At 33.0% G+C, this 120,672-nt stretch overlaps 3 protein-coding genes across 3 annotated transcripts; 2 read left to right on the top strand and 1 right to left on the bottom strand.

The window, feature by feature from the left end:
- The first annotated feature begins 7,782 nt into the window (after positions 1–7,782).
- Positions 7,783–18,452, top strand: LOC134263395 (CD109 antigen-like). The gene is made up of 11 exons (XM_062745729.1): positions 7,783–7,854; positions 9,093–9,166; positions 10,010–10,161; positions 11,382–11,407; positions 14,253–14,400; positions 14,489–14,559; positions 17,333–17,458; positions 17,581–17,620; positions 17,743–17,827; positions 18,034–18,130; positions 18,207–18,452. The coding sequence occupies exons 1-11, from the start codon at positions 7,852–7,854 to the stop codon at positions 18,450–18,452; spliced, it is 1,068 nt and encodes a 355-aa protein (XP_062601713.1). The 5' UTR covers positions 7,783–7,851.
- A 1,126-nt stretch (positions 18,453–19,578) lies between these two features.
- LOC134263394 (CD109 antigen-like) lies at positions 19,579–116,972 on the top strand. The gene is made up of 26 exons (XM_062745728.1): positions 19,579–19,727; positions 20,495–20,584; positions 20,909–20,974; positions 21,136–21,336; positions 23,825–23,986; positions 27,081–27,122; positions 35,993–36,068; positions 55,177–55,585; positions 55,723–55,846; positions 56,254–56,367; positions 57,459–57,509; positions 57,744–57,890; positions 107,396–107,537; positions 109,023–109,199; positions 110,391–110,472; positions 111,373–111,529; positions 111,783–111,866; positions 112,143–112,323; positions 112,481–112,695; positions 114,426–114,575; positions 115,062–115,124; positions 115,209–115,321; positions 115,675–115,819; positions 115,907–116,009; positions 116,612–116,703; positions 116,944–116,972. The coding sequence occupies exons 1-26, from the start codon at positions 19,638–19,640 to the stop codon at positions 116,953–116,955; spliced, it is 3,288 nt and encodes a 1,095-aa protein (XP_062601712.1). The 5' UTR covers positions 19,579–19,637; the 3' UTR covers positions 116,956–116,972.
- On the bottom strand, positions 79,798–81,959 carry LOC134263393 (uncharacterized). The gene is made up of 12 exons (XM_062745726.1): positions 81,921–81,959; positions 81,719–81,824; positions 81,545–81,608; positions 81,340–81,460; positions 81,138–81,243; positions 80,964–81,027; positions 80,759–80,879; positions 80,557–80,662; positions 80,383–80,446; positions 80,178–80,298; positions 79,976–80,081; positions 79,798–79,865 (listed from the first exon to the last, which is right to left on the bottom strand). The coding sequence occupies exons 1-12, from the start codon at positions 81,957–81,959 to the stop codon at positions 79,798–79,800; spliced, it is 1,086 nt and encodes a 361-aa protein (XP_062601710.1).
- Positions 116,973–120,672: the final 3,700 nt, after the last annotated feature.

The following is a 120,672-nucleotide window of genomic DNA, read 5'->3' as shown; positions in this document are numbered from 1 at the left end:
AACCCTGTCCAGAAATTTCCCTATAAAACATGAAGGTATCTGAAATACAGAGGGCGGACCTTTTCTGATAACTGCGTTTTAAGGTCCGCCCTGTCTCTTTCTCTAGTTTTTAAGCTACGAAAATAAACCCTGTCCAGAAATTACCCTATAAAACATGAAGATATCTGAAATAGAGAGGGTGGACCTTTACTTATAACTGCGTTTTAAGGTCCGTCCTGTCCCTTTCTCTAGTTTTTAAGCTCACGAAAATAAACCCTGTCCAGAAATTTCCCTATAAAACATGAAGGTATCTGAAATACAGAGGGCGGACCTTTTCTGATAACTGCATTTTAAGGTCCGCCCTGTCTCTTTCTCTAGTTTCTAAGCTATACGAAAATAAACCGTGTCCAGAAATTACCCTATAAAAAATGAAGGTATCTGAAATACTGATCCCGGACCTTTTCTGATAACTGCGTTTTAAGGTCCCAGCCCTGTCCCTTTCTCTGGTTTTTAAGCTACGAAAATAAACCCTGTCCAGAAATTTCCCTATAAAACATGAAGGTATCTGAAATTCAGAGGGCAGACCTTTTCTGATAACTGCGTTTTAAGGTCCGCCCTGTCTCTTTCTCTAGTTTTTTTTTTAAACTACGAAAATAAACCCTGTCCAAAAAATTCCCTTTATGACATCAAGATATCTGAAATACAGAGGGCGGACCTTTTCTGATAACAGCGTTTTAAGGTTCAGCCTCCCTTTCTTTAGTTTTTAAGCTACGAAAATAAACCCTGTCCAGAAATTTTCCTATAAAACATGAAGGTATCTGAAATACAGAGGGCGGACCTTTTCTGATAACTGCGTTTTAAGGTCCGCATTGTCTCTTTTCTCTAGTTTTTGAGCTACGAAAATAAACCATCTCCAAAAATTATATTTTATAACATGAGGATATCTGAAATACAGAGGGCGGACCTTTTCTGATAACAGCGTTTTAAGGTCCGCCCTGTCTCTTTCTTTAATTTTTAAGCTATACGAAAATAAATGCTGTCCAAAAATTTCCCTATAAAAAATGAAGATATCTGAAATACAAAGGGCTGCGTTTTAAGGCCCGCATTGTATCTTTCTCTGGTTTTTGAGCAACGAAAATAAATCCTGTCCTAAAAGTTTCCTTAATAACATGAGGATATCTGAAATACAGAGGACGGACCTTTTTTGATAACTGCGTTTTAAGGTCCGCCCTTTCCCTTTCTCTAGTTTTTAAGCTACGAAAGTAAACCCTGTCCAGAAATTACCCTATAAAACATAAATATATCTGAAATACAGAGGGCGGACCTTTTCTGATAACTGCGTTTTAAGGTCCGCCCTGTCCCTTTCTCTAGTTTTTAAGCTAAGTTTTTCAAATAGAAAATTTTTCCTTTATGACATACAGATACATATATGTATCTGAAATACCTTATATATTATGCTGCGTTTTAAGGTATGTCATTTTCCTTTCTCTGATTCTCAATTGCGATACGAAAATAAACCATGAATAAAATTTCCTTTGCAATGACCAAAGACCACCTTTTAACCAAAATTATCTAAATAGAATGAAGAGCAGTCATATCTTAAATAAAATTATTCAAAAATGTTTTTTTTTTCTGGTTAAGGGTGGTCTTTGACAACAATATGTCATCGTTAGGTGGATACCTGAACATTTATTATATACTGGGGGGTATTCCGTCAAACTCCCCCTCCTCCCCTAATTGACACATCGGCCCGTGTGTGTGTGATCACCGTCAACATACCTGTACTGATTTCTCACCTGGGGTCAATAAGTAACCCCGAATACTACCTGGTTCTAATGAAACGCATCTACTTATTTTCGGGATTTTGTTCTAACTTGTTTGAACAATTTATCAAAGATTAAATTCAAAATACATTAAATAACTGAACAATTTATGGATTAAAAAATTATCTTGAATGTTAAAAAAAATCAAATAAATCAATTAAATGAAATGAAGTCCCTAAACTCACCCCGTTGATTCTTTTTCATTTCGTGTTTCCATTATGTTTATGTAAATAAGTCTTTTAATAAACAAAAAAAAATATACTGCACTTATGATACATGTGTACGTGCACTTTCGGGTCATCGGGTTTTCTACGTAAAACGAACAAAATTAATTCTAGGAAACAATTTCATTGATCGTAGAAACGGATGAAATAGTTGTAACATTCTAAACTATGAAAATTAGCTCGCAATATTTTTTAACGGTCTGATCCGCCGTGATCATGCAAGACTAATAAATACATCGAATCAATTTTTAGTATTAATCGGTTTTATTCCATATGTATGTAACTTTATTTAAGAATTCAATATTATATTTGGCTATTTGGTTTGATCTTGTTTATCTAATTTTAAATTGGTTGCGGATTTTCAAAATAACGCCCTTCGAATATGCCTAATATGAGATTACCGGGTCAGTGTATAATGAATTTTAAGGTTTTATAATTCATTTGCCGAATTAAACCTATTTTTCGTTATTATTAGTAACAGGCTACACAGAGTTTAATAGCAATGATTTATAATCATTTAGTTGGAAAAGTCCCATTTCACTATTTTAATATTTGTTAATTAATTTTCTGTTTTGTATTGTAAAGAAGAAAGTATATTTAACCATTCAATGTTTGTTAATAAATACGATGTTTTAAGTATCTGTAATTTAAAATGTTTACATGAACATAAGTCAGAGCTTAGCGTAGACGTACATGTGCAGTTGAAGCAGATTCATATTCACATGACACAGTTTACATGTATTAATGCAGATCGCCATTATTTTAATAATTATTTAGATTTCTATTCAGAAAATTTAATTTTCTTCAACTGTTTCGTTCTTGATAGATCTATCATGTTAAATTTATTAATTTTGCTAAAGCCGTTTTCTTTAATCCTTTCTTTCGGCCAGTCTTCTTCTTGTATTTTTTTCTAAGGTATTAATATTTACATGTAATTGCGATTTTTGGATACATTGCAGATTAAGCTTTTGACATTAAATACAAATATTTAATTTATTGCGTAAATTTCTTCCGTGAAATAACTTGGTACTTGTAGATAAATTTATTAGATAGAAAATTAAAATGTATATTTTTCATAAATAATAAATCTGTTTATAGGGTTTCAAAATTCACTCACTTGAGAAGAAGTTTAAAAAAAAAATACAGTCTCCATTTTATAAAAATCCATTTAATCACTGTCAATTTTTTATATTTATAAATAAACAACTTTTGTAAAATTAATACATAGATCTCAGGTTCTTTTTATAATAAGTAAATGTACTTTATAGTTTAGATTTGAAGCTCTGCGAGTATTTAAATTAAAATATAATTTAATTTAAATAGTCTTTAATCTTTAAATTTAATTCAAAATAATCTTTTCGTCTTGTCAAAAAACGTTCCGCATTTTGAAACAATCCTATCAGGTTTTGCGTTTATCCTATCGTGTAGATCGTTTATCAGGTATATCGTGTTTTGCGTTTATCGTGTTTTGCGTGTATCGTGTTTTGCGTTTATCGTGTTTTGCGTTTATCCTATCGTGCGTGTATCCTGTCCTATCGTGCGTGTATCCTATTGTATCGTGCGTGTATCCTATCGTATCGTGCGTGTATCCTATCGTATCGTGTATCCTGTAAAGAATAACGATGCGGGTACTGTAAGAGAGTCACCGAAGCACTGGTTGCGAAAGCTGACACATTTATTCAATGGCCCGACGCAACAACAAAATCTTGCACCAAAACAGGGTTTTACCGGCTAGCAGGTTTCCCCAATGTTGTGGGATGCATCGATGGCACGCATGATGAATCCAGGCCCCATCACAAGACGAAAATTCCTTCGTTAATGGAAAGGATACCACAGCATCAAAGTCCAAGCTGTATGTGACCACGAAGGTAAATATAACCGACTTTGTAAGGCCCCTTGTATCATTTTTGTTCGATGGGGTTTTTAAACATGTACTAAAACTTCGTTTTTCCTGTGTATTGAATTAATAGGTTTTTCACATATCCTTTAACAATCCCTCTTCCATAATTATCGTACTATAGTTGTGTATTCATTGTTAATAACGATTTTTTAAAATGATCTATGCATGTCATGTAGATTAACCTCCCCTTTGAAAAAATAATGTGGCGGATCCATCTACTGAGTATCCATTTTACAGCAACTACCTGTTATAAAACATCAGTGCATTGCCACACAAGAGTAGTGCATGTACAAGAAAAATAAATTAATGTGGTAAATAAAAATTGAAAAAGAGATTGATCTGAAGATATAGGTGTGAATATGAAAAATAATTTTAAAAAAAATTGTCCAATATTTTTTATTTTTTTTTATGAATCTGATCTTGAATGATATACTCGTACATTATGAATTTTCCATATATATTTGCAATTGGTTATTGAATATACAACATTGAATCTATGACATTGCAAGTAATGTCCTCCACAGTTATATTGAAATTAAATAATGCACCACTTGCCCCCCCACCCCACCCCCTCATAGAAAGTGCATGAATTTTAAATCAGTTCAATAATGGTACAAATTAAGTAATAATCAATTACTAGTTCTTGGTTAACTATAACTGCTACTTAACTACATCTATTACAGGAAAAGTAACAAATATCAATGCATCATGGCCTGGGTCTGTTACATGATTCCCACATCTTCAGAACATCACAGGTAATTAAGCTAAAATATGATAATATTTAAATAATTTTTAAAGAGTGTTGATCGCATGCAACACATATTCAATCCCTCTCTGTCATCTTCTAACTTTCATTCTCTCATGTTAGGGCATTTTATACCCATTTCATGAAATTAAAATACATTTCATCTCAATTTATTTCTTTAAATCTATTATTCACAGCAAATGTATTGAGAGTCTATTATGAATAAGGATTTGTAAGTTGACTTGGAATTGCATTGTCAGATTAGAACATATTTGGAGGAGGAAGAAAATGGCCTATTTGAAAATGGAGTTTTGCTAGGAGATAGTGGATATGCTTGCAGATAAATAAATCACTTAACTTATTATATAAAAAATATGTTTACGGAGTTTTAAATTAATAGTGTTTGTGGCTCGGTATATTGTTGCATGACGTCAAACAACTGCTTAGCATGAATCATATGGAGAGAACATACAATATCCGAGCTCAAAGTTCATTTAACAATGCAAAGGCCTCCAAAACATCAGCAGTTTGGATCACATGCCATGGAGGTGTAAGCATCCCATACCGACCATTGAGCACTGCTGTGTGCTCCTTGTCATGATAAAAGAAAATTGAAAATTCGTTGACAGTATTTAATATCTTATATGTCTTATATCTTATCTGTGTCGATCATTAGTCATAAACTTATAAGAGAAAAATTAATGTAATTGCTACATTATTTGTTTTAAAGATTTGTTACTTATTGTATATTATTTACCGTGCGTACTAGGGGAATTGTGTTTAAGAAAGTAAAAAATTATGACACAATGACATTAACAACTCGTTCAAAGTTCGAGTATCGAAAATTTTATTGTCTAAACAATAACTTCATCCAAATCTTTCATGAGGTTGAAAGTGAGGTGACTTTTCTTCAGATTTATGTCTCAGACTTATAACAATGAACAGCTGATAAGTATAGCAGCTGTCAGGGATGGGGCCCTAACTAAGCTCCCTAAAAATTCATTGACTTAACAATAAGCCCTACAAAATCACGCAAGGTGCTTTACTATTTAGATAAAATGTTACACATAATCATTTTATTTCTAATACATATAGTAAATCAAATAATATATGTATATATAAATATGGAATCAGTTTTTGTGATAATGTGACAATGAAATGTACATATATAACTATGAAAAAAATCACTGTATTATTATCTTAATCTGTACTGGGGAAAACAGGTAACAGTTAATCGAATTCTGTGAGCACATCTAATGTTAATTTTAAATTTCTGTTGAAGTTACTCTTATCATTTCCTAAGAGTTGAAAGAGCGTTTTTATATGTGAGGTGACATGTTACAAATAATGTCCAGTTCTCACGGAGATTTTAATTTGCAGTAAATTAATGCAAACAAAACTAATGCAAATAAAAATTTAAAATAAATAAATTGCTTTCACGCGACAGCTTAACCGAAGTAAAATAATGCGAATTAAAATTTTATTACTACAAAAAGACTATTTCGTAAGACTATTATGACGTCATTTGTAACTCATGTCATGTACAACTCACATGTACATGTACAACAATGTACATGCAGAGCTATCCATTTGATATGATAATCATAATCATTGCTACCGGTATACATTTAGTGATTATCATCCTTTCTCTTGGCTTTTGAACCAAATATAGAACAGGTACCTGTATCTAAGCACTAATATGTGTACTGTGACTAAATTCTGAACTATTCCAAATTTAATTTGAATTTGCTTCCCTCAGCTTTCTCACGGAGCTAATGCAAAGTATTAATGTGCAGTAAATTAATTCATATAAAACTAATTCAAATTAAGTTCTCCATGTGAACGCTAAGCAAAGCTAATTCTCAGTAACTTTACGTTCAATTCGAATTAAACTCTCCGTGTGAACAGGGCATTAGAAAATCAGTTACACCTTGATATATGTGAATCTGTGGGGGGGGGGGGGGGCTTGTCAGCTTGTATATCTGTCCTTCCTCTGTGTCCCATAAAAAAACAAAACAGATAGATTAATATCAAAATGAAAGAAGTTAAGAAAAATGAGGACAATTTTAAGTAGTAAATGGGACAAAAAACGGAAAAGATAGGGTACCATTATTTATCCCCCGATTTTGAGTGTCTTTCATTATGATGCTACAGTTTATCCATAAGAACCTGTTCTCAGCCCTGCCACAAAATGAGTATTGGTTCTATGATTAAGAATATACAAGGGCCACAGTGGTGTAAGGAAATAGGTCAATTTTCGAAATTTCTCATTTTTATGCAAACTTTCATCAATTTTACGGCACATTTTGTTTCGGAAAATATAGAGCACACGCTTGCCTATCTACCAAATTTATATATTTTATACACTAATATCAGATGCAATTTATGTGTGAAAATGTCAGATAGGCCAAGTTTGTGCTTTATGTTTTCCGAAGAGAAATTATCGCAAAATATGATGAAATTCCACCAGAATTGAGGAAATTCTGGAAAATGTCCTACTTTTGCACCCTCTAGTCATGCTAGTGGCTACCATGTAAACTTTGAATAAAAATTAGTGCTTCTTTTAACGCACCGGTAAGCATCATTTTAACTTCTTAACTACATGTACAAACTATCTCAATTTTACCTGATGTTCTATTGAGAACTCGAGAGTGAAAATTAAATACAATCAAAGATTTAGTAATTAAAGGAAACAATAAAATCTTGTATATTACATAACAAATCTTGTATATTACATAAAAACATAAAATGCACCTTTATTCTTTTATTTTTAAAAGTAAATGTCTTTACAAGGATTTGCATGGTTCTTTTTTTTTTCTTCCATACGATTTAAAATGTAAGTAGAGTGTTATACTGACTGTGGTACTGATACGTTTCGGACATATTAAAGCTAAAACCCAATCAGGGTATTACATGTATGTTCAATAAAAAGCTAAAAAAAATCGGCATGTTTAGGAGATACTTTAGCCAGCTGGCACCACGTGTTCGAGTCCAGCTGTGACTTAAAGGACTCTATCGTTGGTGTTGAGACAATGTGAATAGTATCAGGCAACCTTCTAAATGATGTTTTGCGTGCATGCACAGCATTGTGGTAACTTGCACATGTTTCATGCAATCTCTTCGCTTGGTTCATTTCTGTTTAGTTCTGAAAATAGAGAGCTGTGGATTATTTGAGAAATAATGGTTTGTTTTCATTTTACCCTTTTGAATATACAATCCATATTTGTTATTATTTTTAAAAAGGTCTATGTATATTAAAAACGGAAAGAAAAAGACTTTTAGAAAATATACTACAAAAGTATGTTTGAATAAAACTTACCGCTTTTTCTTCCCTGTTCTCTTCAAACGTTTTTTTTTACTTTCAAAGTGGCAATGCTATCAAATAAATTTTTCAGATTTATCAGAGAGATCTTGAATTTTTTAAAGCATAACATTAAGGGTAGCAAACTGTAACATTGGGGTAATTGTGGGGATGCGAAAGACACGATGGTAGTTTTGTCAAATGAATTATATGTCGTTCTTTATATTTTTCTCGGTTGATTAATCATCCATCCCGAATCTATCTTTTCTTAACAAACTACCTACCTGTTTACTGCTTTAAAAGTCAAGGGGTGCAATGCTTACTTGTGTCACTACTCTTGATCTGTTTCCTTCTTCTCCCCCTCTCATTCTTAAATGAATAGCCGCCCTCTTGGCGCAGTGGTTAGAGCGTCTGCTCATAAATCGCAACGAAAGGGTTCGATCATTACGTCGCAGGTTCGAATACAATTGTGGGACCGGTCTTTCAGATGAGACCCTATAAACCGAAGTTCCGTGTCGCAGTAGGTGTTGGTACAAAAAAGATCCCTCATTGTTCAAAAGTTCCGAGTGCTGAGTAAAGAACACAATTTGTAGCTCTCTACCGGCAACTGGTGGCGTCGAGAGAGACGTTAAACAATATACAATCAATCAATCAATCAATCTTAAATGATGTATATGTCTTGAATGAGACTTTATTGGTATACTCCTAGAACTATTTTAAGCCTGTTCATTATCCTTAGTATGATTTCTTAAATTTCTATTAATTTTTCTGACGATGAAAGTTAGATTTTTCCTAGATATAGTCTTATTAATATTTACCAAGATATAGTCTTTTCATCATAATATGATTATAAAAATTCTCATTTCATTGACGTCCTTCATAGACTACAACTTCATTATCTGTTAAAATTCAGCCTTGTAGTATAATGTTCTTTTTCAAAGACTTTTTAAAGAATATGCCCTATCCTTTTCAGATGAAGTTGATTTTAGTGGGCCAAAAAATGTAATTATGTAAATATTGTATTTACTTACACCCGATTGATTAGAAATTTACAGCATGACAAAAATAACAAAATGTAACAGTATTTCACAAGTACAAATATACATTGTTTTTATTTTAGAAATTCCAGATTTTATTCTGGATATCGTTGAGCTTCCTATTGGTCTGGATAGGAATATATGCAGCATCAGCCAGGTAAAATTCTTATTAAAGGTACTTGAACACTGGTTTGAAGTCAATATTTTCTCTATAATATTACGACTTATATATCTTAATAGCATTTCACAAAAAATGATTAAAATCTTGTTTCATTTAAAAGTTCAAATTTTTTGGCGGGTTCGATTGACACATCCTTGCACTTTCAAAAAATTTAACCTTATTCTTAATCCTTAGGAAAAGTGGCAAGTTTGTTGTGTATTAATGAGAAATTTTAAAACTTTTATCCAGAAAAATAATTTTATTCAGAGTAGAAATGTTAGAAAGCAAAACACCTTCACAAGTATCGGCATTCCGAACTCAGAGTTTCGTACAGTTTAGCAAACCGACCATACTCCTGTTATGTACACAGTTTTTGTAAACATGGCAAGTTCTGTTATTGTTTATGTTTATTATTCACCGGGTGCGTTCAGTCGTCACAATCTGCTTACCACAACTGCACGGACTGAAAATATTTTGTGTGTTTGTTTTGCTTTCAAATATGTCTACTCCGAATTTTCTAGATTATGGTATAAATATTTTTCATGTATACAAAACGAGATTGCCACTTTTCCTAAGGATTAAGAATAAAATTAATTTGTAAAAGTGCAAGGATGTGTCAATCAAACCCACGAAAAACTTTGAAATTTTAATATCTTTTGTATGAAATAAGATTTTTAATTAATTTTTATGTGAAATGCTATTACAATATATAAGTCGTAATATTATAGAGAAAATAATCTGTGTCCAAGTACCTTTAAATAAAAATGAAAATATTTAAAATATGTATAATAAAGTAAAATAATAGATTAAACTTTTTCATAATGATTATTTTCTTTTTAGTAAATTACTAGCCGCATTTCCCAAAATAGTGCGACCAGGATCCCCTTTAATTGTGAACTGTCACCTGTTAAAACGTGGAAGCCAAAATTTGATATTAGAACTTGTAAAGGACGGAAGTACAATACGTCAAAATACGTCCACTGTCACTTTTGGTAATTTTTTGTGATTTGATAACTTTTATAAAATTAAATTATCTTTCTTGCAATTATTTTTTTTTAAAGAAATAAACAGCCAAATATTTCATGACTTCAAATACGTACTACATGTATATGATCGTTATCAAAAGTTCGAATTTACTTATCGCAAAAAAGAACATTTTATACACACAAAGACATACAATTTTTATTTGCATTTATAGGCCTAAATCTTTACTAATATTCATATAAACTAACTTAAGATTTATTTATATTTGAATTTTTGTAAAATATGATATCGCAAAATGGGTTCAAAATGCTGTGATAAAATATGAGCTTTTTAACCTTATATACATATACCTGTATTACTCGAAATAATTGAATGAAAAGAATGGCATATACACATGTATGATTTTGGGAATTATTTCAAATAAAGATATTTTGTGATATTTTTTTAAGGAGGTGGGGAGATTCATAATTATATGGTAAATGTTTTTGAAAGTCTCTTGCACTCGAATATTTTTTTATTTACATACTTTTTAACATAAATTTAAGGATTTGGTGTCTTACGTATTTAAATATTATAATAACACCATACTTCTTTATGTTAAATTTTTGACAAGCACTAGTACATGTATTTACTCAGAAATAGGTTGTATAAGAAATTATCCTGCAAAGACATGTCTTTTTTTAGGTGTTTATAAATTACTTTATGAGTTTTTTCAGGTTTTTATAAAAGTTTTAAAAATAAGTTAAACAGATATTACAAAGCACGGGCCTACGTGCATATACCTTAAAAGATACAAATTATTAATAAAATTGTACCTATATATGCATAAACAAAATATAATGAATAATGTATTTGTTAATTATTGAAAGAACAACAAGATTTTAAGGAAACAATTTAAACTTGATATACATTTATTGAAGAGGAACAGAATACAAAAATTGTTTTGTCGATAAAAAAACCTTTATCAGCTACAGTTTACACTGTATAATCAGTTGGGTTTCCCAATGTTCAAACAATCTCAAAACAGTTTGTCAGAATGATTTACAAATCCCGACGCATCTTCATAAGTACACGTATCACAGCTACACCATAGGTACACTGTAAAAACCCAATGTAAATCCTTAAGAATTTTTGCAGACCTTTCTGCTATGAATCCTTAACCTTTAACCCAACAAACATTCCTCTCTCAGTGAAGAGTCTTTCTGAATTTTTAAGATTTTTTTTGTAGGAAAGCAGCATAATATCATGCTAAACGTAAGTAAATTATTGCATGTCGCACCAATATGCATATTTTATACATGTATACTATGTTAAATTGCCGTATGTGTACAGTCGTTTGGCCAGTTCCGAATAAGAAACCGATTCGTCTGAGCTATAAATATACTAGACATTAATTCAAAATTTAAGTGTTTTGTCAAGGTAGTTCGATGACTTGTGGAATTAAATATTGTTTCATTAAAGTTCATCTTGCCTTCAATAAAAATTATTTCGCAAGTTACCATAGTTGTCATTTTTACCAGTTACGAATAAGCCAACGAGTTCCGGATAGCCCAGAGATTCTTATTGAATTCAAAATAAAAAAAAATTACGTCCCAGATGTTATCCATTGGCATGCTTAAGAAAAGTGAAATCAATTGCTTACCAATAAATTATTTGTATTTCCAAAGGTTGAAGAGAAACTAGAGGTACTGTGGGCACTGAGCTCATTTTAATGATACCCCACACCTTCTTTATGATTATTTAAGACAAATATCATGTTTTGCCCTTGGAGACCAAAATTAGTGTCAGATCAAAAAGTAAAATAAAAGGTCATAATATCACAATGTAATCAAGAATCTGTGAAAGTATCATTAAATATAGGAGGAATTGCGGATTAGAGATGAATTTATATCACTAAAATATTGACAGTAGTGAAGGACAAACTTCAAGAGCACTGTACAACTATATATTCAAGAAGTGATGTAAATCAGATGTGGATACTAAAAAATTCTACAGAACTTTTGGACAATTTGAAATCACAAGACTATACAAAAATCAACAGCATAAAAACTTACGACTTTTCATTTATACACAACAATTCCCCACGACAAATTAAAATCCAGGCTTTTTGATATCATTGACAGCTGCTTCTTCAACAAAAATGGAACTCGTAAGTTTACTTACCTCGTCATTGGTCATTTGAAAAATTATTTTGTTAAAACAGATTCTGATTGCACACATAAGTACTCTGAAGTTGACATCAAAAAGATGCTTGAGTTTCTGATTGACAATATCTACGTGCTTTTTGGAGACCAGGTATTCCAACAATCTATTGGAATACCCATGGGTACAAATTGCGCTCCGTTATTAGCAGACTTATTTTTATATTCATATGAAGCACAATTTATGCAAAATCTTTTACGTGATAAGAAGAAAACACTTGCTGTTGCCTTCAACTCGACATTTAGATATATCGACGACGTATTGTCAATTAATAATGATAATTTCCATTCCTACGTCGACACGATATATCCTGGTGAGCTTGAGATAAAAGATACCACAGAGTCCGACACTTCTGCTTCATACTTGGATATTTTACTTGAAAAAGACACTAATGGTAATCTAACAACCAAGCTATATGATAAACGGGATGACTTTAACTTTTCTATCGTCAACTTCCCTTACTTATGCAGCAATATACCTTCATCACCTGCATACGGAGTATTTATATCTCAGTTGATTCGATACGCAAGAGCATGCTCTGCGTATGTACAATTTCTTAAACGATGTTAGATTTTGACAAACAAGTTGATGAAACAAGAATATCTACAGTGTCAATTAAAGTCATCATTTCGTAAGTTTTATGGTCTATAAAATGATCTTGCCAGCAAATACAATTTATCATTGAATGAAATGCTGACTGACGTTTTTCATACCAATTGTTAGTCCATTATTTATACACTGAATTGACCACGGATTTTTTCCGTTATTTCCTGATTATGACAACGAGCACACGGCGGGTGTGACCGGTCGACAGGGGATGCTCACTCCTCCATGGCACCTGATCCCACCTCTGATGTTTCAGAGGTCCGTGTTTGCTCTGCTCTTATTTTGTATATTTGTTTAATGGACGTTGAGATTGAATACTGTTCGTTATTTCCATATCCATCTTTCAATATTACAAAGAATAGCAGTATCTAAGTTTTTCTCAGGGAGCCCAAGTTATGTGCCTGATCCAAAAATAAAATAGTTTTACTTTGGCACTGTTAAACACAAATTCTTTGAAAGACTCATTAAATTCTGTGAAGCATCATTAAACTTCATTCAGTGGTAGAAGAGGGGTTGCGGATAAGAAATGGATACCCTAGAGCATATCAGACGGACGGACGCACAGCTTGACGCACGGACGGACATAAAGACGAATGGATGGACAAACATCCCATTATTATATACAATGTACCCCTTCTTACTGTTTTTCAAGCAGGGGTATAATTAATCAGGTTTACATTGAAGAAAACAAAGAAGAGTGAATTTATGATTATAGTGTTTAAAATGGGTTTTCGGAACTGGTAAAATAAGAAAACGAAAATATTTAGATATCTTCCAGTGTCCTAAATATTTATTATTGACAAGTTTTTAGTATATGTTAGAGTACATTTCAAACTTACTTTTGATACCTGGAATGCGGTTTTATGTTAAAAATTTATAAATCTACAGAGGTTTTTCAGCAGACTTACGCGTAGTTGTGATTCACGTTTGTTGCGTTGTAAAAGTATGTCGACTGTTTCGAGTACGATAACGAAACCAAACCGAGGGCAAAAAATCAAAACTTTGCATAATTCAAACACTAATAAATAAGCCTTCTTACCATAGAAACAAATTATTTTTACACCGTTGAATTTATTAATTATCAATTCTTACATTACTTATTATTCGGAACTGGCCAAAATCCGGAACTGGTCAAACGACTGTACATCACGAATACGTTTATCTCTGTACATCACAAATACGTTTATCTTCTAAGCATTATAATTCATTATACATGAAGATTACATAAATCTTGTGAACATAATAATATACTATACATGTACATATAACTGCAGTCTATTTACATATTTAGGTACCGCCTGATTTGACATCTTCGAAGAACTTAAGGGTCAAACTATCATACAGTGGAGATTCAATTGTGTCACCTATTCAATATGATGACCTGAAGAGTGTCGTTTTGATACAAACCGACCGTGGAATGTATGCCAAAAATGAAGAAGGTATATATATGTTTGTTCATGAAATTTCACTTTCAAAGACTTTACGCATTTCATTGAATTTAACTATGTATATCTTTTTGTTCATAAGTGAAAATGAGAATTGTAACGCTGACTCAAAGTTTGAAACCATTAAAAACACAGATTAGTGTAGCCATCTATGTAAGTATAAGTTTTGTTTTTCAAATCTTAAGGTATTTACATTAATCAAAATGGCAGAAATCCTGATACTTAAAGATATGTATGCCGTGTTAAACAGTATTTTTGCACAGCTGAAACCGAACAAAAATTTCTGGAGTATGATAAGCTACCAAAAATGAAGCATTCTTGCGAATTCGACAAAATTTTATTCGGTATTAACAAAGTACTGGTCAGGAAAAGAACATGATATTCTCATGCATATTTATAAAGGATTGACGTTTATCCTGGATCTGCGCATGTGCGCGGGAAAAGCATCGCGAGAATCATCAGGTCGAGGAAAATATTTTTTGTGACGTCTGTTCAGTGAGGGACACAAATAGACCAATCAGCTCAATGAGTTGCATTTAATGCATTTATGGGTTACTACATAAAATACTACATGTGTTTTTCAAAAAGGCTAGTTTTTTAAATCGCTCTCAGAAAGACTTGATGCATTATGTACATAATTATCTACTAATCCCATGCTCATATTTGCATACAAATGATTAACAATGATGAAAAATAAAGTTTTCCCGATTCCATTGTACAGGTCCGTTTGTTTAGAGTTTCCCCGTGCTGTACTGCTAGTGGACATTTTCGGTTGGGTGAACATTTACGGATCTTCAGTATGGAGCGCATTATGCACAAAAAATATTTTATGTCAAGTACAATGTAAATGTATGGAAAGTAATTTAAACTGCTATGTTTACACCCTGAATGGGATATCGTCAATAATCCCTTTTGTTTTTTTTTAATATGAACTACATAACATATGTAGATGAAACTTACATACCATACATCTTGCCTTCTTAGAAATATAGTTGGGCTAATAAAATAAAATTGATCAAGGAATTCCAGGCCTCTAAAAACTATTCCAGATTGAGGGCACAACCAAGCATTTCGATTAACACCTTTAAGAAAAAATAATTCAGGTAGGTAGCATCGGGTTTTTTAAGTGGGTGGGGGAATATATTGATTGATTGATTGTTTAATGTCCTTCTCGAGAATTTTTTACTCATATGGAGACGGCACCATTTGCCTGTGGAGAGCTGCAAATTTTGTCCTATACTCGGCACTCAGGGCCATTGATCAGGGATGGATCTTTTTCGTGCCAGCACCTACTGCGGCACGGGGCCTCGGTTTATACGGTCTCATCCGAGGGGTGGGGGGGGATAGAACAGTTAGAAAGAATAAAAATCAACTAGCTCGAAGAAATCTGACAAGTAAAAAAGGTTCCAATATATTTCACTACTAAACATGACTAATTTTTATTCATTCAATACAATTTACTGCCAAACTTCAAATTTCACTTTCGAATTAGCCCGAGCCAATGCTGATAACCTACTTGCAAGATTTTTTTATATTTTTTCAAGGGGTCAGAAATACTGTGGTTCATATGTAAAGAATATACTTATATTATTTAGTAGTATTCTGGTTTTGGCATTCGGTATATTGTGCAGATTTATACATGATATTCTGTGGAATACTTTTTGTTGTTTTGAACCATTAAGAAATGCAGAATCGAATGTATCTAATAACCATTTTGATTGATCAAATTATATCATTTGTTTGTATTAGTTATTTCATTTTGGCACAACATGGTTTCCACACTTCTTTATCCATAGTCGCTGACATCTGTAGAAGTTATGTCCATTGAAAAGACAATTGCACGTGATTATTCCTCGGTACAAAAAGTAACCAACTCTGAGGTGCTCTCAATATTGACAATCCCTAACTCACGTGTTTGTAGTAAAATCGTAGTAGACCATCATGCTTTTCGGTTCATTCACGAGATTGGACCATTGTTTGCTGTAAACATGCGAGACAACGTGATCATGAATATTTCAATAAGAGGCGGTTTTTTATCCGACACGGAGAGAAAATAATTTTTACCAAATAATATTTCATAACTTTTAAAAGTGATGGAGGGGAATTGTCTTATTTGCAGAAAGTATATAACTTATATAACTTGATGAGACACCACATATATTTATTACTTTTAAAATAAAACACTAATACGGCATATATAGCTTTAAGATCATAAACATTATATCAATACACTTTATATTACCTGAAACTATTTTGAAGACATTTTTATAACATCTTTGTGTTACAGTTTTGATGAGCATATTCAAATCATGTCACACTTTTCCAGAACACATTTAGAGACTTTAAGCATTCGTTTGATCAAAAAATTAAAAAATGCTGAAAATGTCTTTGCTGAATTGATAGTTTCTTTAAAACAAAACATTTTTACTTGATTCAGCTAGAGGTATTGTGACCAATGAGCTCACTAAATGATACCCCGCCTCCCATGTGAATATGTTGTATTTTAGATTTTTAAATAATTTTTTCTCATTTCCAAATTTGCAAAAGACAATACGCATTTATGGTTTTGGAAAGGATATTGGGATGAATTGATATGACGTTTATACTATACTTTTTTCTTCCTTTCCAAGAGTCTGATTATCACTTTTCACTGCATTTTATCCTCTTCCTATCCTTGCTAAAACTATGAAATCCGGTAGGTGTAAAAAAAAAATACCTAATCTGGCGAACGCCATAAAATTATCTTGCGTCCGCCATTTTTTTTTACTTGGCAGCAACCCGCTTCCGTACAAAGCAGTGTAGGTAATGATCGAAGATAGTTTTAAGTTAATTTGTACATATTTTATAAACAAAATAGAAAATCCAATTATCCATTTTTACGAGAACCCCATTTTCGTCAGTGGAATTATTATCTTTAACTATGTAGGATGGTAAAAATAAACTGGTGCAGCAATGGTTAAATGTGCGAGGAGTACTAGGTGTATTTTCCAGAAAATTTTCCATTCCGGGTGATCCCAACAATGGGCAGTGGCGTATTGTTGTCGACGATACGGTATGACTCCTTGATCGATAATATATGCACATACTTATAACTCCTTCAAATTTCATTCGTCGTATCTTAAATTTATATATTTCCTTTTAAATCTTTCTAATGAATTGTCTTCGTGCATTTAGAAAAGGAAAACAGAAAAAACATTCATAGTTCGAAAATATGGTAGGTAGTTTTGTAGTATTTTTTCTGTAACTTTTATAAAACGAATCAAATTTTAGTATACATGTATACCTAGGTTAATTCACAAGCATCAAATTAAGCAAATGTATTCTTGTTTGAAACAGTTGTTCCAAAGTACAAAGTTGATATATCATGCCCTACGTTTTTCACAAGATCTACAAGGAGACTGCGATGCCTTGTTAAAGCTAGGTAAGAGTTTTAAGGATACTATCGATATGGTCCAATAAATAATCTTTTAAACCATAAAAAACAAAAATAAATTAGGAAAAATACCAGCTCAAGTTTATTTCTAAAATGACATTTCTTGCAGAAAATTTTTTTATTTAAAAAGTTCGATATTTGGCGGAAATTTATTGTTCAAAATGTTACTGTACATGAATTTGAAAATTCTGTAGGTATATGTTTGGTAGAAAAGTAAATGGTGTAGTTCATGCCCAGCTTGTAACAAAGACGAGAGACGGTGATAAGTTTTTATACAATCATCATGATAATGTAAGTAAAGCAAAATAAAATGTTGATCATTAAATGAAGTTTCCCTTACAGTTTACTATGTAAGTTTCTTTTTCAGATAAGAGGAGAGTTTTGGATAACGACGACGAAAAATACAAGCTTTATTTTCGAAAACGATATCGAAGTAATAGCTCGAGTAAGCGACCCCTCTACTGGCACGACTGTCGTTAATTCAGCAGTCATAAACTTAAGACGAGATGCAAAAATGATATGGTCTTTGGAACCGATTAGAAAACATTTCCAACCAGGACTGAAATTTGTTACATTCGTGAGTTTCAAGCAATATACTTTTATAATTGGATAATATGTTTTATTACATGATTGAATAATTTCCATTTCTCTGATTGGCTGATATCCAACTATGTAAGAAAAATTCTAAGTTGTATTGACCTGCACGTGACGTTCCAGGTCAATACAAGGAATTATTTCCTCTACATTTATCTAGAAATAGATCGGGAAATTCCAAAATGATGCAAATCGTTTTTAAAAGCTATTTAAACGACTTTCACTTTTTTCATGTGAACAAAGCATAATCGAATTTATATTTCTGGGTGAGTGTGGTAAGAAGGGATGCAGAGTCCCCCTCCAACACTTTTACTGAACAACAATCTTTACTTTTTGGCAGTCAGTTTTCGCTGATAGCACTCCTTCCTTTCAAACGCTATCCAATAAAAAGACTGACGTTAAATATTTTTTTTCATGGCAACTAAAATTGATAAAAAAAAAACTTAACGAGGCTCGGGGATGGCAGCCATTTTTAGACTATTTCAATCTCCTTTAAAAGGAGAGCTCCATATAAAGATATAGAAATTGATCAAATTTTAAATGATAGTTAACAGCTAAAGATACTGTATCTTAAAAAATAAGTTAAATCTGGTGGTTAATTTGGGATTAATTTGTTGACCCTCCAGCCTCCTTAAAATTTATACGACTGGTAAGGTTTATTTACAAACTAATTCTGCTTCTCTCTTGTATTTGGCTAGGACTTATTTAAATCCAAACAAGTAATGACCTGTATCATTTTATCAGTGAAACATATAATAAAACAATTATTGCGTTTCTGGCTCAGTGAATATTGTACTCCTCAGATGGCTAAATCATTCTATTGACCTCAAAAACAGCAAAAATTGTATAATATATACTATCTAACTTATAGTTTTGTTCTTTAAACGAAACTAAAATGCTATCTTGTTGACATTATCTTTCGGCCAATCAATTATAAAAATATATTTAAGTTATTTTATTAAAATTACATAATATTTTATTTCTTTTTAATATTTTGTGAAATCTTTTAAGGAATGTTATTTTTAAAATCTTTTATAGAATAGAATATATGTACATAAAAATATATTCACTGTTAATCTTTTTTACGTTTCAGTTGAAATTTCAAAATTTGAAGAGTTACCGAATGCTTGTCTCAATCAAATTGACTAAGAAAGCGTTAAAGACGTGTTTTGGCGTGTATAAATATGTTGATATTTCTTCTGAAATGAAAACGAAATATGTCTATGTTGATAGCCATGGTTTCGGAAAACTCACTTTAAATATTGATAATGATGTAACGGAGTTAAAATTCATGGTAAGTACATTTAAATTTCGTACAACATTATTTGAATAATATATTATGAGATACACAAATGTATATCAATTAAAAAATATTCAACAGTTAAAAAGAGAAGATCATCCCTTTTAATTGTCGAAAGTTTTAATTTATGTCTTAGTTTTCATTCGAAAAATTCCCGATGAAAATGTAAAGAAGACTCAAATGAAAGGTTTTTTGCAATGCAAAAAAGAAGTCGCGTCACAGTTTACAAGCTTCTCCGCATTGGTCTACTCCTCTTACTTAACCACGCCAGAATGGAAGAGGACCATTGATCTTACGATGATAACAGTTTTTTAGATACTTGTGTTTAGAAGTCAAATTGAACATTCCTTGACTTAATTTTTGTATGACTTTTACATTATATTTAATATCGGCGGTTTTTTTTATAAGAAATACTATAGATTTTACACGTAAAAGTATTGGAACTTTTTCTACCGTGACAACTCTGAATCTTTGTTTTATTTTTATAGTGAAAACTTTGGAACTAACATTTAATATAGTCAGTACTTTGGAATTTTATTTTTCTATAGTGAAAACTCATTTACAATAGTAAATACTTCAAACTTTGCTTAACTATAGGAAAAATATATGGAACTATGATTTACCATAGTGAAAAACTTGAAAGTTTGATTAACTATAGTAAAAACATCGTAACTTTGGTATTTGACTATAGTTTACTTTTGTATTTTTTGTTAAGTGTAGTGCTTATTGAAATAAAGATTTGGCTTTTTTTCCTTTGATAGACACATCACCAATCGGACAAACATGAGGAGACCCTTTCCCAAGCCACAAGACCTGGGCTTGGAATTCTACCTGAACATTATCTTGGCACGGTTAGATCAATTTTACAAAATCAATTATGCATATTTTAAGATAAAATGGCATTTTAATGAAAACCTATATATATCATATAGATTTTTACTTTGGTAACCATTGCCAGTTAGAGTTTATATGAACTTTTGTGAAAGTGTAATTGTAAAACCTGTTTCAATTAAAACTGCAATTTTTATTAAATACATGTACCTTCGTTTATGATTATTTCTGACTTTCTTTGTAAAAAGGGGGAGGGTGGTAAAGATACTTCACAGAAATTAGAGATTAATTTGAATTACTTTTAAAAACGGCGCACTATATCTGATATATATTACATATTCTAGGTTGGATCTTCTTTAAAATTTCAAATTATTACCAAATCATCAGTAAAAGGACCTATTTGGTACTCCGTAAGTATATGTGCATAACCTATAAATATTTGTCTTTAAGTGTCACTTTCAGTTTTTAAAATATCCCACAATTATGAGGCAATCTATATACTTGTAAATGAGAAATATTGAAAAAAAATTAATAGAATCGCAATTTTACATAGATAACTGATGTGTTTTAGATAACTTCCAGAGGAAGTGAAATAAGTGGTGGTAAATGCAGTGATGGCTCAAGATTTAGATCCAGATTTACCTGCTCTTTGATGGTTGAACCTAACTTTTATCCTACTTTTGAACTTTTATTTTATTATGTTAAATCTGACGGGGTGGTCATGAGCGATTCTGTGCATATAAAAGTACGAGGAAACCCAACAAAGAAATTTGTAAGTATTTTTAGTTTGTTTAACGTTGAGTTTCTTGTTTAACCTTATTTTCTTAAAGCCGCTTGGTCCGATTGTAATTGCTAAAAAAATATATTTGTTTTTCTTCTTGAAAAATAATTGTCCATAAATTATTTCAACTTTGGTCAAATTATATCCCCAAAGTCTTTTTCTTTTTAAAGATATCAAAATTCAAAAGTTAAAAAAATAATTTTTGTTAGGTCACACAATAAATAATCCTTTGTTGACATTTGTTGACATTGCGTGAAGTCATCTTCGAAAAATTAAATTTATCGCTTACATGTATAACTCGTGAAGAACAAACCCGAGCATTTTTTCCTTAACAAAGTGTATACAGGCAATATTCTAGCCCTCGTAACTAAACCCACTTTTTCCTTTATTCTGTAAATATGCACATTAATATAAAAATTACTATGGATTTTATTCAATTAATTCCTTATTTTTTAAAAGATAGTTCATGACTTAGGATTCTACTAATTGAAAAAAATACTCGGGTTTGAAATCTCTTCATAATTAAATATATCCGATAAAGGTATTTTTTTCAAAGATGACTTCAAAAAAGATCTTAACTTCCCGTCAGGAACTGCTGTTTATCAACAAGGTTATTGGTATATGTTTTCTATGCAAGGATTGTTGTAATAAACTATTAAATCAATCTTATAATTAATTTTTATATATTATCTATGTAATGACATACTTTTATTGATAAAGATATTATGTGCCTGTTTCGGATGAAGCGGCTTTAAGGTAGAACCTATGTCGGAGAAGTCTTTGTCACAAGATTTTCTAACTTTTCATAATGATAAATTAGCACTTGCTTATCAATCAGTTAAAAGTATATGACATGTTTCCTTGTTATTAAATGTAGTGCAGTCAGTTAAACATGGAATGATAAATACATATTGCGACTTCACAATTTCAGTAATTTTAGGGGTACTTGTCATGCAAAGAAGACAACAAAATCCCAGAATTGCTTCTTTAAACATCGTTGTTTTTATTGTTTATTAATTGAACAGTATTAAACAATATTTCCCTAGAAAAAAATCTTTTTTATTCAATTGACATAAAAGATAAGTCCAAATTTTCAAAACTATAGGCAAATGAACTCTATTTATTTTCAGTCAATCTTCCACCCTACATTTGTAAATATATATCAGAAGTCTTTGTCACAATGTTTTCTATCTTTAATATGATAAAGAACATACCAAAATGATTACAAAAAGTGATTAAAATATATACTTTTCCCCTCTAACTAATGAGAAATAGGTTATTTACCGATACTAATATTCTTGACCTTTTTGCACTTACACGGATTTTATCATTAAATGACTGTTCGGGGCTACTTTCAGCTTAAAAATGTTTATAAAAATTATATTTTTAATTTAAAAGATCATATTCAATAGAGAAATTGTAATAAAACTCCAAGAATATGAATAAGTAACAAATAATTATGAAAAGGAATGCACATCATTTCATTAGATATCACAAAATGTACACACAATCTACAACACATACATCTTTGACTTAGACACATTTCATCAAGATATTACACTATTTAGTTGGCAACTGACGATTTTTAAAAAAGATTGTGCATTCCTTCAAAATAGTTACATACCATTTACATTATTACAGTTTGTTGTATACATGGCAATTTCATCACACAATATAGTCTTGGATTTGTCAACTTAATTAAGGTCAAGATCTATTAATTAAAAGCTTCCTACAGGTTTCTTTAATTCAAGAAATATACTGTAATTAAGCATTATATTAATATATATATATATATATATATTGAATATTATGAAGATTATTTCGGCATGATTTTAAATTGAATTCTGTGAATTTCAAAATGCAGTATTTTCTTCTATTTCTATACTGAAGCTGTAAAGTACGGGAAATGACATTGAATCAATTATGACGTCATAATGGATCTAGCACAGGCTAAACACATTCACTAGTTATGATGTCATACGACGTAGGTTCTACGTTAAAATAAATTTCTTATACATACCTTCCATGTTGTTTTGCCCTTTTTTCAACTTAATATCTTAACAGACAATTTTCACAATATGGTGCTTTTTTAAGAAATTTTATGTAAAGGAAAATAAGACAATTTTAATGCCATGACCATGGATTAAAAAAAATAATAAATAACATATGAATGCAAAAGCAAAAAACAATGAAATAATTGAATTGAAAAACGGAAATTGGAATAAATAAGTAAATATAAATGTCTGTCACATTTCAGAACCTCTTTGTTTATTTTATTTCTTATTTACTTTTTTCTTGAATTTAAAAAAGTGAAATGGTATGGTATATAAATGTACCTAATACATGCAGTATTTTTTTTGCAATGAAAACTACGATGATACATATATAACTGAAGATTAATAATTCTGTTTTCCCTATATTATTTGTTTTTTCTCATTTTACTTAAGTAAAATATCTTTTACCCATTTTATTGCAATAGTTTAGTATTTCTAAAGACAAAGGAGGAACATATATACCAGGAGAAAAAATACGGTTTACTCTGCGATCACATAGACCATCTCGCAACTCCGTTGTTCACATTATGGCCATTGACGAAGCAATACAGAAATCGCAATCTGGATTTGATATAACGATGCATGACGTAAGCAAATGTGTTTAATACAATATAATTGTAAAGTTTTCTATACTATGCTATATTATTCTATATTTACTGTTATTACTCTATATAGATTTAATTCCATAAAACTGCCTAATTCTCCAAGAAGAGACTATTTCCCTCATCTGAGGACTACTCCCTGAAAAATAAGCTTCTCCCTGGAACTACTCCCTTATGAATATTTATAAGTAATTTTGACCAGTCAAAGCCTTCAGTGGGCGGTGTGTTCGAGGAATATCGATATCGATTCTGTGACGTAATGTAAATATGACGTCAAAAAAATTTTGGCATGCAATATCAATATCATATCTTGAGTTCTAGCAAAATAAAGACGACGATAATTTTTCGAAATGTCTGTGGAAATACTTTTTAGCTCACCTGAGCCGAAGGCTCAAGTGAGCTTTTCTGATCACATTTTGTCCGTCGTCCGTCCGTCTGTCCGTCCGTCTGTCCGTCCGTCTGTAAACTTTTCACATTTTCGACTTCTTCTCAAGAACCACTGGGCCAATTTTGACCAAACTTGGTACAAAGCATCCTTGGGTAAAGGGGAATTTAAATTGTTAAAATGAAGGGACATATCCCCTCGCAAGGGGAGATAATCATGAAAAGACAAAAATAGGCTGGGGTCATTAAAAAATCTTCTTCTTAAGAACCACTGGGCCAGAAAAGCTGAAACTTATGTGAAAGCATCCTAGGGTAGTGTAGATATTAAATTGTTAAAATAATGACCCCCGGGGTAAGGGCGGGGCCACAATGGGGAATCAAATTTTTACATAGAAATATATAGGAAAAATCTTTGAAAATCTTTTTCTCAAGAACCACTGGGCCAGAAAAGCTGAAACTTATATGGAAGCATCCTGGTATAGTGTAGAATCTAAATTGTTCAAATCATGACCCCCGGGGGAAGGGCCGGGCCACAATGGGGAATCAAAGTTTTATATAGAAATATATATGAAATATCTTTGAAAATCTTCTTCTCAAGAACCACTGGGCCAGAAAAGCTGAAACTTATATGGAAACATCCTGGTATAGTGTAGAATCAAAATTGTTCAAATCATGACCCCCGGGGGAAGGGCCGGGCCACAATGGGGAATCAAAGTTTTATATAGAAATATATAGGAAAAATCTTTGAAAATCTTCTTCTCAAGAACCACTGGGCCAGAAAAACTGAAACTTATATAGAAGCATCTTGGTATAGTGTAGAATCTAAATTGTTCAAATCATGACCCCCGGGGGAAGGGCGGGGCCACAATGGGGAATCAAAGTTTTACATAGAAATATATAGGAAATATCTTTGAAAATCTTCTTCTCAAGAACCACTGGGCCAGAAAAGCTGAAACTTATGTGGAAGCATCCTGGTATAATGTAGATTCTAAATTGTACAAATAATGACCCCCGCGGGATGGGTGGGGCCACAATGGGGAATCAAAGTTTTATATAGAAATATATAGGAAAAATCTTTGAAAATCTTCTTCTCAAGAACCACTGGGCCAGAAAAGCTGAAACTTATGTGGAAGCATCCTGGTATAATGTAGATTCTAAATTGTTCAAATAATGACACCCGGGGGAAGGGCGGGGCCACAATTGGGAATCAAAGTTTTATAGAAATATATAGGAAAAATCTTTGAAAATTTTCTTCTCAAGAACCACTTGGCCAGAAAAAGTGAAGCTGACGTGGAAGCATTCTGGGGTAGTGTTAATTCTAAATTGTAGAAATCATGACCCTTGGGGGAAGGGCGAGGCCATTATAGGGAATCAAAGTTTTACATAGAAATATGTAGGAAAAATCTTTGAAAATCTTCTTTCAGGAACCACTGGGCCAAAAAAGCTGAAATATATGTGCCCATGGAAGGATCATGGGGTAGTGTAGATTTCAAAATGTCTAAATTATGATCAGTGGGGTAGGGTGGGGATGCATTATGTATAACAAGGGTGAAATCTGGTAAAGAACAGAATGGTCAAAGCTTCTCAGGTGAGCGATGTTGCCCATGGGCCTCTTGTTAAAAATGATTTTTATGTTCAGGAACGCGATCCATTAATTATCATACAATGAAGGGTATGGAAATAACGAACAGTATTCAATCTCAACGTCCATTAAACAAATATACAAAATAAGAGCAGAGCAAACACGGACCTCCGAAACATCAGAGGTGGGATCAGGTGCCATGGAGGAGTGAGCATCCCCTGCCGACCGGCCACACCCGCCGTGTGCTCGTTGTCATAATCAGGAAATAACGGAAAAAATTCGTGGTCAATTCAGTGTATAAATAATGGACTAACAATTGGTATGAAAAACGTCAGTCAGCATTTCATTCAATGATAAATTGAATTTGCTGACAAGGTCATTGTATCGACCATAGAATTTACGAAATGATGACTATTAACGAGACTGTTGATATTCTTGTTTTATCAATTTGCTTGTCAATAATTTACCTCGTTTAAGAAATTGTTCATACGTAGAGCATGCTCTTGCTCTTTTAAACCACATGCAATTTTTATTATGCCTCTATAATGTTTTTTTTAAATGTCGGAATATCTGGTAAAAAGATTTCGCCTATGATTGTTTCGGTATAAAAAAAAGTTACATGTACATGTATGGAATGAGAACTAGGGAAAAAGCAAATTAGTGGTGTCCCTCGGTAGGAAACTTTTTGGCTTCGCTGCCTTGGGAAATAGTTTCCTCTCTCGGGAAACCATGAACTTGCTATGTCCATCGTACCCATCCCATAACTGTGTGATATAATATCATATTCTCCAATACAATACTATTCTGACATGTTAATTTATATTTCTAAGCGTTGATATCAAAAAAGCAGACTACTGACATAATGATTGAAAATACTTAGTACTCTATTGAAATTCATGTCTCTTTGCCTTAGTCAAGACCCCAAGGTGTTTCTCGGTTGATAAAAATAAATAACAAACTCTTTTCTCGGGGACTTTTTGCAGCATACCGTTTTCATTATAATATTTATAAGCAATTAGCTCTAAATGAAATTAAAATATAAATAAAGTAATTTTAAAAAAAAATTACGTTAATTGATTCTATTAAAGACAGTCTTACCTACTTTTGTTTCAGATTCAATCATTTCTAAATGGAATGTTTTCTGGGACTCAAAAGGTAAGAACAAATAAGTTGTTGTAATAGTAAGAACAAGGTACACTTAGCTTCTCATAAGGCCTTTTTTCAGAGGTTGGAATTTTTTTGCACCAAGACTCTCTAGGACATGGGTTTTCTATGATATATAGTAATATTAATTATACCCACACTTTCTAAAGAAAGTTCGGGTATATCGTTGTTACTCATGTCCGTCCGTCCGTCTGTCCGTCCGTGTTTACGAGAGTACATTAATTGGGTATTTTTCATGCCAAGATTGTACTTATTGGGTACTTTTTGCTTATTGGGTATACCCAATAGGAAGTGTCGCTGAATATGCTTAAAACACCCTAATTGGGTATTTGCAGGTTAGTACCCAACAAAACTTGGTCACGATGATTTGTCCAAAAAAGTTGCTTTCACGGACGCACCGTGTTTTGTGTTTCAGTTTTACATTCGGAACTCTAAATTCTCGAGAGTTCCGAAAATCAACTTTTGTTTTCATGGAAAAAAAATATGGCGACTACGAAACATTTAATGTCAACAAGATTGTGTGATTGACAAGAGAAAAGGTAAGTTTATTCGATTAATATTTATCTATTGCTGGGTTCTTGTTTAAGGAAAATTGACTCTAATGTAATTTTGAGAACAATTGTGCACAAAATTGAAATATATATATATCGGAACAATTAATCCTAAGTTGCACTTGTATGTATTTTGAATTTTCTCTGTCTTTTTAACTCTCTTGAGGGCGAGAAGTATTTAGTAAATGGTCGTATATTGTTAGATAATCTTTAATAAATCGAAAGTGTTAATTACTTAATTTTATATCATATCCAACTAAGTATGTTTTGACAATGTATATTGGAAAGGGAAATGAAAATTTTAACAATCGTGTGTTCAACAATTAGCTGTAAATTATCGGTTCATGTAGACAGTATTACAATCGCAAAGTGAGCTGAGATGATGATAAATGGGATAATTGACAACAACTAAATAATTGTATGTACATGTAAGTTTATCTCATCTGATATGTAAGAGATTCATTGTATTAATGAAAAACGTTCAGTCAAAACAGTGCTTCTTTCTGTCTTTGATTTTGAGTGTCTGCTTTATTTTGATTTTTTTAATTATTGTTTTTGAGATTTGTTTTAATTAATTTAAAACAATACTGAAATTGATATAGGGCTACTATAACTATTTCACATGATGGAAGTGCAATAAGCATCGCGCTACACCCGGGGCTTCCATTTTTGAGCTATTAGGAATTTTAAATTCAAATGTAATACATGAAAAGCACCACCAGTATTTTCACTCCTTTTTGCTATTGAATTCCCTATATGGAAATATTCCAGACAGCATGCTCCTATTATCTATAAATCTCCACAACTGCATCCATTTTTCAGTACTACCAGACTGAATTACTTAAAAACGATCTTTTTTTCCTAATTTGAATTTCCCCTTTCCTTTGTTTAATATAGCAATATTTGCATGTACATGTATTCCTCACAGATATCTCATTATTAAATTATATACATTCACTCGATCAGCTGAATGATAAGTGTCATGCAATTATGTTGCGTTTTTTTTTTATTTAAAGCCATATATGGCGTAACTGATCAGAATAATATTTCAAAAAAAATACAATATTCAGTAAAGAAATATAGTAAATACATTTAAATTTAAAGCTTTTCATACCATTCGGAGCACGGAGAACACCTCGTTTCATCTAATAATGCAATTTTATCTTCTCCGTAATGTGTTATTTAAATCTATTGTATTTTCTTCCGAGTCGGAGGAAATTCCGAGAACCCAATTTAAATTGTGGTATCTTTATAGCGCAATTGACTTAGATTTTGTAATTTACGGAAAAGTTCTATCTTTATTATGTTTATGTAAATTAATGATACAAATAATAACTTTTTATAATTTCAGTCTCATAATTTTCATTGTACATACGCCATATATGACTTTAAATGATTCAAGATGAAAACAAAATGATTTTTGCTTCATTTTAATTAGACGAACTAGTGATTGACCAGAAAACGAATATTTATAATCTTTTTTCTTTTTTTTTAAATCATTAATTTATATATAATTAAATTTTTCAAGCGAAAATTAAATTAAACTTTACTTTTAAAAAGAATCATCTGTAGTTAATACCCTGATTTTTTCACGATGAACTTTTTTTTAATGTTACTTTTTAATTTTTGCCTCTTTATTTGGGCTTGTCACTTTTTACTCGGGGATAGTTACTTTATTGCCCCAAGCTGTGGATTAGTACTTGATTTCCTTAATTGCACAGCGATGACTATGATTTAATAGCACAAAAAGCTAGTGGGTTTACGTATGTGAATTTATATGATTAATGCTTACTTGTGATTTTTAGGTTAACTGGAGATAATGATTCCTTTTTTCCATTGATATTTCATTAATATTTTCCTAAATATTATGCTACAATAAATTGGTTTAGATTTTTTTTTTCTAAAAGTAATCAATAATTGCAATGGAAATTAAAACCATAATCATGTTCATTGAGGATTTTCAATATGTAACAAGTCAAACAGGCACTTTAAATGTGAACATTGCAAAGAACACAATCTGCAGAAGAAGACCCTCAGAAATAGGACAATTGTAAATAATCAGTAAAATAATCAGGAATACTTCATGCAAACCATAAGATTTTTAGAGACATTTTCGCTTCTTAAATTAGAAGAAATGGAGGGAAAAACTTGTACATACTACATAACTACTAGGCAACCAACCTTAAACTGCAGGAAAGCTTTTGATTTGTGCAATACAGCTACATAAAACCTCTTTTGTATTCATGTTGAGTTTGAGAAAGTACCTTATTTTTTTTTCTAGTGTTTGCCAACATTTTCATGCAAACTGTTTGCTTGTTTGTACTATCATTTCATTTTATATTCTTCAGATGCCCTTTACCTTTGCCAGTTTTGAATCATTTGTTTTAAGGGCATCTGAGGGTTGGTGCCAGAACTAAATTAATTGTAAAGTAAATACCGTTGTACTATTCGGTCATAGGTTATGTTAATACGTGTCTAACATTTTGTTCTGATAGAGGTTGCATACAGGAAAAGAAACAGTACTAGATATCACTTCAAAGGAATAAAATAGCTTAATCTTGTAGATGTATTTTATGTAAGGATCATACTTCATGTCTGATGTGGTGAAAGTTATTCAAATTCTGTTTGACTGTAATTTGTTATATTTTCAATTTCTATCCAGCTAAGTAAATTTTTATTAAATGTTCTGCAAAGCTCCCAAAGGAAGGGGGTGTCAAGTGTGTCTCTGTCCCTGTCAAGATAATTTCAAAGCAGTTAGTAAAGTTTGGGTCAATTTTAAATCCTCTTAAGCAGAACCATTGGGCTAAAAACAAAACTAATGTGAAATCTTTATCATTAAGTGTAGAGATGTTTTTGAAGATTATGTACCCCTAATGTACTGATAGTGTTACATTAGAAGTCTAAAATTTGCAAGATATAGGTGTAAAATTAAATCTTTTTAAGATCTCCTTCTTAACAATTAGAAACTAACAAACTGTCTAATTAATATGCACCGTCGTTTTGTGTGTTAAATGATGATTCCATTTTGATAAAATTATGGCAGATGGGGGTAGGATGAAGACGCAGTTAGACATAGAAGAAACAAAAAAGAGTTGATAGAATTTAGTTTTTCTTCCATTTTATTTATCAATACATATTTCTGAATAAGAAAAATACTTCTACTTCTTGGTTGGGTTTGATCAACATAAAGATTGATCTTACTGTAGTCAAGAAAAACATGATTTATACGGCAAACAGATGCCTTTATCTAATTGCAGAATGAATAAAAAGGACAGAGGCAGATGTGAAGGAGATGCATGAAATGAGGAATATTTCAAAGATTGCCTGAGCATAACCACTGCTACTGGATAAACGTATGGCAATATAAAAGAGCAGGGTCAATGGAGGTATCATACAGTATAGGCCATGAGAGACCCTGAAGAAGAAAGTGTGGAAGAAAAACAAAAATAATACCATTTTGACATTTATTCAAATATAAAATTTGGGCATGTAATGACTTTTCTCTTGCCTTTAGACTGATAACAGTGATGATTTGATTTAATATCTTTATCCCGATTTGTCGAAAAGATATGGACATAGTGCATCAAGTATTTTAAAGTTTTGATACAACGAATTCATTCATTGTACTTGTAACTGAGTTTTCTGGTGCGACACTGTTTTATCGGCTACAAAACTAAGTTTGTGATTTCCAAACCAGATTACTGAGATACATGTAATATCTTTTAACATCGGTGACTTTTAAATCCATTCTTTTACATCTCAGAAGTAATTTTATTATAACAGGGAAAATATGCATTGTACATATATCTGTAATAAACAGGATCATAGAAATTTCCCATATAGTACAACGCAATCTTAGCAACTGAAGGCAAATATTTTATCTAGGGTGTGATCTATTTATCAATATGGTTTTCAGCATCTTGCTCTACCTGTAATGACTTGCTCCAAGTTCCAATATTTGATTTTAAATTTTGCAAACATGGTTATAAAATTCTTTAAAAGCCAAATAGTTTAGGCTCAAAATGCTTATATATTTCCTATCATTTGTAAAGTGTATACTGAATGAGATGTGGAATGATAGAATTAAAGTATTAGATATGTTTTGGACTTATGAATGCTTTTGCAGATAAATTTGAATTTAACTGGGGAAGGTAAGTGTCATACTTATTGGTAATCTAATGCAAGAGTATAAATATCCAATACAAATTTGAGAATTTTAATGCAGGGTATAAGTATCCCAAGAAGAATTGAACAAGTGAACGTTACATGTTGGGTTTAATTCTAATGTTGGGATGTAATATCCAAGAGGAGTTAAACCAATGTCCAATACCTATTGGGTTTTCTTTCTTATCAAAAAAAAATTGAGTAACCCAAGAAGAATGTCAAATACCTTTTAATTTATATACTATTGAAGGGATGAAGATAGCAAAGAAGAATTGGACAGTGTCCATTACCTGTTGGGTGGTATTCTTATGAAACAATTCAAGAAACCCAAGAAGAATTGGAAATGTGTCCATTACCCGTTGGGTGGGATGTACATATCCAAAGGGAGTTGGACAAATGTCCATTATCTCTTGGGTGGTATTCTTATGAAACAATTCAAGAAACCCAAGAAGAATTGGACAAATGTCCATTACCTGTTGGGTGAGATATAGATATCCAAGAGGAGTTGAACAGGTGTCCATTACCTGTTGGGTTGTATTTTGATGATGCAAATCAAGAAACCAAAGAATTAGACAAGTGTCCATTGCATGTTGGGTGGGATGTAGATATCCAAGAGGAGTTGGACAGGTGTCTATGACCTGTTGGGTAATAGTCTGATGAAACAATTCAAGAAACCCTAGAAGAAATGGACAAGTGTCCATTACCTGTTGGGTGGTATGTAGATATCCAAGAGGAGTTAGACAGGTGTCCATTATCTGTTGGGTTGTATTTTGATGATGCAATTAAAGAAACCCAAGAATTAGACAAGTGTCCTTTTGCTTTTTGGGTGAGATCTAGATATCTAAAAGGAGATGGACAGGTGTCCATTACCTGTTGGGTGGTATTCTGATGAAACAATTCAAGAAACCCAAAAAGAATTGGACAAGTGTCCATTACCTGTTGGGTTGTATTTTGATGATGCAATTCAAGAAACCAAAGAATTAAACAAGTGTCCATTGCTTGTTGGGTGGGATGTAGATACCCAAGAGGAGTTGGACAGATGTCCATTACCTGTTGGGTGGTAGTCTGATGAAACAATTCAAGAAACCCTAGAAGAAATGGACAAGTGTCCATTACCTGTTGGGTGGTATGTAGATATCCAAGAGGAGTTAGACAGGTATTCATTAATTGTCGGGTTGTATTTTAATAATGCAATTCAAGAAACCAAGAAGAATTAGACAAGTGTCCATTGCCTGTTGGGTGGGATGTAGATATCCAAAAGGAGTTGGGCAGATGTCCATTACCTGTTAGGTGGTATTCGTATGAAACAATTCAAGAAACCCAAGAAGAATTAGACAAGTGTCCATTACCTGTTGGGTGGGATTTAAATATCCAAGAGGACTTGGACAGGTGTCCATTACCTGTTGGATGGTATTTTAATAAGGATTTTCAAGAAACCTAAAAAGAATTGGACAAGTATCCATTTCCTGTTGGGTGGGATGTAGATATCCAAAAGGATTTGGACAGATGTCCATTACCTGTTGGGTGGTATTCTGAAGAAGCAATTCAAGAAACCCAAGAAGAATTGGACAAGTGTCCATTACCTGTTGGGTGGGATGTAGATATCCAAGAAGAGTTAGACAGGTGTCTATTACCTGTTGGGTTGTAATTTGATCAGGAGATTCAAGAAATCCAAATAGAATTGAACAGTGTACACATATTTTATTGTTCTTGGGTAGTTTAATCCCTTCGACAAAATACAACCCAACAGGTATTGGAACCTGTCCAATGCCTGTAGGATACCTTCATTCTGCCCAACATGTAATGGGCATTTGCTTATCATTAATTGGCCATGACTCAAAAAGGTTTCTCCTTAAATACTTATTTTTGTTATTCAAGAAAGGTTGAACAGAGTCTGAGATGTGTTGAGTTGTGTTTGTACTTAGATATTCATATATTTTAATATTAGATATTTTGAAATATACAGGTGTATATCCTTATTGCTAAGAACAAATTAGTTAGGTGTTACAATAAAAGAGCTATATCACAGAAATTGACAAAAATATGGGTTCAAAGATTTTCAGTCTTGTCTGAATTTACCAGCAAATATCAAATATTTATTACATTTTCTCGTTACACAATTAGCACTAGTTTGTTGTATTCTACTGCGCATTCAGGTGACCGTTAAGATCCTTGGGCTTCTTGTTAAAGTATGCATCAGAAAAAATTCCAATAAAATCAAACACGTCATTTTTTAGATTTTAGATATTCCATTAATCAGGAAAAAATACAATAATATGTTTTTATTGATTTTTTGTATGGGGACGAGTAGCGCTCCATTCCTTTAAAGTAATGTAGCCGAGGCCCCGAAGGTACATGTGTAATAACCCGCGTAAAATCTGCCTCTTTAATTGCTTGTATTTATTGGTTGTTAATACATGATAAATATAATTATTTATATGATGTACTCTAAATTATATACAATACATGTAGATATTTGTATAATATAAAATATATAGAGATATAAAGTAGGGCACACAAAGTGTACTGAAGTTGTTCTAATCCTATAATCGTTCAACAGCTTCGATAGCTTTTATTAGTGCAATGACCACAAATGCAACTTTCTCAAACTGGTGAGGGTCCCGGTTTCAGCTCTTAACGTAGAACCTACGTCGTCTGACATCATAACTAGTGAATGTGTTTAGCCTGTGCTAGATCCATTATGACGTCATAATTAATTCAATGTCATTTCCCATACTTTACAGCCTCAGTATAAAAATGGTAGAAAATACTGCATTTTGAAATTCACAGAATTCAATTTAAAATCATGCCGAAATAATCTTAATTCGATTTATATTTTTTTTTAAAATATAATACTTAATGAATATATTTTTCTTGAATTAGAGAAACCTGCAGGCACCTTTCATTTAATAGATCTTGACCTTAATTAAGTTGACAAATCCAAGACTATCTTGTGTGATGAAATTGCCATGTATACAACTTACTGTAATAATGTAAATGGTATGTAACTATTTTGAAGGAATGCGAAAATCCTTTAAAAAACCGTCAGTTGCCAACTAAATAGTGTAATATATTGAAGAAATGTGTCGAGGTCAAAGATGTACATGTTGTAGATTGTGTGTACATTTTGTGATATCTATCATGAAATGATATGCATTCCTTTTCATAATTATTTGTTACTTATTCATATTCAAGGAGTTTTATTTCAATTTCTCTATTTAATATGATCTTTTAAATTAAAAGCACATTTTTTATAAACATCTTTGATCTGAAAGTAGCCCCAAATAGTCATTTAATAATAAAATCCATGTAAGTGCAAAAAGGTCAAGAATATTAGCATCGGTAAATAACCTATCTCTCATTAGTTAGAGGGGAAAGGTATATATTTTAATCACTTTTTGTAATCATTTGGGAATGTTCTTTATCATATCAAAGATTGAAAACATTGTGACAAAGACTTCTGAAAAATATTTAACAATGTAGGGTGGAAATTTGACTGAAAATAAATAGAGTTCATTTGCCTATAGTTTTGAAAATGTGGACTTATATTTTATGTCAATTGAATAAAAAAGAATTTATTCTCGGGAAATATTGTTTAATACTGTTCAATTAATAAACAATAAAAACAACGATGTTTAAATAAGTAATTTTGGGATTTTTTTGTCTTCTTTGCAAGACAAGTACCCCTAAAATGACTGAAATTGTGAAGTCGCAATATGTATTTATCATTCCATGTTTAACTGGTTGCACTACATTTAATAACAAGGAAACCTGTCATGTGCTTTTAACTGATTGATAAGCAAGTGCTAATTTATCATTATGAAAAGTTTGAAAATCTTGTGACAAAGACTTCTCCGACATAGGTTCTACCTTAACAGCGGCATGCTTATTTTCTTTAAGTGCAAATAAACTTGATTAAATTTTTCGAAGTTTTTTTTTTATTGGGGCACGAGAAGGAGAATAAAAACATAAAAATTCCGTTTTCAATGTACTTTGCAACTCCCCATTCCTAAAAAAAATAATGGGGCGCTTAAATAAAAGAGTGACATCACAGGTATTTTTTTTTTACTTTGGTTTCTATTTAAATGAAAATGATACAGAAACACAGTCATGTAAAATTGTTTTCTTTTTATTTTCATCTTTCAGTATGAGACTGTTAATCTCGAGGGAGGAAAGAAGACTAAAAAGTCAGATTTTTCCAAATATCCGAAGACATGCAAAGGTGAATTTTTAAAATTTTAGAATGAAAAAACAGACACAATTTTTAATGCTATCATGCATTACTTTGTTTAGTTCCTTTAAAAATGAAATATTAGAATTCTTAAATCTAATCAAATTTTTAAATAGGAGGTTAAACAATGTGTGAAACACGTAGTCTAAAACATCTTTTAGTAATGTGCCTATTAACTTTTTGAGAGTTTGTGTGTTTTATCCCCGAGCCTTCTGCATGAAATTTCATAGTTATGCTGTAAGATGTAAGCCAATGACGACTCTTTTGTCGATTTCAAAACTTCAAAATAAATCGAGTCAATTTTCAAATTCAAAATTAAACAAAAAATGTGACAACAAATCTGATGTGAACTTCATTACCATTTTCTTTTGCCTGTCCATTACAAGATATAACTTTATTTCACTTTTGTTAAAAAATAACATTAATAAGAAGTACAACAACTACAATCACTACATATGTACAACATGATTTAATGCATTCCTTTCTAAAGAAAGTTCGGGTATATTGTTGTAATTCATGTCCGTCCGTCCGTCTGTCACACTTTTCTACCCTGAATTCCTCCTACATTTTTCACTGTAGCTTAATCATCTTTTGGGAGATGGTTGGTGGTGTCATTTAGATGTGCAGTAATGTTTCGGAATTTTGATTTTGCCCCAAGGGATTGCATGGGGTCGAAAAATGACGTTTTATATGCTAAAAGCCCCTTCTTCCCTGAACTCCTTCTAAATTTTACTCAGCAGCCGAATCATCTTTTGAGAGATGGTTGGTGGTGTCATGTAGATGTGCAGTAAGGTTTCGGAATTTTGATTTTGCCCCGGGGGGTCAAATGGGGATCGGAAAATGACGATTTTTATGCTAAAAGCCCCTTCTACCCTGAACTCCTTCTTCATTTTACTCAGCAGCCTAATCATCTTTTGGGAGATGGTTGGTTGTGTCATGTAGATGTGCAGTAAGGTTTTGGCATTTTGATTTTGCCCCGGGGGGGTCAAATGGGGGTCTAAAAATATGAGGTTTTTTATGCTTAAAGCCCCTTCTTCCCTGAACTCCTTCTACATTTTACTCAACAGCTTAATCATCTTTTGGGAGATGGTTGGTTGTGTCATGTAGATGTGCAGTAAGGTTTCAGTATTTTGATTTTGTCCTGGGGGGTCAAATGGGGGTCGAAAAATGAGGCTTTTTTATGCTAAATACCTTCTTCCCTGAACTCTTTCTATATTTTACTCAGCAGTCTAATCATCTTTTGGGAGATGGTTGGTGGTGTTATGTAAATGTGCAGTAAGGTTTCGGAATCGCAGCACAGTTAAGGTTACAAATGGAAATATCGGCGATTTTTAAAGATAAAAAATACATACTTTATTAGGATGGGCGATTCTTTTTAGGACTTCACTGATATAGAAAAAAATGTAATGTGGTTTAAATCTACATGTTGGGGACATTCAGATTTTTTATTTAGACTTGTCATGTCATGTCGACGTCACATGACTTTAGCAATTATACTTGCAGTTTAGAGGTCATCTATAAATTTCAAATATTGCAAGGGCATAACCAAGTTAAAAATCTTAGTTTAATTTATTATCCTTTTCAACACCATATGTAGTTTGTGAAAAGTGCTGCGAACCTATATAGATTCCCATTTTTAATTGCTAAAATTTAATTTGTGTAACGGCAGGTTGAATATTTTGCTCGTCAACTACATTAAATATAGCTATAATTAATTTATTTACAAGATTTCAAGAGGTTCGCAGCACTTTTCAAATATCTTAATGCTTCTTGAGTTTATGTTTAAAATCTTGACAAGATACATTGAGGGTATGCCCTTGCAATAAATCGATTTATTAGGGCCCTACCAGTACTATTTCAATGAATCTGCATACAAACACACGTTAGTATCGCTTGTCTGGAACATGTACGTACAGTTTATAAATTAAATACTAAAATAGACGTCGCATCCAAGTTAACGGCTTTTTATTTAATTGCAAATAATATTTTATTTGAGAACAAATGACATTTTTCATTGTACAAAATGTAACTTGATCAGTCTTTCACTGTGTACAAGCTGCGTCATTTTTCCGAGATGACGTCACATTGACAAGTGCATTGCGATCGATGCATCGTTTATATACTGTTGTGTGGGATGTTACAAGCGACAAAACTGCATGTAATAGTAAGTTTTTATGTAGTATACAGCTATCCAGGTGTTTAAAATAGCAAATATTTCATTTTATGGTATTTGAAGACCTTATATTATGCGTGACGTCATAGTAAACATTTCCCGTACAAATTAGGCCCCGCCTCCTTACTGTAACCTTAACTGTGCTGCGATTTTGATTTCACCCCGCGGGGTCAAATGGGGGTCGAAAATGAGGTTTTTTTATGCTAAAAGCCCCTTCTTCCCTGATCTCCTTCTACATTTTACTCAGCAGCCTAATCATCTTTTGGCAGAGTGCTGTTGGTGTCATGTAGATGTGCAGTAAGGTTTTGGCATTTTGATTTTGCCCCATGGGGTCAAATCAGTAGCCTCATCATCTTTAAGGAGAGTTAAATATTTTGAAAATTAGGTAAAACATCAACAACATAGGGTAAAAAAATCATAGCATCCAAGGAAACATCTTCAATTCTTATGAGTAGCGTACAAGTCAAATGTGAAAGTCATATCTCTTCTCAATCAAAAATTATAAGCATATGCAACATTTTTGAAAAGTAGGTTAAGCTTCATCTAGAAAGGTCTTATCATAGGTAATTAGATGCTGTCATGAGACAGTAATACCCGCACTAAGGTGTTTGCCTGTAAATACACGCTCCTACATATTGGGCGGCTTTCCACGGAAAAAGTCAAAATAATTCTATAATTTACATGTATTCGTCAAATTGAATATGAAATTCTCAAACCCTGTGACCTATAACTCAGAACCTCTTATATTTATTTTATACATGCTTAATTCATTATATACCAGTATACCAGTCTGAATTCTATTAATGATGTAAATTCATGCGCGGATCTGTCGGGGCGGGGGGGGGGTCAGGGGGGTCAATTTACAAAGTTAAAAAATGTATATACTAAAAAAAGGAAAAAGTTACAATGGACCCCCCTTGGAAAACGCAGACCCCCCTGGTAAACACAAATATGTGTAAAATGGGTATGAAAAGTTAAACATTTGAGGCAATAGAAGTCGCCACTACCCCCCCCCCCCACCACGATATTTACACATTTTTTACTTTAGGGTTTTTTTTTTTGGTTGTCAAGAAATTTCTGGGATTAGATTTTTTTTGGACTGAGGTGGACCCCCCCCCCCCTGGAAAAAATTTCTGGATCCGCGCCTGAAATTAGATTCTGATATATGTTTTGCTCATAATAGGACCATTTTAAATTTACTAATCCCTCCCCCACTCGACACCACAATCACACAGCACATACTTTTTGGAATATGCTAGATGGAAAAGGTTTGTTAAGATTTAATATCGTTTGTTATGAATTAATTTAAAATTTGTTCTTGTACTATACATGTTAACATGTAAATTTCTACATCACATCACGTTGGGTCACCCATTATCATATTTATAGATTAAACACCATTTTGCACACCTCGGCCGATTCCCAATTCATCTGATAAGGTGACGGAATCGACGAAGGTTCGCCGAATGGAATTAGCACATGGCTGCAGTCTGGTGTGCATTGGATTAATTCATTTTGTGTTATAATTGGATTTATATTTCATGAAGTTGATGAGACACAGGCAGTCGGTAAGTAGAAGTTTAAGTATAGTGGGTGGGGGGGGGGGGGGTAAAATACACCCAAACGATTAGGTTAAAGTTCAAAAAGGGTCAAAGATCATCGCATGCCACACTAGACGAATTTCATATTGTGAAGTTATCTCCCGTTGTCAATGTGACATTCTGTTACTGAACTTACTGCCAATACTGGTGCGGATCCAGAATTTTTTTCGGAAGTAGGGAGGGGGGTTCACATCTCAGTCAAAAAATTCCAGCCCAGAATTTCCTGACAAGCAGGAGGAAAAAACTGAAAACAAATAAACAAATAAAAAACAATGATAGTGAGGTCAATGTTATCTAAGTCCGGGGGAGGATGTCCAGAGTCATTTTTATTTGCTTCAGTATATAGTCTTGTTTTAACAACAAAGCAAATTCCAGATGGGGGGATGGGGGGATTCCAATCTACCTACCCAATTCCTGTCCCTGAAATAACAATCTTTTTTTGTGATTCCAATTAAATAGTATATTTTTCCATTTGACTAATTATTATACATATTTTGTTTCTTGTGTTTATATTATGTCTGTCTATTAGTCTGCAGAAATTATAACCTAGCTAGCTTACCCATAAGTTTTAAGTGGGATGGGCTATACAAATGGCTTCCACATTTTATAGGTTTATTTCTTGTGACAATTAAGACCTTTTATTTGGGTACCAGTAATTTTTACCTCTGATCGCTTGACCTAGGATACACATTTTTTACAAGAAAAATACCAAACTTTAAACTCTGACTAAAATTTGATCAGTACAGTACCGACCAGACCCAACCTGACACAAAGCAGTCCCAGAGCAGTCCCGGGGACTGCTTTCTGGGACTGCTAAAGCAGTCCCACAGCGGTCCCAGGGCAGTCCCATAGCGGTCCCAGAGCAGTCCCACAGCAGTCCCAGAGCGGTCCCAGCAGTCCCAGCGGTCCCAGAGAGCAGTCCCAGCAGTCCCAGAAAGCAGTCCCAGCAGTCCCAGTGGGCGGGGTTTATTAATTTAATGGGCGGAGCTAACTCAGAAATGAGATTTCCAATAAACAATGGAACTATAAGAGTGTAGAAATTGATTCTGGATAGTATGCCAGGAATCCTTACATGTACACGAAGGTCATTAATGAACAGAACATGTACGCGCATGAAAAATGAAATAATTATTAATCATATTTATTGGAGGAAGAAGGCTTCACACTTACATGTACAGTCATATATGAATTACACTGAACATGAATATTTAATCACAAGTTTTTGGGTATATTAATAATTCTCTTGTGATTGATACTGGTTCCCATATTTATTTTTTATACAGAAAATTAAACGTGAATTAAATATTTTCCACCAGAAGAAGCTTTAGATCTTAATAGATCTTATCATTATATGGCCAATTTAGATTATCGGGATACTATAAAGTTAGAGTTTTCTTAAGCATTAGGTCTTGTAAACATATTCTTTGTTAATTTTGCCAAGTATTATTTTTCAGTCATTATTTTTACTGACATGTCAATTTAATTATCGTTAAAATCTAGTTCTATAAAACTCAGTTTTAAGTGTTTTATTTGTTAATGTTAGAGTGTACATCTGTAAATCACCAGAATGGAAGCTTCAGATTATATTCAAAATTAATTAATCCCGAAAGAAATTTAAACACATTTCATTTATCATTTTTTTCGCAGTTAAGAAATTGAAATTAGGGTCATTGTTTACCAGCATGTTCAATGATGTGTAACACTGATACAAATACCCAAATAACATGTATCGATTTTTCTGCCCAAAGGCGATTGAAACAGTGGGTGTTGATATCATATAAACATTAATCGGCCAGGTAAACACTGTCTAGCAAAACAAAAAAGAAATAAATCAATTCCCGGTATTTTCATTTTTAAAAAAAATAAATAAAGATACATGAACTCTTTTAAAAACTTGTTTATTAATTAAAAGCTACCAGTAATTCATTAATTCCCCCAATGATTATTCACATAGTTTATGTTATGGGAGAATTGTAGCATAATTTTATTTCATGGTCATTTAATAAATTGTCGGGTTTTATTTGAGGGTTACACAGAATACTCTTTTTTTTAGCGTAGTCCTTATAAAATGTGTAGCATTTTTAATAAAAGACATCTTATATCTAACCATGCTAACTGTAATGATTATTATTACTAATGCAAATTTTGAGTATATATTAAAATTTAACATTAAATAATTAAAAAAGGCACACATGTAGCTTTTTTTTTTCTCATAAACTTGTAGTTTATTTTTAGGGATAAAAACTTTCTCAAGAATTCTTTATTTATCAACTTTATTTTTTTAAAATTTATACTAAATACACATTAATTTGTGCAAATATACAGTCCTTGAAAATATCAATTAACTATAATAATCTCTACTTATTAAAAGAATGTAAGAAATCCTTGCTTATTAAACAGTTTAAACTCCTCATTGTTGCAAGTACACAAAACAACAAGGAGCCTGCAAATTTAGAATACACAAGGGGGCGGAGCTATCATGTCACTCAGAACCTTTTTCACACATGAGTGAACAAAGCAGTCCCAGAAAGCAGTCCCAGGGGCAGCTGGGACTGCTGGGACTGCTTTTCATAGCAGTCCCAGAGCAGTCCCATAGCGGTCCCAGAGCAGTCCCACAGCGGTCCCAGAGCAGTCCCACAGCAGTCCCAGAGCGGTCCCAAAGCAGTCCCGGGGACTGCTTTCTGGGACTGCTTTGGTGTCAGGTTGGGTCTGGTCGGTACTGTAGGTGCTAGGGTTTTCATGCTTAACATGTCTATTCATTGTGAACTGTGAATAGGTATAAATATGTTTGACCTTGACCCTAGAGTTTGAACCACTTAAACAAAAAAATTAATCTTAGCAATTAACTTTTGAACAGGAATTATCAGGGATTTCTTTATTTCACACGTGCATTCCTTGTGACAAGACTTTCTTCTGATACTAACAATTTGAACCCTTTGTCCTTGACCTTTGAGTTTGACAAATATTTGAGAAACTTCAACCTTCGCCATAGGCTTCCATACAGGGACATCAGTGTTTCATAAACACATCTTATCTTCATTATTATTTGGTGATGTCTTCATATGAGGGAAAAATTCCCAAGATACATGTAGATGTATTCACAACAAACAAACAAATTACTAAAGAAAATATAAAACATGAATATGTTGGTCATGCATATCTCTGCATGAAAAAAAACAGCTTTTCAAATACTGCAACCATATTGCAACCCTTTCAAAACACTCATTTGAGCTTTCCTGGTTTCCTTAGCATATAACGTCTGTCGTGAAGTGTTGTCTATCTATTTGTCTGAAAACTTTTCACATTTTTAACTTCTCTAGAACCACTGGGCCAATTTTACCCAATTCATATAGAAATATGTACATTTGTATGTCGGACTGTCCATCTGTCTCAATAAATTTAACCTTGGTCATCACAGTCATATCTGAATGAGAAGAGACATTCATATTAAACTTATGTATTAGTAATTACCTGTGGCATGGGTATTTTTTACATGTGACCTAGAAGTTTGACCTACTTGCAAAAAAATTAAATTGTTATAAATTCATCATTTTGAAAGAGAAAAGTTAGGGCATTCATATCATAATGCATGTATATTATTACCTGTGATAAGACATTTCCAAATAAATCATGACTTTTACTCTGTGACCTTGACCTTGAAGCGATCAAGCCTTACCTACTTTTCAAAAATGTTGCATTTGCTTATAACTTTTGATTGAAATGAGATATGACTCTCACATTTGACATGTACATTAATTACTTATAAGAATTCAAGGTTTTTCCCAGCATGCGATGCTTCTTTACCCCTTGACGTTGATGTTTTACATAATTTTCAAAATATCTAACTCTCCTAAAAGATGATTAGGCTTCTGAGTAATATTAAGGAAGACTTCAGGGAAGACAGGGCTTTTTGCACAAAAAACGTCATTTTTCGACCCACATTTGACCCCCTGAGCAAAATCTAAATTCCGAAACCTTACTGCACATCTACATGACACTACCAACCATCTCCCAAAAGATGATTAGGCTACTGTGTAAAATGTAGGAGAAGTTCAGGGAAGACGGGGCTTTTTGCATAAAAAACGTCATTTTTTTACCCCCATTTGATCCCCTGGGGCAAGATCTAAATTCCGAAACCTTACTGCACATGTACATGACACCATCAATCATCTCCCAAAAGATAGGCTGTTGAGTAAAATGTAAGAGGAGTTCAGGGAAAACACGGCTTTTTGTATAAAAAAAAAACGTTATTTTTTTACCCCAATTTGACCCCCCGGGGCAAAATCAAAATTCCGAAACCTTACTGCACATCTACCTAAAACAACCAACCATCTCCCAAAAGATGATTAGGCTACTGTGAAAAATGTAGAAAGAGTTCCGGGAAGACGGGGCTTTTTGCATAAATAGCAACATTTTTCGACCCCCATTTGACCCCCCGGGGCAAAATCAAAATTCCGAAACCTTACTGCACATATACATGACACCACTAATCATCCCCAAAAAGATGATTAGGCTGCTAAGTAAATGTAAGAAGAGTTCAGGGAAAATGGGGCTTTTTGCATTAAAAAAAAACGTCATTTTTCGACCCCCATTTGACCCCCCGGGGCAAAATCAAATTTCCGAAACCTTACTGCACATCTAAATGACACCACCAATCATCCCCAAAAAAGTGATTAGGCTGCTGAGTAAAATGTAGATGGAGTTCAGGGAAGACGGGACTTTTTGCACAAGAAACGTCATTTTTCGACCCCAATTTGACCCCCCGGGCCAAAATCAAATTTCCGAAACCTTACTGCACATCTACATGACACCACCAACCATCTCCCAAAAGATGATTAAGCTACTGTGTAAAATGTAGGAGTTCAGGGAAGAAAAGTGTGACAGACGGACGGGCGGACGGACATGAGTAACAACAATATACCCGAACTTTCTTTAGAAAGTGCGGGTATAATAATATGCATGCTTGTATAATATGAATTCTACAAAAATGATAAATTTAATTAAAGCAATGTCATTTTTTTGCAAGTAGATCAAACTTCAAGGTCATGTGTAAAAAAAATCATGCCATTATCATAGGTAAATACTAATACATGTGTTTTATATTAATACAAATGCCTTGTCTCTTCACATTTAATAGATATGACCGTGATGACCAAGGTTAAATTGACAGACTGACATACAGATGTACATATTTCTATGTAAATTTGTTAAAATTGGCCCAGTGGTTGTAGAGAAGTTAAAAATGTAGAAACTTTCCAGACAAACAGATGGACGATAGACGTAATGTGATAAGGAAACCAAAAAACTCAAATGAGCTAAACATGTAGGATTCATAAGTATTTTAAAGGGTTACCATGTTTGCAGTATTTGAAAAGCTTTTTTTCATGCAATTTTTGGAGAAGCTGAAAATGTATGACATATGTATCCATTATTGAAAAAAAACTGAACATTTCAGAAAACAGTATGATTGAAAATAATTAATAAAGGTGTTTTGAGTAGCAAAATAAAGGTAGTAAACTTTTATAGCTAATTCAATTGCAGAACTTAGTCAATTTTAAGAATCACGACCTTTTCAAATCTTATGATTATTGTTTTTAAAATATTTGTATAATCAGTTCTGATTCAAGGGAGAACAAGAGATACAACTAGCATGCTCATGTTTTATGTTATTTTTAGTAATTTGTTTGTTTGTTGTGAAAACATCTCTCTCTGGAATTTTTCCATCATATGGAGACACCGCCACTTTTAAATAATGAAGACAAGATGTGTTTGTTAAACACTGATGCCCATGTATGGCAGCATATGGCGAAGGTTGAAGTTTTTCAAATGTATGGCAAACTTAAAGGTTAGGTCAAATTGTTGGTATCAAAGTCTTGTCACAAGGAAAACACACGTGAAATAAGAAATCCCTGGTACTTCCTGTTCAAAAGTTAATTGCCAAGGTTAAAGTTTTTTTTAAGTGGGTCAAGCTCTAGGGTCAAGGTCAAACACATTTATACCTGTTAAACGTTCACAATGAATACACATGTTAAGCATGAAAGCCCTAGCACCTAATGATTAAAATGTAAACCAAATTACTGATGAAATTTCTTCAGACAAACAGACAGACATTATTTAATTAAGAAGCAAAATTTGTATATAGTCAAATGGGGAAAAATCTATTTTGGAGTCACAAGATCAATTGTAATTTCAGGGACAGGGAGTGGCTCTGGAGAGTGGACCTCCCCCCCCCCCCCCCTGGAATCTGCTTTGTTATTCAAATAAGACTATATACTGAAGCAAATAAAAAAATGATTTTGGACATTATCCCTTTATAAAACATAGACCCCACAACACAACTATCATTGATTTTATTTTTTTTTTCTTTTCTTCTGAGGAAATTCTGGTCTAGCATTTTTATGAGTGAGGTGTGAAACCCTCTCCCCCTCCTGAAAAAAAAATCTGGATCTGCACCAGTAACTGAATGTCACATGGACAACGGGAGATAACTTTACAATGTGAAATTTGGCTATTGTGGCATGCGATGATCTTTGAACTTTAACCTAATCTTTCGGTTTATTTTACCCCAATCTATACTTAAACTTGTACTCACCGACTGTCATAGGTCTTCATGAAATATATAATCCAGATATAACACAAAATGATTTTTTTCCATACACATCTGCACCATGTGCATGCTATGTAAACCTTGGATGATTCCGTTCAGTACGAATCAGCCGAGGTGTGCCGAGTGACGCTTAATCTAAAAGTATGTTATGGTTGGGTGTCGCAACCCAATGTGATGTAGAAATTTTCCAAAAAGTGATTATATGTAAACATGTAAAGTTCAAGAACAGATTTAAATAAATTAATTCATAATAAACTATGTTTTAACATAACTTTTCCATCTACATGTGTAGCCTATTTAAAAAAACCGTACTTTTCGTGAGATCGAGGGTGTGTATGTTTGTGGTGTTTGGGGGGATTATTTAATTTAAAAAGGTTCCAATTATGATCAAAACATTTTTTAAAATCTAATTTACACCATTAATTAGATTCTGTTTTTCAAGCACATATTCGTCGGAGCCAGGGGGGGGGGGGCTTTACCCCCCCCCCCCCCCTTTTTTGTAAAGATAGACATTTTCTATGTATTGAAAATTGTGGTTTACCTTTTTTGTTGGTTTTGCCCCCCCCCCAACACTTTCAATTTCCTTCCGATGCCTATGAAGTTTATAAAATACTGAGTCATAAGTCACAGGGTCTGAGAATGTTATACTCTAAGTGACAAATACATGTACTGTGTAAATTATAGAATTATTTTGACTTTTCCTTGGAAATCCCAATATGTACGGGTGTAGAGTTTAGAGGCAAACACATTAGTGCGGGTATTACTGTCTCATGACAGCATCTAGTTTTAAGTTTAAATTTGAGTCCAAAATAATAGTTTTTGTTCTCCAACGTCAGAATTTGTTATTGACTTACTAGTTGTTGGTAATCCTTACAAAAGTACAACAAAAATCAGTAAATATCATTAGTTTCCATGTGCTAAACCCCATAAGTTTACAATGCTCCTTGTGACAAGACCTTTTAATGGGTACATGAATTAATAAATGGGTACCAATTTTGGACACTCAATTTTGACCTTGGACACTTTCACATAAAAATATCACACTTAAAATTTTGACAACACTTTGGAACAGTTGTTGCTAAAGCTTTCATTCTTCAAATGTGTATTTGTTGTGACAAGGCCTGTCGGTTGATATCAATATTTTTGACCTTGACCAAATAGTTAGACCTACCTTTTAAAATCTTTAACCTTGATCATAACTTTTATCGGTTTGGAGAAGGGCCTCAAAATTACACAGATACATGTATATTCAATGTGACAATACTTTCCTTTGTGTACCAATAATTTTTACCTTTTGACCTTGACCATTGGAGTTAGACATTCATTTGAGAAAATTAAACACTGGCCTTTAGCTGCCACGTGGGGGATCTGTGTTTTATAATTACATCTTGTTTAATATATTTTCTCCATGATTATATGTTTAAGTCAATTTGATGATGTTTTGGGTTCAGCATAATAAAAATAAATTTATTATATTTTGTTTTATTACATTGTGTATACAATTTGCATTGTACATAAACTAACGAAAAAAATTAATAATGCAAAATATAACAACGAAAAAAACTTGCAAGTGCATTTTGCTTTATTCAAAATGTTTATTGTGTATTTCTTAATTAACGTTCCTCTCGAGAATTGTCCACTTATATGATATGGAAACGTATGGCACGCCGATTGGTTCAAAATTATTTTCTGCACAACGAACACGATTTTATACACGAGCTAGAAGAAAAATATAGACGAGTAAATTAAAAATGCACATATCGGTAAAAGTTGCACATAGTTTAAAAGATTTTTACACAAACATAACGAAAAATACACGAATCCGAATTTTTTTACACGATTAAAGGGTTTAATATGCACAAACAAAAATCGAAAATTGCACGAGCAGAGGAAACTAAAAATTACAAAAACAATTTTACTGCGCATACAGCTGTGCATATAATTACTATGCACATAGAATATTCGTCGTGTTCTTGGTTTTCTGTACTCTTTATCTCTTCATGTATGCTAAGCTAAATGTTATCGAGAATGGAAGTTGTTTTTTTTACAATCCGATTTCGAATGAAGTGTTTCCATCTGATCTATGCGAAGGTATTTCAAAGCTTCTTGAAAATACTATGTTTTTCGTATATTGACCGAGATCAAATATATATATTATATGATGCCATGCAAAAATTGTAACAAGAATGAATCGGTACGTTTGTGCTACAATGCGGGGTAAAAAAAAAAAGTACCCTTGCGTATGATGCAATCGACTCCGAACTAAAAGTATCTAGCGATGAACATACAGTACGGCTGACAAGGATCTTGATTTTAAAAAAATCATTTGAGGAGATTTTTTCCCCATTTCGGAATAGGAAATTAAATATTCAGTTGGCTGGATATATACAAATGTGTACATTTTTAAATTTAAAAAGTGAGGATTACCTAGCTTAGATGTACACAGCGTATTTATTTTATTTCTATTTACATATGTATCCAAACTTATAAAATATCCGATATCAATTTTGGTTAAATATCTGTAGCCTACTTTTTGTTATGGTTTTTTCCATGATATTTCATATTTTCAGTTATTAACTTCGAAATAAAAACAAGATATTTCTTGTAAGCGTTGCCCTCATTTGTAATGGCGATTACTTGATAAATGTTTTCATTTTTAATTAAAAAAAAGCACCAGATGAACAGAGAATTTACTTATCTACTCTATGTACATGCGCTTTTGTGTTCTTTAATTAAATTTGTCCGAATGAAAAAACAAAACTCTACTCAAATAATCCTGGCTATGGAAAAAACTTGATCAGTGGCGGACCTGGCTCGTGGATCGATTGGCGACCCAATATAAATTTATATAAGTTTCAAATAGTTGGACCATAATGACACACCAAGACTTTAAAACATTGTGAATTACTAAATACATCTACATACAATGTCATAAATAAAATGGGAATGGATACTGCAGTTTGATAATAAATGTAAAGAATATAGAGCTTGTTTTATCATTCTTGAAAAATGCAAATAAATCATGTTCCAAATAGAACACAATTTTTGCAAATATTTTCAAAGAAAACAAATTCTCTTTACATTTAGAATTCGTAATCATAAAATTTTAATAATTTATTATTTCCCAAACACTAAAATTAAGTTTTTTGTAATAACAATTTTCAATCCAGATCTATGGCCATTATAACAAGAACATGACTGTATAATCATAAAATGAAATTAATCGGCAAACGGACCTGTAGAAGTCCCCACCACTCCCTACTTTTTTTCTGAGTATTATATACTTTGCAACAGTAAATTTTCCTTATATGCTGGTTGACCCCCTAACCTTCAATTTTCAAATGTTGTTAGGTCGAGCGCAAATTCCAGGATATGGACGGTTAATTACAATATTTATCGTTATAGTTTTAGGTTGAATTGCAATCCTGATTTCGATCGACTACTTCATGTACACTTAAATTCATAGAAAAATATTTCAGCCAGTAGCATCAGGAGGGGCATGTCCCTCCCCCTTTTCGTTTTCTTTTCTTTGGCAAACATAACCTTTTTCTATCGTAAATATCCACTGAAAAGCTTCATACCCTTTTTTGTTTTGTAGTTTAAATCTAAGATATATATATATGCTTATGTGTTCCAAAAAGAAGGTGGAATATTGAAGGTGCCTCGCTACCTCCCTCAACGAAATAGGATTTTCGAGTTTGGACACACACCCCCCCCCCCACCCCACCCGCCTTTTTTTCGCTTGTTATGCAATTAAGCTTTTCAGGTAATTTGTCCAAAAAAGTCTAACCCCCTCTCCACTATCAAAATCGATGCTTTACCGATATTGTATGTGTCTGTATATTATAATTTTAAATTGTTTTAACTCCTTTATATGCATTTTACCTATGCAAAGCAAACTCGATAAAAAACATAATATATTAAGCTTAAATTCACATAACTAAAACGACTACAATTTACATACAATTTTCTACATTTTCATGGATATTTATGAAATCACTTCACATTGTTCAAAATTAAAGATTGCATGTTCTACTTTGTCAAATACATAGTTATATAAAAAAAAATCAATGATCATATTTGATCGTTTCAATATAAAACTTAAAGTTGCGCAATTATTTGCCTTATTTTTATTTTTTACGGTTTATTTCCAAACAGTTTTCTGTCAAATTCCATAACCCAGATGATCGCAACAATGCTTCAAAATATCTGTATGAATTGCTAGTAATCCTTAATCAATAGGTATTATTGATGTGTCAAATAACTAATAAATCGATAAGCATACAGGTGTCTTGCATTCCTTCACCAGCAAGGAGGGTTCTCTCTATATGAAAAGGTCACGCATCCACATCCTTAATTATTACAGACGTACTCACAGTGGGTGGTGGAGGAGAGGAGTTTGATTTGTTGTTAACTGTCTTGTATCACATCACATGCCGTTTTTATTAATTTTTATGATGACTTTTCCCAGTAGGCACGCAACGTTGCTTCAACGTTGAAAGGAGGTGGAATATAGGTTGCAACGTTGATCAACTATAATTCAACGTTGAAACAACGTTGAGGTTTCAACGTTGAATCCTCAACCTTTTTGCAACGTTAAAACAACGTTGAAGCTGCAACATATTTTCAACGCTGAATGGTCGTCGATATTTCAACGTTGAAACAACGTTGAAGCTGCAACATATTTTCAACGTTGAATGTTCGTCGATATTTCAGCGTTGAAACAACGTTGAAGCTGCAGCATATTCTCAACGTTTGATGTTCGTTTGATATTTCAACGTTGAAGCAACGTTGAAGCTGCAGCATATTTTCAACGTTTGATATTTTCAACGTTTGATTGTTGATATTTCAACGTTGAAACAACGTTGAAGCTGCAACATATTTTCAACGTTTAGTATTTTCTAATATTGTAAATTGAAAAAAGGTTTAAAAATACAAAGTTGACTGGTTGTTGATTTCAACGTTGAAACAACGTGGAAAATGCAACATATTTTCAACTTTAGTAAAGTTAGGAAAATTTCACATTGAAACAACAGGTAATAAGTATTCAATTCAGCACTTTAGTTTTTCAGGTCAAAATATTAAGGTGTCTGTAACTCATTATCTATGCGATTTTTCGCAATATACACACACCTGTATGCATTGTTAGAAAATATTATATATTAAATTTATATGCATAATAAATGAAACGCATGCATTATCAATTGATTTACTCAAAAGAGTTGTGTTAACAGCTAGCACCATTATAAAATTTTTAATATGAGTTTATATGAAGTATGGCATCTATATTTAACACTTCATTACAATTATGTTTCAAAAAAGGGTTTATTTTAATTAATTGTGAATACATTTTTTATTATTTTTTTTACATATTTAAAAAACTTGTTAATTATAAGCTTTTAATAAATAATGACATCTTTATCCAACATCTCACTGTAATTCAATGTTACTATAGAATTAATAAGAATAATTATTTATTCTGAATTAATGTTCTTAAAATTAGACTCATATAGATCCGTACCATATACATGTATTCTTGCGCAGATTGTTATACAGAGCGAATCTAAGAAGTCTTATTTTATTAGATTGTGCTTTTGTTGTGTGTATTAAATCTATAATCTTTTTTTCACAAAATATAAAAAATATAAAAATAAACACATAACAATTTTCGCACTGACAAATAACCCCGGTCAAGTAACATTACTTAAGATCCACTCCCAAAAAACCTTCGAGAAATCAGATAAGGAGTGCCTCTCGATTAGTTGGTCAGTGTCAGGGTCAGGATAACCTTGTTATGCAATTTTTTTGCTGGGCAGAGTATAGCCATTTGCAGCTTATCTAGGTCAAAATTTGAATTCAACTAATGGACAAGAAGTGCGCGTCTCCTTGCTGTTCATATTTAATGTGTTTTCAAGCTATATACACAAGAATTAAGGCTGGAATATCAACTTCTGCTCAGTAAGTATTATTTCCTTTTCATGGATTTAAGAAATTAAGTTTTCTAGTATCTGTACATCAAATAAATTCTTGTTTTCTAAGTATATTTGAAATATGAGTAAAATGCATATCATTGGCTCGTGTATTATATGTAGTTTATTGATATTCATTTGGTTATTAAATAAAAGTTGACAAATATATTATACAATTTAATTAATTGTAGTTCGTGGTAAGGTTCAATCAACCAGTGGTGGAATTGATCCCGAATTGATTGTATAGTCAGCCTTGATTGCATCAGATTCTTCGCCCGTGAAATTATACAAAGGAATGCAACATTTTGTAAGTACACTATGTCTATGTATATCTGTAACACTTTTCTTTAGTAATAATTATTTATAAGCATACTAATACGAATTTGAGATGAAGTCAACTGTAATTCTTTTAATCATGTTAATTAAATCCAAGTACCAGAATATATTCCTTTGTCTTATTCTTTCAAATCATTCAAGTATATTTATTTTTATCGTTTGAAATAACGTGTAATGTACATTGTATCGAATAAATGACTTTAACATCTTTATTTCTTTTATTAATAGGCTTTTGCTTTAGTGGATAGATTCTACTGTTCATTTCATTCATTCGTGGGACTTCACTATATGCATGATTAAAATCAATGGATCCGCCACTTTATGGAACTTAGTAGTGTAGGACAGACGCTAACTTTGAAGAACCTGGATGTGATAACCTTGACCCCCTTTGCACTAGGAATATAAATTTTGTCAAGCAGTGATTTTTGAGATTAAGTGATTAAATCCGAATTTGTGTTTGTCTTTAAAATACAGACTAAAATAAATTCTCTCACAATCGTAATACTGAATTATAGCATATATAAATATTACGCAACTTGAATAAATTTTTTTTATTAGAATTTGAAATCTAGCCTATTTGTTTATGAAGCAAAATGTAATATGAATTCAACGTGATTTCAACCAAACATCAACGTTTGTACAACCAAAAAATTTCAACCAAATCTCAACCTAATTACAACCAATGTTCACTTTTGTTCAATGTTGATATTTGACGTTGAAACAACGTTGAAGCTTCAACGTTGCATCAACTTTCATTTGCAACCAAAAATCAAACATAAATCAACCAAAAATTCAACCCATTTTCAACGTTTATTCAACGTTGAAAATTGACGTTGAAACAACGTCATATCTCAACGTTGCCTCAACTTTCATATGCAACCAAAATTCAACGTTGATTCAACGTTGAATCAACGTTGAATTGCCTGCTGGGTTACTATATCAATATTTTACACTTTCAAAAGAAATTGCTATATAGACAATGATAGAGGAATGACACAATTTAAAAATCTAACAATTAAACACACAACTGGTAATATGCATCCCTTTTACGTTATTTATTCATGTGTAGAATGTTTTTAATCGGGGGGTGTTCATATTCCATACTTAAGATTGTATGTAAATTTATACATGTATAAAACACGTTGTACATATTCTTGAAAGTCTAGCAAAAGACTGAATTAATCCTTTTTAAAAAGATTAATAAAATAGATATTACTAACATGTTACTAATCCTTTCGGATAAATTTAAAAGTATATGTTTCAAGCATCCAATCCACCCTGAGCTGTTCTCTAATGAATATTAATGAAATGTGCGCAATGAGGATGCGTCGTATATTATGTCGATGTTGTATTCTCACTCGTGCAGTTTTCGTTTTTACGTTTGTGTAATTTTCTCACTATATCGTGTAAATATTTTGTTGATTGTGTAGTTTTCTGTAGTTTGTGTAAATTTCAATAACTTTGTGTATACTTTCCTCACTTTGTGTAAGTTTTTACTTACTCGTGTAATTTTTGTTTAAGGTCAGACGACACGTTCCTCTAATATATGCTTTGTATATCTTGGTTTCATATAAAAAATCATTCATATTTGTCATTTTCTTCTGATTTCTACACTGTTTTCAAAATGTTTTTATATATAGAAACACCAAAAATTGTGTTATAGGCCATTTAGAAGATCACCCATAAGGGTTATATTAGAAATATGACCCTATGGTATCTTGGCCAAATGCCTGGTAAGGTACCCTCATTTTTTGCGAGGAAACTTGTTTAAGTACTACATGTAATACTTCAATGACAAATTCTTAGGAAAAATTATATATTTTTGAGGAACGTGTCGTGTGACCTTAAGGTCGTGCAGAAAATAATTTTGAACCAATCGGCTTGCCATAAAAACACCACCGTTTGTCGGTGGTGAGCTGCAAATTTCGTTTTATACTCAATGATCCTCACAATGTCAAGGGTTTTTGATTTCTCGGAGTTCAAGAAATAACAAGCCCTTGACGTTGTGAGGATGTGATGAACATTGAGGAATCTTTTTTGTGCCAGCAGCTACTTCAACACGTGGCCTCGGTTTATACGGTATCATCCAAGAAAACACATAGTCTCCACATCCAACAATGGGATTCAACAACCTCTTGACCTAAGAATAAACTGTTTACATCACGACTCTATAGCAGGTGCTTTAACCACTGATTAATGTGGACGACTAATGCAAAATATAATTATCTACAAATTTGCGTTATTACGTATACACAATGTGTTGATTCCGACGCAAAAAGTAATAGCGCTAAATACTATGATACCAGTTTTTGAGTTGCTAAATAAATATATTTCGTGTTGTAATAATGCCCACATATTAAAGTAGCATTGGAAATTAAAAAGAGTTTGAAAGAATGTTACTTTTTAATTGTAGATCCTTGTACTAGTTCCCCGTGCCAAAATCGAGGAAAGTGCGAAATGAGATCATATAATGATTTCAAGTGCAAATGTAATAAATTTTACTCCGGAAATTTATGTGAAAAGTATAAGAGTCCTTTGAATTCATGGTCGGGAAATGGATTTTTTGTAAATATACCACCATCATATTTAAAAACTTCGTTTATAAAAGAAGCATGTGCAGATTGTGGAAATGGGATTCAATTACATTCATTGCGTCCTGGACCGAAAGTAAACCTCCGTCTACAACGGCCGAAAGTCATTCCTGGGCGTGGATCATTACCTTTGAAAAAAATTACGGGAAATTTATTGAATAGAATGTCAAATACCACAAGCAAGAGATTATATTTTCCTAAGACATGGATTTGGGAGGATGTTAACATGAGGTTAAGTTCTTCATTATGTTATAATATATAATTATATATTGATCTTTGATAATTGATATATTGATCAGTGATATCGATATGAATCATTCAGTGTAAAAGATGAATTATCTTACTTTAATTGACAATTTGCTTTACAGAGGTCGTTCTTCGGTAACACTTACTAAAAAGCTACCTGGCACCATGACGACATGGGTCACATCGGTTTTTGGTGTTAATGATGATGACGGTTTTGGAATTCTCAATGAAAATGACAGTTTGAAGGTTTAAATATAATAGCATAATTGTAGGGAAAAAGTTGTGTGAATGTGTTTATATAATAACAATTATTTACATTATACTTTCATGTAAATTATTTGATTCTGATTGGTCGAGAAACATTTGTTAAAAAACACTACAACCCGCTGAATAATGAAATTACATCCTCCAGTGTAGCAACAGTCAACAGTGCTTGACGACGGGTGATATTCCAAAAAATATCGACTGTGCAGAATTTATGCGTGCACGGTTCACTGTTATATGTATTTGTATAAAACAAACTGCGCCTCGGTTGACAGTGGTTTTCTTGGGATGAAAATTTTCAATGTTACACTCAACTACATGCAATTTTTATATAATATTGTAGAACATGGGTGAAATATAAAAAAGTCTTTTTTACCCCTTAAAAACAGATTCCAGTTTTCCTGCTATTCTTCATAGAATTAAAGACACCCTCTTATGTTGTTGCTGGTAACAGCGCTGTGGTCAAAATTACTTTGTTCAACAATTCTCCGGCTACAAAAATGGTAAAGGTTTTATATTTTTGTTTTTAATAAAACAAAGAGCATTGTCATGATTGTGGCAACGCACTTTGAATAAATTACGCACTTTGAAAAAGAATTTCAAAGTGCGTTAAAATTGGAACATACTCAACGCACTTTGAAAAAAGAATTCAAAGTGCGTTAACATTGGGACATACTCAACGCACATTTAAAAAAAATCAAAGTGCGTTAGAGTTTACATAAATATACTTTACCATTGAGACACTTAACGCACTTTGAGAAAAAATATGTAAAAACGAAAATTTTGGATTTGGATTTTAGTAATTATCTTTCAAAAACATTTTGAATTGAAGAGGAGAAGACAAGTAGAAAATCTCAGCTTAACTCTTTCTCTTTCAATACATAGGCGTCGGTAACAAATAAAACGGGTGGAGGGGAGTAACAAGCCCCCTTCCCTTGCACTTCGCCCGTTTTTGATGCCTACATGTATGCTACACCCAAAAATGGTTATGTATTTACATTACCGGTATGACGTTCAAAACTATCAACAATTGAATTAACTTAAAACAGATAAAAACAAGAAATTTTTTATTCGTTCACTTTTAGCCTCCCCCCCCCCCCCTATATCTACTTATTACAGACTAAAAATTTTAAACAAAAACAAAATAGTGGTATCAAACAATCATATCTCTATTTTGTATAAAAACAATTCCCTTTTATAATATTTATCAAAAGCTAAACTATTTAAAATGTCAATATCTCCCTATCACAAAAAAGTTATTCAAAGTCAATTATTTATCATCTTATTTGTTAGATTATTGATCAAGCTTTACATCTTTTTTTTGCAAAGATCGTTAATATGGTCGATATTAACGCAATTTGAAATGAAATTTACTTTTTTCAAAGTGCGTTAGCTTGGTCCAAAATTTCACGCACTTTGAATTTTTTTTCAAAGTGCGTAAATTTTCAAAGTGCGTTGTAACAAAGCATCGACATCGTATGATTTCATTTTCTGCGTTGATGTCAGAGAATATTCTTTCTATGAAAATATACAACCTTAACAGAGTGAATTAAAAGAAGTGTATTAATATTAAGTCTGGTTCTCTGTGTTAAAGGTTTATGTCCACATTCAGTTTCAAAGTGAAACAAGCGGTTTCTCACGTCAGGTATGTCTTTCAAAAAACATATAGCATAATATAAAACAAATTTTTTAGCCTTTGAAATACCAGTATAATGATAAAGATTGATATATTATATCCATTTTACAGATCAATTGAAATAGAAGATGGCAATATATTTTTTTGATAAAATAAATATGAATGTAGTGCTGGAGTATGTACTATCATGATATTTAATTTCTGTATTTTCGTCCTTTATTAATCACTTCTTTTTATAACTAGCTTGCTAGTGGAAATTCGACTGTGTATTTTCATGGAATACAACCAAAAGCGGGCAGATATGGAGCCTTCAATGTAACTGTGGTTGCGTATGATCTAATGAATTCCTTTCAAGTATTAGATTGGATCCAAAAACCAATTAATGTAAAGGTACGTGTATATATACATGTAGTTATTTATCTAGACATAATGATTTCTATACCAGCATTTTGCATAAGACACGTCCTTATTTCTAATAAAATGTACACAGCCAAACACTTACCTGAGTGACTTTAGCTTTGCTGTTTGTCACGATAACACTACCTTCTAATATTTTTTTTTACCCCTGAGGGCAATGAATTGAACAGCTTAGAATCTACACCTTTCAAGAATGAGTTTTTCTTGCCCAGTAACTCAGAAGAAGATTTTTCCCCTTATATTCAATATAAACCTTGTTTTCCTATTGTGATCCCACTCTACCTTCGGTAATATTGATTTGAATTTCCACAACCCCTGAAGACTTTTTTACATTAGGTTAAGTTTTATGGCACAGGGGTTCTGGCAAAGATTTTTCCAAATTTCTCCAATGAATTTCATAGCAAAACATTCCATCATTTACTATTGTGGTCGTAATAATATTTCAATGTAAACTTTGTTTTATTAGTGGCCCCAATCTACTCGGGGTCAACAATTTGAAATCGTCACCAGGATGCTTCAATTAACATATAAGTTTTAGCTTTTCTGATGCAGTGATACTGGATAAGATTTTTAAAGATTTTCTCCCATGATATTTTATATAAAAAAGATTTCATTCCCAATTGTGGCCTCATCCTTCTAAAATGTTTCATGATATAAAAAATTGAGAATTTATTAATAGTATTAAATGCAACCATAAAGTTTTTTCTAGGCAAGGGCTCTTCCAAATTTGATTTTTTATTTATTCATTCATAATATTTCATAAATTGCTATACGTTTGTCAATTCATTGAATTGTTGTTGTATTGTCTACTGTATTTGCCGTGTTGTGGTTTCCAAACAATGTACTTCTCCTTAATTATTTACAGCACTTCTTTTGAAAAAAAATTGAAACTCTAAGTGTCTTAAGAAATGACTTTTGAAAATATTCCAAACATAAGATTTCTTATTAAAGTTTACATGTTCATTTGTTTTCATTTGTTTTCATTTTCTCCATCTTAATGATTAAAAAGGACATATAAATTAAACAATATTAAAAATTATTTGCAAAAATTAAATTGCAAATTTATTCTGTAGAATTATACAGTTGTTTATAATCAGTTGGCATAAATTACATCGAAACGTTTGAATTTGCATTTATTTTTGCACTGTTATTGAATAACAAAAAAAAGTATTTGAAGCAAGAGAAATGTATTTGTTATTCTTTTAGTAAAACGTACATATAATAAAAATTGCATCGTTTAGCATTAATTCTCTCTCTCTCTCTCTCTCTCTCTCTCTCTCTTACCCGACTTTCCTTAATTAAGAGGAATGGGTCATACAACAGTTCTATGGGGAAAGTGCTTTATCGTACTGTTTTAAAACTTACAAGCATATACTATTTTTTAAGAGATCTATTTAAATAAAAACTCTACTTGCTTATTTCGAAACTCTGTCGTTTAAGTGTATTTTTTCAATTTTTAGTATATGGGGAAATGAATTTTTCTCACTGAATAAAGGGGAAAGTATTTCGGAATCCCTCTAAATTTTAACTACACCATATAATATATGCAATACTTATAAATGACCTTTATATATTTATGAATTAATAGCTAAGTTAACAATATAGTGTTGCCAGATTTGAAGATTTAGATTGCATATAGCTGAGACTAAATATGACACTGCCAAGATCTAGTATTATTTCAACGTTGAAAACTATTTTAGATTTTAAAATATTAAGTATTCCCAAATACTTTTACCATACTCTCTCAATTTCCCCATACTTACTTGGAACTCTCTTTCCCCCTCTCTGATCTCCCCCGTAACATCCCCCGACGTCCATACTGAATTAAAACATATCGTTTTCAAATCTATCACTATTCTTTCCTCAAATTGTTTTTACACACACATTCATCAATTTCCCAATCCTATCCTCAACCTTTTTTTTACAGAATATTCCCCATACTGTTGATTTATACTCTCTCTGAATAATCCCCATACTGTAGATTTATACTCTCACTGAATAATCCCCATACTGTAGATATATTTTCTCTCACTGAATATTCCCCATACTGTTGATTTATTCTCTCACTGAATATTCCCCATACTGTTGATTTATTCTCTCACTGAATATTCCCCACACTGTTGATATATTCTCTCACTGAATATTCCCCATACTATTCATTTATACTCTCTCACTGAATATTCCCCATACTGTTGATATATATTCTCTCAGTGAATATTCCCCATACTGTTGATTTATACTCTCTCACTGAATATTCCCCACACTGTTCATTTATACTCTCTCACTGAATATTCCCCATACTGTTGATTTATACTCTCTCACTGAATATTCCCCATACTGTAGATATACTCTCTCACTGATTATTCCCCATTCTGTTGATATATTCTCTCACTGAATATTCCCCATACTGTTGATATATTTTCTCTCACTGAATATTCCCCATATTGTTGATATATTCTCTCACTGAATATTCCCCATATTGTTGATATATTCTTTCACTAAATATTCCCCATACTGTTGATATATTCTCTCACTGAATATTCCCCATACTGTTGACATTTATTCTCACTGAATATTCCCCATACTGTTGACATTTTTTCTCACTGAATATTCCCCATACTGTTGATTTATTCTCTCACTGAATATTCCCCATACTGTTGATATATTCTCTCACTGAATATTCCCCATACTGTTGATATATTTTCTCTCACTGAAAATTCCCCATACTGTTGACATTTTTTCTCACTGAATATTCCCCATACTGTTGATTTATTCTCTCACTGAATATTCCCCATACTGTTGACATTTTTTCTCACTGAATATTCCCCATAGTGTTGGTATATTTTCTCTCACTGAATATTCCCCATACTGTTGAAATATTTTTTCTCACTGAATATTCCCCATACTGTTGAAATTTTTTTCTCACTGAATATTCCCCATACTGTTGACATTTTTTCTCACTGAATATTCCCCATACTGTTGACATTTTTTTCTCACTGAATATTCCAGATACTGTAGATATATTCTCTCTCTGAATATTCCCTATAGCGTTGGTATATTTTCTCTCACTGAATATTCCCCATACTGTTGATGTTTTTTCTCACTGAAAATTCCCCATACTGTTGGTATATTTTCTCTCACTGAATATTCCCCAAACTGTTCATATATTTTCTCTCACTGAATATTTCCTATACTGTTGATATATTTTCTCTCACTGAATATTCCCCATACTGTTGATATATTCTCTCTCTCTGAATATTCCCCATACTGTTAATATATTTTCTCTCTCTGAATATTCCCCATACTGTTGATAAATTTTCTCTCACTGAATATTCCCCATACTGTTGATATATTTTCTCTCTCTGAATATTCCCCATACTGTTGATATATTTTCGCTTTCTGAATATTCCCCATACTGTTGATATATTTTCTCTCACTCAATATTCTCAATACTGTTGATTTTTATTCTCTCACTGAATATTGAACATACTCATTGAATATTCCTAAGTGTTCTATAGTTATAAACTCTAACCAAATATCCATCCTTCTGTGTATACACTTAGTAATCCCAGTTACTGTGTTTGTCCAATCCCTTTACTTTCTCCAGGACTGCTGATGTGTGCCTCAAGTATTACCCATGTTTTCAATTCTCTGCAATATGCAATTCTCACATTTTCAAATGAATATCCATATATCTTCGAAGTTTTAAATACTCTTTGCAAATTACTAATGGGAATTTCACATTAAGGACAGATGATACAAACTTTTGTCAAAAATATTGAAAATAGCTATGTGTATCATGTTTTAATGTATAAGATGAATAGATTTCACCGCATATTTTTTAAATTTCTATTCAAAAATTACACAAAAATGGAATTTGAAGTGAAAAATATTTGTATAGAATAATAAGGATGGTTTCAGAAGGATAGAATTTGAACATCACAGAAGGTTTACAATTTCTTTATAATTTGCATAATTTATCATTTGCATCATTTGTAGTGAAATCAAGTCAAAAAATATATACCAATCCAGGCATCCATTTTTTGTTTGTATCATCTGTCCTTAAACAATTTCTGTCAACTTTGAAGTTTATGATAAATCTAAAACATCTCTTCCCATTTTCCTAATTGTTTGACTGTTGGCGTCTTTTGTACTTTTCAAGTCATGGAACTGGTACCTTGATTCAATTTTTTTATTCAAATTAATACTCATAAAACAAAGTCAATTGGTGTTTCATTAACACATTCAAATGAACAGAAAAAGTTGTATTTGAAATCACACAACAGAAAAAACATGCTTATAATGAAATTACACTTCCAGCACAGTCATTTTTATTATTACTATGTTTAAAACATAAGAGATCAATGATTCAAAAGCTTACATTGACAAAAAATATCAAAAGGCAGTTATTCTCAAAATATTTTTTTTCTTTTAGTTAATGTGCATCAATACTCAAATACTAGGTCAGATCCAGCAATCATAGCAAATCCTGTAGAATACATCCCATACCTGTAGATGCATCATTTATGCAGGCATCATTTATGCAAGTTTGTTCACTGAATAGAGTACATAGAGATTAGTAACCTGGAAATGGATCTTCTCCTAAAGGTCATGCACAACATACTGATAATCTATCTAAATATTCTTAATTTGTAATTATGGTGTCATCAAATGTTCATAAATAAAAACCAGCATGCATTACCAGGATTTGAAATTAAAACATATCTTTAGATAATTCAAAGAAAACGTTATGAAAATCACAACATATATAATTATTTCAAATGTTTTTTTTTTTTTTATCAAAACCTGTTTTAGAAGAAGTCTACAACAGCATATATAGACATTTAAATATAGCACACAGTTCTTTCAAGTATTGGAACTCTTAAACACCATGGAAAAAGACAAAAAAAAAACAAACTTCAAACTACATTGCATATGTCCGAAAATTTTACCAAGGCTATACTTAGTATTGAATATTATAAAAAAAATCTTGCTGAAGTGAGAGAAAGGAACTTCTAAAGTTTTAATTCTACAAATTTAAAAGGCAAAAATATATCAAAGCTTATCAGAATTGACAAGATACATATTATCAATTAATCCATTTATGAAAAAAAAATTATACAGATTTTAACCAGGGTGTAAAATCTAAAGGAGGATGAAAAGCAATTACTTTACTTCCTGTAAGAAGGCCCAACAAAAAGAACAACCAGGTAATGCCAAAGAAAAGGGTCATTCAAGATCAAATCAACAAACAGACTCAGATTCCAATTTTTGTTTGAATGGGATATAAAAATGTGAAAAGGGACGAAAATTAATTTACAGATGATAGACAACAGCTGATCAGAAATGCTTATTTCAACCTTTAGTATAGGTGAGCTAAAACATGAAATTATTTCATATTAAGACCATCTTTTCAAAAAATTGTTTGCTTGCCCTCTCCCTTGACAATCCCTCTAGAGGTACAATGTATTTTCATGTATGAAATTTCCACCTCTCTATTAAAATAAAGATGGCATTATAAAAGGTGAACTTGCTGTATTTATCTATAGTGTAATTATGCTAAACCCACATCACTAGTCATTATTAATTTTCCTTGACTACAATAAAAACTCAATTGGCATTCGTCATTTTCTGGCATTTTTTTCCATGTTGCTGGACTAAATTCCAAACATAATACTTCACGGAATTCCATCCCCTATCTTCAATCAACTTTTCGATTCTTTTGGACTTTCGACCCTGCAGCATAACATCACTTTTGCTGGGTGGACAACGCAGGGTGAAATTCTGATGAAATGCTTTTCGTAGGGCCTGTTTATCTTCCTCTTCCCATGGCCTCCGTATGATAGTACTGGTTCTTTTCTTTGTATTGCTGTCAACATATTCCACACCTACAAAACAAATTCTCTGATAAAACAAGAGGCCCATGGGCGTTATAGGTCACCTGAGCATCATGCAACAACTTTCCAATTATTGAGTTTGGTTCATGTTTTAAAATAGACACCATGGCATTCAAAAATTTTGAAAACGTAACCATTACTCATCATAACTATACACTTATTAGATTTAACATATTTTCTCTGTAATCAATAAAGCCCCGCCCTAACACCAGAAACCTTGACCCTGGGGCCATAAAACTCATAGTTTTGAAAGAGGTATTCTTGCTTATCATAACTATGTGCTTAGTAAGTTTATTTGATACCCAGGAGCAGAGAAGAAGATTTTCAAAAGAATTAATGTATTTTCACTACATAAATCAAAAGAGCCCTGCCCTAACACAAGAACCCTTGACCCTGGGGCCATAAAATTCACAATTCTGGAAGAGGTATTCTTGCTCATCATAACTATGTGCTTACATAGTTGGTTTATTTAATACCCAGGAGCAGAGAAGAAGATTTTCAAAGAATTAATGTTTTTTCACTATATAAATCAATAGAGCCCCACCCTAACACCAGAACCCCTGAACCAGGGGCCATAAAATTCACAATTTTGAAAGAGGCACTTTTGCTCATCATAACTATGTGTTTAGTTAGATTATTTAATACCCAGTAGCAGAGAAGATTTTCAAAGAATTAATGCTTTTCACTATATGTAATCAATAAAGCCCCGTCCTAACACCAGAACCCCTGACCATGGGGCCACAAGTTTCACAATTTTGGTAGAGGACTCAATGCTGATTATCATCATACCAACAGTTTGACTGCTAGATATCTAGGAAAAAAGAAGATTTTTAAAGATTGCATTAATTTTGGTGGTTTTGGCCCCACCCCTCAGGCCCCAGGGGGGCAGGGGTCATACATTTCACAAAATGTGTTCCCCTTCACCCATAGATGCTGTATACCAAATTTGGTTGAAATTGGTTCTGTGGTTTGAGAGAAGAAGCTGAAAATGTTCAAATGTTAACACGACACACAGCGACGGACGAAGATGGATAGCAATAGATTACTTGAGTGACTCAGGTGACCTAATAAGACTTTTCTTGGTAAAAGGCAAGACCTATTGAAATTTTTTTTACGAGTCACATAAGAAACATATAAAGTGGACCGTCAGATATCCGGACGCCAGATATCCGGTTGCTACAGTATCCAGATGATTTTTCACCGGACAAACTGACTGGGAACCAAAGCGTCCGGATAAATGAGGCTCCACTGTATGTACAGTGAAACAAACTATGATTTTCTGTTAAAGGATATTTGAAAGTATGAGGGAATAAATTGCCATGTTAATAATCGCTTTATTCATGATTTAAATAAATCAGTGAATTCAAGAAACTGTGAATAAATTTTCAATATTCTTTATGTTTTATCTGGAAATTTGGGTATATATACTATGATAGGTACTAGCATTTATGTACAGAACATGTACGGTCATTCAGTCATTACAAGTAGTACTTGTCAGTTAAATATTTCTTGTATCATTGTTGCGGTGTTTTTCCTTTGAAGATCACTGTGTTTTTATTTTTTATACATCATGGCTACCTGTGATCTAACAACCATGATCTATCAAGATAGAGCACGCCAGGGTGATGATGAAACAATTCTAATAAATGACCCATGACCTTACACCGAATAATTAGGGGAAAAGTAAATACAAAGTCATGTAAACATAGTGAAGGAATACCTTCCCTAAAATAAAAAAAATAATAATTTTGCGCGTCGATTTTTAAATCCAAAATAAAATTCAATCACACAGCTCATTTTGAAATTAGGACCTATTTGACTCTAATAAACTTGTAGCGTAACAAAGCACACAATGAACTACATGTACAGGAATTGAATTGGGTAAATATTCCGAGCCGTCTTGTTTTATTAATCAAACACAAATCGACACACCCAGTTATTTGAAGAATCGCCGTACATCTTATTCAAAAGTGTCCATTTTCCCGTGCAGTATTCCCGTGAACGTTGAAATTGCCCATTTGGTATTTTTACGAGTGTCAAGATTAAATGTCATAAAGAATTTTCCTTCATATTAATTTCAGTTTGCATCATGCAAAAGCATAAAATCACAACCATCAACCATGGCGTTCAGACTTGAATGTCGAGGTAATTCTAAAGTTTAAGAAATGCAGCGCACTCTACTTTTCCAATCACATGCTCCTTTTTCATTGGTCAGATAAAATTGTATGATGAACTTTTGATAGATCATGGCTAACTCAGTGCGTGAGAATACAGTCGAACTGCTTGCTTTTAAAGTAAAAATGATAGATCATGGGTAACTCTGTTGCTGGGAACAATGATACAAAACAAATAGAGTACCTTTTAACTCGTGCATCTTCAGATATCAGAGGAGGGGGACAAGCCCCCTCTCTGATATCTGAAGATACACTCATTAAAAGGTACTCTATATATTACATTTATCACATTTTAATTTTAATTTAATGCAGCAGATAATAATGTATATTAGTTGTTCAAAAGCTGTTTTAATAGCCAACAAACTATCAAACTTGCTGAGGACAAGCAAGGATATTAATTTGTCTACCTACATTTATTACTGTTACACAGCTTAATGGTTTAGGTGACTATACAAGTTCTCATCGTAATTCCAGGAAAGTAATTTGACTAAATAGTCAAAGACGGTCATATATTAACAGCACTTGTTTTGATTAATTGTCAAACAATTACTAAATCTTGCCATTTAATATAGTTCATGAAGTGAATATATATTTAAATACTGATTAATGTCGTTCTACCTACCAGATAAAGATAAGGGAGGTAATATTTATTTCCGTAAATACAACAAACTGCAGTTGTTTCAGAGGAGGGAAAACTGTGAAAATTACAACCCATGAAATGAATCCCCTAAACAGTGCATATTTTCTCCCAGGCCTTAAAATGAATTTACCTTTCTCACTTTGCTTTTGTCTCCTCTCTAACTTCTGCCTTTGTTTCGAATTTTGTTTACCATCACATTCCTTTATTTTGGGGGAGGACCTCTCCAGACACTCCTAAACAAACAATCAAAAGTCTCTGCTGATACTGTAGTTCTACTTGTGTATACTTATAATAATAAAAGAAAGATGTATCTTTATATAGTTTTCTTGTGTACCAATTCCTAGTTTCAATTCCTACTGAAACTAGATCAAAAGTATATAAAGAGCAACATTTTCAAAGAATTTGTAATATTTTAAGAACAAGAAATCTGTGAGCCAATGCTCACTAGTAATACCCCCGCTCTAATGTAAATAAACACTATCATGTTAATATACACATCAAGTTCAATTACAGGCAGATGCACAGAAAAATTAGATTCATATCAAAATTAATCAAATCAGTTCGCATCCCTAACAAAGAATGTACTAAAATTAAGCATCTGCTATGAATAGTTAATCAAAAAACTGCGACGAAAATTTGTTATGTATGAAATGGACAGGTGCACAGACAAACAGGAAGTTGTCATCGGATTTGAACAAAAATGTATCCTACCACAGGGTTCTCCATCATTTGAAATTTTACTGTGTTGCAGACCTGCCTACCCTTTTCGTTTCAAAGGTGTAATTTCAGAAAATATTTGGTGTAATTTTAGAGGGTTAAAGCGTAATCAATTATGTTTTCCTATTTTGTTGTTTCACTATAATACTTTTTTTTTCTTTCAAACCCACCGAAATTGTACATTACTAAACAAACCTTGTAAAAACTTTTCTTTTTGCATTCATCTATTAGCAAAAAAAGTGCTGTAAAATACCAGAATCCTATATTAAACTCAAATCAACCACACACCCTTAATGAAGCATTTGGTCATTTTGTGTCAAATCACTTAATGGAAGGCTTGCGTTTACTTGTTTATACAAATTGTACATAATAACACTTTTTTTTTCTTTTGAACACTTACATTTCTATATCTTGTTCATAGCAATGTTAAAATGAACTAAATTGAGCATAGAAGTGAGTGTACTTATTGCAATATCATTTCATAGTTAACGTAAGCAGTGCCTTCTCGTGTTCTTCGTCGCCCGCGTGGCGCAGTGGTTAGAGCGTCTGCTCTAGAGTCGCGAAGTAAGGAGTCAATCCCGAATCTTCGCATACTGGTTTTCATATAACTATTAGGTAGTTATCAAACTGGTCCTCAATTAATTACTTAAACTAGAACTTCTCATTTCATTTCAGCAGGTGGTACTTTGACTCTTAAATTTAGACGTTAATTATGGATTTAAACCAATATCAAAAGCGTAATATTAATATCAGTGGCGTAATAGCGTAATTTTGTGGTAAAAAGCGGAAGAATTACGCCAAAAGCAGAAGGGTAGGCAGGTCTGGTGTTGCAAAGCTTACATGAAGCACTAAAATTCGCAATTGAATCACTATTCATTAGAATTATAAAAGAATATATGTGCAAACTTTTTACAAAAAAAATTACTACCGGGTAATTCGTTACACAAACGGTTTGGCCGTACATATCGATCAAATTTAAAACGTGTTCTGAAAAGCAGAGGAAATTCTGATCGATACAGTCTAACTAAATACCACTTTTAAAAGTAAATTTGTTGTAAAAATTTTTGTCAGTTTTTTTTTTTAAGCATTAAATTCATATTTTTGGATGTCTTCGGTCCTATAACACACCTGGCCGTGCCGACAAATTGAATACCGCGTGTAAGCGTTGACAAAAGTTGCGAAGAAAAAAGTGACAAATTAATTTTGAACGCACATTATGTTAATTTTTCGGGGTTATAGATTTTCATTTAATTGAAATGAAACATTTTACATTTTGGTGTTCCTAGAGTATTGAAAATGCATATAGTTCCTGCTGTGTATTTTCACACCCGGTGACAAGGTTTCGCGTGTGTTATAGGAATTTAACGTCGTGGATTTCTAATGGATTTCATAAGGTAAATTACACCGAATGTAAATATAATCAAATAACCGCATTGCAAAGAAAAAAGAGAGAAACTTTTAGAATAGTATAGTACTCTAAACAGTTCCTTGACAATTTAAAACAATTAATCTATTAAATGATTTTGGTACGATGTTATGTTTGACTTACAGAGCCAACATAATTCTAGAGTCGTGGCTCTATAGAAAAGACATATTTCAATATATCTTTTTTAAATAATACAATGTATTTTTAATGCAGCTACCTATTAACCGTTACACAGTGAGAAACAAATTATTTGTCCTTGTTCCTTCATGCGTAAAGTCCAGCGAGGGTCTAGGAGATAACTGATTATGCAAGGTGAAGCCCTAATTAAGTGCTCTACCTTTTAAATTTGAAAGACGTATAGTTGTTTGATTTAAGTTTGAGTTAGAGAGAGTTTATAAGTTTGGATTTTCTGATTATCACAGATCTTACTGAGTCGGCAAATTTTTTACTGTGTTGCACGCATAAAATTTGAATCGTTAGTGTGTCGGAGAAAATTTTACTTTGTCGGCAGCTTCACAGTAAAACAGCTCGTGGAGAACACTGCCACCATATGGCATGCCTTAGGGAAGATTTTGTGAAAATTTCAAGCATCTGCGATAAGTAGTTGCTGATAAAAATGCGAAGAAAATTGTTATATATGAAACGGACAGATGCACGGACAAACAGGAAGCTGACATCAGATTTGTACAAAAATGTATCCTACCATATGGGCTGCCTCAGAAAAGATTATGTTGAAATTTCAAGCATCTGCAATGAGTACTTGCTGAGAAAACTGCGACGGAAATTTGTTATGGACAGACACACGGACACACAGTCAGACATACAAGGGTAGATGACTATATTGATTTTAGTGGTTTTGGACCCAACCCTCAGGCCAGGGCGGGAATTGAGGATAGGGGCAGGGGCTATGAATTTCATAATTTTTGTTCCACTTCACTCAAAGATGCTTTATGCCAAAATTTGGTTAAAATTGGTTGAGTCACAGGTTGCAGAGAAGCTGAAAGTGTTCAAATGTAAACACACGACGCACAATGGACAATGATGGACAAAAACAGGTATCAAAATCAGTTCCATCATTTTAAGAAAATTGTACAAACCAGTGGTGAAGTATAGTCTTCCTCCTCAACATCACAATCCTCTCCTTCAGATTGCTCGTCTAACTGTATTTCTGAAAAAAAAATGCAGATTTTTTAACATTTATGATGACTGGATACTGAAAACTCTGCTTCTTATGTGTCAATTTGGATTTTAAAGAAATAGCATTTCACAAAATGTTATGATATCAGTTAAACCCTATGAAGTTGAGAAAAAAAATATATGTATATTAAATGTTTCTACTTTTTTAACCAACCCTAATTCAAGTTTTTACCCTAATATTTTATTTTTCAAAATCTTTTTAGTGAACATCTGAATTTTCGGCTGTTCAAAAGTATAAGAAATATTCTATCATAAAGAATTGCAAATGGTTACTGTAATTTGCGACTTTATATTGCGATTTACTGGAGTAAAACTAGTTTGTGACGATTAATTTTTGCTATCAAACCTTTTTTAAATCTGTTTAAATAGACACAGAGACTTTAAGGACTGGTTTGCGGTGAGAAATATTCACGATGATGAGGCTCTCGCGAATTTTGCGAAAATTTCTCGCATGCGAATAAAAGTTGGTTTACAGTATATTCTTCAGCTGTCTATGTCAAATTCAAAATTTATCATATTTGAATTATCTTATATATCAATATAGGTACATGTTTTAAGCTGAATGTCCATAAAACTTAGCACTAATTTCGGAATAATTCCTCTTTTTTACTTTTTAATTTGTTGAACCATAGGAATTTTTCTCAAACATTTAAAAAAGGCATACCGGGTAATGTTAGATTTCTATTTCACAATTGAAATTTGCACTAATTCAAATTGCCCCTTTTTAATACCTTCCAATGTGATATCATCCAGAGTTTTTCCAGCATATGAATGGACCTTTCCGCTGTCAGCAGCAATTAACAATTTGCTGACCTTTGCAAGCTCAAGAGTTTGTTCCTGGAGCCTGTAGTACTTCCTATGTACAGAAAGGGTGTGCCCCATATGGTTTGCCAGCCATTCTAGTTCGTTCTTAGAATCCAGATCAACTATCTTAAAAATAAAAAAAGAATTTAGTCTATATGACATAAATGCCCTGCCAAGTGTATATTAGTAATCAACTGTGAACAAGAGACCCAACTGAGTAGCTTTGACCATGCTGTTCTTTACCAGATTTCCATCTTGTAATAATCTATTATGATTCTAAATTATCAAAGAATTCCACGTATTTTCACTATATAATCAAACACCAGAACCCCTGAACCTGGGGCCATAAAATTCACAATATTGGTAGAGGCACTCTTGCTCATCATATTCATAACTATGCACTTTGTTAGTTTATTTAATACATGAGAGCAGAAAAGAAGATTTTCAACAAGAGGCCCAGGGGCCACATCGCTCACCTGAGCAAATTGGCTAGGAAAAAGCACATACCAGATCATATCAGAACTGAAAGTTTACTGAGAGGGGGAGCTTGAATTTTAACCCCCCCGGGGGGGTCATGATATGTACAAACTTGAATCTACACAACCTAAGGATGATTCCCTATAAATATCCTTAGCCACTAAGGGTGGCTTTGAAAAGAAGATTTTAAAAGGTTTCTCTATATATTCCTATGTAAAACTTTTATTGGCCATTTGCCCAACCCTACCCCTGGGGGTCTTGTTGTGAACAAACTTGAATCTACATTGCCCGGGGATGATTCCACATGAGTTTCATCTTTCCTGTCTCAATGGTTCTTGAGAAGAAGATTTTTCCTATATATTCCTATGTAAAATGTTGATCCGCCATTTTGGCCCCTCCCTACCCCTGGGGGTCATGATTTGAACAAATTTTAATCTACACTACCTGAGGATGATTCCACGTAAGTTTCATCTTTCCTGGCCCAGTGGTTCTTGAGAAGAAGATGTTTAAAGATTTTTCCTATATATTCCTATGTTAAACTTGGGTCGGCCATTTTGGCCCCACCCTAGCCCCGGGGGTCATGATTTGAACAAACTTGAATCTACACTACCTGAGGAAGATTCCACATAAGTTTCATCTTTCCTGGCCCAGTGGTTCTTGAGAAGAAGATTTTTAAAGATTCTTCCTATATATTTCTATGTAAAACTGTGGTCGGCCATTTTGCCCCCCCCCAACCCCCGGGGGTCATGATATGAACAAACTTGTATCTACACTACCAGAGGATGTTTCCCCATTAGTTTCATCTTACCTGGCACAGTGGTTCTTGAGAAGAAGATTTTTAAAAGATACCACCATTTTTTTCATTAATTCCCAATTATCTCCCCTTGAATGAGGGCGTGGCCCTTCATTTGAACAAACTTGAATCCCCTTCACCCAAGAATGCTTTGTGGCTAGTTTGGTTGAAATTGGCCCAGTGGTTCTTGAGAAGAAGTCGAAAATGTGAAAAGTTTACAACGACGACAACGACGACAGACAACGGACAGATTGTGATCAGAAAAGCTCACTTAAGCCTTTGGCTCAGGTGAGCTAAAAAATTAATGAATTTTCACTGAATAATCAAAAGACCCCCCACTAACACCAAAACCCCTGATCATGGGGCAATAAAATTTACAATTTTGGTAGAGGCACTCTTGCTCATCATAACTATGCACTTAGTAAGTTTATTTATTACGTAGAAGCAGGGAAGAAGATTTTCAAAGAATTCATGTATTTTCACTATATAATCTATAGAGCCCTGCCCTAACACCAGAACCCCTGACCCTGAGGCCATAAAATTCAAAATTTTGGTAGAGGCACTCAAAGAGGTGGTATCACCTGTTTTAGGTTATATAACTCTAAAGGAATTTCAGGTTAAAAAGGTAAGTGAGGTTTTAGGCTAATTATAGTATTCAAAACCTTATTCTCTTCAGAAGATTTATTGTAGATCTCATGATTGAAAAATATCCATTTTGTTTATCATTTTATCTTTTATATCTTTATTAACATAGAAATATTCCAGAACAAGTCGCATCTAGACAGAAATATGTTGACAAAATATCATCTGGCTCTGTGATTCTGTTGAGCTATGACCTCTGACCCCCAAATATCATTCACTACATATTTTCTCTTCAACACTCAACAGGTTCATCATTCATCAAGGAAAGGTATTTGTAAATGAGATCAAATAGAATTATGTAATTTTCTGTAGGCTGTTTGTGTGCCAATTAAGTTACATGTATACTGAAATCAGACCACAACTGAAGGAGGAGTAGTATTTTCATTTTTTTTCCCCAGATGGACAGCTAGACTGACAGGTTGACACTTTACTATCACATAAGCTCTTCTGGTCTCTAACCAACAGAGCTTTAAAAACAGTTTAAAGTAATAATGCTACATTATGCTCTCACAAATAAGAGGCGATTTACATTATATGTACCTGGGATACTGTTGCAACGTATTTTCTCATGTTTGTTGTAGTTATTAAATCCGGATTTTCCAAATCCACTTTGCTTGTTATCCATTTCAGGCAATCCCAGCATTTTAAGTGTCCGGTCTTTGAAGCAGGAGCAGGAAATAAAAATGGGTTTTCTACAGGAACTCCAATATCTGACCTTTTGCTGTTAAGAAGATCGACAGCATCCAACATATCTCTTGTTAGCAGAACCGGGACTTTTCTGTCCCTCTTTCCTACAATTTCAACAAGCTGAAGTCTGAAACAAAAAGTTTTTAAAAATTGATACAGATTTGTTTTTTTCATGTTGTGCTGAATCTGACAGAAATTAATATTTTTTTCTTCTCTTAATTGTTATTTATGTGACAATTGTCAAATATAAGCAATATACAAGTATATTCAATAATTGTATTTACCTGTCCATCAGTTTCCTCTCGATTGCCGAAAGAGTGGAAATAATTTCAAGGTTTTCAGCATTACCAGTTCTTCGGTTCAAGTAAGCAGATAATTTCATTTGACTTGTTTCCCCTCCTCGTCGCTTGTTAAATATAGTAATCCTGCACAGCACCACCATTGCCAAGTTCCTCCAGTTGACAGCATTAACATGTTTCAATAGTAAAGTACTAAGCCTGTTGATTTCCTGAAGAAGGAAGTTTTTCAGTTTTACGATATCGCTCGTCAAAGGTAAAACATCTGGTTCGTTGTATTTCCTTTCCGCCATTGATTGTCTCGCGTGACTGCTAATTTTATCTGTCCATTCTGTTTCATGTAAAATTATGAAGTTTTCCGCATCCTTCCTCCCTTCCTCATCCCCATCTCGGATCGCCCTGCCTCTTATCACCTCGGCTAGTCTTTTCAGGGAATGTCCAAGTTTTAGCGCAAGGGAAGGCAGATGGTATTTTTGGCATCCTTTTTCTGTTAGCTCTGACGGATTTGAGCACATGTTTTTAACTGCATCTGCTACTCTGTCAAATTCCTGAGGTTTGATGAAATCCTGAAATACTACTGACTCTGTTGACAAGCACCTTAAGGACACTAACAGTCTTCCCATCTGTCGCAACTTTTGCCTGACATTAGGTAGTCTTCGTTTTCCCACTCTTTTCAGCATAGCAGATCCAAGTAATATCAAGCTGCTGTCAGACTGTATTGCCTTCAAGACATCATCAGATTTCATGCCTGTGAATATTTCCTGAACTTCCTCTTGCAAATCTGAATTTGCATGCAAGTTGGAGTAAAGCAGAATCTGGGCTGAATACAGCAAAGGCTTTTCATCTTCAGTTTGCTGACTTCGAAAAGGACATTCTTTAGCATGTCTCCAAAGTTCACTTTTTACAAAAAAACCCAAACAATGGGGACAGGGTAGAAACTCATTGGATTCCTTTTTTTTTGTTGGTCGTCTCTCAACAATCAAATGTCCTTTGTTTTCTGTAATCAGTTTTAGATTATAATGAAAGTCCCCCATATTCCTTAGTTTCTTCCACAGCAGTTTTCTTTCTTTTGCTCCTTTCTTTTTAGCCAAAATTTCAGCCACCAATTTTTCTCCTGGATGTTTTGTTTGCAGATGAGATGATATCTTGGAGAAAGTGTCACCACAATAGTAACAAGCATGTCTTTTGTCATATACTCGCTTTGTTCCTGATTTCACAACAGGTGCAACTGAAACTTGAAGATAGAAAAAGTTTATATAAATATGCATGCATGAGCTTACATGTCGGTGCATGTATCAACTTTTTTATTCATACTAGAGGCCCATGGGCCTTTAAGTTAACCTGAGCATCAAAACAACTTTACAACAATTAAATTTGGTTCATGTTTTATACCAGAGGTGATTACTATCACAATTTGAAAAGGCACCATTGCTCATCATAACTTTACACAAAGCATTTACAGTTTGGTTACTTAATTTGATGATTCTAAGCCAATAAGTACCCGAGATACTTAAATCTAGCCATAAAATGTCGAAAGTAGGTCACCATGACCCAAATTTTGGTTGATATTTTCTGAAGACCAACAAGAGGCCCATGGGCCTTATAGGTCACCTGAGCATCATGCAACAACTTTCCAACGATTGAATTTGGTTTATGTTTTAAACTAGACATCATGGCATTCACAATTTTGAAAGGGCACCATTGCTAATCATAACCATACACTTTCGTGACTGCACTGGATACCCCTACTATATATATTACATTGAACAAAAGACATTTAATATTTGTAAAATATTTCTTGCTTTTATTAATCCTTAGTGTTTGTCAAATGTATAAGCAAATTTTCACGGTAAGATGTTCATTAGAAAGAAAATTATACCATATCTCAATAATTTCCGAACAGCCCTCGTAGTGGTACCTTAGTAATTTGATTATCATTTTGCTACACTGAATATACACTGTAGAATAAAAAAAATGAAGATATTCACATACCTGTTGCATTAACACATGCATCTTCTTTGGTTACACTTTCCACCTTGGAGGTCACCTCCTTAAAAAAGATTGAACTTAAATTAATACCATAATTCATTTCTATTCAATGGAAAGCACAAACCCTCACCTGAGTAACTGCATTGGCAGATTTTCCCCATATGTATTAAATTTTTTTTTTAAGAAACATGACGAAGGAGGGAGACATTTTTGTTTTAAACTTTTTATTGCCCCCAAAATATGCTGAGGTAGCTTTTTACATTGTACAAAACCTAAAACAATGATGAGGGAGGTGATTTGTTTTTATTTTATTGATTTAGCAATAAAACCCCTTGGAAGAGATAAGGGAGGGCCTGAGAACCAAGAAATTAATTTTTTTGGCTTTATTTAATAAAAGATGTTTTCCAAGATTACCTTAAGGGTAACTGGATGGAACAAACTTATATGTACACCATATGAAGATGCTTCCATACAAGTACAGTACCGACCGGACACAAAATAACAGTAAACAAACCCGGATTGCACCCCGTGTTCACTCTCTAGGTCCGCTTTGGGTTCACTCGAGGTCCGTTAGGTTTGATCCCAAGGAAACCAGGAGCACACCCATAGCACACCCGTACCGGACCCAAAGCAAACCTAAAGCGGACCACGAGAGCAAACCCCAAATTCAGTAGCAGTCCCAAAAAGCAAACCCCCCTTTGGTATTGTTTTACAGAGCTGTCAATCAGGATTAGCTATGAACCAATCAGCGTGTCGATCCATCAAATTTGCATATAGATCTAAATATCCATTGGGATAAAAGATCGAATGTATTCAACACCTTTTCTTCCTCTAATAAAAATAAATGCCTAATAGCCCACTATTAAATAACTTGGAATTTCTCAGGATGAAATTCCGAGAGTGGAGAAGTCAAGGAAATCAATCATAAATCTACGTCAAATGTACAATTGAACTTTAGAAACAATGATCAATTCCACAATTCCATTACTGTTTTGGAATACACAAGGGTTGGGGCTTATACTGGCGGCAAGATTAAAGTGGGCACACAGAAGCGGACCCGAGCAAACCTGGGAATTGAACCAGGGGTCCACTTCGTGTTCGCTCTGGTGTTAGGTTGTGTCTGGTCGGTAGACTCGGTACTGTGTAATATATCTTGGCATTGCTATTCTAGAGATTAAATATCAAACAAATACATATTACCGATAAAAGGGTAAGTATTTACCATCTTATCCGAAAATTCCTTTTCTCCATGGATATCCAACTCAGAATCCTTCTCCAACGTGTCCTTTAAAATTAAAAAAAGGTCAATACCATGAGACTTCAATAATATTACATTTTAACATATTTAATTTATTATATACCCTCTTATAAATAGCTAAATATATATAGACACAAGAGGCCCACTGGCCTTATAGGTCACCTGAGTATCGTGCAACAACTTTCAAACAATTAAAATTGGTTTGTGTTTTAAACCAGAGGCCATGAAATTCACAATTCACAATTTTGAAAGAGGCACCATTGCTTATCATAATTATAAACTTAGCATGCTTACTTTATTTACCTAATACCCAGATGTAGATCAGAGTAACAAAGAGAAAATGCACTTCCACTTTATAGCCAGTTGTGCACCTCATCCCAAAGGAACCATTGACCCTGTGGCCACATATTTAAAAATCTTGCAAATTTTATCATAGAATGTTTGATTAATACTAAAGAGCAGGTTTCAAAGCATTAATTTATTTTCAGACTATGACCCCCCCCCCCCCAACTAGGGGCCATAAAAATAACCATTTTGCTAGATGCACCTTTCTTCATCATAAATATATATATTTGGATCATTGGCATAAAACCCAGGAGCAAAGGAAAGGTTTTCAAAGAATAAATTTATTTTCACTATCTGATCAATAGAGTCCTGCCCTAACACCATAACCCCTGAGTGACCCTGGGGCCATAAAATTCACAATTTTGGTAGAGGCACTCTTGCTCATCATAACTATGTACTTAGTTGGTTTATTTAATACCCAGGAGCAGAGAAGAATATTTTGAAAGAATTCATGTATTTTCACTATATACTTATTTAGCCCTGCCCTAGCACTAGAACCCCTGACCCCATGGCCATGAATTTCACAATTTTGGTACAGGACTCAATGCTAATTACAATCATGCAAACGGTTTGACTGCTTGATGTCCAGGAGTAAAGAAGAAGATTTTGAAAGATTGCATTAATTTTTTTATGTGGTTTTTGCCCCACCCCTCAGGCCCCAGGGGGGCAAGGATCATGAAATTCACAATTTTTGTTCCCCTTTACCCATAGATGCTTTGTGCCAAATTTGGTTGAAATTGGTTCAGTGGTTGCAGAGAAGAAGCTGTAAATGTTAAATGTTAACACACGACGGACGACGACGGACAAAAACAGATAGCAATAGGTCACCTGAGTTTACTCAGGTGACCTAAAAAATGCAAATTTACTATTCAATGTCATTTTGCAAAAAAAGAGAAATAATAATAATAAATAATAATAATAAAGACTCAGTGTTTCTATTTTCCAAAATTTTCAATTTTTTTTTGGCACTCAATTGTTTTTAAACTATTTATCAGTTTTTAATTCAGTCACTCTCTTTACCTTTGTTAAGAGTGGCCATATGTCAGAGCCTGTATCATCTTCACTGCTTGAGTCACTGACACAATGTGTTTGTCTTTCTAAAATAACAAAATAAAGAAATTATATTCTACATTGAAATAATGATGTATGTTCATTTATGCATTTGCAACACCCCACTTTGCCCTTATATGGCCCTACCATATAACAAAGTTCCACAGCTTAAAGAGATTAGAACAAAGAACAAAAATTTTAATTAATGCTATTTTAGTGCTTTGAAGAAGGAAATTGCATGTAAACTAGTCTAACCTTTTGGGGAGGGCACCCATTCTTCACCCGAGGACTCAAAATCATAATAAGGAACTTCTTCAGACAGTTCCTGTGAAAGAAATCTCCAATTAAAACTTTTACTCCTATCAAACCATACTTATGAAAAGATTCAGGTATCCAGTCATCAGCTGTTCCAAATTCTTACCTCTGTTGGTATGTACTGGGATACAGGATAGGCTAACATAGGCAAAGGTTCTGTGGAGGGGGCCTTAATAACTGCTTCACTTTCGTTGACTTGTTGCATTGCCACTGTGTCGTTGTGATCACTGAAATACAGAACCACACAGTTTTCAATACAAGAATAATAGCAATCAAATCTACATAGAAGCTCCTAATATTTTCTTATTTACCTTCCATCTTCCTGGGTTTTCTTTTTCTTTCTTGTACACTGCTGAGCAACATCAGTTTCCATTTCTGAAAAATTTAGGGCAAGTTTATCTTTGGCCAAATATTTGTAACATGTTCAATGTTAAGCTTAACTTCAAAACTTGTCCTTTTTATTTACATAACAAATAAATGCATACTCTCGCAAACTAGGGAAACTGGAAAATCCACGGTAGAAGTCATAGGACAAGCTTCCTCTATTTCAGGATTAGTTGTAACACTGAAATCAGGTTTCTCAAGCAGTTCCTGTGAAAGAAATCAATTAAAACTTTTACCTATCAAACCATACTTATGAAAAGAATCAGGTATCCAGTCATCAACTGTTCCATTTCTTACCTCTGTTGTAACACTGAAATCAGGTTAGGCTAACATAGCAGGTTCTTGTGAAAGAAATCTCCTTCACTTTTACTTCTATCATTGCCATGTGTCTTATCACTGAAATAGAGTACCACACAGTTTTCAATACAAGAAAAATCAAATCAAATCTACACAGAAGCTCCTACTTTCTGAAAAATTTAGGGCAAGTTTATCTTTGGCCAAATATTTGTAACATGTTCAATGCTAAGCTTAACTTGAAAACTTGTCCTTTTTATTTACATAACAAATAAATGCATACCATATTCTTACCTCTGTTGGTATGTACTGAGATACAGGATAGGCTAACATAGGCAAAGGTTCTTTGGAGGGAGCCTTAATAACTGCTTCACTTTCGTTGACTTGTTGCATTGCCACTGTGTCGTTGTGATCACTGAAATACAGTACCACACAGTTTTCAATACAAGAAAAATAGAAATCAAATCTACACAGAAGCTCCTAATATTTTCTTATTTACCTTCCACCTTCCAGGGTTTTCTTTTTCTTTCTTGTACACTGCTGAGCAACATCAGTTTCCATTTCTGAAAAATTTAGGGCAAGTTTATCTTTGGCCAAATATTTGTAACATGTTCAGTGCTAAGCTTAACTTGAAAACTTGTCCTTTTTATTTACATAACAAATTAATGCATACTCTCGCAAACTAGGGAAACTGGAAAATCCACGGTAGAAGTCATAGGACAAGCTTCCTCTATTTCAGGATTAGTTGTAACACTGAAATCAGGTTTCTCAAGCAGTTCCTGTGAAAGAAATCTCCAATTAAAACTTTTACTCCTATCAAACCATACTTATGAAAAGATTCAGGTATCCAGTCATCAACTGTTCCATATTCTTACCTCTGTTGGTATGTACTGAGATACAGGATAGGCTAACATAGGCAAAGGTTCTTTGGAGGGAGCCTTAATAACTGCTTCACTTTCGTTGACTTCTTGCATTGCCACTGTGTCGTTGTGATCACTGAAATACAGTACCACACAGTTTTCAATACAAGAAAAATAGAAATCAAATCTACACAGAAGCTCCTAATATTTTCTTATTTACCTTCCATCTTCCAGGGTTTTCTTTTTCTTTCTTGTACACTGCTGAGCAACATCAGTTTCCATTTCTGAAAAATTTAGGGCAAGTTTATCTTTGGCCAAATATTTGTAACATGTTCAATGCTAAGCTTAACTTGAAAACTTGTCCTTTTTATTTACATAACAAATAAATGCATACTCTCGCAAACTAGGGAAACTGGAAAATCCACGGTAGAAGTCATAGGACAAGCTTCCTCTATTTCAGGATTAGTTGTAACACTAATATCAGGTTTCTCAAGCAGTTCCTGTGAAAGAAATCTCCAATTAAAACTTTTACTCCTATCAAACCATACTTATGAAAAGATTCAGGTATCCAGTCATCAACTGTTCCATATTCTTACCTCTGTTGGTATGTACTGAGATACAGGATAGGCTAACATAGGCAAAGGTTCTTTGGAGGGAGCCTTAATAACTGCTTCACTTTCGTTGACTTCTTGCATTGCCACTGTGTCGTTGTGATCACTGAAATACAGTACCACACAGTTTTCAATACAAGAAAAATAGAAATCAAATCTACACAGAAGCTCCTAATATTTTCTTATTTACCTTCCATCTTCCAGGGTTTTCTTTTTCTTTCTTGTACACTGCTGAGCAACATCAGTTTCCATTTCTGAAAAATTTAGGGCAAGTTTATCTTTGGCCAAATATTTGTAACATGTTCAATGCTAAGCTTAACTTGAAAACTTGTCCTTTTTATTTACATAACAAATAAATGCATACTCTCGCAAACTAGGGAAACTGGAAAATCCACGGTAGAAGTCATAGGACAAGCTTCCTCTATTTCAGGATTAGTTGTAACACTAATATCAGGTTTCTCAAGCAGTTCCTGTGAAAGAAATCTCCAATTAAAACTTTTACTCCTATCAAACCATACTTATGAAAAGAATCAGGTATCCAGTCATCAACTGTTCCATATTCTTACCTCTGTTGGTATGTACTGAGATACAGGATAGGCTAACATAGGCAAAGGTTCTTTGGAGGGAGCCTTAATAACTGCTTCACTTTCGTTGACTTCTTGCATTGCCACTGTGTCGTTGTGATCACTGAAATACAGTACCACACAGTTTTCAATACAAGAAAAATAGAAATCAAATCTACACAGAAGCTCCTAATATTTTCTTATTTACCTTCCACCTTCCAGGGTTTTCTTTTTCTTTCTTGTACACTGCTGAGCAACATCAGTTTCCATTTCTGAAAAATTTAGGGCAAGTTTATCTTTGGCCAAATATTTGTAACATGTTCAGTGCTAAGCTTAACTTGAAAACTTGTCCTTTTTATTTACATAACAAATTAATGCATACTCTCGCAAACTAGGGAAACTGGAAAATCCACGGTAGAAGTCATAGGACAAGCTTCCTCTATTTCAGGATTAGTTGTAACACTGAAATCAGGTTTCTCAAGCAGTTCCTGTGAAAGAAATCTCCAATTAAAACTTTTACTCCTATCAAACCATACTTATGAAAAGATTCAGGTATCCAGTCATCAACTGTTCCATATTCTTACCTCTGTTGGTATGTACTGGGATACAGGATAGGCTAACATAGGCAAAGGTTCTTTGGAGGGAGCCTTAATAACTGCTTCACTTTCGTTGACTTGTTGCATTGCCACTGTGTCGTTGTGATCACTGAAATACAGTACCACACAGTTTTCAATACAAGAAAAATAGAAATCAAATCTACACAGAAGCTCCTAATATTTTCTTATTTACCTTCCATCTTCCTGGGTTTTCTTTTTCTTTCTTGTACACTGCTGAGCAACATCAGTTTCCATTTCTGAAAAATTTAGGGCAAATTTATCTTTGGCCAAATATTTGTAACATGTTGAATGCTAAGCTTAACTTGTATACAGTCCAGTCTCAGTAACACGGAAATCAAGAATCTGAACATAACATTTCCAGATCTAAATTGTTTAGAACAGTATTTTTATTCACAAGTGATCAATTAATAAGAATGTACTAATAGTTATCAAACTAATAAAAAATTCGCTCATTTCATTTAAAATCACTTAATTAAATGACAGAATGCTATGTTGATCAGCATACAATTTTAAACACTGTATGCATTCGAATTCACTACCTTGGCATTTTGTCACCCATCCCCAAGGCCTCCAAACCAATGATAATTTGTGTTGAAAAATATCTAAAAGTAAAGAAATTGCTAAACACTCAATTACTGGTTTACTTCAACCGGATTGCGATTGCAGCGGAGCGAAACGCTTGCATAGTGAGTTCAATAGACATTATGTACAAACGGAGGAAATTCAAGTTGAAATCTGCACATTGTTCAAAGAAATATTCATGATCCCTGTGAAGCATATTCTAAACTAATAATTATTTTTCTGGGAATTCACCCTTTTCCTGTGAATAAATTATAAGGTGCCCTATTACCCCTTAGTTACTTAAAAAATAAAAATGGTAGTGACATTTATACCTAAATGTAAGTGATATTACTTAGATGAAGAAAAAATGTTTATATCACATGACTTTCATTGTGTTTCATATTTTCTATCTTTTTATCAATGTTTCTATCTATATTTCTTTTTTTTTGGTGTGTATAAATTTATTATTGTTCTTCAATGTCATAATATAAGTCTAAGATTTACTTCCGGTAGAAGGGGGGTGTGGTTAGCTTTTCAGTGAAAAGCTACCCCCCTTAGCTTTTCACTGAAAAGCTAACCCCCCTTAGCTTTTCACTGAAAAGCTAACCCTCAACGTAAATCCAAGTTTTGTTCCATTGCTGGCAGAAAAGGACACTGAAATTCGTAATTCCTCACCGCTAACTGTATAATAAATCGTTAGAAACATCGTAGAAGCGATTATTCATCAAATGTAAGCTTAAAAATAAAACGACTGTAGCCCAAGGTAGGCCATTGCGAGTTACCGATTTCTCTTCGCGAAAATACACAGTGATTACGATCGAGGCGTACAGAATCCTGACTATTGTCGCGAAAGTTCGTAAATTCCCTGATAAGCAAGTTACAATAAGCCATAAGTCCGTATTGTGAAGCGTTATTTACATGACAAGTTCCAACAAACGATGTCCATTACTGCTGAAGGTGGCGTCTCTGCGTCACTTCCTTATTATATGACGTCATGTTCGCAGTGTCTCGGGTCTTTCCGGCGAGCTCGGAAAAACACGATTGATCTGAAGCATTTTTTATAAAATATGAAAAGCTGAGAATAAATATCAGCATGCTTATCTTTAAAATTAAATTGTTCAAGTTAAAATACCCTTGTAAAAATTAATTGCAGGTACCGCAAAGTGATGTAGATCTAACAGGTAATGAGGTGTACATGAAGTGGAATAAGTTGTATTTGTTAAAATTTGATTAATTTGTTCCCAGTTTTACAGTTTTTGTTGTTGTTGAATTTTTAAACTTTTTCCTGGTGGTAGATTGTTGGTATATAAATGCATGGATTTTTTTTTTAAATATTTGGTTCGACATTTGGCTTCTTTAGTAACGTAATGTAATAAAATAACCTATTCTTCATAAATGATATATAGTTATGTAACTGAGATTACAAGATTTCCAGGAACTTCTAAAAGGTAAACCAATAAATCAATCTTAAATTTCTGAAGATTTTGGATCCACCCATATGCTTCGTCGCCGTTTAAAGACGCATTTTTAGTGTGCAAATCTTTTAGATACAGCAAAAAAATGACGTAGACCTTACTGTTACGTCATAGAGCTCTCGGGGTTCAGAGAAAGAGAAAACTAAGCTGGAGGATTGTTCAGACAGGAAGGGGGATTCAATATTACCTGTTTCTCTGTTCTTCTCTCTCCGGCATTTCTTAAGATTTGATACTGCTGTACGGAACCGGTCTGTTAATACCACAATACAAAATAAAATGTACCCGTAGAAAGGCGCATAACAGGTGAAATATATTTTAAATTGACCATTTCAAAAACTGGATTGGGCAACCACTCTCCCGATCTTTTTTAAATTGTAAATTTTGTATATATACTTTCGGTTTAATTCCAGAGGTAAAAACACATATTAATTAACGGGGTACCATTCGCTTTAAAACGTAAAGTAATGCACCTTCACGCACATATGACAACAGTTAGATTATCTATCATGTTATGATAAGATTTACTAATGCCAATTTGAGGCAAATTCGTTTATTTCCTGCAAGGGTTATAAGAATTTGTTATAAGAATTTGACGGAAATATCTAAAATGAATGCCGCAAAAAGTGGACTGAAAAACATACGGCCGAAAATGCTGGAAATGTGGTATAAAAAAGTGGTTTAAAAAGATAACATACAATTAACTCTGAATCTGATACACGGATTATACAACACATGTACATTTATGTTGGTATCCACTATATACAGCCCCCCTTTTTTTCTGGACTCCGTGAACAAATGAACAGATGTTGTTGGACCAAATTAGAAGAAAAAAAAAAGAAAAAGATCCCATACTAGTGTATAATTGTTTTAAAGTATCAGTTATTTAAATAAAATAAGAAATTTGCACAACTGAAATATATAACTTACGAATTTTTTTCATAGTGCAACCCACTCATTTAAACCAAATTAAACGTCATATCTACCTATGAAGGAATGAAATTTTTTCGAACTATATATACCCCCCCCCTTTCCTGTTCAGAAACATCTGAATCCGCTCCTGTATTTTATCAGAGAAAGTAGATTAATGACGTTTGTCAAGTGTTTGTATTTCTTATGATATTCTCTAGATATAATTATACATTAAATTTTAATTGTAATTATTATTTCCTGCAGTGTGATTTTTTCGTGAATTTACTTAAAAAATAACACAACAAAGAAGAAAAGTAGAATTGCTTTGTTTTAAGTTATGATTGGCTGTGATATGAGAAGGGATTAACCTAAAAAATTAGTTACGTTAACCCTACGTGTATTTGAATATCTTCTCCCAAGCAGCTTTGGTGTTGGGAACTTTCATACATTACATATCTATTTACTTATCCCTCTCTTTTGTTAAAAAAAAATGTTACTTAATTTTACATGATATGAAAATCAGTCAATATGTTCAAGCAGTGTTGTAGCACTTGTCGAGCATCATGTGTGTTATTATTTGACCGGAATTATGTGATGTGGTCAACTTGACGAGATAAAAGCCAAAACCCATGAAAAAAGTGGACAGCCAGTAATTATAAATAAATATTATTTCCCATAATCATACATTATGTGAGTATATAATATGTTTCTAGTCAAGGGTATGAAAAAATTAATCTACGCCGCAACTGACTTATTTTTACTACTGTGTATATAACAATATGTGTTGTTTTTTCTTAAAATGTTTTCTTATTAGACAAGAATTCTTATTGTCCAATAATTAAACCACAGGAAGTATTTTAACTCATTCTGCACCATGCATAAATAACATGTACTTCTAAAAATTGATTTTAAAAAAAGACGAAAAAGAACACAGGTGGATAATTAAGGAATCGCTGTTTAGTTAGTATAATATGCCGAGGCATCAACGATAGTGGGAAACATAAATTAACCCATATTTTCCACTATCGTTGATGTCCCTGAAATACTAATTACTAGACAGTGATTCCTTATATTTCCATTTTTATACTTTCAGAAATAAAATTGTAGATTTAGACTTTAAAAATATAGACATACATTTAAATTAAACGAGGCCTCCCATGCCAATTTCAATAGTTCTCGCTCACTGACGTCAAGCACAAAGGCACCTGCACGAGATTTGCATGCATATATACTAGTATTTGGCCTCCTTAGCTGCAGACACAGGGAGATGCGCACGAGATATGCATGGCTGTCTTATAAGTTTAAAATTACACGACAAACACTGCTGGGGTAGCAAAGATTAATTAATTGATTGTATAATTATTGTTTAACGACCCTCTCGAGAATTTTTCACTCATATAGAGACGCCACCACTTGACGGTTTGTTTTACCCTAGTGTGTCTGTCCGTCACAAATTTTTGGTCGCAGTTTTCTCGGCAACTACTCATCGCAAATACTTTAAATTTGATCTTTTCTATTTGTGCGTCTGTCCGTTATTTGTCGAAGTTTTCTCAGCAACTACTCTTTGCAGATGCTTAACATTTTAGTACCTTCTTTTTAAAGCATGTCATACGGTAGGATACACTTATGTTTACTTCTGATGTCAACTTCCTGTTTATCCGTACGTCTGTTCGTACCATACTTAATAATTTTTGTTGCAGTTTTCTCAGCAACTGCTCATTACAGTTGATTGAAAATTTTGCGCATACTTTATTGCATCTTCGCCAGCCAAGGGTTTCTGATACGCTACTCACCTATGAAATTCATGAGGAGAGTTGACAAAGATTATCAGGAGAAATCCTTGATTAGCAAAGGGGGGGGGGGGATGCCTGTCAGGTCTGACTTACATGTATATTTAACAACAGATTTTATTTCTAGGATTAAGAGAAGGAGTTTTATACTTACAGACTTTCTCACTGAAAAATGTTGAAAACTTTACTATAATTGTTAAAAATGCCCCCTCCCCTAAACAAACGTATATTTACCAAGCAGAAAGGAATATTTGTCCCTTAATATACCTTTACAAACTGTACCAAATTTGAAATTATTTGTCTTCTGGGTAAGTCAGTAACACTGTGGCTTCACGTACAGGTGGATTGAAAATTTTCGATTTAATTTCAATCCGATTTTTCCAAACGTCCGCGGGTCGAACTTGTAGCTAGCTGAGGTGGATTGAAAAAATTTCGATTTTTCAATATGTAAAAAATCGATTGGTTTATTCCCCAATGGCTACTGGAATAAAAACAAGTAATTATCACACTCAATTAATTCAAGGGGTACAGGTAGAATTACAGTATAATAATCTAAATAATCTACCATAATTGAAACAAAATAAAATGGAAATTCATCTCATTTTACTTTAATTTGAGCACTGTGTTAATATTTTGTAAACATATTTTTTAAATAAATAATTTTACAAGTTTTTGTCATATTAAAAACTATAAATTACTCTTTAAGTTTATCGATTAAGCACTGATTTTCACATTATGTATGAGATAACACTGTTTCACTTTCATATAACATATATTTACAATTTATTTAGTCCATCTCCGTATATTTCTTTGCAACTAAAGGATTGCTATGAAAGGTGAAGAAGTTCATAAACTTCATCTTGATTTTATGATTATTGAATAGAATGTTTTGATAATTCAAAACGATAGATAAATAAAATAAATTAAACAAAACTTTATTGAAACCTTTTTATTTATCATACATATATATCTACCGGTATATTTTAAAAAAAAAACACTTGTGTTTATTTATCTAAAAGAGTTTAAAAATGTAGCACAAAAAGGGGTAATAATTTTTAAGGTCTCAATCAATACTATTAATAATTTGGGGAAAAAATTAAATTAAAACCAGTACAATAAAATTTCATTTTCTTAAATCAATTTTATTACTTATATTTATATACATTTTTTTTTCAGTATATTTCGGAAGGGCAATTGAAAACCCTCTGAATTAAAATATTTGAATGAATATATCTGATTTACAAAATATTGCTTATCCAGGTAAACACAGGTAAGGTCTACCTGTACCCCTTAAACCCTTAATTGAGTATAATACTTGTTGTATATTCCAAAATCAGGGAACACACCCCCGGAAGCCCCTTACGCTGTTTTGTGTGTTTTGATTGTAACAGATAGAAATAAAGTGTATATTTTTTTGCCAAATTTGGCGGTTATACTTTAAATTTGATCTTTTTAATTTGTGCGTCTGTCCGTTATTTGTCGAAGTTTTCTCAGCAACTACTCTTTGCAGATGCTTAACATTTTAGTACCTTCATTTTAAAGCATGTCATACGGTAGGATACACTTATGTTTACATCTGATGTCAACTTCCAGTTTATCCGTACGTCTGTCCGTACCATACTTAATATTTTTGTTGCAGTTTTCTCAGCAACTGCTCATTACAGGTGATTGAAAATTTTACTTGTTTTAATTGCATTTCGCCAAGGGTTTCTGATAAAAATTGAATTCATGAGGAGAGTTGCGTATCAGAAATCCTTGACTAGCGAAGATGCCCGTCAAATGACCTGGGTATATTTTATGTACATATTCCATAAGAGAAGGGGTATTACTAGTGAGCATTGGCTCACAGACTGCTTGCTCTAATTTGTGAATTCATGAAATGTGAAACTTGATATGTTATGTACTTTTTCCTATAAAAAAAATGTATGGTTACCCTTTCACGTTAATATGTCATCGATATAGAAAACCAACCTTATTATAAAAGGTAAAATAAAATTAGATTACTACATAAACACACACGAAATAAAAGGTTGAAAATAATAAATTTAAGGAGTGTATTTTTTAAAGAAAATTTTATTGTCAATTTAACATGAAACTTTTCTTTCAAAGACACTGCAAATGTTTTCGTTATACATTTTGATCGATGTAAGAAAGCTACGGCTACTTTACATTTATTTTATACATTTGTGCGAAAATTGGGAGCGAGAAGTCATGTAAAAAGGGTTTTCTTTCTGGCTTTGGAGGGGCACTAAAACGGTGTGTCACGTGACAGGTAAATGAAACTTAATAATCCTCTGTTTTCCTTTTAGATTTTTTTAATCTTGTTATTTTTATTTGAACCCATCTTTGATGAAAAAAAGTGTTAATTAAATTATATAGAGCGCATAAAGAAAATGGTTTTTTTGAAAATAATGTATATAAAAGGTATGAGCAGAGTTGTTATAATAAAATAAATAACCCGCTTCCATTGACTGCGTTAATTTTGATTTTGACTTCAAGTGAATTCATTACGTATTGTCCATATGCAAGTGTGCGTGAAAACATTTCATATATTACATAATTCATTTTGATGATAAATAATAATGTTAATATTTATATATATATGCCGCAGGCAGAGGGCGACATGTTTACATCTTTCCTGTCACCGGCTGGCAAATATTCTGGTATTGCTGCCCGGAATGTATATAGAACATTTTTAAGCATGAACTTTTTTGTTCATAATAAATTTACGTTGAATATAAAAATTTGTCCTTTTTTTTTCAGTATATTCTGACACTTGTGTTGAAATGTCATTTGTTGTATTTACCGCTGTAGTTATGTAAATAAATTACTAATTGTGATGGTTAAATAAATGCAGACGTTGCTGATTTTTAACTTTGCAACTAACTACGTTATGCTAAGTAACTGCCTCTTGAAATACCCGACGTAATTAATATGCAGCGTGATTGCACTGCGAATTTTGAACATAAAGTTTCCGGGGAACATTCAATTCAGGCACCTTTTCCACATGCATAGTGTGATGTAAATATTATACATATTTTATTAAAAATGTATATTACATTACATTGTATCCTTCAACATGATCTAAATGATCTAGTACACCTGCAAGTGTACTCGTGAAAACATAGTTACATGTACATTGTACTTTTCATGATCTAAATCACGTCTTGGAGCGTGTTTGGTTGTCATTATCAGAATTTAACAAATTACTTGTTTTAAATTTTGCGTGTCCTAACATTTTTTAAATTTCATAGTGACATCACTGTTAAATATCATACAGGCACGTAGCAACGGGGGGGGGGCTGTTCCTCATTTTTTCCCAACATTACTTTTACTATTGAAAATCTTCATTGAAAGGTTGGTGCCCCACCCACTTCTTACTACAATGAAGCGATATAAGGGAAATTTAGTATTGCGCCCTAAAACATTGATACTGAAAGAAGTAGGCAATGAAAAAAGTTGGCCTCTACCTCAACCCCCTTCCCCCAGAAATAGGATTTTTGAGTTTGGAACTTTTTTTTTGCTTTTCAACCTTTTTCAGGTATTAAAAGTTAAACAAAATTTTCTCTGGCTTGCCCCCCCCCCCCCCCCTTTCAAAAACAATGCTACGTCACTGCCATACACACAATCAAATTTCAAGAGAGAGAGGAGAGATGTCAACATAGACGCTGATTGAAAACTACGCCTGCCATTAATATAGACTAAGTGACCTTAAAACTACTCTGGGTACATGTCAAATTCCGGACAGCGACACTCAATTACCACTGTTTCAATTTTGATTGAAGGCAACAATTAAGGCATTGCTTTTGTACAAATGTTCTACCTAATATAACCAAGTATACGTAATTATCCAGAACTCGAAAAAATATATCGACAGTCCGGAGAGCTACAGTGCCACCCATTAAAAAAAAATGTGTATTTATTGCGCTGTGTTATGGATATTTTTTTCCAAATTCTTAAATCAGATGAAAAAAGCTAGATTTTAAAAAATCTTACCCCTCTATCAAGTACTCTCATAGTTTACATCTGTACGAATTGGACCGAACTAATCTTGAAAAATCAAAATGTCAGTATAAATAGACAAATTTTCATTGATTTCAATTTCATGGCTAGGAGGGCTATTAACAACAATTATAAAGAATGTTGTGTTGTGAAAATAGTGAAAGAATATGTTAGGAACACACGGTTAGTAATATTTTGAGATGACAGTTTTAAAAACATGGAGAAATAATTCGAGAAACAGCGCGCTTTTTTTAGCGCAATAACTATACAGTTTTTAATAGGTGGCTCTGTAGCTCTCCAGTACATCGATGTAATTAAGATATTTTTCGGAAAGTTGCGGTTCTGCAGCTTAAGTATACATATCTCTTTCTGGGAGGGCAACATTACCGCTACATCGCCAAAAAATGTCAACTCGTTACCGCTACATTTTCCCAAATTTTCGACTGATCATTACCGCTTTATTTTTTCAGTAGAAACAACTCATTACCGCTACACATTGAATCAGCCAGGTATGCAGGTATGGAATAAAAGTTCCAATCAGAAAGCCTTCACAAAGAATTCAGCATGATGTTTTACAGTAACTGTTCTATTCTAAATTTTTGGCAATATCGACAGAAGTTACAATGTATATAAATATATGGCAGTGTGAAATAAAACGTTTACTTAGGTTGCTGCCATGTAAGCATAAACTGCTTCAAATAATTGAATATAATACTTAGTCCATGATTTGTAGTATCCCGTTCTCCATATTGTGTGAATGTGAGATTTTGTATTTCAGGGGATACAGGTCTTATGCATGTTGTATTTTACATCAATCTGTACACGCATAAGTGGCTGGCTAACGAAATAGGCAATGTAGCGGTAATGTATATTTTTATATGTAGCGGTTATGTAATGTTTTTTTTGTAGTGGTACAGTAAAACTCGGTTATAACAAAGTCGCTGGGACCTATGAAATTACTTCGCTATAACCGTAATTCGTTATAACCGTATAAGAAATTCATTAAAGTTTATATAGCTGGGGATCCAAGATGAATTCGCTATATCCGTGAATTCGCAATATCCGTGTTCGTACTAAACGAGTGTTACTGTAATGACTATGTACATGTAGCGGTAATGAAAATTGCTTGTAAAATATTTTGGATTCACTTCAGTTACAGCTTGGTTGGGTACTCTCAAAAAGATCCGCAATATGGCGTTAAGTCCATCCATTCTTTAAGTCTATACTCTTTGTAAAGAAGGTTTCAAATAAGTTTCAATTTTTTTATTTTCTCAACGAATTCTAGCAACACAACCGTTGTACATATAGCCCTCCTGGGCCTGAAATTGAAAACAATATATCGAACATATTGCTTATGTACACTGCCATTTTGGAAAGCAAGATATATAATTCGGCCCAACGGGCTTAGTACAGATATTTTATATGAGAGTAGAAAATAGGGCTCAAAGGAATGTTTGAAATATATAGCTTTTGTATGTACAGTTGAGGTGGGAATTTGGACAAATTAATTAAGGACTGGGCGCTGACTTTTTGTGCGCAATAATTTTTTTTCTATGGCTGGTTCTGTCTGTAGCTGTCCGGTCATCCATCCCAATTTTTAGACCAGTGAGCTGCAACTCGGCCAAAGGGAGTTGTTATGTTAAATTTTATTGTAAACTCTCAAATGTATCGAGATATCTTGCGGAAACGAAAGTGTTAAAGACAGAAAGACAGACGGGCGGACGGAATAAGAAGGAGGAATAGATCAACGAACACAAGCAAAGAAAAGAGCAAGGAAGAGATGGACTGAAATGGATAGAAGTTAAAACACGAAATACATCTCATCTAATATATCTCTTCTTTCTGCTTTATATAATGCTTGTTTACCCTGCAGACATCTGTGTAACGGATGATATTAACATTCAACACAACTACACACAAATAAAGCAATTGCAATTTAACTTTATAAACAGCATATAAGGTTATTTGAGTTCAAATTTTTTATCTAAATTAACGTACATAACACATTACATGTGTATTTACACTATTATCTTAGAAATACACCACATATATGGCTTTAATGGAAAAATGGGGGGGGGGGGGTAAAACATTACGACCAAGTTTCCAGGATAATCTAACGACACTGAAAAGTATACTGAAAATTGAAATGTATTAATTGAATACTAAAGTATATATAAATTTATATATTCTCTGTTAAAGATGTACTCCTCATACGGACGCATGCATGTGCATCAATAATAGAACTATAGCATATACATGTAATGCTAGAACCGTGGCATATAATAAAGTCATAGCACAAGGCAGCCATGTCCACAGTTTACTATGTATAGGCAGCATTTTGGGGGACACCCACACCATTCGATAAACCTCGTCTTATTCTGTAGCCTTCGTGAGGTACGAATTGACCGAATTGTATTGACCCCCCCCCCCTTTTCTACGGCTTTGCACTTAATTTGAAATTATGTTCAATCTCGCTAAGAGCAACATAGTTTACTCCTTACCATCATATCTAAATATTATGCAGAATCAGAACAATTTAAATTAAAAGGGGTCCGAGTTTCCGGGGGGGGGGGGGGGGGGGGGGGGCAAAGTTAAAAGGTGAACAGACCAGAAGGGTCAATTTCCAGTTTTCCGGCGTTTCTACTGATACACTTCACAATTCAACTTTCCATCTGCTCCATAGAATCAGGGAATCTCTCGCGTGCGAACTGCGTTTTTGTTCCTTCAATAGTTTCCTATAAAAGTTTCTCAGTTTGGAAAACAAGAAACCAAGTAAAGATCTCAAAATAAAAGAGGAGAGGAAAGTGTTTGTCAAATCGGTGAGAAATCAGAATCCGCAGTAAGATGAAAATCAAGCAGGGTGTGCCTCCATTAAAACTTGTTTTCCTAAAGTAAATCCCATAGTTCCATCAAGTTTTTTCCCCTATTTTAATATTCATGCATGGCATTCAAGCAATACACCAATTATTGGCCTGCAGAATCAAATTGTGTCTTTTATTTTTATGCATATAAAAAACCTCTACTATTCTTTATTAATCAAATAATACATGTAATATGTTTTGTAAAATTACGACTTAAAAGTATAATACGAACCATACGAACACGTGCCATACAAATTTGATCATAATGACAAAATCTGTTTCTCATCAAGACTTTTGGAATGAAGCGGTAGTTTCATAATAGAGGGACGAATTGAATGAAAAATAGGAGTTATCATTTATTTTCAAGGAAAAATGGACAAGAGAGAAACATCTAACTTTACAAATTAGGGGAAAAAAATAATAAAATAAATAAATGAATAAAAATAAATAAATTAAAATAAATCTTTATATATCTGAACAGTTTATATATCGACAGTCTGACACCCTCCCCCTTCTCACACAATGGATCACTTAGCTGGACACCCGTCCTCTTCTTCTATTTTTTTAATTGAATAATGTTGTAAGTATTCTATATATTTCATTACTGATTGGGTGTATTTCAAAACGCACACGTGTAGGGTACTGCACAGGTACGTGTCTACAACAGTAAAAGCTATGTCATATTTATGCTTTAAAAGCGTTTTAGATTAGGAAAAACATCTAGGTGGATCCTAGTATTTCAACAAGAAAGATCATAACAAATTAAATTTTCTCAAGTTGAACTCACGTTTCTTGTAGATCTATATAATATTCGTGGTCGGCAAGTATTAAAATTATATTAGTAATATAAGCCATTGATTGAGTTGGACATGAGGAAAAAAAACGTAAAATAACTGCATGAACACAAAACATTATTCCATTTCCTATGAAGAAAGACCTACAGTACATCACCTATCAAGCACGCACATAGTATTTGGTAGTCCCCTCGCCCGATACGAGACTGTAAAGTTAACTGGATTAAGAAAATATTTTGAAGTGAACATTCCATTACTAGTGCCGATTGAAAAAAAAATCATGCGGCATGCACACACACCAAAATAATCAACACAGCAGTCAGCTGTAATGAAACTTAGAATGAAGAAAAATGAAAACAACTTCATGCACTTACGCACACACCATTATTAAAAAAAAACAAACAGCGGTCAGCTGTAATGAAATAGAATGAAATAAACTTGCTCAACGTGTTTATACCTGTTGTGAAATCTTTAAAGTATAATTATATACCTGTAAAAATGAGGAAAAAAACGTTGTAATCATATCGATGATATAGATATACAAAAAGCTATGTCAGCATTCAATCACGGATAAATTTACCCCCACCCAAAGATGTACGATTATAGACCTCTGGAACTATATAGAGGACGTAACGTAAATCAACACAAAAAAATACACCTTTTAATAGCATCAGTTTCACAATCACAAAAAAAAATTAATTCTATAGCAAGTAAGGTAAATCAACATCCATCTTTTTTGTGAAATAGATTTATAATTGATTTTGTTCTTTCTCAGCTGATGTTTACTCCATAATTTTCCATATAAAATAATTGATAGTATAGCGTGTATTGATAAAATTGATCAATCTTAAGTGAGCAGTGAAGGGTATTAATTCTACTGCAATTAATATTATTTATTTATAAAATAATCCATGCATTTCATTAATTACTTTCTCTATTCTCCATTCAGATATCATATTCTGATCAATCGAAATTTCTCGTGTTTTTCCGAGCTCGCCGGAAAGACCCGAGACACTGCGAACATGACGTCATGGAATAAGGAAGTGACGCAGAGACGCCACCTTCAGCAGTAATGGATATCGTTTGTTGGAACTTGTCATGTAAATAACGCTTCACAATTCGGACTTATGGCTTATTGTAACTTGTTTATCAGGGAATTTACAAACTTTCGCGACAATAGTCAGGATTCTGTGCGCCTCGATCGTAATCACTGTGTATTTTCGCGAAGAGAAATCGGTAACTCGCAATGGCCTACCTTGGGCTACAGTCGTTTTATTTTTAAGCTTACATTTGATGAATAATCGCTTCTACGATGTTTCTAACGATTTATTATACAGTTAGCGGTGAGGAATTACGAATTTCAGTGTCCTTTTCTGCCAGCAATGGAACAAAACTTGGATTTACGTTGAGGGTTAGCTTTTCAGTGAAAAGCTAAGGGGGGTTAGCTTTTCAGTGAAAAGCTAAGGTGGGTTAGCTTTTCACTGAAAAGCTAACCCCACCCCCCTTCTACCGGAAGTAAATCTTAGACTTATATTATGACATTGAAGAACAATAATAAATTTATACACACAAAAAAAAAAAAAAAAGAAAGAAAGAAAAAAAGAAAAATAGATAGAAACATTGATAAAAAGATAGAAAATACAAAACATAATGAAAGTCATATGATATAAACATTTTCTTCATCTAAGTAATATCACTTACATTTAGGTATAAATGTCACTACCATTTTTATTTTTTAAGTAACTAAGGGATAGTAGGTCACCTTATAATTTATTCACAGGAAAAGGGTGAATTCCCAGAAAAATAATTATTCCCAGATATAATAATTCCTTTTGGGCCAAATAAAATTATTGTTTGTATGGAATTGCCATCCTCTGTGAAATCCCAACTGAAAAAAAAAATATTGGCAAAATATTGGAAATATTTTTTTAACATTTTTTTGTCTAACATTTATTACAAGTTTGTTTATCAAAATAGATAAAAATTGGGTTTGGTGTCCACATTAATTTAACAATAATGGTCAGTAAAACGCTTTCTTCATAGTATTTATGATGTAGCGGTTATAATATCCTCAACAAAATGAAAGGCGATTAAGTGTCAGACCAGGCTGGATATGGTACATCAGTACATGTATTACTGAAATAACTTTTTTTTTTTAATTTCTATTTTCAACTTGTGTTTTCCTTATAACTTGATATAGAGAAGGTTTGAATGTGCTTGATGCTAATCTATTTATATTTTCAAATATTAATCAACTATCAATTTATAATCTTTTCCTAAATTTGTTTTGGGAAAAAAAAACTTTTTAATGATTTTTTTTTTCAGTTAGAAAGTACACAAAACCATCACCAAGAAAATAATGAATATTGAATACTGAACAGACCTTCTCTTTCATTTTATCCCAATCCTTCATGAATTTGTCTTTGTACTCATCTCTCAGCAATCCTGTAAAATACAGGTTTGATAAATTTGTTAGTACACTGATGCCACCATATGGCAACTTATGGTGAAGGTTTAAATTTCTTGAATACATGTAAAATTCCAAAGCCAAGATTTAAAAAAAAATGTTGTTACCCAAATAATGGTCTTGGCTTGAACCATTGAAAATTTATGCTGAAGGTTAAAGAAAAATTAAGTATTTTTGAAAAGTAAGTCAAAAGTCAGGGTCAATGATCAAAATCAATGTTGGCAAAGGGAAAGTCTAGTCATAAGAAACATACAACTAAAATATGAAAGCTCTACCTAGCACCATCAACTAGGTGAAAATATTTTTGCCAAGTTTTTGGAAGGTGGGTCAAATTCCCAGGTCAAAAATAACAATACTCAAGGGTTTGAATCCCACAGTGGGGCATGGTGACCGGTCCTTCGGCTGAGACTGTATAAACCAAGGTATTGTGTTTTTCCACTGGCAAGTGGTGGTGTCTCGATCAATACGAGTGAAAAATTCTCAAGAGGAATGCTAAACAACATATAATCAAATCAATAAATCTTTTCCTATTTGAAACACTTAAATCTTCATATATAATGAATAAGGCTGCTTCACACAATACAATTTAAGTTTGAGCTCTAAAAAAAGAAAGTATGTAAATATAGAAATAAATACCTTGTGATTTCTTTAATTGGAAATCACTTATTTCTCTCAACCAATTAGATCTATTTAGTAAAACCCTGAAAGAAAACCAGAAAATCCCACTGTAGCTCTACTGGTTTGATCTTTTAACAAACTAAGGAAGAAAAAATTAGCACTTTGACTTAGAACGTTGCAACAGCAATAAATAGAATAATGTTCATTGATTGAGCCTTATAATCTGTGTGGCATGATTGCAATCAGACTAAAACTGTTGAAGGAATAACTTTTTAAAAGAATTTTACAGCAATTTTAGATTTTAGTTACCATGGCAACATCATTCAAAAAATGAAAAAGTGAACAAGGCATTTCTGTATCTTATTGGAGTCTTCATGCATGCCACATACAGTGTTACATTAAAATCTGACAGAACTGTTGGAGAAGTAGCATTTTGAAAGTATGCCACAGAATTTTCTTTTTTGGTAAATAAATTAAATAAAACATGATTGAAAGCTATGATGACATTGTTTTACAACATATTTAAAACCCATGTTATTGAAATTAAGAAGTTTATTTCCCTAATTCATAATTACTTGTCGCATATCTGCGGTGAATTTCTTTGATCTTTCTGTGGTGATATATCCCATATCACATATGCGATAATACTTTCCACGCCCCTTCATATGTCACTAAAGGAGGCAGAAATAAGGTCATGAGAAAAAAACTTATTTTATTTCACAAGTTCATAACTACAGAAAAATGAACCTGTTATAGCTATTTCTTAGCCTTTGATTAAATAAAAATACATGTATTTAACTCAGTTGAAAGTTCCCAGTCGTTCAAAAAATTAATCCATTTTGAAAAGTTACAGTAAAATCCCCAAACTTTATATCTAGTTAAACTCCTTGATATTTGTTTCTGCGATATCATATTTGTCAAGTGCCTGACTCCAAGATAAATCGTTAAAATCTTCAAACTCAGTGAAAAAGTCCGAGTCAAATTCACTAAAAACGTCCGACATATGATGGAGAGCTAGTTTGAAATGAATAATTTATTGAATCTTAACTGAATATTTTTTTTATTGAATTTTGACACTCTCAATGAAATTTACGTCATCAGACATGTGACAAGTTGCTTACATCACAGATGCCTCGTACTATTGGTTATATCGTTTTCATGAAAACGATATAATCAATACTACTCGGCTTCTATGATGTAACCTATACATATTTAATACTGGTATTTTAATATCAGTTTAATATCATATCTTTTCATATGTATCGCACACTAAAAAATCTAACAGTTCAAAAAATCTTCCTGTTATATGGATGCCTTTGTGGTACAGGATGAATTGTCATCATTAAGAGGGGGTCCTTTGAAACTGTTCTCAGAAATAATCACTTCTGTAGCTTAAATTATGAGAATTTCTATAACTATGATGACTTACTCCACATCCTCATCAAAGAAAGAACCTTTCTGGTTTTTTACAATTCCAGGCCACCAGATTCCGTCTGTTTTGATCCAAATACACGCCCCATCTGAAAATTTTTTTTAAAAAAAGGTAGGGTTGGATGATCATGATGATACACGTATCTTGCAATACGATACATAACATGATACAAATGCATCTCTATATTATGATAAATTATAAAGCTAAGAGTTAAAAAAAAACGAGATGTTTGTAAAACTCCTATGACTGCCTCCCTAAAATAATTGAAAAAATTATTAATAATTGGAAGAAAAAAATGGAATAGTAAGGAAAGTCAGGGTTCGACATTAACGTTAGTCCGTTAGTCTCAGACTAACAATTTGGTGCTTAATTTTAGGACTCATTGGTATGAAATTAAACATTTTAGTGATCATGATTTAGTGTAACACATAAATAAAGAAAGATGTCGGATGTTTAGATGATGTAATCATGTATAGAGAAAAACGAATGAGATCGGGAATACGATCGTAGTTCCTGATTGTGCGATTTCAACGAATTCTTGGTATAAACATTTCATGTAAATGCTTTGTTTATTTAAAAAAAGTATAAAAAGTACATTGCACCATAAATTTTATTCATTTATTTTTATATTTGACGGACTAATAAAATTGCCCGCGGACTAGTAAAAGTAATGAAGCACTAGTCCAGCCGGACCAAAGCCTATAAATTTTAGTGTCGAACCCTGAAAGTTAAAAGTTAAACTTTAAGAGTTAAAAAACCATGGTGAATAAGAAAAGACCTTATTACAGATCATGAACATCATGCCTGCATTAATTAAGTTCTCTCATTCAAAATTTACCACCAATGTTAATATCTTTGTAAAATAGGTCAAACTTACAGTTTTAAGACCACAGGGTCAAAAATAATAGTTACATTTGGAAAATCTTGTGACATAATTTCACAAGATAATGCAAATATAAAATCAGAACAGCCTTTCTCCTCTCACTTGGTACAATTTTGATTTATCCTTGGACTTTCAGTTACATATGGTATTTCCATGTTACAAAATTAGCGTGCCGAGTCTGAAATTTTCATTCACTGTTGAAATATACATGGGACGAAAATTAGGGCAAATGTCAAGGAATGTAGCAAATAGTCAATAACAGCATCTCATATCTGGCAAAGAGGTTGGGCTTAACTAGTCTCATCCTTATCAACATCAATTTTAAGTTCCTGATGTTATTAATTTCTTAACCAGTGAAAATATAACTACGTAGCGCCAAGACTGCCTTGCCTTACTGAAAGTCAAAAGATGACAGAGAATTGCACTATAAACAGCCCCTAAAGATACTCTTACTAAGTTCTCAGGAATATTATATTTTTAAAACGTTAAACCTACCTTCTGGTATATTTAAGGCCACCTGTTCTTTATTCACATTTCTAAAGTGCTTTTTGCGTCCCATATTAATTAATACATTTGCTGATATTACCTGAAAAGAAACTGTCTTCTCATCACTATATTAAAATTATATTTAAACAGAAGTATCTAAAAGATATGGCATGTATGATGAAGGCAGAAGCTAATGACATTTATTATTTTCATTTTCGCCTTAAAAATTTCAAATATTTACCCACCCAAAACAGGGTAGAGCTCTGTATTACAGTTAACATTATTCTCTACCTGTCCAGTTGGACAAGTGACCAAGAGTTAGACATTTACTTGTTTACTAATTTAAATTCACTTGTCCCATTCTTTCAATAAAAATCTAATAAAAAATTCATACTGTCAACTATTTACATCCTTGGAACATGTCTGCTGTTTCATACCTCATCCAACAGTTACAGGGATTGACATTAACGGTTGTCCGATTGCCCGGGACAAGTAAATTCTCAGTTCCGGCAAGTGAAACTATCAATGTACTTGTCCGAACGGGCAAGTGGATATTTCTGATAGAAACGTTTTTTTAATCTCACATAAGTTTACAAACAACACAATTAATTAAACACTTGGTTTCCGCCAAAAACGGGACATTGTTATTGCATTCGGAATCCCTCGGTACCGTTTCTAGATCTGACCTTCATTCATAAATCGGCTTCGTTATTCTGTTTTTTTTCGTAGTTTAAAAAATATGATTATCTGTCTGACAACTTACGTTAATATTACAGTCTTATTATGAAATAGGGATTACAGAATACTTTTTCTACCCAATTAAGGAATATGAGGAACACCAATTATTAACGGTGCACGATGTATCTTGATTCAAAACTTAACAACTCTCTTCCTTCCAGCTTGACCTCAATTCTTAGAGGAAAAATTTAAATTTCAAACAAAAATCTTAAGAAAATAATATTTCTGGAGTACCCTGTGTGTTTCCAGGATATTTAAATGACAGGAAAGTGTTTTACATACATGTATATTTACAAATGTAGCATGGCCATCATTATATCAACATTTTTTCTGGCAGTTAACTTCAAAATAGAGATTACTGTATACAGGGATTTTTTCGCTCCCGTTTTATTTTCGCCCCTTTCGCCCTACTCTCATTTGGGCGAATTTAAAATGGGGCGAATTCAAAGAATGCAGTATTATTTCTTAAGCAAAACTATGATTAGGCGAATTTACAACGGGGCAAAATGGTTTGCAAGTGTGAAAGGGCGAAAATAAGATGGGGCGAAAATAACCCTGTATACAGTAATTTGTCAACTTTTACTATTTACAACAAATTAAGGTACAATAACTTTTTTTATGAACCATGAAAGATACAGACTTCATATTTCAATGGTATGCATAGTCCACTAATAAAGCCCTTTCAAATGACACCAAGATCAATGACCTTGTGACCTTGACTGTGACCTATATGCTAAAAATAGCTTTTTTCTGCAAACTTTTACCTTCAATATAACTTTTGAACCATGAAAGATAGAGACTTCATATTTGGTATGCAAACTCCACTCATCAGGTTCTTCCAAATGACACCAAGGTCAATGACCTTGTGACCTTGACTGTGACCTTTAAGCTAAAAATAGCTTTTCCCGAACTTTGTTGCTGCTGGGCACATAGTGTTTCACAAACACATCTTGTTTTTTTCTTTAAAAAATTCGGGCAACCAAATTTTGCATTCGGGCAAGTCAAAATTGTAGTTCACTTGCCTGAAGGACAAGTGAAAATAAAAGTTAATGTCTACCCGGCTGAGTTACACAGATACAATTTCCATATTGTTAAACTTTCATTTTCAAAAAAAAATTAGTCCCTGTACATTGTCTTCATGATAAAATCCATTTTTAAACATTTCCAAAAATTTTCTGGGTCATCAATTGATGTTGGACCGCTGAACTGCTGATTTCAATCTCTCTCTCTTTCTGAATATTCCCCATACTGATATCAATCTCTCTTTTTTCTGAATATTCCCCATACTGTTCTGAATCTCTCTCTCTGAATATTCCCCATACTGTTCTGAATCTCTCTCTCTGAATATTCCCCATACTGTTCTGAATCTCTCTCTCTGAGTATTCCCCATACTGTTCTGAATCTCTCTCTCTGAATATTCCCCATACTGTTCTGAATCTCTCTCTCTGAATATTCCCCATACTGTTCTGAATCTCTCTCTCTGAGTATTCCCCATACTGTTCTGAATCTCTCTCTCTGAATATTCCCCATACTGTTCTGAATCTCTCTCTCTGAGTATTCCCCATACTGTACTCAATCTGTCTCTCTCTGAATATTCCCCATACTGTTCTGAATCTGTCTCTCTCTGAATATTCCCCTTACTGTTCTGAATCTCTCTCTCTCTCTGAATATTCCCCATACTGTTCTGAATCTCTCTCTCTCTGAGTATTCCCCATACTGTTCTCAAGCTGTCTCTCTCTAAATATTCCCCATACTGTTTTCAATCTGTCCCTCTCTGAATATTCCCAATAGTGTTCCAAATCGGTCTCTCTCTGAATATTCCCCTTACTGTTCTCAATCTGTCTCTCTTTCTGAATACCCTATAATCCCTTTTAACCGCCCCTGACCCTATAAGCGCCCCCTTGGTCTTTTTCAATGGTCAGGAAATACTTACCTAAATCTTTCTATCTCTCCTTCTAAATATTCCCCATACTGTTCCCAATCTCTCTCTCTTTCTGAATAAAATCATTTTTTTTTAATTTTCTGGGGTCAACAACTTTGATATACTAATAAAAAAATTACAAGATAACAATGATGGATCCGGTTTATGTTCAATATTTTAAAGCTCTATATTCAACATTTTACCGTTATAAGCATGACAATTTGTATTTTCTAAGCAATAAAATGCAACATTAAATGTTATTTATTTTAAAACATATGCTTGGAAAAATAAAATAATATACTGCTAGTTTTCGCTACTGGGAAATCGGAATTAAAAATGTTAGACCGCATTGGGTTTTAAATAGTTTTGTGAAATATTGTTTCCGGTATCGATTAAAACAGAAAACAATTGTTCGTAAGTAAATTTGTAACAGACAGACTGTGTTTTCTTTGGTAAATAAAATAAAACAACTTGTTTGTATCAAATTTTATTTCTGGTAGACATTGATTATGACCTTCGTGTAAACGTTTACTCAATTCGTAAACGTTTAGAGCATTTAATCGAAACGTCGCCGTTTACACGTGTAATCGTTTCGCCCTTAGTATCTTTAGACATCACGGACATGCCATATGTTTACCGATAAATATCAAATAGAAGCTTGAATAATATATTCTTTGCGTTTGAATGACTAGGATGGTAAATTAGTGCTGTTAAACTTCAATCAGACAAAAACAGAAAATTTCAGAACAAGGTTTTAAATATTCTCCATTTATTCGTGGAATTTTCTATCTGAATAAGGGAACTTTTGCACCTTTTTAAAGAGGGAATAAATCCCTGCACATATTGATCTCAGTCTATCTCTCTTTCTGAAATTTTCCCATACTGATCTCAATCTCTCCTCCAAAATATTCGACATGCTGATATCAATGCCTCTCTCTCTCTCTTTTTCTTAATATTCCCCATACTGATTCCAGCCATTTTCTCTCTTGATATTCCCCATACTGATTCCAGCCATTCTCTCTCTCTTAATTTTCCCCATACTGATTCCAGCCATTTTCTCTCTTGATATTCCCCATACTGATTCCAGCCAATCTCTCTCTTGATATTCCCCATACTGATTCCAGCCATTCTCTCTTAATTTTCACCATACTGATTCCAGCCATTTTCTCTCTTGATATTCCCAAAACTGGTTCCAGCCATTTTCTCTCTTAATATTCCCATACTGATTCCAGCCATTCTCTCTCTTAATATTCCCCATACTGATTCCAGCCATTCTCTATTATAATATTCCCCATACTGATTCCAGCCATTTTCTCTCTTAATATTCCCATACAGATTCCAGCCATTCTCTCTCTTAATATTCCCCATACTGATTCCAGCCATTCTCTATTATAATATTCCCCATACTGATTCCAGCCATTCTTTCTCTTCATATTCCCCATACTGATTCCAGCCATTCTCTCTGTTAATATTCCCCATACTGATTCCAGCCATTTTCTCTCTTAATATTCCCATACAGATTCCAGCCATTCTCTCTCTCAATATTCCCCATACTGACTCCAGCCATTTTCTATTATAATATTCCCCATACTGATTCCAGCCATTCTTTCTCTTAATATTTCCCATACTGATTCCAGCCATTCTTTCTCTTAATATTCCCCATACTGATTCCAGCCATTCTCTCTCTTAATATTCCCCATACTGATCATATGCTGATTCCAGCCATTCTCTATTATAATATTCCCCATACTGATTCCAGCCATTCTTTCTCTTAATATTCCCCATACTGATTCCAGCCATTTTCTCTCTTAATATTCCCCATACAGATTTCAGCCATTCTATCTCTTAATATTTCCCATACTGATTCCAGCCATTTTCTCTCTTAATATTCCCCATACTGATTCCAGCCATTTTCTCTCTTAATATTCCCCATACTGATTCCAGCCATTTTCTCTCTTAATATCCCCATACAGATTCCAGCCATTCTCTCTCTTAATATTCCCCATACTGATTCCAGCCATTTTCTCTCTTAATATCCCCATACAGATTCCAGCCATTCTATCTCGTAGTATTTCCCATACTGATTCCAGCCAATCCCTCTTAATATTCCCCATACTAATTCCAGCCATTCTATCTCTTAATATTCCCCATACTGATTCCATCCATTTTCTCTCTTGATATTCCCCATACTGATTCCAGCTATTTTCTCTCATAATTTTCCCCATACTAATTCCAGCCATTCTATCTCTTAATATTCCCCATACTGATTCCAGCCATTTTCTCTAATAATATTCCCCATACTAATTCCAGCCATTTTCTCTCATAATATTCCCCATACTGATTCCAGCCATTTTTTTTCCATAATATTCCCCATACTGCTCAGTGATCTCAATCTCCCTCTCCCTCCATCTGAATATTCCTCACACTGATCTGAATATTTATTTCTCAATGAATATTTCACGCATGATCTTACTCTTTCACTGAATATCCTTGTACACTAACAGTTCCCAATTTCCAAATTTTTATGAACTCTCACTGAATATTCCCCATACTGTTGATATATTCTCTCACTGACTATTCCCAATACTGATCCCATTCTCACTGTATTTTCCCCATTCTGATTTCTCTCTATTTCCCCATATTGTATTAAACTTTCTCTTTAAATATTACATTTAATATAACTGGTACAAAAACTTTCTCAAAAAAGAACCACAATAATTTTTCAATATAAAATGGCAATTAATTTTCCCCATATCAAAACATATTTTTCCAATTATACTTTTTAATAGCGAGCACAGCGAGCGTCACGAAGCAAGCTCAATAGACTAACGTGTAAGAACAGAGGAAATACGGATCTGTACATAAGAAACAAAAAATAACTGCAATTTTTTTTTCGACCAAAATTGCACTAACGTTAGGCCTCCAGTTTCAACTAGGCATACGACTGTCTTTGTAAGCTCCGTGACATCACAGATAGTCCAGATATCTCATGCGGCTTGATGTTTGAAGTGGCTGATCAATTTTTTTAACCTTCTGATGGTATAACTGCGCTTGCCCTAATGGTCACACCGTAAAACATATTAGTGTTTTTACAGTATATTGTAGACAATAATTTTTCTTGTTTTCATAGAATCTCTACCTGAACTATCCAGGGACCCCATATTTATTGATTTTTACATCTGTTGTGTTTTTTACTATTATAAAGCTAACTGTGAAATGAATTTGAATACCATTACTATTTCAGTGCATTCTGCCCCCCCCCCCTTCCCACTTTCTTTTCCCAAAAATTACTTTTACTTTTGGAAATGTTCATCGAAATGCTGGTTCCCCCTAACTATATGCTTAACACGAAATAGGATTTTCAAGTTTTTTTGCTTTTTTTTTTTTTACATTTCAACTTTTTCAGGTAAGTCAAAATGAATTTTCACTGGCTTACTTCCTACTTTCAAATAGGCCTAAAATGCAACATGTACGTAGCTATAATAAGCGTAAAACACAACTGTTGAACTGCACGTGCAAGTCCCTATTGTCGTAGATACTACCTTCAAGATCCAACCCATCTGAATCTAAGAAACATGTTTCAAAAATCTGAGGGAAATAAACGAAACAAACAACCACTCTTAAAATAACTGCAAGTTATTCCCTGTCTGTCACTGACACTCACTGTTCTGCCTCCTGGCCGACCTTTGTATCGAAGTTCGAATAAGTACGCGTTTACCTAGGTCTATATATAGTAAACAGGGTCTGAAAATGTTTATGTCCTATATCTTGTTCTTAATTAAGTAAATGTAATCAGAAAACATACATTAGATCTAACTACTTACCCCTGCTCAGCAACAGCATCCCTGGAGTTTCGATTCCAACATGGAGTCTGTCTGTTTCCCGCGAAATGGTAAATTTTAAGATGTGTTCCGAAAGGCGTCGTTTTACGGTAGTGTGAGTCGTTATAAAATTTTTGTGGGGAAATTTGATTGACTAAGGCTATACGTTAAACAAGTAAAGTATGCAAATCAATGAAGATGAGAAGTTGTTTCAGATTGATAAGACATTATAAATATAATGTTAAACTTTGGTTATGTCGTAAAATGACAGAGAAAAGGGCACATGTAACTGTGGGGAATTAACATTTTCCCCACTATGTCCAACTTTCCCCACAGTGTTGGTCTTATGACCAGTCCATTTCCTCGTAATGTAGGGATCTCGGGTACTCTCTCTCTCTCTCTCTCTCTCTCTCTCTCTCTCTCTCTCTCTCTCTCTCTCTGTGTGTGTGTGTGTGTGTGTGTGTGTGTGTGTGTGTGTGTGAGTGTGTCAGGGTGTGTGTGGAGTGAAGGAGAGAGAGAGAGAGAGAGAGAGAGGGTTTGTGAGGGTGTCTGTGGAAAGAGTGTATATCAGTGTGTGTATGTGGACGAGTAAGTGTGTATTAAAGCAAAAAGCAGTCTAATTAGCTGAGTAAAAAATCAAACCTGCTTTCTGGCAGAAATGCAATTCATTTCCTGTCTTTCTAGGCACCTGGCTTACAACAAATGTACAACATTCCATACTTTTTGACAATGAGTAACAGAATGTCATCGGTTATAAAAACTGTTAGAATAACACTTCCACACCATGCAATACAAGGAACTCAATCCGTATATTTGACAGTCACAGGTAATATTATCACAACATAGTCATTATTATAATATAATCATCACTAATGGAATTTAAAAAAAATCATACTTTTGAAAAAAGTGTTGAACTGATACATTTTTTTCTCTTAAATATAAATTATTGTTTGATCCACGTACGCATGTATAATAAAGTCTCGAAAAAAAAACTTTTTGCTTGGGCGAATATGACAATTTGAAATCACAAGATTTTACCAAAATCAACAACTTAAAAACTTTCGATTATTTTAATCACAAATCATTAAAGTTAAGTCCAGGCTTTTTATATCATTGACAGCTGCTTTTTTCAATGAAAATTAAACTCGTAAATTTACTTAGCTGGTCATTGGTCATTTCAACTCATTTGCAAACTCATTCTCTTAAATCACATTCTAATTGCTCACAAACATACTCTGAAGCTGACATAAAAAGATGCTTGAGTTTCTGATTGACAATATCCGTGTGGTTTTTGGAGACAAGGTCTTCTAACAATCTATTGGGATCCCTATGGGTTCCAATTGCGCTCCGTTATTAGCAGACCTATTTTTGTATTCATATAAAGCAGAATTTGTGCAAGATTTTATGCATGGAAAGAAGAAAACAGTTTTTTTATGTCGATACGATATATCCTGGTGAGCTTGAAATAAAAAACCCACAAAGTCTGACACATGTCTTTCATACTTGGATACTTTACTAGAAATAGACAGTAACGGTAATCTAACAACCAGGCTCTCTCATAAACGTGATTACTTTAACTTTTCTATTGTCAAATTCCCTTATTCATGCAGCAATATACCTTCATCACCTGTATACAGAGTTTATATATCTCAATTGATCGATAAACAAAAGCATGCTCTATGTACGAACAATTTCTACTAAAACGAGTAAAATTATTGACATAGAAGTTGATACAATAAGAACACAAGTCTCGTTTAAAGCCATCATTTCGTCATTTCTATTGTCGATACAATGATCTTGCCAGCAAATACAATTTATCATTTTATACTATTTTGTCCATTATTTAAACATTGAATTGACGACGGATTTTCCGTTATTTCCCGATCATATGAAAGAGCACACGGCGGGGGTGACCGTTTGACAGGGGATGCTCACTCCTCCATGGCACCTGATCCCACCTCTGATGTTTTGGAGGTCCATGTTTGCTTTTTTCCTGTTTAGTATTGTTTTATGATACTTTTGGACTTGAATACTATTCGCTATCTCCATGTTTTTACAAATTATAAATTTAATCGAACAAATGAAATATTCCTTCAATCAAATGAAAAAATCATCAAATTGACAAACAAATATTAGGCATTTTCTTAATAAATCCAAACAGTTTTTTTTTCTTTTTCATCTTATCTAGCTGATAGTTTATCTTTCAATTATCTAACAGTTCTCTAATTAATCCGAGCGAATTTTTGCTTATTCTTTTCTTCCAAATGAATATCTGGCCCATAAGAGAATTCGTAACTTTAAACTCTTTTAGGAGACATAATGGCGCCAACTATAGGTGGACTTGGCCATTTAATCCGCACTCCCTGTGGATGTGGAGAACAGACTATGATGTATCTTGCACCAAATGTTTACGTGATCCATTACCTTAAGTCTTCAAATCAATTGTCAGCGGATGTTAGAACCAAAATAGTCACAAACATCAACAGAGGTATTTTTCTATTTTCATATGGGACGTTTAACAACATACAATCAATCAATTAAAATCAATCTATTTTTATATTTTTGTTGTTGGTATTAGTTGTTGTTTTCGTTTTATAATCATGTTACAATTTTATACTTCTTATGGAATAAAGGCCTTGAAAACATATTTTCAAACAAAGCATTAAGGATATCCGATCCTCAGCCAGGAAGGATAACTCTAAAAATCAATATTTAATTCAAAAAGCATCAATATGCAGCTAAAAATGATATTTTTTCTTCAAACAATTTTTATTTTATTCATCTTCATATGATTCAAGGTGTTTGGAGTATTAGAAAAGGTCTTTTGAAAGTTGACATTTGCACCCTATAAAAGGAAAAAAATAAATACAGTTTTAGAGAAAGAAGATTTTATTGAATGTGCAGCCTAAGATACCAATGCTTATTAGCATGATATGAAATCAGAAGTGATTTGTTGTGTCTTGCAATGATAGCAAAAGCCTTTTACACTATGTATTATTAAATACACGAAAGAAATAGAAGACATAGAATTTTCATGGTTTTTGTGGTGTGAAGAGACCCACGAATTCATGTCCACCACGAAATGTGAAATGTGACATACATTACTACTGAACAATTCTACATCCACGAAATCAAATCCCCACGAGCCAAGAGTTTTTCCTCAAAACACGAAAATTTGACATGACGAATATATGTGATTTTACAGTAAGTATAAAATCATGACAATTTCTCTGAATGTCTGGATACCTTTAGTTTTTTAACCTAAAATATATTTGTTGATCAATTTGCAATTTGACAATGCATTGCTGATATTCTTATTCGCTTTTTCTGCAAAATTATAGGAGATTTGACAGTTGTCCCTATATAGTATGATTAACTTTAATCTTAAACTTCAAGGAAAAACAATGGATAAATTTACATTACTTTGCAAACTCACAGATATTTTCATGAGTATTTTTTATTACTTAACTGCTAATTTTAAAAACCTGAGGATCGGACTACCCTAAATTGCACACAACTTTCAATAAACCCCTAGTCAGGGAGTATATATATATATAGACATGATGTAAATTTAAAAAAAATCCTGTGTAATGAAAATGTATTTGAAAATGAAAATGAAAAAAAAATAATTGTTTACTATGACTTTATTAATTAAATGTTTGTTGATTTTTTTCACAAGGTATAGACAATGAATTGAGATGGCAAAAGTCTGATGGATCATTCAGTGTATGGGGAAATAGAGACCCACATGGAAGCACTTGGTATACCCTTTACGTATCAATAAAGATACAGTATAAGTATTCAATTAGCGAGCAGATTTTTAATGATTTTTATGAATACGAAATACATATGGAGATAACGAACATTATGCAACCTCAAAAGCTCATTAAACACTACAAATTAAAAGAAAAGCAAACGCAGATCTCTTAAACATCATAGGTGGGATAATGTGCCATGGAGGAGTGACCATCCGCCGTGTACTACCTGTCATGACCAAAAAATCATATTGAAAAAAACGATATCCTTCGACAATTCAGGGTGTAAATAATGGTCTAATAATTAGTATTTAAAAACGTCAGTTTGAATTATAATATTGTATGTAAAACGTCACGCGGTTTTTTTTTCTTTCTCAGTATTAAGTGAAATACAAATATTGTTTCAAAATTAACATTCTTTAAAGGTTATTACCGGTGATTGTTTGTCCTTTGGTTTAAAATTACATTGTCTGAATTAGGTGCGGCGAATTATACCAAAGTGTTACATTATAATTTTTTGTGAGCATGAAAAATACATGACACTTTGCATTTATAAAGGTTGGCGGACGGACGATGTACAAACTTCTTTCAGATTCCTTTGGAACAGGTGATAGAGAAAACAAAAATCACTTCAACCAGCTAAAATTAAATCATAAGGATTGGGCTAAAATTCTTATTGGTTAAATTTTTCTTACGTGCATATATATTGAATTAAGCAAATACACTAATTAAGTCTTGTGTACCATAGAAAGTTATAATACCACATCCAAAATTTTGTAGAACTGAAATGTCTTATCTGTTTAAACTGCATCAACAATATCATTGACGAATATTTGAAGCTAAATTGTTGTCAATTTCTTCTTCGTATCTCTATTTACCGTATAAGCTCTTATATTCTACTTACAGGTTGACTTCCTTTGTGCTTTTGTGCTTTCACCAGGCGGATTCTTTTGTACCCGTTGATAGAGATATATTCACACGTGGCCTTAACTGGCTATTGAAAAAACAAAATGTTGATGGTTCTTTCCAAGAAGATGGCTACGTTATTCACTATCAAATGCAGGTAAATAAAATATAATTATTTTTAGGTTTGTTGAACTTTTAGAAAGAAAAATAACTCTCGTTTGGATCAATCTTGTACCATTTAGTAATAAAATTGTCAAGAAGAGTCCAGTTTTGTCAAGCTTCAATTTTCTTGCAAGATGTTTTGCCTGATTTTAATGTGAATTGTCAGATGGACGTTTTACTTTATTTTTTTCAATCTTTAGTGTGTTTATGAATTAATACTTACAGTTTTAATTTACTTATTTTTACAGGGAGGTGTTGTTGCAAGTCGTGCTACTATCACAGCATATGTCTTACTGACTCTATTAGAAAATAAAGATATAAGAGAATATAAGGTAATATCAAAATATTCTTGATCAAGTAATAATTGGGATTTAAACATTTACATTTTTTTTAAATTTTCATTTCATTTTTTAATTTTCATTTGTTTTTTTTTAATAATCAACATTTTATTTATTTACGCTAATTTCTAAATACGTTCACTTTTTTTCCTTTCCGAGCAGCTAGTAGTTTTGATTAGTAAGGACAGGGGCGTTGGTAAAGTTATACTTGGAGCTGCCATATTTCTTTGTTTGTAAAGATTTTTCTGGCAATTTATTTATTAAATGCAGACAAAAATGGCGATTGCAAAGAAAAAGGCAGTGCAATACTTAACCAGATCCAGTGTTATTCGAGATTTACGGAACACTAACCACGGAATGGCTTTTACGAGCTATGTTCTACAAAAAGCCGGATCCCAGGGAAAAGCAAGACAGCTGTACGCTACTTTAAAGGCAATGTCAAAGAAATCAGGTATAGATCATTGTTATATTATGCATCTAAAATTCTTATACTTGTTTTCTAATTAAAATACATGACATAAATTTAATTTAATGTGTTATACAATAAAAAAAAAGTTTTGATTTCTTTTGAAGATAACAAAATGAGCACATCAGGTATCTATTTTTAGGCGACTATATGTTTTGGCAAGACAGTGGAAGCAAAGTGTATAAACAAAAGCTTAGGTGGCAAGCCCCAAACCCTAGAGCAAGACCGATTGACATCGAAACGTCCGCTTATGCACTTTTGTATCTTTCTGAGAGAAGGGACATTACGGAGGGAATGAAAATAATGAAGTGGCTGGTTTCCCAACGAAATCCCCAAGGAGGGTTTACGTCTACACAGGTAATTCGTTTGTTTCGCACATATGTCATAATAATGATAACCTAAAACCATTGTCTTTGATATTTAAGAAAACATAAATACTTGGATTTGGATACTTAATAACTCCAAGGAATCTATAAAAAAAAATATACCACTACAATTCAGCAAAATCAATAAAATCAAAAATACATTTAGGCAACAATTTCTAAAGTTCTAAAAATACAAAGTTTTTGACTTCAAAGATAGCTACTATCTTTGGTTATAATGGATTTTGTAGATTTACATAGCTATTCATTGATTATTTGCAAAATCACTAGTAAAAGAAAAAAGATGATATAAAGAAAAATATGGATTCCTGGATTGTTATGTCATCTGCATGGGTCAATGGTTAGAAGTAAGAAGTTGATCCTTTCATCACGGGTTCAAATCACAGGTGTCGCATAATATTTGGTCCGCCTCGTTTAAAGGTCCGGCCGGACCAAATACGATAACATATCAGGTCCGCCTTTTATAAGAAAAGGTCCGGCCCGTATAAGAAAAGGTCCCCCTACGTTTTAAGGTCCGGGTGGTGCAAAATGTTTAATCTTGACTTTAACATATGATATTAAAGAGAATCAGTTTATACTGTATGATCAGAAGGATTTACCCTATTGTGTTTTATTTTTTGTACAACATACACGTATCTCTAGACAAGAATCTACTCGTTTAGTGTGCTTTGAGCATTGCAGTTTAGGACCATAATTTCTTTAAAAATAATGCCACAATTATTGTGCAAGTGTTTGTTTTCCCTTAGAATTTACTTTGTGTAAATTAGTACGATTCAAAGTGTGAAATCTGTCGGTGTGTATAGCTAATAAAACAATGGGGTGTGACGTATTTGTTTACCTGACAGGTACCCACAGGTAGAGCCCGCGGCAGATGGCGCTGTCACTGAATGGTCGGTGAACCTAATGGCCATGTGTTAGCTTTATATATCAATAGATTTGGGGCTGGCTGGTCATCTGACTGGTCAAGAGGGGCTGGCTGGTCATCTGACTGGTCAAGAGGGGCTGGCTGGTCATCTGACTGGTCAAGAGGGGCTGGCTGGTTATCTGACTGGTCAAGAGGGGCTGGCTGGTCATCTGTGTTTTTTCTTAGTTCAAGGGCCATCAATCTGTCCCAAATTGTTTGATCATATCAAAAACAGTAGTTGATCTAGATATTCATCTGATAAATCTGTATACCAAAAAATTCATTTAAATATGTGCAACCTTTGCAAAGAAAATAAATTTAAAAAACTGCAAAATTGTCAAAGGATTTTTTTAGTCCAAGGGGTATACAAGTACCTCTGTCGAAAATGGTTCGATCGTACTCAAAACAGAACTTAGACATTCATTTGATAAATCTGTATTTGAAATTTTATTCAGTATATGCAACATCTGCAAAGAAAATGAACGGAAACTGCAAATGATAAATCTATTTACTAAATTTTAATTCAGTAAGAAAATGTACATGTATTATGTCAGTTAAGAAAATGAACTGAAAACTAAGTGGACAGACAGCAGCAAAGCAATATGCCCTCCATTTTTCAAAGGAGGGCATAAAAATGTTTCACAGGATGTACCCCAAAAAGGAATATTGACATTCCGTTTATTTTCAGTTAGTTTTGTAAGCTTGAATTTATTAAACTTAATATTTATTGAATGCATCATCGTATTCTCAGTACAAACATGATCTTTTACGTGTTTGTTGATTTATTTTGAACTTTTTAGGACACGGTCGTATCACTTCATGCACTATCAAGATTCTCCAGTATGTTACGGCAATCCAATTTAAATGCACAAGTGAAGGTGAAAAGTGGCTCGACAGAAAAAACATTTTATATTACGCAGAAAAACAAACAGCTCATCCAGAGAATGGAGGTAACGTAGAATTTAATCTGTCCATTTGATTGTTTTGTTTGAATATTCCACACGCATTGCGATATCAATCTTTTTTTATAACAAATTTGATAACTCCATTTTGCAATCAGACATTTTCTTTACAATAGGTTTATACTTTTATTATAAAGCGAATTGTCGTTCTCATGATAAGATGAAAGAAATATAATTATCTTAGATCGATAGTATTCTTTAAGTTTAATATTGTGAAGTTTATCAAAATAATATCTCCGTGGCAGTCCAATTCTCTAATAGGATAAAAACAACACACAATCAAGCAATACAAAACTACCTAATTCAAATTCAATTATTAAAGAATCATATTTGTAGTTTATTTTCTCTCTTTTTTTTTCCTTTAGAGTAATATTTTGTAGTAAGTTAAGCTCCATGTACCAAGAGAACCTTATATCTTAAATCTCCCTTATCAATTTTTTAATAATACAAATGTACATAATTATACTTTTCCAGCTTGGTAACAGTACAAGCAATGTGGAAATAAAGACCTCAGGGAAAGGACTGGTTTTGATTGATGTATGTACATAGGTGTCATAAAAGATTATTTTATTTTAATGAATAAATAAGGAACAGAAATCATATATTATGGGTTATTTTCAGACTGTGGTAAAATATAATGTGATGAAAAGCGAGGACGCTGCATTCGAAATTACAACAAGTATCAGTTCTTCAAAGCAAACTTTCGACAAGATTACCGTAAATGTTTGTATAAGGTAACATCATATTGTAAGCCTTTAATTTACTGGCTTGAAGCAAATGAACATTAACAACATTAATATATAATCTGATGTTTTGCATTAATGTCCATCAAGTAAGTTCACAATTTAAAAAAAAAATAAAAATAAAGGGTCTATAATATAACATTTTTTCTGATTAAATATTTTCTTTGAAAATTATATTTTGATTGTAATTCTAGTTTGTTTGTTTGTTTGTTTGTTGTTTTTTTTTTTTTTGTTACTTTTTGTTATATTTTGTTGTTTTTTTACCTTATGTATATGTAAATGATTTTAAAAAAAAGATAAAGCATTTATTTATTTTTTCTTTCTTTTCTTAAAACAAAATTCAGGAGGAAGGACAATAAGGATTATGGCATGGTGGTTGCAGAAATTGGAGTCCCGTGTGGTTTTGTGGGAGACCTCACAAAAACCAGGGCCCGGGGTCTCGAACACAAAGAGACAAGTTCTGATGCTGTGGTGCTGTACTTCAAAAATGTAATCCATTTTTATTATTCTTTTAACAATATAAGGTATATAAGGAATTTTGGGTGAAATTCACGTATGCATACATTTTTTTAAAAGCTTCGCGGAAGCAAAGTGTGTTTTGACGTAACAGCTAACAGAGTGGACAAAGTTACAGAGTCACAGGCGATTCCTATTACAGTTTATGATTATTATGAACCAGGTAGGAAGGATTTTTATTTAGATTTAAGAATTATTTAAACCAGAAGATAAAGGCAAATAAAATTTGGACATATCCAATGCAAAGTGATTACCTAGTGGACCTTTAAGAACATCACTGATTTTTACTGGTAGAGTTATCTGCCCTTAGAAAAAAAGATTATTAGAATTGTTATCTACGATAATTAAAACGTTTTCTAAAACATCAGAGTATTTTTTGGCATTTTTTAAAAAATAAAACCGAATAATTTTTTTAAAAAAAATTTAAATGTAAGTAAACAGCAGTGATTTCTGCAGCTCACAAATAGTCTATTTTCTTGGAACATTTTACTGCAGAAATAAGACAGGTACCCTATGTTCTAAATGAATGAAACGTATTAGATATGCTCTCTTTTATATGCTGTATTTTTTTTAAGTCCTAAATGCAGTTTCTCTTTGTGATTCCTTAAATGGCAAAGTAAACATTCAACATTTAAGTCAATGTTTCTCGCATAAAGGTATTGAACATGCATAAGGTAATCTAAAACTAGAAATTGAATTGACTGCAAGCAAATTTCATTTAAAAAATAATTAACAGTATATTTTTTTGTTCTATTCATGCTGTAGTGAATCATGGGATCTCAAGTTATAGGTCCGGTAAGCTGAAAGAAATGAACCTGTGTAGTATTTGCAAGCACTGCACCATATGCCAGGGAATTGTAAGTTTATATAATTATATATAAATTAATTGTAATTTACTCATTAACTCAACAATGTACATAACATATAGTTAAAATACTTTATACATATCTGTTTTAATTAACAAGACAATTCTTATCTTTGAATAGCAATGTTCTAAACTAGATCTATATGTATAATTACATTTCATGTTTGGAATAAATTCTCTACTTTAAATATATTCAAATACTTTGTAATTGATTCACTTTAATATATTTTAGGAACTTGGCTGAGATGCGGAAAAACTACATTGTTGAATAAAAATTGAATAAAGTTTTTAAGCTGAACTAAGTTTTTAATTATTTCTTGAAATACGAACAGAAAAAAAATCATTGAAAGGAAAAAAGACCACATATTACCATATCCTTTTTCAGAATTTAATGTTACAAAACACAGTTCTTCATTGACGACTCATCCAATAAAAACGATTATGTTAAGAGACATTATTTTCCTTGGGAAGAAACTTTTTAGCTCACCTAAGCCGAAGGCTCAAGTGAGCTATTCTGATCAAATTTTGTCTCTCTTCCAAGGGGAGATAATTATGAATTAGTAAAAACTTAATGGCATTTTTAAAAAATCTTCTTCTCTAGAACCACAATGACAAGAAAGATAAAACTCATGTGGAATCACCCTCTGGTAGTGTAGATTCAAGTTTGTTCACATCATGACTCCCGGGGCAAGGGTGGGGCCAAAATGGCCGATCAAATTTTTACATTGGAATATATTGAAAGACTTTAAAATTCGTCTTCTCAAGAACCATTGAGACAGGAAATATGCGTTTCAAGTCTGTTCAAATCATGACCCCGGGAGTAGGATGGGGCCACAATGGCTGATTAAAGATGTACATAGGAAAATATAGGGAAATCTTTGAAAATGTTCTTCTCAAATGCTGCAAAGCCATGATTAGTGATATTTTTATGGAAGCATCCTCAGATACTGTAGATTAAAGTTTATTCAACTCATAACCCCCAGGGATAGGGTGGGACCACAATGGGGGATCCAAGTTTTACACTAAAATATATTTTTAAAAATCTTTTTCTGAAGAATAGCGAAACTATGGTTACTGATATTTATATGGAAGCATCTTCGAGGTAGTGTGGCATTAAATTTGTTCAAATCTTAATCCCCAAGGGTAGGGAAGGGTCTCAATGGTGGATCAAAGTTTTATAAAGGAAAATAAGGGGAAAATCTCAATAACAGAAAAGCTATGTTAACTCATAATGACACGTAAGCATCCTCATGTATTGAAGATTTGAAATTCTTCAAATCAAGAGTTCCCATTTGGATAGGAAGGGAAATGATAGGGAGTAAAATTCAAATTATTACAATGTACTAAAATATACACACAAAATGTTATAAATATATAAAAATATTTTTCTCAATAACATTCTCAAGAAGTTATATGCGGAAATGATATGGAGGCATTCTAAAGTAGTATTAGAATTCAAGCCCCCTCCCCCCTCCACCCCACCCATTCAGTAAGCTTTTCAATTCTGATCTGATTTGTATATTTTCGTATCTGATGTGTTCAGGTAAGCGATGTGGCCCCTGGGCCTCTTGTTTTAAAAATACCACTAAAACTATACGAGTTATTGATTATATTCCATTGAAAAGGGGGTTGGCTGTTCCCCTTAACAAAACAAAACCCCTTCACCGAAGGATGTTTTGTGGCAAGTTTAGTTAAAATTGGTCCAATGGATGTCGAGTTGTTACAAATGTAATATGTTTACAATCTACGATCGACGGACAATGGTCATTAATTTTTATTGATCATTAAACATCACCTCCGCCGAGGGCTCAAGTTAGCTAAAAAGAAGTATTAAGAAATGGGGAGTAGAAGGATATGGAGATAACGAACAGTATTCAATCTCAAAGTCCATAAAACAATACAAAATAAGAGCAGAGCAAACACAGACCCCCGAAAAATCAGAGTTGGGATCAGGTGCCGAGGTGAGTACCCCCTGCCGACCACGGCCATCTAAAGATCTATGCACATTTAATATTTAAAAGTTAAATTTCTTATGAAAAAGAATAGATAATCCTCTCCTATGTGCAGAATCTGTATTTGAATGTATGGATGTGCCATACCATCTTGAATCATATTCAAAATTATTTTTTTCGCAAAAGTGCGTCTCTTGTAGAAAAATAATATCTATATTGTTGTCATTAAACCATTGATATAATGTATTTCTCTTATCATAACCATTTAACCCTCTTACATTTAGGGTAATACACTTTATGTATTCCATATTGAAAAATTTAGACAAAGAGAGAATGATTGTGCATTATTAAACATATAAGCATGCATAGCTAAGAATTGTTATTTATTATGCGTAGCCGGGCGAGGTAGCCCTGATCTGGCCCTGTTTTTCGGTTTTTTTCTTTATTTCCGTGGCTATGCGTCCAAGAATCTGTCCCAGAACATTTTTTCCAGGCCAAGCTGTGGGTTTAGAACGCTTCGATTGATAAAGGTTGAGACCTGTTGCCCAAAAATCGTCGTAAGTTGTTTCGGCGAAGACGACATTTTTGGGCGAATTTTCAAGAGAGTCACAGAAATCCTCTACTTGTTCTGATTTTTTTCGAAATAATTTCTTTCATTACTTCCACTTGCGTGGAAATCCAGGTATCTGATGCCGTGATTAGGTTGCCAATTCTGTTGGACTCAAGTGCCGACTCGAATGAAAGTTATGCTGATATTTAAATCAGCATATTATGCAGACTGTAAATGATTCCATTTCATATTTTTCTGATTTGGATGTAGTGCATTGATATTTGTCTTTATTTTTCATTCAGTTTTTTTCACAATTGCAAATTCTTGTATTATATTTGGATTAATCAAATTTAAGGATTGTATTAATTTATTTGTAAATCAGCTGTAACAAAACAAATTTTCTGATGAAAGACACAGCCAATCACAAGAATAGAAAAGGATGTTAAGTTCAAAGAAAAGGTATGTTCATTACTGGTGATGATATGTTATTAAGGTTCATTGATACTCTGATAAGAGAGATAACTCTTAATGGCACAAATGTCTGATATTCCTTATAAATTTGTCAAGTTTAAGTGCATTTTTTGTCAAATTTTGCCCCGCAAGCCATGCTATAATTGTTGTATTTTATTCAGAATATGCATTTCGTTTGGATAAATATAAAAGTTAAAGGAAAATTTCATATGAGTTAGCAGAGGGTTTATGACCCTTAATGTAAAAAGAGTGCAGCAATAAAATAGAGAGAGCAATAGTAATCTGTAGACCAAAAATTAAATCTTAATTCTTTACAAGAGTAGGCATGTCATGATTAGTCACACTTAGACAGGTCAGAGAAGATTTAGATTTGTTCAGATCATGTATATAGCTATAGGGTAGGATGGGTCCACAGTGGGGGATCAAATTTTCTGGAATATTTAAAGTTGATGCCTTTTATTATAAAAATCTTTTTCAAGATTATCAGGGCCACAATACATCATATTATTTGAACGAATACATCTTAGTACAGAATCCCAGAATCAAGGGTAATGAATGTGCCATAATAAGGAACAGAATGTTTATCTTGAAAGTCCTAAGTAAATATTTGAAAATCATTGGCTTTAAAGTTAAGTAGAGATTAAAATAATTTTTAAAAAATAGTTTTCATAATTTAAATTCCTATTTTAAAGAGACTTTAGTTTATTTCTTTCAATTTATCTTTAAATATCAAACAAGCTGCAACTTAGAATAGCTGGTTATAAATTATCTGCAGAGCTAACAAACTATAAGGTAAAAAAAGCTACAATTTTCAGAGTGAAAGCAATATTTTGGGGTTACAGAAAAGGGGCATAACTCTCATCATGATGATAAATGATGATGTCAGATAATGTGAAAAATGTGTACTGATGGAAAAGAAGTGAATACAGTGCAGTCTGAATAAGTACAGTTAAATACCAGTATCTTAAAATCAATCAACTTTGACTAC

This window comes from Saccostrea cucullata, unplaced genomic scaffold, assembly GCF_032062105.1.
Source record: "Saccostrea cucullata isolate Sc308-1 unplaced genomic scaffold, CSIRO_AGI_Scuc_v1 ctg1577, whole genome shotgun sequence".
Taxonomy (NCBI): domain Eukaryota; kingdom Metazoa; phylum Mollusca; class Bivalvia; order Ostreida; family Ostreidae; genus Saccostrea; species Saccostrea cuccullata.
Note: the sequence above shows the minus strand (reverse complement) of the source record. Positions and strands in the feature narration are given on the sequence as shown.

Bases quoted from the DNA above. Each gene is read 5' to 3' on its own strand.
- LOC134263395 (XM_062745729.1), top strand. The intron at 14,560-17,332 runs GTAAGTATAAGT...TTAACTATGTAG, and splicing joins AGATTAGTGTAGCCATCTAT to GATGGTAAAAATAAACTGGT. The intron at 17,828-18,033 runs GTAAGAGTTTTA...AAAATTCTGTAG, and splicing joins CGATGCCTTGTTAAAGCTAG to GTATATGTTTGGTAGAAAAG.
- LOC134263394 (XM_062745728.1), top strand. From the start codon at position 19,638: ATGAAAACGAAATATGTCTATGTTGATAGCCATGGTTTCGGAAAACTC. The intron at 19,728-20,494 runs GTAAGTACATTT...TTCCTTTGATAG, and splicing joins TAACGGAGTTAAAATTCATG to ACACATCACCAATCGGACAA. The intron at 20,585-20,908 runs GTTAGATCAATT...TACATATTCTAG, and splicing joins CTGAACATTATCTTGGCACG to GTTGGATCTTCTTTAAAATT.
- LOC134263393 (XM_062745726.1), bottom strand. From the start codon at position 81,959: ATGTTAGCCTATCCTGTATCCCAGTACATACCAACAGAG. The intron at 80,880-80,963 runs GTAAATAAGAAA...ACTGTATTTCAG, and splicing joins AAAACCCTGGAAGATGGAAG to TGATCACAACGACACAGTGG. The intron at 80,299-80,382 runs GTAAATAAGAAA...ACTGTATTTCAG, and splicing joins AAAACCCTGGAAGATGGAAG to TGATCACAACGACACAGTGG.